The following is a 144179-nucleotide window of genomic DNA, read 5'->3' as shown; positions in this document are numbered from 1 at the left end:
AATGCGCGGCTCGCCACTAGGGGGACCAGACAAGAGGCTACGGACTGATTTTGCCGAAGTGAACCCTCCCCCAGGGACGTTTCCTCCTGGTTTCAAAAAGGAATACGAGGGGGAGTACCGTGAAGAATGGGCCGCGGGTGGCCGTGGTACTAGTTACGAGGAGTACGGGGCTGAATATAGTGCAGCTTATGGACGGGGACGTGGACGTGGGCGTGGCTGGCACGACCGTGGGCGAGGTGGGCATCGGGGTGGTTATCATCCTGATTACCCACGTGGAGACTACAGGGACTACGATGGTGCGTCTGAAGGTGGAGACCATCCTAATAGAAGTCCCGAACCTGGAGAGGGAGGAGAGAGCAACGGTCTTACTACTGCCCGCACCTTGGCTGACGTTGCCCGTAAGACGCAGACGTCCTGGCAAGGGGCGCTAATTCTCAAGAATTCATCGTTTGGCACGAAGATGCATCTTATCGAAGGCGACAACGAAGTGGCCGAAATGATGCAAGACGAAGAAGGTCGGCCGCTGCTACGCATCACCCAGCGCCTTCGCCTCGATCAGTCGCGCCTCGACGACGTCAGCCGACGGATTAGCGCACCATCTACTGCCACCATCCTACTTTCCCTGCCCAGTACTACCGCACCTCAAGCTCCCGAGGAAGCCGCTGTCCAGACCAGACCGCTCCGTAACCTGGTGGCCTACCTTAAGCAAAAGGAAGCGGCTGGCGTGATCACCTTAAATGCTGCTAATAAGGAGGGAAGCTTGCAAGGGGTTCTCTATGCGTTTCCCCCGTGTGCTTTTTCACTAGACCTCTTGCACCGTGTCTCGCCGGGCCTAACGGAGGAAACCACCAGAGACGACCACCTGGTGATAGTGATTGTGCGTGGAACAGCGGCTTAAACTGGCGTTAAGAGTATGCATTGTTATAGTGAAGTCATTATTGTTAATAGTGTAAATTTCCATGACGTTAATAAGTTCAATCTTTGTTTGAACGAGTATTGCCTTATAGCAAAATACGTTCATTAGAGTACTATACGACCCATGCAGTTTTAGTGCTTTCCACGAATATATTAATACGTTGATTAGATCACTCGGAAGATTTATTCCATCACAGAAAATTGTTGCTTCTGTTTATACAGATTTAATTAACTCTAGTGTTAACTAGTGCAGTAATTTAAAGGGAAAATTGTTAATGTAGGCTAATACTGCATCGAGAAAATTGTTAATATCAAATTTTAATTGAAAATATTTTGCTTATTGTCTACCATCAGTCTTGTGTAACGATTAATTTTTTTAAATACAGTGAAATTGTGTTTCCAAAGTGTTTTAAATGTGTATGTGAAGCCTTTCCTTATTTTTTTTTTCCAGTGTGGTGAATATAGTGACGGAAGTGAAGAATGCGGTGAATGAGCCGAGTTCTGTTTCCGCTTTCACTTGTGAAGTGATTTTTTTTTTGATAGTGAAGTGAATTATTCTTGTGGTGAAGGATAAGCTGTTTGCTTTTCTTGCAGTTAGTTAAGTGCTCTTGATAACAGTGCTTCTGCACCAGCGCTGTACGGCCCATACGGGTTTAGTGCTTCTTGAATCTTTAATGATAAACCAGTGCTTTTACAGTGTCATATCAAGTGAAGTGCTTTGAGTTCGGTGTTGTGCTTTTTAGCAAGTGATTTAATTTTCTCTAGTGTTATATTTCCTAGTGAGTTCTGTGAGTGTTATGAAAGAAGCATCAATGCCATAATTAGTGAAGTGTTTTTTTTAAAAGTGAAGTGGTGTGAAAAAAAATAGTGATTTTTGAAGTGCTTCAGTGGTACATAGTTCGGGCGGGCGGGTATTGGGGTAGTAACGTTTTTTTTTTTTTTTTGAATAATTTATTCAGTGCATTAAATAGCCCAGTGGATATTTGTTTTTTCTTGATAAATGACGTTCCCCTTTAAGACTTAGGTCACAGTGCCGTGGCTGGAATATTTCACAAATAACCCACGGTCTTGAGGGGGGATGTATAACGATTCAGTCTCTCCTAGACCGTTGTTAAATCCCACTTGTGATTTTGAAAATGGTTCAGAATGGACTGAATTGACCTTTTAAAATGTTCCTATCTATGGTGTGGGTCATTTGTGGGTCCAGCCCTTAGTAATTGAACCAAAATTTAGTTTTTTGCTTAGATTATTTTTGTTTTATAATCTTTTTCTTTGATTATCAACTTCTTGAGTTAGCCACTATTAACTTCTTGAAATCTATTGATTTTTGTGATTCTTTACTGCAAACATACACATTCGGTGGCTTATGTATGCGGTAGAGGACGTTGGAATTGTCGGTGGATATTAAAGAACTTTAATATGGCTGTAGATAATCAAAGAATCAGTACAGCTATATCAAGGATTCCCACTTTTCCCCCTTTCATAATGAGCTCTGCATTTCAGTAACGGATACGGGGCCTCGGAAGTGTCGTTAATAGCAGATCTCGATGTTTTACAGGTACGAAACTGGCTCGTTGGAATAAAGTCCGTATACACAGTACATAAATTCAGTGATACAGTGCTACAGATACTATAGTGTTTGTGATTATCATTGGACAATGCATTGAAAGAACCATTCACATTAATATCTGCCTTGTGGATATGGGCTTCCATTTTAAAACGGTATATTTTAAATTTAAACTAAAGTGGCATGCAGCAGTGTTATTTAAGTGCTTTTGGTGATTACAGTGATAACCTAGGGTGATTGATTTGAAAAATCAAAAGTTAGTGGGTTCAGTGAATTTTACAAAATCTGTGTCGCAGTGAATTGGGTTTAAAAGGGCATTAAAATACAGTATAGTGGGGTATTTGAGTCAAGAGAAAGTACAAATCAGTGAATTTGGGTAAGGGTGTATTGCGAGTACAATCGTGATCAGTGATGTGGGAAGGGGAGGGCGTCTGGAAGTGAAATTAAAATTTGTGCTGGGGAACGTAAATTTATTTGCTGGGCCAATACTGAAAGTAAATAATTTCAAGGGAAAACAATGCATCTTAGTGGTTACGGGGAAGTGCAGAAAATTGGCTCTTAATATGGGAAAAGAAAATTTCCTTGAGTTAGCCTAGTCAAGTATATAAAATCAGAGTACATACAAACTGTGAAAAATCATACGGAAGTTGGCTTTAGCTGAAACTAGAAGTTTCAGCTACGGGTGGATTCACCTTCCTAGTGATTCTTTCGACAGGAAGTGCAGTGCAGTGAATTCGAAACATGAACGTGTATCAGTGCTTCTTTCATATATCTTACTAACCCCGGAGGTGCAGTTTTAAATATGAAAGATATATTCACCACATTAATCAAAAAAAAAGTTTGTGTCAAGTGAAGTGTTTTTTTTAAGCTCTTCCAGATATAAATGAGGTTAAAATTAACATGGAAATTACTGATCACTGAAAAGTGTTGTGCAGTTATATGTTGTTATAAGATGTTTGTGAAAAGTGCAGTGTTGTTCAACAGCAGTGAAATAGGATTTAGTGTCTTTATTCAGTGGTGTAATAGTGGGTGTGCAGTGTGACACGTGGAGTTCAGTGCCAGTGAAGTGAGACAGTGAGAGTGTATAAAGTGCAGTGAGTGGTGTTAGTGCAGGGAAAACAGTGCAGTTATAGTGGCAGTAGTGATAGTGCAGTGAAACCATGAATAGAGTTGTGATTTCAAGCAGGAAAGCGGTGCAGTTATAGTAACGGTAGTGATAGTGCAACCAAACAGTGAATTAACTGTTGGTTTTGACAGTGCAGTGATTGTGCAATGAAGATGAACATAAAAAGTTTTCTCAGTGACGTGATACACTTAACAGTTCTGATGCAATTAGATGTAATTTCATAATGTTAAAGCTTGTATTCATATCAGAAGCATTAACTCGCAGTAGTTATAAACATTGTCTATATAAATGCTCATCGTTACGAGTATTGGTAAAGGCAGACTCTTCGCAGATACAGTACTTCCATATTTGTATGGTAATAGAACAAATAAAATAACAAGCTCCTCTATTTAGTTTTACCTCCCTTCTTTTGTAATAATTTCACTGCTTTTTGATATTCCCAGTGACTTTTTTTTTTCTTTTGGTGATGATAATTCCAGTGCCTTTTGATGGTAATTGCAATGGTTCTCCTTTGATAATTATAATTTTGGTGACTGATAATTTTAATGACCCTTTCATAATGTTGATGCTCCTTTGATAATGATAATTTTAATTCCTGTAGCCCATTTTTTTTTTCTAATTATTTTTGGTGGTCAGTATTTTTTCATAATTCAATTAGTTGCAAATAATAAACAAATGAGTGTATGAGTGTAAAGTCTTCAAGAGGGAACTGGACAAATATCTTCACCAGGTATCATATCAGCTAGGCTGTGATGGATATGTGAGCCAGCAGGCCACCAGCAGCAACAGCCTGGTTGACCAGGCAAGCTCCAGGCGAGCCTAGCCCAAGACTGGGCTCCGGGAATAGAAAAACTCGGAACTAATTAAAGGTATATCAAAGGTAAAGAAATTAAAATTATATATGGCTGGGATCACATAATTTACTTTGCACTTTTATAGTTAGACGAAACATTAAGCTATTTATTTTATTTCCGTCCCAATACTGTATTTGAGATTTACAACATATGAGCATCTGTGAAAGTAAATATGCTTTGATGGTAATTACATAAAGGTAGGGTATGTGTGTACGTACAATATATATTCTTGAGGGCCTAGTTCCAAATCTGCACACTGCCATAAAATACCAGAGTGAGAGATATTGGAGGAAGTGTAAAATAAACCCAGTGAAAAGTAGGGGCACCTTAGGCACAATAAGAGAACATCATGTCAACATCAGGTGTCTGAAACTACTCATCATCTTGGCTAAGGATATCAGAAACTGCTGGGACAAGTGCAGAAGTCACAACTGGACAAGTGATGACATCAAGTGCCAGATCAATGAGGCCATGATGGCTATGTGGCCCAGTGGGCCACCTGCAGCATCAACCTGGTTGACTAGGCAATCACCAGACAAGCCTGGGCTAGGGCCAGGCTCTTGAGTAAAAATACTCTGAACTCATAAAAGGTATATCAGAGGTAAAGGGTTGTACACTATTCCCTATTTGGGGACTGAAGTATCTTTGATATTTACAACCTTAAATGAGCCATGGCAAGTAGATAAACTTAACAGGTATAATGAATTACAGTATTTCTAGTTATGACATTACATTTATATTTTTAGTGCATACTGTACGTATTTTTATTTACACATTTCCCTGGCACTTGCCTCCCCTGCACGTGGCTTCTTCCACCATTAATGATGTATGGCCCATTCAGGTTTGGCGTTTTCTTGTGAATATAATGTAAACACTTGAGAATAGTTGAGCACAATGATAGGCCTACTGACATGCAGTGGTGGACCTACAATTTTGGGGCCCTGAAGCTTGAACTGTTATGGGGGGGCCCCTTTGCAGTCCTTTCTCATGCAGTAGCTGTATAGCCCTTGTGGCTTAGCGCTTCTTTTTGATTATAATAATTCTCGTGCAGTATACCCAAAATTTTTAATGTGGACTAAAGTTGCTTCAGGGCCCCTCTGGGATTAGGGGCCCTGAAACTTAAGCTTCATTAGTTTCCTGGGAGACCCACCCCTGCTGACATGCTCGGTAAGTTCAACCACACCTACTGGGGTGTGTCCAAAGTTCTTGCTTCAGTGATTGGGAGTTCCATTTGTAGGTCTATAACTCTGAATCTGTTGCTGTGAGTTCTGTCTTTTAGCTTTTTTCAGCACATTTATATCCCATTTATTCCTGTTTTTCATTTGTACACTCCAGGTCATATGCACCCTAATTCTATGCCTTTTCAGAATGAAATTCAGTGCCTTCAGTTTATCTTCGTGGGGAAGATTTCTGATACAGAGGATCAACATCGTCATTCATCAGTTTTCCAGGACATTTATGTCCATTCTGTAATACCGAAACTAAAAGTGGGCAGCATGATCTAATTTAGGCCTATCTAAGGATGTATAAAATATAACGATATGAAGCCAAGAATTCTGTTAGCTGTATTGTGAACACATGCACTCTTGTTTTATCTTTTAAATTTAACTAAACAGGGCTCCAGTTTTTTTACTTATTAGCTATGATATGATGTGTCAGTTATTTTCTTTTCCCAGGGTTTTGTCAACATTAAGCTGTATTTGTCATTTTTTCTGACTACATCAACTTATCCAGCTCATCCTGTAGCTTTCTAATACCCTCACTAGAAATTATTTAATGGTTTATTTTAGTGTCATTGGCAAACTTGCACATTGCTATTTATTCTCTCGTATATGTTTATGTAGATTAATACCAAGGGGCCCACTACTGACCCCTGTGGAACACCACTTGTAACGCACCCTTTCTGATTCCTCCTCAAGAGTATTTACACTGTTGACTCTTGGATGCAGGCGATAATTTCTCCTATGCTGTGTGCTGCTACTTCGGCAGTCTTTCTTTGTGAAACTATAAGTAGCCTTAATGAAGCCCATCCATTTACTCATAATGAGAAAAATTAGTAAATGCATGGAGGAAGAAAACCCCATTTGTATAACCGTACCTAGATTCTTTAGTCAAATTGTGTTTTTAGGTTTGACTTCAAGTTGCAGCTGCCACTAAAATTGACTTCCACAAGTTTTCCCACAATTGAGGTGAAGATGATCTCTAATTTGCAGTTAAGGCCCTATAGAAGTTATTTTTCACTTGCCTGGTAAGATACCTGTTTGTTGTGATATTTTGAAGGGATCAGCTAATGGTTTGCCAAGTTCGCCTCTCATGCCTTCAGAACCCTCAAACAGTTATGCAGTTTGTTAGTTATAATGTATCTGTCTTGAACCACATCACTAGTGACTTTGATTCTGCAGTATTTTCATCCTGATGTATATAATTATTGATTCTTGGAATTTTGTTTGTCCTCTTTTGTAAAAACGGAGGAAATAAGCCCTAAAAATTGTACACCATCACAAACAGTAGGCTGAAAGTTGACCCGAGTTATATTTAAGTGGGACTCTTTCCCTAATTGTAATTTTCTTTTTGCTACCCTTGCAACTTTAATAATCTCTTTATCCATAAAATGTTTTAATCTAGTGTTTAACCGCTTAGGGATATTTGTTTGTTCTAATTTTTCCATTAGACGTGTATGTGGCTTGGGCACCTTGTACAATACTTTAGAAAATGCCACATTAGCAGCCATATCCATTGTCGGTCCTGCTCTGTTACTCCAGTTTACACCTACCAAAGTAATCCCTCAGCCTTGTATCTACATCACCAAAATCGGTGACCTTAACTTTATTGTTATTAAGGTTATTCTATGAGATACTGAAACTTAAGTGATTTATGATTGCTGTCTCCCAGTCAAGCAGGTTATTTCTTGTAGTTTGTTCAGTCGTAGACTGTTTTAAAATGCAGTCTCGGTGCTCTTCTAAAAAACTGCTCATCTCTAAAATTTCTGTAGATTGTTCCAGTCACTTTGTAGTTAAAACTCCCATTAGGTTCATATGTCAGTTTGTGTGTGGCCAGCAGTAATAGCCTGGTTGATCAGACCCTAATCCACCACGAGGCCTGGTCTCAGACCGGACTGTAGTGGTGTTGACCCCAAAAACCCTCTCCAGGTAACCGCATTTTCAGATCTAAAAGTGTTTGCAATTTCATCCCATAGACAATATATAGGTTTTGGGGACTATAGATTGAACCTGGGATTAGCTTTTCAGACCCTTCGATAAACTACATTCAAACAAATTGACCCCCCCCCCTTTCTGCATAGGTTCATTCTTTTGTAGCTTTTCTGTGGTAATCACAACTCTCACTTTCCTATAGACACTGGGGTAGAATAATTTATATATAGGCGTCCCTCGTTTTCCAGCATTTCGCTATTGCAGTGGTTTTCAGTTACACCTATTCGTCATTTATTGAGACTTCCTACAGTAAATATATTCACCACTCCTATGAGCCAAGGACGAAAATCTTTTAAGGCGAGTACGTAATTATATGCATTTTCTAGGCCTAGTTCTAGTGCTCACTTAACATGTTTACATAGTCTTATATTATTAGGCTTTTATATGCATATGAAAGTGAAAACAGGTTGTTTCACTACAGCAGTAGCCAGAACCTAACCTGCTGCATAAGTGGGGACCTCCTGTACATACTGAACCTCCTGCAAGTGCCGTTAGGCGGACATGTCCTTGTGTTTCAGAGTGAACTGCATCTTGGTTATTCCTATGACATGTATATTTTTTGCACATGCAATTGGTCTTGGCTGATCTATTTTCTTTCTTGCATTCCTGCTAGCTGTATAGCAGACATGCAGGAAGTTATTACCTTGGATATACCTTTGCTGCTGGTTTCTTTATTCATAGGTTTGAATTATCCCTTGATTTTACCAAAGGTAAAGTCGAGTTATCTAATTTCCTGCTCGTTGGCTTTCCTGCACCATGTGTATTTTGGTCATTATTTCTGCTCTAGCAACACCCCGTGCCCTTCAGTGCTGTATGACCCTAATAGGTTTAGTGCTTGATTTTGATTATAATAATTCCATTTCTGACATCTGGCACTTAAGAGGTGTAACCATGTACTGTGTATGCTCTTTAGCCAGAGTTTTCAAGAAAGAATTTTTTCAGTATACAGTGGACCCCCGACTTATGATATTAATTCGTTCCAGAAGGCTGTTCAGGTGCCATTACCGAATGAATTTGCTCCCACAAGGAATATTGTAAATTAGATTAGTCCATTTCAGACCCCCAAAAATACAGAAGCACTTACAAAAATACACATAGTTGTTTGAGTTAGGAGCTGTTCGTAAGTCGGGGGTCCACTGTATATGGGAGAATTTGTTTTGCTGCCAAAAGAACCTGGATTTGATCCTCCTAGCAGTAAATTTACCTTCAAATGTTAGTTTACTGTTGACTTACATCTCAGAAAGCCCTTCAAGGGAAGTGGGGGGGGGGTGCCTTGCTGCCAGCAGTGTTTTTGATCCAAGGAATAGGAGCTTTCCTCTCCCTTGTATCATATCTGGTTATCTTGGGTCCTGTGGCCTGGTAGGCCACTGAGTGTCTGTGGTTTGATCCCTGACAAAGGTGGAAACATTGGGCATGTTTCCTTACACCTGTTGACCCATGTATCTAGCAAGCAAATAGGTACCTGGGTGTCAACTGGTGTGGGTCACATCCTGGGTGTTAGTGGACTGGTGTGGGTCACATCCTGGGTGTTAGTGGACTGGTGTGGGTCACATCCTGAGGGACAAGACTGAGGACCCCAATGGAATTAAGATGGTCCTCAATGACACACTTAACTTTCTTGGGTCATCCTGGGTGGCTAACCCTCCGGGGTTAAAAATCTTATCACGACCCCTGCATGTTGTCAATGTGACCTGACCTGACTAGGTTGGGTGCATTGGCTTAAGCCGGTAGGAGACTTGGACCTGCCTTGCATGGGCCAGTAGGCCTTCTGCAGTGTTCCTTCGTTCTTATGTTCTTATGTTGAGCACCTCATCATGAATGTAATGTATCTTGTGGAAATAAACCACATTTTTTAGCTTTCAAACAAAAATCAAACCTGAGTAAGATGCATATACAACTGTTGGGTAAATTCACCTGGAGACGACAATGTTTAATTACCATTGTATTCAAATGAAGCCTGCACAACAAGTGACAATTGAACAATATAATTGGTCAACTGTTGCACGTCTTGTTAATCTGTTTGTAAATAACAAAAAGGCACAATACCGTGACTGGAACGATACACAAATAACCCGCACATAAAAGAGAGAAGCTTACGACGACGTTTTGGTCCGACTTGGACCATTGACAAAGTCACACTAACAGAGGTGGAGCAGGATGGCTATATATAGGCAGGAAGAGGTAGAGGTAGTAGTAGTAGTAGTAGTAGTAGTACAAGAATTGTATATAATACCGACAAGATGAAATTAAGACACGCACAACACCTGGGCATCCCCATCGTAGACGTTTCGCCATCCAGCCAGCCACTGGATGGCGAAACGTCCACAACCAGACGCCGCACATGTGTCTTAATTTCATCAGTAGTTGTAGTAGTAGTAGAAGAAGAAGAGGTAGTGGTAGTGGTAGAAGTGGGAAATAAGGATGACGAGCCAGTCAAAAACAAAAACAAAGGAAGGGGAGCACTGCCAGAGAGCTAGATGCCCACAGAGGGAGAGCAAGCGCACAGAGGTGCGTGAAAGGGGAAGTGGTGAAATAAAATAAATGAAGAAGGAACAGAAACACGAGACAGGAGAGAAAAAGACAACCCAGAGGAGAAAAGGAAAGAGGAAAGGGGAAGAGGAAGAAGAAAAAGAAAGAAAAAATGAGGATTCAGGCTAAGTCACAGGTGTTCTGAAGTTTGGAGCATTTTACAATGTAGTGGGAGAGGAAGGCATCTACAGAGACGAAGCCAGGGCTAAGGTTCATACAAGGAAAGTTGTGTATTAGAGAGGATTCAACTAGACGGCGACTGTTCGAGTTGGAAGTAGGGAAGACAGTTTTAGCAGAAGACCAGTCAATAGGATGGCTATGATCTCTGACGTGACAGAAAAGAGCATTGTTAGTGTCGGCAAGCCTAACACTATTTTTGTGCTCCCTAAGTCTGTCAGAAAGAGATCGACCAGTTTCTCCGAAGTATTGAAGAGGACAGGAGGAGCAAGAAATAGAGTAGACACCAGGAACATCTGTAGAGGGAGGAGAGGTATGAACGAGATTAGTGCGAAGAGTGTTAGTCTGGCGGAAGGTAAGCTTGATGTCTAAGGGACAGAGAGAATTGTTGAGATTAGAAAGACCGGAAATGTAGGGAAGGCAGAGGATAGAAGAGTTCCCATGAGTAGAGAGTTTGGGAGAGAAGAAATTGCGTTTAGCACGTGAGAGGGCAGAGTCTATGAAATGGGAAGGGTAGCCAAGACGGGAGAACGAATTATGAAGAGTGGAAATTTCTGCTGGAAGGAACTGAGGATCACAGATGCGGAGGGCACGGAGAAAGAGGGAGATAAGAACACTTTTCTTGACAGGGGAAGCATGATAGGAAAAGTAGTGAATGTACATGCCACTGTGCATAGGTTTACGGTAAACGGAAAAGGAAAAACCTGTATCTGAGCGGTGGACATGGACATCAAGGAAAGGAAGCAAGGGATTAGATTCCCATTCAGCTTTAAACTTAATGGAAGGGGCAAGATTATTAAGAGCTTCAAGAAAAGGTTGGAAGAGACTGGAGTCATTAGGCCACAGAGCAAAGATGTCATCCACATAGCGGAGCCAGAGTGAAGGTTGCACATCGAGGGTAGGAAGAAGAACAGTCTCGAAGTATTCCATGTAAAGATTAGCAAGGACAGGAGAGAGAGGAGAGCCCATAGCGACACCGAAGGTTTGAGAATAATATTTCCCTTGGAAGGAAAAGGAGTTAGAGTCCACACAGAGCAGATCAGATCAAGAAAGACATCAGTGGGGATAGGGAGATGAAGAAACCCTTCATGGGCCTTCTCTCTAAGGAAATCAAGGACATCATCAAGAGGGACATTGGTGAAGAGGGACTCAACGTCAAGACTAAGCATCTTACAGGTTGGGAGAGAGCGAACCCGTTCAATGAAGTCTTGAGAGCGACGGAGGTGGCCAGGAGAAAAAGTACCAAGAAAGGGAGTGAGGGTTTTGGCCAGCCAAGAAGCAAAAGAGAATAAGAGACAGAACCTCTAGAGGATATGATAGGACAGAGGAATATCAGGTTTATGAGTTTTGGGAAGGCCATAGAAATAGGGAAGAGAGGGACAGATGACACGAAACTACTACTACTACCTCTACCTCTACCTCTTCCTGCCTATATATAGCCGTCCTGCTCCACCTTTGTTAGTGTGACTTTGTCAATGGTCCAAGTCGGACCGAAACGTCGTCGTAAGCTTCTCTCTTTTATGTGCGGGTTATTTGTGTATAATCTGTTTGTCAGTATTGTTCACCATATAAAAAAAAGTTTTACTTTCCAAGATGAATATGAATGTTTAACAGGTTTTGTCGCATGAAAAAGCTCAGTTGTGTAAAATATTTCAGGCAGACTTCAGTTTATGCAGACAGTTGAGCGGAGTTTGAGGTGTTTAGTTCTTCAGCCTTGGTATAAACACCGTCTGCACCATTATTCTTCAGCTTACTGGCATGTGTGAGAAGGGTTGCATTTGAGAGGGACCTGTGTAGCATTTGCCAGTAGGTCTACTAGTGGGCCCTGCTACCTGTGTCAAAATCTTTAATTGCTGCCCCTCCTGGTCCAGTATGTGCCTCTACCTCAGAGTGATCTGTACCGTGGAACCGAACAACTTCTGACAAGGTCAAGGGGCTTCAACACTTCAAACCCTTTTCTTGAACTGTTTTGACTGCAGTCAGTTGTGTAGGCAAATCTTTTCTTAACCCTTTGAGGGCCTGTGCTGTAATTCTGCAGCTTTGAAGCTAGGGTCAGTGCCGTTGTTCTACGCCATGAGCTCGGCTCACTCAGATAAGCTGTGAGCGTTAAATTTGGGCCTAGGTATGAAAGACTGCATCTTTGTGGTAAATGTGCACCATATAAAAAACCAGCACAGTGCATAACGAGAAAAACTGTGACTGTTTTTGGATTAATGCATTGACCAGTGTATTTTTGTAAGGTTTTTATGGCTGTATTCATGGTTTCTTGGTCTCATTTGATAGAACGGAAGATATACAGCCTCTCCTCATGTAATGACAAAGTTCCTTTCCTAAGACCATGTTGGTAAACGAATTCGTCACTAAACAAGGAGCATACTAAAATGGTAGTGGGTTTGTGCCAACCATCTTTAATATTGTTTTAATGTCACTTTTGCACCATTTATAAAATTTTTTGTATATTTTTAAATGGTTGCACAGTATTATTTTATTATCACACTGGCCGATTCCCACCAAGGCAGGGTGGCACGAAAAAGAAAAACTTTCACCATCATTCACTCCATCACTGTCTTGCCAGAAGGGTGCTTTACACTACAGTTTTTAAACTGCAACATTAACACCCCTCCTTCAGAGTGCAGGCACTGTACTTCCCATCTCCAGGACTCAAGTCCGGCCTGCTGGTTTCCCTGAACTCCTTCATAAATGTTCCTTTACTCACACTCCAACAGCACATCAAGTATTAAAAACCATTTGTCTCCATTCACTCCTATCAAACATGCTCATGCATGCCTGCTGGAAGTCCAAGCCCCTCGCACACAAAACCTCCTTTACCCCCTCCCTCCAACCTTTCCTAGGCCGACCAGTAGTGTACTGTATATTGTAATAGAATAGAGGAAATCAGCACTTATATATATTTATGTATGCATGCTGGCTAGAGAGCCTGCCGTAAGTCCAAGTCGCCAGTAAACGAGTACGTCGCTAAGTGAGGAGAGGCTGTATTAAAGAGGGATGATTTTGCTTGGTTTTAGGACTAAAATTGTTTGAAATTGAGCTTAAAGTAGCAGAAATGTTCAATTTTTGCTGATGTTCAAGAGTAAACAAATCACATTGAGCGTCCGTCAGATAGCGGGTGTAATATTTTTTATTTTTATTATCACACCGGCCGATTCCCACCAAGGCAGGGTGGCCCGAAAAAGAAAAACTTTCACCATCATTCACTCCATCACTGTCTTGCCAGAAGGGTGCTTTACACTACAGTTTTTAAACTGCAACATTAACACCCCTCCTTCAGAGTGCAGGCACTGTACTTCCCATCTCCAGGACTCAAGTCCGGCCTGCCGGTTTCCCTGAATCCCTTCATAAATGTTACTTTGCTCACACTCCAACAGCACGTCAAGTATTAAAAACCATTTGTCTCCATTCACTCCTATCAAACACGCTCACGCATGCCTGCTGGAAGTCCAAGCCCCTCGCACACAAAACCTCCTTTACCCCCTCCCTCCAACCCTTCCTAGGCCGACCCCTACCCCGCCTTCCTTCCACTACAGACTGATACACTCTTGAAGTCATTCTGTTTCGCTCCATTCTCTCTACATGTCCGAACCACCTCAACAACCCTTCCTCAGCCCTCTGGACAACAGTTTTGGTAATCCCGCACCTTCTCCTAACTTCCAAACTACGAATTCTCTGCATTATATTCACACCACACATTGCCCTCAGACATGACATCTCCACTGCCTCCAGCCTTCTCCTCGCTGCAACATTCATCACCCACGCTTCACACCCATATAAGAGCGTTGGTAAAACTATACTCTCATACATTCCCCTCTTTGCCTCCAAGGACAAAGTTCTTTGTCTCCACAGACTCCTAAGTGCACCACTCACTCTTTTTCCCTCATCAATTCTATGATTCACCTCATCTTTCATAGACCCATCCGCTGACACGTCCACTCCCAAATATCTGAATACGTTCACCTCCTCCATACTCTCTCCCTCCAATCTGATATTCAATCTTTCATCACCTAATCTTTTTGTTATCCTCATAACCTTACTCTTTCCTGTATTCACCTTTAATTTTCTTCTTTTGCACACCCTACCAAATTCATCCACCAATCTCTGCAACTTCTCTTCAGAATCTCCCAAGAGCACAGTGTCATCGGCAAAGAGCAGCTGTGACAACTCCCACTTTGTGTGTGATTCTTTATCTTTTAACTCCACGCCTCTTGCCAAGACCCTCGCATTTACTTCTCTTACAACCCCATCTATAAATATATTAAACAACCACGGTGACATCACACATCCTTGTCTAAGGCCTACTTTTACTGGGAAAAAATTTCCCTCTTTCCTACATACTCTAACTTGAGCCTCACTATCCTCGTAAAAACTCTTCACTGCTTTCAGTAACCTACCTCCTACACCATACACTTGCAACATCTGCCACATTGCCCCCCTATCCACCCTGTCATACGCCTTTTCCAAATCCATAAATGCCACAAAGACCTCTTTAGCCTTATCTAAATACTGTTCACTTATATGTTTCACTGTAAACACCTGGTCCACACACCCCCTACCTTTCCTAAAGCCTCCTTGTTCATCTGCTATCCTATTCTCCGTCTTACTCTTAATTCTTTCAATTATAACTCTACCATACACTTTACCAGGTACACTCAACAGACTTATCCCCCTATAATTTTTGCACTCTCTTTTATCCCCTTTGCCTTTATACAAAGGAACTATGCATGCTCTCTGCCAATCCCTAGGTACCTTACCCTCTTCCATACATTTATTAAATAATTGCACCAACCACTCCAAAACTATATCCCCACCTGCTTTTAACATTTCTATCTTTATCCCATCAATCCCGGCTGCCTTACCCCCTTTCATTTTACCTACTGCCTCACGAACTTCCCCCACACTCACAACTGGCTCTTCCTCACTCCTACAAGATGTTATTCCTCCTTGCCCTATACACGAAATCACAGCTTCCCTATCTTCATCAACATTTAACAATTCCTCAAAATATTCCTTCCATCTTCCCAATACCTCTACCTCTCCATTTAATAACTCTCCTCTCCTATTTTTAACTGACAAATCCATTTGTTCTCTAGGCTTTCTTAACTTGTTAATCTCACTCCAAAACTTTTTCTTATTTTCAACAAAATTTGTTGATAACATCTCACCCACTCTCTCATTTGCTCTCTTTTTACATTGCTTCACCACTCTCTTAACTTCTCTCTTTTTCTCCATATACTCTTCCCTCCTTGCATCACTTCTACTTTGTAAAAACTTCTCATATGCTAACTTTTTCTCCCTTACTACTCTCTTTACATCATCATTCCACCAATCGCTCCTCTTCCCTCCTGCACCCACTTTCCTGTAACCACAAACTTCTGCTGAACACTCTAACACTACATTTTTAAACCTACCCCATACCTCTTCGACCCCATTGCCTATGCTCTCATTAGCCCATCTATCCTCCAATAGCTGTTTATATCTTACCCTAACTGCCTCCTCTTTTAGTTTATAAACCTTCACCTCTCTCTTCCCTGATGCTTCTATTCTCCTTGTATCCCATCTACCTTTTACTCTCAGTGTAGCTACAACTAGAAAGTGATCTGATATATCTGTGGCCCCTCTATAAACATGTACATCCTGAAGTCTACTCAACAGTCTTTTATCTACCAATACATAATCCAACAAACTACTGTCATTTCGCCCTACATCATATCGTGTATACTTATTTATCCTCTTTTTCTTAAAATATGTATTACCTATAACTAAACCCCTTTCTATACAAAGTTCAATCAAAGGGCTCCCATTATCATTTACACCTGTCACCCCAAACTTACCTACCACACCCTCTCTAAAAGTTTCTCCTACTTTAGCATTCAAGTCCCCTACCACAATTACTCTCTCACTTGGTTCAAAGGCTCCTATACATTCACTTAACATCTCCCAAAATCTCTCTCTCTCCTCTGCATTCCTCTCTTCTCCAGGTGCATACACGCTTATTATGACCCACTTCTCGCATCCAACCTTTACTTTAATCCACATAATTCTTGAATTTACACATTCATATTCTCTTTTCTCCTTCCATAACTGATCATTTAACATTACTGCTACCCCTTCCTTTGCTCTAACTCTCTCAGATACTCCAGATTTAATCCCATTTATTTCCCCCCACTGAAACTCTCCTACCCCCTTCAGCTTTGTTTCGCTTAGGGCCAGGACATCCAACTTCTTTTCATTCATAACATCAGCAATCATCTGTTTCTTGTCATCCGCACTACATCCACGCACATTTAAGCAACCCAGTTTTATAAAGTTTTTCTTCTTCTCTTTTTTAGTAATTGTATACAGGAGAAGGGGTTACTAGCCCATTGCTCCCGGCATTTTAGTCGCCTCATACGACACGCATGGCTTACGGAGGAAAGATTCTTTTCCACTTCCCCATGGACAATAGAAGAAATAAAAAAGAACAAGAGCTATTTAGAAAAAGGAGAAAAACCTAGATGTATGTATATATATATATGCATGTGCGTGTCTGTGAAGTGTGACCAAAGTGTAAGTAGGAGTAGCAAGATATCCCTGTTATCTTAGCGTGTTTATGAGACAGAAAAAGAAACCAGCAATCCTACCATCATGCAAAACAGTTACAGGTTTTTGTTTCACGGGTGTAATATGCATTCACAAATGTGCTGATGATATTTATACAATTATTACAATATTGCATAAAAGTAATTCTTATATTTTTGCGTGTGAATAAAAAATCAAAATGGAATTCACTTGTAAAGCCTGAAAATGTAACTAATGAACACAGGAAATGTTATTTTAGTGCCAGGAATGCCTACATTGTTTATTCTGGACTATTTTGAAATTGGAATATTCTGAAATTTGTGTGAAATTGGCCAAATTACCAATTTCTGACCACATTATTGGGTAGTTGAAATAGTTGATTGGGTGGTTTCTTGTACTCAAATGATAAAATAAAGGCATACTAGCAAAACTGCTAAGAATCTGGTCGACTGGGACAATGTAATTGGGCAAAAATCACTGATGTATAAATATCACTGACACAGCAAAATTTGTGATAGCATAATTTCATCAATTTTCATACTTTTTTTTTTTTTGTTATTACCTTCAGAAAAAGATTACCATTTCATAAGGTTTTTTTTTTTTTTTTAAATGGATCCTGTGCTGTATAGTCCTTGTGGCTTAGCGCTTCTTTTTGATTATAATAATAATAATAATGGATCCTGTGGACAAGTTTCAGATTGGGGGTCTGGACCCTGAAAGGGTTAAATTAGGATATCAAAGTGTATTTGTACATTTCTTATTCATCTATACGTACATCATTTATCAATGAAAGACTCGAATTAGTTTTAGTGCTTGGTCAATGTCGGGCCCGAGACTGTTCAACTGCCTCCCAGCATACATAAGGGGGATTACCAACAGACCCCTGGCAGTCTTCAAGCTGGCACTGGACAAGCACCTAAAGTCGGTTCCTGACCAGCCGGGCTGTCTCTCGTACGTTGGTTTGCGTGCAGCCAGGAGTAACAGCCTAGTTGATCAGGCTCTGATCCACCAGGAGGCCTGGTCACAGACCGGGCCGCGGGGGCGTTGACCCCCGGAACTCTCTCCAGGTAAACTCCAGGTTTTAATTATAATCTACCAATGAAAAGTAAATCTAGAAACAAACAAGCCAGTAACTTCTGGCAGAATCTTATTTGTCAAAAATCACATTCTATTTTCTCCAACAGGATATCTGAGCATAAATGCTGAAGCATATTCTACATGTCGTCAGCAAAATGGCAATGAAAAGGAGACTATTTTGACTCTTCGACTGGACTCGTCAGTAGAATGTACAACAGAGAAAGGAAGGCAACGAACAGGGGAAACAAAGTCGGGTGAAAAGATAAATGCAGCCTTTCAGTAAGTCTACTGGTTTATGCTAATGAAGTCACTGAAACTAATAGATTGGACAAATATACATGAGAGAGGAGGGTTAGATTTGAGGACGACGTCTTAGCATAGACCAGCAAGCCTACTGCAGTGCTCTTACATTCTTATGTTGTAATGCCTGAGTAACGTGTAGCAACTCGACAACAGTATTGGTAAGTTGGTCTACCCTTGATCTGTTATGTTTATAGTCAAACTGTTTCTTTAAAGCATATTTAGCAACGGCTAGGTTTCAATTTTCCATTCAATAGATTGAAATTTTCTTGTATCAGTACTGATTCAATTATTTTTCTTGTATGGGCAAGCACAACTGTGGCAAATTTCACTTTTGTTGATAGAATGGTTGCAGCGCTGTATAGCCCTTGTGGTTTAGCGCTTCTTTTTTATTATAATAATGACAGAATGGTTACTTTTGGTGTGTTTGAAGAGAGCATATTATTATTATTATTATAATCAAGGGGAAGCGCTAAACCCGTAGGATTATACAGCACCATGTATTATTATTATTATTATAATCAAGGCTGTTGCTGCTGGCTGCACGGGCCAAGCGCTGAAACCCGTAGGATTATACAGCACCGGGGGGATGTGGAAGGCATTCAGGCTTAACTCGGGGAACTGGAGCACAGATCCAATTCCCTATATCAAGAGCCCCTCAACAACTTCAAGGAACCTTCCGTGAGGGGCGAAGAGAGTATAACTTTCTGTTCCTGCTGTCTTGTTTATGTTCAACTGTTTCTCTTAAGAGCTGTCATGTCTGTCCCATACTAAGTTATAATTTTTACATTTTTTTGAATTAACACATTGGCTGTTTCCCACCAAGGCAGGGCGGCCCGAAAAAGAAAAACTCTCATCATTTATTTATTCCATCGCTGTCTTGCCAGACACACGCTTACGCTACAGTTATAAAATTATTACACTACAGTTGTATAATTATTACGTATATGGGAAGCTATAGATACCTGATATTCGAACAGTTCTTGTGTTTAGAAAAAAAACTGCAGAGTTTATTAGGGTAAGAAAAAGCTGCTTAAGAAATTTTTTGATCTGTAACATATGAATTATTATTATTATTGAACATCAAAATGGTATACAATACCGACAGGTTGGTAGGTAAGACACATACGACTTCAAGGGTGATGGACTGATTACATCGTCTTCACATCTCTACTGTTCCTGCCTACTTTCTGTATTCGACTGAAGAAGCCTACTGTGTAGGCGAAACGTTTCGGAATAAAGTTGCCTAACTGTTGCCTATGTGTCTTACCTACCATTATTATTATTATAATAAAAAAAGTGCTAAACCACAAGGGCTATACAGCAACATCTTATGAAATGCCAACTACATTTTCCCTGGGTTCATGATCTTAACTCTATACAGTAGAAATTCTTGCTAAGTTTTTGTAAACCAGTTTGTAGGAACCAGTTAGGATAACCTTAGGCCTTGAATTGTTTCCCGATTGTATCTTTCTAGGTTTTAATAATGGACTAGATTCTCCATTCTCTCAATTAGAACAAGATACTTTATTTTTCTTCACCTCGGTGGCAGGATTAAAATATTGAATATAAATAAAAATGTTATGGTTTTCTGTAGTCAGTGATTTCTAATTGATGATTATTTTTAATAAGTAGAACACTTATCTAGGAATGAAGTTTATTGTTGATTTCCCACTTTACAAATAACTAGTACTATTTATTGATTGGGGAGATTTTGATACTTTTTTCAACAATCATTATATCAAGTGAAAATATCTACATATACCATATCATATCTATAGGGTTGATGGAGGGAAGGATACAAGCATTCAAAATATTCCATTTATACAAGTTAGAACTTGGGGGGGGGGGGGCTTCCCAAGCTACAGTCATACTCAATACACAAATAACCCGCACATAAAAGAGAGAAGCTTACGATGACGTTTTGGTCCGACTTGGACCATTGACAAAGTCACACTGTTATTTACAGTCATACTTCTGTCAAGGATGACTCTTCTTCATAGGTATTTAGGACTTTTTCAACAAAAATTGGTTAGCTAAAAGCCACAACATAGCCCCTAATAAACCAAAAAACCCTGACATTACTAAGTCAGATGAGGGTTGTAAAGAAGTGATTACGAACAATTTAGAAAAGCATCTTCAGGATAATAGGAGAGACTTGATTCCATTCATTTAGAAAGATTTATCAGCAAATACCACTCAAGGAAGGTTTCTTGATGCTGGTGAGGGGCTCTTGATCTAGGGAATTGGATCTGTTCTCCAGTTCCCTGAATTAAGCCTGAATACCTTTCATGTCCCCCCACAGGCGCTGTATAATCCCCTTGATTATTATATCGGCAAATAGTTAGATTTGAGGTTATCCTGACTGGTTCATACAAGCCTGTTACAAAAAGTTAAGCTTCTACACTACAGTTGGTGGTGCTTTATCAAACGATGGAACCAAAATTGGAAAAAATCTTGCAATCAGCTTCTTCTTGCCTTGATAAACTTGGGAATGCTTTGATTATAATAATTTTTCTAAATACATTAACCCTCTATCTGTTGAAACAGTAGGTGTTTATATTATTGCAGTCAGAACTAAGTACTAAACCTACAAGGGTCCAGGTGTTTCTAACATCCCATGTAATGATTGTAACAGTATATATATGCCCCTCAAGGAAGGTTCCTTGATGTTGGTGAGGGGCTCTTGATTTAGGAAATTGGATCTGTGCTCCAGTTCCCTGAATTAAGCCTGAATGCCTTCCACATCCCTCCCCAGGCGCTGTATAATCCTCCGGGTTTAGCGCTTCCCCTTGATTATAATAATAATAATAGTATATATAGGACAGACAGGACGGTGTTTAGGGAAAGACTGAACATAAATGTGCAGCAAGATATAGACAAATTTCTGTGCTCTTTGAATCCACACAAAATTCTAAGCATTCTGTCAACTAGTGATGCTTCCACCACACACAAAAATGCATGCCAATATAAGAGAAAAATAATTGAATCAGCATTGATACAAGAGAATTTCAATCTGTTGAGGGAAAATTGAAACTTTGTAATTGAACTAAATATTCTTTGAAGAAACAGTGTGACTGCGAACAAATCAAGGGTAGACGAACTTAGCAATACTCTTGTTGAGTTGTTACATATTTTATTAATCATTACAACGTAAGAATGTAAGAATACTGCAGTAGGCTTGCTGGTCTATGCTAGGATGTTGTCTTCAAATCTAACCATTCTCTCTTATATTTGTCAAACGTATAATAATTCAGCAGCTGCATTAGCATGAATCTGTAGGCTCGCTGAAGGGCTGCATTTATCTTTTCACCTGATCTGTTAGTCCTCTTTATTGCTTTCCTCTGTTGTACATTCTACTGATGAGTTCAGTTGAAAGTCAATATAGTCATGTTAGGTAAAAGGACACAAGTGCAACTAATGTGACATTTATTGTGGCAACGTTTCGCTCTCCAGGAGCTTTACCAAGCCGTTACAAACAATACATGGCCACAGAGGGTATATATAGGCTTAGAGTGAGGTGTAATACTAGTGGTACTAGTAGTAGAAATATTAGTTGTAGCAGTAATACAATATGGTAGAACAGTCAACTTGTACATGAGAAAGGTAAAAAAAGCTATTACTTAGGTAGCATAAAAATAGGTTAGACAAATAATTCTCTTAGTGGTTGGATTTGAGGAGGTATGTTTCAGTGTTCCTCTTCTGTTATGTTCTTGTGCAGTATTAGCAGCAGAGACTATGTGATGGCAGAGTTTATTGTTTTTAGGAGTATTTTTCAGAGATAATGATGCTGCCTTAATTTTGCTTGTGTTAGAAACAGAAATTAACGATTCAAGGCATTTACGTCTGCGGAAATTATGTTCTCTGATCTCTAGTCGGGCGTCGTTGAATTTCACAAGGTGATTGGTGGAATTCCGGTGTTGTACACAGGCATTGTTCAAGTTATCATTAATACATGCATTAATGTGTTCATTGAAGTGTGTTTTGAGGTTCCTTGCTCTTTCACCTACATATAGTCTTATCACAGCCTCCACAAGGTGTAGTGTAAGCTCCTGCATTGACTGGTTCATGGTGGTTTGATTTTGTCCTGGTTAGATCCCTTACGGAAGTGCTGGATGCGATGGCGACTCTAGTGTCTGTTTGTGCTAGTACCTTGGAAATGTTCAATGCAACCTGGCTGTTGGGAAGGATTATGACTTTGTTGGAAGTGGTGTTGGTGTGTGAAGAATTGATGATCTGAAGAGCTCTTTTCTTGCAGTCTTTGATGAAAAAGGAAGGAAAATGTAGATCAGTGAACGTTTGGTGTAAGTACATTCCTTGTCAAGAAACTCAGGACTACAAATTCGGTATGCTCCCAGGAAAAATCCTATGATGCCTCTTTTGATCCTATTATCTTGACTGGAATAGAAGTGGGCAAGATCATTTTTATTGGTAGGTTTACGGTAAACTTGAAATCTTAGATCGTTATCAACTTTGTGAATGAGAACGTCTAGAAAAGGTAGCTTGTCATTGGACTCTTCTAGAGTAAACTAGATGGCTGGTTCAGCTGTGTTGAGCCTTGCCTGAAAATTCCGCACATCAAAACTTGTATATGAAGCACCTGGAAGCTGAGCGCTTCATCATCCCCACCAGTGTCACATGGTTACATTATGTGGACGATGTCCTCATAACTCCCAAACGTTTTGATGTGCGGAATTTTCAGGCAAGGCTCAACGCAGCTGAACCAGCCATCTAGTTTACTCTAGAAGAGTCCAATGACAAGCTACCTTTTCTAGACGTTCTCATTCACAAAGTTGATAACGATCTAAGATTTCAAGTTTACCATAAACCTACCAATAAAAATGATCTCGCCCACTTCTATTCCAGTCAAAATAATAGGATTTTTCCTGGGAGCATACCGAATTTGTAATCCTGAGTTTCTTGACAAGGAATGTACTTACACCAAACGTTCACTGATCTACATTTTCCTTCCTTTTTCATCAAAGACTGCAAGAAAAGAGCTCTTCAGATCATCAATTCTTCACACACCAACACCACTTCCAACAAAGTCATAATCCTTCCCAACAGCCAGGTTGCATTGAACATTTCCAAGGTACTAGCACAAACAGACACTAGAGTCGCCATCGCATCCAGCACTTCCGTAAGGGATCTAACCAGGACAAAATCAAACCGACATGAACCAGTCAATGCAGGAGCTTACACTAAACTTTGTGGAGGCTGTGATAAGACTATATGTAGGTGAAAGAGCAAGGAACCTCAAGACATGCCTCAATGAACACATTAATGCATGTAGTAATGATAACTTGAACAATGCCTGTGTACAACACCGAAATTCCACCAATCACCTTGTGAAATTCAACGACGCCCGACTAGAGATCAGAGAACATAATTTCCGCAGACTTAAATGCCTTGAATCATTAATTTCTGTTTCTAACACAAGCAAAATTAAGGCAGCATCATTATCTCTGAAAAATACTCCTAAAAACAATAAACCCTGCCATCACATAGTCTCTGCTGCTAATACTGCACAAGAACATAACAGAAGAGGAACACTGAAACATACCTCCTCAAATCCAACCACTAAGAGAATTATTTGTCTAACCTATTTTTATGCTACCTAAGTAATAGCTTTTTTTACCTTTCTCATGTACAAGTTGACTGTTCTACCATATTGTATTACTGCTACAACTAATATTTCTACTACTAGTACCACTAGTATTACACCTCACTCTAAGCCTATATATACCCTCTGTGGCCATGTATTGTTTGTAACGGCTTGGTAAAGCTCCTGGAGAGCAAAACGTTGCCACAATAAAATGTCACATTAGTTGCACTTGTGTCCTTTTACCTAACATATTGCAGCGCTGTATAGCCCTTGTGGCTTAGCGCTTCTTTTTGATTATAATAATAATAATACCCAACATATTGTTGCTAATTCTACCAACATTAATACAAGATTGTCTTATTTGCATTACTGCTTTCCTGAGTACATGGGATACTCTTAAGCATTGACACACACAACTTGATGTGTTATCCTTGAGTTAGTGGACGAGTAAATTACATGCAACGCCTCGGTATCTTTATTAATGATGTACTTCACCTGTGCAGAATGTTTCATCATTCACAGGCAATTACAATACTAGAGACAGTAGCAGTAGAGGTAATATTGAGGCAATCACTCCCTCAACCTTGATAAATGGTCAGTCTTAAGTTTAAGGCAGAAGCACGAGGCCAGTCTTAGTATACTACACGCATACTGAAAGTTAGATGGAGTAACTTGAAGATATCACAGGTGAGCAAGGTTCACTAACAGAAAGGTTGCTAGTAACTTTAGCATGACCTACTTCCACTAGTGGGCCCCACTCACCTTTGTCATCTCCAAGCTTCTACACCTCACTTTCAGTTCCAGCATACAAGTGTCTATGCTACTACTGCAGACAAGGACTTACCACCTATCAAGGTTGACAATGATTATGTCAGAAATCTCTCTACCACTACTGTCTCCAGTACTGTAATTACCTCTGTATTAGACAAAAGACTGCTGTACAGGTGAAATGCATCAATATACCTAAATGCTGCATACATCTTACTCATCAACTTGTTATTGTATACTATTTATGATAGCTTCTAAAATCAGCTAAAAGTTTAACACTATTTTAAAAGAACAGTAGTGCAGTGGAACAAGCAATACCAACAAAAGTTTAATATGAAAATACAGTGGACCCCCGCATAACGATTACCTCCGAATGTGACCAATTATGTAAGTGTATTTATGTAAGTGGGTTTGTATGTGTATGTTTGGGGGTCTGAAATGGACTAATCTACTTCATAATATTCCTTATGGGAACAAATTCGGTCAGTACTGGCACCTGAACATACTTCTGGAGTGAAAAAATATCGTTAACCGGGGGTCCACTGTACTAATAAACACTTTTTTCAAAACTATGTACAAGTATATTACATTTAGATGAAGTACTAAGCTCAAAGGTGTCGTGGAACACCTGGGAAGTGGGTTGACTGCTTCTATCCAGGGAAGGGGAGTCCAATTCCTTGGATTGAATCCGTCTTCCATTCCCAAGGCATTGTATGACCCTTACAGGTTTAGCACTTCCTCTAAACATAACTAAAACCTGGTTAATCAGGCTGTTGCTGTCAGCAGCCTATACAGTGGACCCCCGCATAACGATTACCTCCGAATGCGACCAATTATGTAAGTATATTTATGTAAGTGCGTTTGTACGTGTATGTTTGGGGGTCTGAAATGGACTAATCTACTTCACAATATTTCTTATGGGAACAAATTCGGTCAGTACTGGCACCTGAACATCTGGAGTGAAAAAATATCGTTAACCGGGGGTCCACTGTATATCTATCAACCTGCTTCTCAAGGAAACTGCATTGATGCTGGTGAGAGGCTCTTGATCCAAGGAAGACCCATCCTTATCGAACCTGATATATGACCCGTAAAGGTTTAATACTTCTCCTGATTGTTTTGACTAGGTGCTAAACCCGTAGGGTTCACACATTGCCTGAGGAATGGGAGCCACTCAGTTTCTTGGAACAAAAGCCTGTCACCAGCATCAAGATATTTCCATTAAGAGGTGATTACAATAAATAATAACTTAGTTGACCTGAATGTGAAAACCTGTCTGATTGGCACTTGTTTTAGGTTAGAGTCTATGGCAAGCACTCGTTTTTGTTTTTTTTCCCCAACAAGTCGGTCGTCTCCCACCGAGGCAGGGTGACCCAAAAAAAGAAAGAAAATCCCCAAAAAGAAAATACTTTCATCATCATTCAACACTTTCACCACACTCACACATAATCACTGTTTTTGCAGAGGTGCTCAGAACACAACAGTTTAGAAGCATATACGTATAGAGATACACAACATATCCCTCCAAACTGTTCATGTTTAAGGTTATTTGTTATCAGGAAGAACTTTGTAGGGGTTGAGGATTCCATTGGGATCCATGAGTGACTTGAGTTGTCTCATTAAAGCTATAGCAGAATGCGACTTAGAGTAGTGAATAAAATTGCGCTTTTTGAAGCCAATGCCGTGTTCTGCACTGATGCTGCCATTTACCTTCGCTGTCCACTCAAATATTGTCGGCTCGATGCGACTCATGAGTTCCTGCAGGAAGACGAATGATTTAATTAGCATAAACGCACACTGTACATTTTTATTCTCTTTAAAATGGTGATTTGATGCTAGTAATTATGTATTTATAATTACAATAAACCCTCAAAATAATGTGTTGATATAGCAAATCTCTAAAATAATAAGACAAAATCCACTCGGTAAACTCCGAAATATAGTAGTTGATGTAAACTTTGTACAAGTATACAGTAGGGTACTAGTTTATTCTTATTGTGATTTACTGGACACTTAGAGAATCATCATTCTTAGTTACATATATTAAGAGTTTACTGTACCTATTTGTAGTTATAGCTGGTGGCCTGCACTGTATGACCCTTGTAGGTTTAGCGCTTTTGATAATAATAATAGCAGGTGTCCCGTCTTCAATGATCAATTCATCTTATATTTTTTTTAAATTTCCAACAGGTGCAGCACTTGTTACATTTTCTTATAATATATATTGGAGAATTAAAGCCACCTCTCCCTCTCCTCGCATCAAACTTCATTACCTCCCATTTTCCAGGCAATGTACGACCCTTATACGTATATTTACTTCTTCTCCATGAATAAAATAATTATGAATACTGTTAATGTTTTCATTACTTTCAATATACCCAACATCACATCATCAACGTCCTCACGCACTGCACTCAAAAACACATGGACGGCTAACATAAATCAATTACAGTAGGACCCCCATATCCGCGGAGGAAATGTTCCAAGGACCTGCCACGGATACCGAAACTGCAGATAGTAGTGAACCCTATACATAAGTTGTTTTTCATTTACGTACATACCTATATAACTTAAATTTATAAGTTACACACATTAAATGGAGAATTATCACTTTTTCATTAATGGGAAATACTTCACGGTTTCTCTTAGGCTTTGAAGAACTTCCATTATCACTATTGCACTCAGAGACAATTATTAAGCAAAATTAAGGGTTATTTTCGGGTCACGGTAAACTGCGGATACCGGACCCACGGATGCAGGGGTCCTACTGTAATTTAATATTATGCAACTTATCTATGGAGACAAATGAGCCTTGTGGGTTTAGTGCTAAGTTTTGATTGTAATAATACATAAATGACGAGGCTGAGTGGCAAAAAAGACAATTGTATAGCGGAAAAATGTTTTGATAAAAGCAATAATAATAATGAATAAATAATAATATAACCCTTTAACTGTCATGGTGTTGATCTCTGCTTCTCCATTAGCCCTCCAAATATTTTGAAAAGAAAAAAAAAAAGGGTAATTTTCTGTGTAATATGACAAATTTTTTTTTAGGGCCAATACTTACTAAAATATAGTGGTGAAATTGGCACTAGATGCTGATGTGGTGGCAACATCAAATCCTGCCACTTGCAGAAATGTTGCCTATATACATGTACTTTATTTTTTATGTAGTTTGTATGTTCCGATAATTACAATTTATAGTAGATGTGAATTTGTTCGGCCACCTTCCCGAGTTAGGGGCACTGAACGCCACCTTCCTGGGTTAGGGGCATGGAACGCCACCTTCCCGAGTTAGGGGCACCGAATGCCACCTTCCCCAGTTAGAAAATCTGCATACAGTGGACCCTCGGTTATCGGCTGTAATCCGTTCCACAGCCACTCAAGAGGGAGAGGTTTTTTAGTGCCAGGAAGGAAAAAAAACTGGCAGGAAATAGCAGAAATCGTACACCAAATCCAGTCATTCCTGGAGTGGAACCACAGTCGATGGCCTCCACTCCAAACCAACAGATACAGATACTAATGCCAGAAACCCCCCCCCCCCCCCAGTACCAGCAATACCACCAGTCCGATGACATTCTTCTTTGCAAATATACAGGGTCTAAAGCCAGCAACAAACAACAAAATACCTTTCATCCGTGGACTGCTTGCAGAGGCAAAGGCAATGTTCACGGCTTTCACTGAGACCCACATAAAGGATCACTTGGACAACGAAATATGGATCCCAGGTTACAACCTATACAGATGTGACAGAGTGAACAGGCAAAACGGGGAGGGGGGGGGGGGTTGGCCTGTACATTGCAGAGTCACTTATTTGCACAGAACTGCTTAATGCTTCAAATGATGTAGTGGAAGTTTTAGTAGTAAAGGTCGAGAACCAAAACCTAGTCATTGTGGTAGTCTACAAGCCTCCGGATGCAACATCCCAGCAATTCCAGGAACAGCTGCTAAAAATTGACCACTGTCTGGAAAATCTTCCAGCTCCTGCACCCAACATCTTGCTCCTGGGGGATTTCAACTTAAGGCACCTAAAATGGAGGAATATAGCAAATAATATTGTTGCAGTAATAACACCAGGAGGCAGCTCTGATGAAAACTCACACTCACACGAGCTTTTAAATCTCTGCACAAAATTCAATTTAAACCAGCAAATAATAGAGCCTACTAGACTGGAGAATACACTAGACCTCATCTTCACTAACAATGATGATCTGATAAGAAATGCCACCATATCAAAAACAATATACTCAGATCACAACATAATTGAGGTTCAGACATGTATGCGAGGAGCCCCAGACCGACAATGAGACTAGTCAAGAGGGAGCATTCACCAAATTCAACTTCAATAACAAAAACATAAAGTGGGACCAAGTAAACCAAGTCCTAACCGATATAAGCTGGGAAGATATACTAAGCAACACAGACCCCAACTTATGCCTAGAACAGATTAACTTGGTGGCACTCGATGTATGCACAAGGCTTATTCCTCTAAGAAAAAGGAGGAGTAGATGTAAAATAGAAAGAGACAGGCGCTCCCTTTACAGGCGACGGAAAAGAATAACAGAGCGGCTAAAAGAGGTCAATATATCTGAAATGCATAGGGAGACACTGGTCAGAGAAATAGCAAGCATCGAACTTAAGCTAAAGGAATCTTATAGGAGTCAGGAATCGCGGGAAGAACTAAAAGCCATAAATGAAATCGAAAGAAACCCAAAGTATTTCTTCTCCTATGCCAAATCAAAGTCGAGAACAACGTCTAGTATTGGGCCCCTACTTAAACAAGATGCGTCCAACACAGATGACAGCAAGGAAATGAGTGAGCTACTCTGCCCCAGGGCCAGACTCGTGGAACTCCGTGTTCATCAAGAACTGCAAGAAGCCCCTATCACGAGCCTTTTCCATCCTATGGAGAGGGAGCATGGACACGGGGGTCGTCCCACAGTTACTAAAAACAACAAGACATAGCCCCACTCCACAAAGGGGGCAGTAAAGCAACAGCAAAGAACTACAGACCGATAGCACTAACATCCCATATCATAAAAATCTTTGAAAGGGTCCTAAGAAGCAAGATCACCACCCATCTAGAAACCCATCAGTTACACAACCCAGGGCAACATGGGTTTAGAACAGGTCGCTCCTGTCTGTCTCAACTATTGGATCACTACGACAAGGTCCTAAATGCACTAGATGATAATAAGAATGCAGATGTAATATATACAGACTTTGCAAAAGCCTTCGACAAGTGTGACCATGGTGTAATAGCGCACAAAATACGTGCTAAAGGAATAACAGGAAAAGTCGGTCGATGGATCTATAATTTCCTCACTAACAGAACACAGAGAGTAGTCGTCAACAGAGTAAAGTCCGAGGCAGCTACGGTGAAAAGCTCTGTTCCACAAGGCACAGTACTCGCTCCCATCTTGTTCCTCATAGTCATATCCGACATAGACAAGGATGTCAGCCACAGCACCGTGTCTTCCTTTGCAGATGACACCCGAATCTGCATGACAGTGTCTTCCATTGCAGACACTGCAAGGCTCCAGGCGGACATCAACCGAATCTTTCAGTGGGCTGCAGAAAACAATATGAAGTTCAACGAAGAGAAATTTCAATTACTCAGATATGGTAAATACGAGGAAATTAAATCTTCATGAGAGTACAAAACAAATTCTGGCCACAAAATAGAGCGAAACACCAATGTCAAAGACCTGGGAGTGATCATGTCGGAGGATCTCACCTTCAAGGACCATAACATTGTATCAATCGCATCTGCTAGAAAAATGACAGGATGGATAATGAGAACCTTCAAAACTAGGGAGGCCAAGCCCATGATGACACTCTTCAGGTCACTTGTTCTATCTAGGCTGGAATATTTCTGCACACTAACAGCACCTTTCAAGGCAGGTGAAATTGCTGACCTAGAAAATGTACAGAGAACCTTCACAGCGCGCATAACGGAGATAAAATACCTCAATTACTAGGAGCACTTGAGGTTCCTAAAACTGTATTCCCTGGAACGCAGGCGGGAGAGATACATGATTATATACACCTGGAAAATCCTAGAGGGACTAGTACCGAACTTGCACACGAAAATCACTCACTACGAAAGCAAAAGACTTCGCAGACGATGCAACATCCCCCCAATGAAAAGCAGGGGTGTCACTAGCACGTTAAGAGACCATACAATAAGTGTCAGGGGCCCGAGACTGTTCAACTGCCTCCCAGCATAGATAAGGGGGATTACCAACAGACCCCTGGCAGTCTTCAAGCTGGCACTGGACAAGCACCTAAAGTCGGTTCCTGACCAGCCGGGCTGTGGCTCGTACGCTGGTTTGCGTGCAGCCAGCAGCAACAGCCTGGTTGATCAGGCTCTGATCCACCAGGAGGCCTGGTCAAAGACCGAGCCGCGGGGGCGTTGACCCCCGGAACTCTCTCCAGGTAAACTCCAGGTAAGACCGAAATGGCTGAAAACCGAAATAATATTTCCCATAAGAATACAATTAATCTGTTCCAGACTAAAATATTCACAGAAAAATAATTTTTTTTAACACTTAAATCAGTATTACATATTGATGCTACACTCCCAGCATGTCTGCTACACTCCCTGCATGTCTGCTACACTCTCTGCATGTCTGCTATACTCCCTGCATGTCTGCTACACTCTCTGCATGTCTGCTACACTCTCTGCATGTCTGCTACACTCTCTGCATGTCTGCTACACTCTCTGCATGTCTGCTATACTCCCTGCATGTCTGCTACACTCTCTGCATGTCTGCTACACTCTCTGCATGTCTGCTATACTCCCTGCATGTCTGCTACACTCTCTGCATGTCTGCTACACTCCCTGCATGTCTGCTACACTCCCTGCATGTCTGCTAAACACTCTGCATGTCTGCTACACTCCCTGCATGTCTGCTAAACACTCTGCATGTCTACTACACTCCCTGCATGTCTGCTAAACACTCTGCATGTCTGCTACACTCCCTGCATGTCTGCTACACTCCCTGCATGCCTGCTACACTCCCTGCATGTCTGCTACACTCCCTGCATGTCTGCTACACTCCCTGCATGTCTGCTACACTCTCTGCATGTCTGCTACACTCCCTGCATGTCTGCTACACTCCCTGCATGTCTGCTACACTCTCTGCATGTCTGCTACACTCCCTGCATGTCTGCTACACTCCCTGCATGTCTGCTACACTCACTGCATGTCTGCTACACTCCCTGCATGTCTGCTACACTCTCTGCATGTCTGCTACACTCTCTGCATGTCTGCTACACTCTCTGCATGTCTGCTACACTCCCTGCATGTCTGCTACACTCCCAGCATGTCTGCTACACTCCCAGCATGACTGCTACACTCCCTGCATGACTGCTACACTCCCTGCATGTCTGTAACACTCCCTGCATGTCTGCTACACTCCCTGTATGCCTGCTACACTCCCTGCATGTCTGCTACACTCTCTGCATGTCTGCTATGCCTGTTATCCCCATGTCTGCTATGCCTGTCATCCCTGCATGCCTGTTACACTCCCTGCATCTCTGCTACACTCCCTGCATGTCTGCTACACTCCCTGCATGTCTGCTACACTCCCTGCATGCCTGCTACACTCTCTGCATGTCTGCTACACTCCCTGCATGTCTGTTACACTCCTTGTATGCCTGCTACACTCCCTGCATGCCTGTTACACTCCCTGCATGTCTGCTACACTCCCTGCATGCCTGCTACACTCCCTGCATGTCTGCTACACTCCCTGCATGGCTGTTACACTCCCTGCATGTCTGCTACACTCCCTGCATGCCTGTTACACTCCCTGCATGCCTGCTACACTCCCTGCATGGCTGTTACACTCCCTGCATGTCTGCTACACTCCCTGCATGTCTGCTACACTCCCTGCATGTCTGCTACACTCCCTGCATGCCTGCTACACTCTCTGCATGTCTGCTACACTCCCTGCATGTCTGCTACACTCCCTGCATGCCTGTTACACTCCCTGCATGCCTGCTACACTCCCTGCATGTCTGCTACACTCCCTGCATGCCTGCTACACTCCCTGCATGTCTGCTACACTCCCTGCATGGCTGTTACACTCCCTGCATGTCTGCTACACTCCCTGCATGCCTGTTACACTCCCTGCATGCCTGTTACACTCCTTGCATGCCTGCTACACTCCCTGCATGCCTGCTACACTCCCAGCATATCTGCTACACTCCCTGCATATCTGTTACACTCCCTGCACATCTGTTACACTCCCTGCATGCCTGTTACACTCCCTGCATGTCTGTTACACTCCCTGCATGCCTGTCACACTCCCTGCACGGCTGTTACACTCCCTGCATGGCTGTTACACTCCCAACATGTCTGCTACACTCCCTGCATGTCTGCTACACTCCCTGCATGTCTGCTACACTCCCTGCATGCCTGCTACACTCCTTGCATGTCTGCTACACTCCCTGCATGCCTGCTACACTCCCTTCATGCCTGCTACACTCCCTGCATGCCTGCTACCCTCCCTGCATGTCAGCTATACTCCCTGCATGCTTGCTACACTCCCGGTATGCCTGCTACACTCCATCCCTGATTCACTCCCTGCATGCTTCCTACACTCCCTGCATGCCTTCTACCCTCCCTGCTTGTCCGCTACACTCCTTTCATGCCTGCTACACTTACTGCATGTCTGCTACACTCCCTGCATGTGTGCTACACTCCCTGCATGTGTGCTACACTCCCTGCATGCCTGCTACAATTCCTGCATGTCTGCTACACTCCCTACATGTCTGCCACACTCCCTGCATGCCTGCTAAACTCCCTGCATGCCTGCTACACTCCCTGCATGCCTGCTACACTCCCTGCTACACTCCCTGCATGTCTGCTACACTCCCTGCATGCCTGCTACACTCCCTGCATGCTTGCTACACTCCCTGCATGTCTGCTACACTCCCTGCATGCCTGCTACACTCCCTGCATGCCTGCTACACTCCCTGCATGCCTGCTACACTCCCTGCATGCCTGTTACACTCCCTGCATGCCTGCTACACTCCTTGCATGCCTGCTACACTCCCTGCATGTCTGCTACACTCCCTGCATGTCTGCTACACTCCCTGCATGCCTGCTACACTCCCTGTATGTCTGCTACTACCTGCATGTCTGCTACACTCCCTGCATGTCTGCTACACTCCCTGCATGCCTACTACACTCCCTACATGCCTGCTACACTTCCTGCATGACTGCTGCACTCCCTGCATACCTGCTACACTCCCTGCATGTCTGCTACACTCCCTGTGCCTGCTACACTCCCTGCATGCCTGCTACACTCCCTGCATGCCTGATACACTGTCTGCTACACTCCCTGCATGTCTGCTACGCTCCCTGTATGTCTGCTACACTCCCTGCATGCCTGCTACACTCCCTGCATGTCTGCTACACTCCCTGCATGTCTGCTACACTCCCTGCATGCCTGCTACACTCCCTGCATGTCTGCTACACTCCCTGCATGCCTGCTACACTCCCTGCATGTCTGCTACACTCCCTGCATGTCTGCTACACTCCCTGCATGCCTGCTACACTCCCTGCATGTCTGCTACACTCCCTGCATGCCTGCTACACTCCCTGCATGTCTGCTACACTCCCTGCATGTCTGCTACACTCCCTGCATGTCTGCTACACTCCCTGCATGCCTGCTACACTCCCTGCATGTCTGCTACACTCCCTGCATGCCTGCTACACTCCCTGCATGTCTGCTACACTCCCTGCATGTCTGCTACACTCCCTGCATGTCTGCTACACTCCCTGCATGTCTGCTACACTCTCTGCATGTCTGCTACACTCCCTGCATGTCTGCTACACTCCCTGTATGTCTGCTAAACTCCCAGCATGTCTGCTACACTCCCAGCATGTCTGCTACACTCTCTGCATGTCTGCTACACTCTCTGCATGTCTGCTACACTCTCTGCATGTCTGCTACACTCCCTGCATGTCTGCTACACTCCCAGCATGTCTGCTACACTCCCAGCATGACTGCTACACTCCCTGCATGACTGCTACACTCCCTGCATGTCTGTAACACTCCCTGCATGTCTGCTACACTCCCTGTATGCCTGCTACACTCCCTGCATGTCTGCTACACTCTCTGCATGTCTGCTATGCCTGTTATCCCCATGTCTGCTATGCCTGTCATCCCTGCATGCCTGTTACACTCCCTGCATCTCTGCTACACTCCCTGCATGTCTGCTACACTCCCTGCATGTCTGCTACACTCCCTGCATGCCTGCTACACTCCCTGCATGTCTGCTACACTCCCTGCATGTCTGCTACACTCCCTGCATGCCTGCTACACTCCCTGCATGTCTGCTACACTCCCTGCATGGCTGTTACACTCCCTGCATGTCTGCTACACTCCCTGCATGCCTGTTACACTCCCTGCATGCCTGTTACACTCCCTGCATGCCTGTTACACTCCTTGCATGCCTGCTACACTCCCAGCATATCTGCTACACTCCCTGCATATCTGTTACACTCCCTGCACATCTGTTACACTCCCTGCATGCCTGTTACACTCCCTGCATGTCTGTTACACTCCCTGCATGCCTGTCACACTCCCTGCACGGCTGTTACACTCCCTGCATGGCTGTTACACTCCCAACATGTCTGCTAAACTCCCTGCATGTCTGCTACACTCCCTGCATGTCTGCTACACTCCCTGCATGCCTGCTACACTCCTTGCATGTCTGCTACACTCCCTGCATGCCTGCTACACTCCCTGCATGCCTGCTACACTCCCTGCATGCCTGCTACACACCCTGCATGCCTGCTACACTCCCTGCATGCTTGCTACACTCCCAGTATGCCTGCTACACTCCCTGCATGCCTGCTACACTCCCTGCATGCCTGCTACACTCCCTGCATGCCTGCTACACTCCCTGCATGTCTGCTACACTCCCTGCATGCCTGCTACACTCCCTGCATGTGTGCTACACTCCCTGCATGTGTGCTACACTCCCTGCATGTCTGCTACACTCCCTGCATGCCTGCTACAATTCCTGCATGTCTGCTACACTCCCTACATGTCTGCCACACTCCCTGCATGCCTGCTAAACTCCCTGCATGCCTGCTACACTCCCTGCATGCCTGCTACACTCCCTGCATGTCTGCTACACTCCCTGCATGTCTGCTACACTCCCTGCATGCCTGCTACACTCCCTGCATGCTTGCTACACTCCCTGCATGTCTGCTACACTCCCTGCATGCCTGCTACACTCCCTGCATGCCTGCTACACTCCCTGCATGCCTGCTACACTCCCTGCATGCCTGCTACACTCCCTGCATGCCTGTTACACTCCCTGCATGCCTGCTACACTCCTTGCATGCCTGCTACACTCCCTGCATGTCTGCTACACTCCCTGCATGTCTGCTACACTCCCTGCATGCCTGCTACACTCCCTGTATGTCTGCTACTCCCTGCATGTCTGCTACACTCCCTGCATGTCTGCTACACTCCCTGCATGCCTACTACACTCCCTGCATGTCTGCTACACTCCCTGCATGTCTGCTACACTCCCTGCATGCCTGCTACACTCCCTGCATGCCTGCTACACTCCCTGCATGCCTGCTACACTCCCTGCATGCCTGCTACACTCCCTGCATGCCTGCTACACTCCCTGCATGCCTGATACACTCCCTGCATGCCTGATACACTCCCTGCATGTCTGCTACACTCCCTGTATGCCTGCTACACTCCCTGCATGCCTGCTACACTCCCTGCATGTCTGCTACACTCCCTGCATGCCTGCTACACTCCCTGCATGTCTGCTACACTCCCTGCATGTCTGCTACACTCCCTGCATGCCTGCTACACTCCCTGCATGTCTGCTACACTCCCTGCATGCCTGCTACACTCCCCCTGCATGTCTGCTACACTCCCTGCATGTCTGCTACACTCCCTGCATGTCTGCTACACTCCCTGCATGCCTGCTACACTCCCTGCATGTCTGCTACACTCCCTGCATGCCTGCTACACTCCCTGCATGTCTGCTACACTCCCTGCATGTCTGCTACACTCCCTGCATGCCTGCTACACTCCCTGCATGTCTGCTACACTCCCTGCATGCCTGCTACACTCCCTGCATGCCTGCTACACTCCCTGCATGTCTGCTACACTCCCTGCATGCCTGCTACACTCCCTGCATGTCTGCTACACTCCCTGCATGCCTGCTACACTCCCTGCATGCCTGCTACACTCCCTGCATGTCTGCTACACTCCCTGCATGTCTGCTACACTCCCTGCATGCCTGCTACACTCCCTGCATGCCTGCTACACTCCCTGCATGTCTGCTACACTCCCTGCATGCCTGCTACACTCCCTGCATGTCTGCTACACTCCCTGCATGTCTGCTACACTCCCTGCATGCCTGCTACACTCCCTGCATGTCTGCTACACTCCCTGCATGCCTGCTACACTCCCTGCATGTCTGCTACACTCCCTGCATGTCTGCTACACTCCCTGCATGTCTGCTACACTCCCTGCATGCCTGCTACACTCCCTGCATGTCTGCTACACTCCCTGCATGCCTGCTACACTCCCTGCATGTCTGCTACACTCCCTGCATGTCTGCTACACTCCCTGCATGCCTGCTACACTCCCTGCATGTCTGCTACACTCCCTGCATGCCTGCTACACTCCCTGCATGCCTGCTACACTCCCTGCATGTCTGCTACACTCCCTGCATGCCTGCTACACTCCCTGCATGTCTGCTACACTCCCTGCATGTCTGCTACACTCCCTGCATGTCTGCTACACTCCCTGCATGTCTGCTACACTCCCTGCATGCCTACTACACTCCCTGCATGTCTGCTACACTCCCTGCATGTCTGCTACACTCCCTGCATGCCTGCTACACTCCCTGCATGCCTGCTACACTCCCTGCATGCCTGCTACACTCCCTGCATGCCTGCTACACTCCCTGCATGCCTGCTACACTCCCTGCATGCCTGATACACTCCCTGCATGCCTGATACACTCCCTGCATGTCTGCTACACTCCCTGTATGCCTGCTACACTCCCTGCATGCCTGCTACACTCCCTGCATGTCTGCTACACTCCCTGCATGTCTGCTACACTCCCTGCATGCCTGCTACACTCCCTGCATGTCTGCTACACTCCCTGCATGCCTGCTACACTCCCTGCATGTCTGCTACACTCCCTGCATGTCTGCTACACTCCCTGCATGCCTGCTACACTCCCTGCATGTCTGCTACACTCCCTGCATGCCTGCTACACTCCCTGCATGTCTGCTACACTCCCTGCATGCCTGCTACACTCCCTGCATGTCTGCTACACTCCCTGCATGCCTGCTACACTCCCTGCATGTCTGCTACACTCCCTGCATGTCTGCTACACTCCCTGCATGCCTGATACACTCCCTGCATGCCTGCTACACTCCCTGCATGCCTGCTACACTCCCTGCATGCCTGCTACACTCCCTGCATGCCTGCTACACTCCCTGCATGTCTGCTACACTCCCTGCATGCCTGCTACACTCCCTGCATGCCTGCTACACTCCCTGCATGCCTGCTACACTCCCTGCATGCCTGCTACACTCCCTGCATGCCTGCTACACTCCCTGCATGCCTGCTACACTCCCTGCATGTCTGCTACACTCCCTGCATGTCTGATACACTCCCTGCATGCCTGATACACTCCCTGCATGCCTGCTACACTCCCTGCATGCCTGCTACACTCCCTGCATGCCTGCTACACTCCCTGCATGCCTGCTACACTCCCTGCATGTCTGATACACTCCCTGCATGCCTGATACACTCCCTGCATGCCTGATACACTCCCTGCATGCCTGCTACACTCCCAGTATGCCTGCTCCACTTCCTGCATGCCTGCTGCACTCCCTGCATGCATGCTACACTCCCTGCATGCCTGCTACACTTCCTGCGTGCCTGCTACACTCCCTGCATGACTGCTACACTCCCTGCATGTCTGCTACACTTTCTGCATGCCTGCTACACTCCCTGCATGCCTGATACACTCCCTGCATGCCTGATACACTCCCAGTATGCCTGCTACACTCCCTGCATGCCTGCTACACTCCCTGCATGCCTGCTACACTCCCTGCATGCCTGCTACACTCCCTGCATGCCTGCTACACTCCCTGCATGCCTGCTACACTCCCTGCATGTCTGCTACACTCCCTGCATGTCTGCTACACTCCCTGCATGCCTGATACACTCCCTGCATGCCTGCTACACTCCCTGCATGCCTGCTACACTCCCTGCATGCCTGCTACACTCCCTGCATGCCTGCTACACTCCCTGCATGCCTGCTACACTCCCTGCATGCCTGCTACACTCCCTGCATGTCTGCTACACTCCCTGCATGCCTGCTACACTCCCTGCATGTCTGCTACACTCCCTGCATGCCTGCTACACTCCCTGCATGCCTGCTACACTCCCTGCATGCCTGCTACACTCCCTGCATGCCTGCTACACTCCCTGCATGCCTGCTACACTCCCTGCATGTCTGCTACACTTCACACTTAAATACCATGGTATTTCTCACTTTCTTTACTAGGAACTTTCTTTGGAGTCATGGTTACTTATTTTGCAGTTGCACTGCAAAAATCCCATAAAAAACAATGGAAAACAAGCAAAATGTTTTGATGTATGTTCAACCGCTTCCTCGTGCATCGAGAGACACAGCGAAACTGATGCACAAGCGGCCCCAGCCTGTGGACGGATGCGTCCGAAGCAGCCGATGACCGAAATAACGGCTGATCACCGGGAGCCGAAGAACCGGCCAATAACCGAGTTGGCCGACAACAGGAATGGCCGGTAACTGAGGGTCCACTGTATAACTTTTGATTCCCTAAAAACTTAGCTACTAATGGCCAACTGATGACTGGAAACCTCACCAATAACATAAACAGTCGATTAACAAATATTTTATATGTAATATATACTGTATTCTTACAATACAGTAAGCTAGAGAGAAGAAAATGTTATGAAGAAAATCGTCAGGAAGAGAAAATACATTTACAGTGTTTGTCAGTACCCATTTCAATATTGTCTTACGTGATACAAAACACGTAGCAACACACATTAACACTCTTCAAAAAAACGTTAATAAGACATGGCATTAGCAAGTCCCTGGGGTCTGCCATGCTGTCTGCTCTAGCTGCTGCTCAATTGAACTGGTACTAAGTGGTCTTAGATTTTTTAATACTGCATACACTGAGTGTTAAGACCCATTGATATTGCCTAGGCCTATCAGGCCTCTGGTGCCAAATTTGGAGGCAGGAAAAGTAGTGCACTGATCTATGTCTGGAGTGCTAGCAGTAGTATGTATTCTAGAGTTTGACAATTAAAGGGTTAATAACATAATAATAATTTGGGACTTTATAGTTCTTAAACACCTATTCTTTCCAGAAATTTACAGGCACTCATATATTAACTCACAATTGCAACAACTTCAACAAAAAGGAGTACGTACTAAAGTTGCCTTCAAGAGCGATAATAAGATCAATAAACTTCCTCTCTGCAATTTTGTTTCTTTTACTAATTTATCAATGGACAAAAAATTAAAAAACATAGCAAACCTGATCAAACTCCTTGCTTGTGATATTTAAATGAAGATTTCCATCTCCTATGTGACCATAGCCACAACAGCGGATGACTGCGGTGCCCAGATGCTGCCGCATATCCTCAACCATCTTGTAGAAATGAGGCAATGGTAAGGAGATATCATACCTGCAGAAATATTATGTTCATATCAATCATCAATCCCTTATTACCCTTCAAGGGGAGGTGGTGAAGGGATGGGGGGGTTTGATTTTGTTTGTATTTTTAACCCCGGAAGGTTAGCCACCCAAGATAACCCAAGAAAGTCTGTGTCAACAAGGACTGTCTGTTATATTTCCATTGGGGTCCTTCAATCCTGTCCTCCAGGATGCCACTCACACTAGTCCACTAACACACAGGTACCTACTTGCTTGCTAGGTGAACAGGGACAGTAGGTGTAAGGAAACAAGCCCAATGTTTCCACCCTTGCCGGGATCAAACCATGGACATTGTGTGTATGCGTGTGAGGCGAGTGTGTTGCCAATCAGGCCACGGGACACCGTGCTCCACAGGCTCGTGATCTGAGAAACTGAAACTACCCTCGTCTTTCTTGTATTAAGTCCGATTATCTCTCATTTTTCAGGTGCTATATTTATTTATTTATTAATTTGAACATGATACAGAGAAGTACAAAGGAATACAGTTATTAAAGTGCAACATGCCAAAGCCCCTTGTATGCAGAGCATTATGGGCAGCTTAAAATTAACTTAAGATTAACTAAGCAATGATATATTCAGTGGTAAAAACATTATTGTAAACAGATAACAATTTAGCACAAATGAGTATTACAAAGACAGGTCATATGGTCATTTACTGTGTTGCTGAGCAAAGTTTGATTGGGTCACAGGTTAGACATTTATGAGATACAATAATGAGAAACATTTATGAGATACAATTTATGAGATACAATTATTCAGTATTTATTTAGTTGTGAGTGAGTAAGTGATCTTTGAGAAGAGACTTGAATTTATAAACAGACAGTGTTTCTTTTATATTCACAGGTAATGAATTCCAGATTTTAGGGCCTTTTATATGCATTGAGTTTTTGCATAGTGTGAGATGGACTCGAGGAACATCAAAGAGTGATCTGTGTCTTGTGTTATGGTCATGTGTTCTGTTGAGGTTGGTAAGGAGATATTTGAGGGAAGGGTTTATATCAGAGTTAAGTGTTCTATGTATGTAGTAGGTGCAGTAATAAGTATGGATGTTTTGTATGGTGAGTAGGTTTAGAGTTTTGAATATTGGTGGAGTGTGCTGCCTGTAGTGGGAATTTGTTATCATTCTGACTCCACCCTTTTGTTGGGTAATTAATGGTCTGAGATGGTTTATTGTTGTTGAGCCCCATGCATAAATTCCATAGGTGAGATAGGGGTAAATAAGTGAGTGATATAGGGCCAGGAGGGCTGACTGTGGAGCACAGTACCATATCTTCGATAGTATGCCTACGGTCTTGGAAATTTTTTGAGAAATTTGTTGTATGTGTGTTTGAAATTTGAGTCTATTATCAAGGTGGATTGCTAAGAATTTTCCCTCTGTGAGCTTTGTGATAGGTGATCTGTTTATCATTATGTTTATAGGGACATCTGTAGCTCTGTTACCAAACTGAATGAAGTAGGTTTTGTTAATGTTTAAAGTAAGTTTGTTAGTCCTCATCTAGGTAGATATTTTCTGTAATTCGGTATTTACAGTATTGGCTAGCGTGACTGGGCTCGGGTGAGAGAAGACGTATGTAGTGTCATCTGCAAATAGTGTGGGTTTGTGTAGTTGCGATGCATTTGGTAGATCATTTATGTATATTATGTATATGATCCCTAAGGGATTAGTGTTTCCCCATCATCATCATAATAATAATATTAATGTAAACAACAAATGCAAACCATAAAACAGTTTTATTATGCAGGTTTGATGTTTGAATTCTTAAATAGTGTATATACAATAATCTATCATATCTATTGTGTGCATAAGGATTACAACTGCAAACAAACCCTTTAAGGGTTTCCTCTTGAAGGGTTTGCCTTGAAGATAGTGAAGGGCTCTTGATTCAGGGAATTGAAACTACAATACCCTATGCTTTCTTGGATTAAACACAATCCTGTATTTAAAAATAACAGGTGCTAAACTGGAAATACAAACTCACTATTGCAAAGCAATAACATGCAACAAACACAGTGACTCACTTGTGTACGTAGCCTTCAATTACTAATGACTCGGAAATTCTCTCCCTGATGTTCCATAGGTTTTGCATTCTAGACGGCTCTGTTGCTATTGTACCGTCAGTAACCTTGCCAGATTCTAATGCCTCTTCCATGAAGGTATTCAATTTTTCTTCATCGTGTGTGCTATTAGATCCTGGAAATAAAGTACAGTATCATCAAACAGATTACAAGTGCTTCTCAATTTACAATACAGCCTCTCCTCATTTAGTGGCGTACTTGTTTACTGCTAACTCGGACTTACGATGGGCTCTCTGACCAGTACGCATACCTAAATAATGTATATTAAAGCTGATTTCCTCTATTCTGTTTATTACAATATACAGCACACTACTGTATAAACATTTAAAAATATACCGGAAATGTTATAAATGATGCAAAGGTGACATTAAAACAATATCAAAGATGGTTGACACACACCCACTACCATTTTAGTATGCTCCTCCCTTAGCGACGAATTTGTTTACCGACGTGGTATTAGGAACGGAACTCCATCGTAAGGAGAGGCTGTATAATAAAAAAGAAGCACTAGACCTAGAAGGGTCATACAATGACCTAAAAAGGTTAGACATGGTACAGTCATCGCTCTCAAAAATCTCTGCTATGCAATGCATTTTTTTGTTAATGTGATTGAAAAGGGGCATTAAAAGGCCTTCATAGTACTTGCTATTCAATTTCTGATGCATTTTTTCAATTTCATTTACAAAATTTTGTACTAGATATAAGAGAGTTGACTGTATACAGCCTCTCCTCATTTAACAACGGAGTTCCGTTCCTAAGAAAACGTCGGTAAACAAATTCGTCGCTAAGCAAGGAGCATATTATAATGGTAGTGGGTTTGTGTCAACCATCTTCAATCAATTTTAATGTCACCTTTGCATCATTTATAACATTTCTGGTATATTTTTAAATGTTTATACAGTAGTGTGCTGTATATTGTAATAAACAGAATAGAGGAAATTGGCTCTAATATACTACAGTGGACCCCCGCCTTATGAACGCATCGTGTTACGTTAAATCCATCATACGATGCATTTGAACACAAAAATTTTGCCTCTCCTCATGATCAAAAACTCGCCTTACATGATTCGTACGGGACGTGTCCCACGTGTTGTCTCAGCTGCCCCGTGGGTGCCAGTGTTTACAAGCCAGCCAGTGCGGTCGCATCTAAGCATACATTTGGTACATTTCATATTATCACAGTGTTTTTAGTGCTTGTAACTGCAAAATAAGTCACCATGGGCCCCAAGAAAGCTTCTAGTGCCAACCCTGTGGTAAAAATTGTGAAAATTACTATGGAAATGAAGAAAGAGATAATTGCTAAGTACAAAAGTGGAGTGCGTGTCTCGGAGCTGGCCAGGTTGTATACCAAACCCCAATCAACCATTGCTACTATCTTGGCCAACAAAACGGCAATCAAGGAAGCTGTTCTTGCAAAAGGTGCAAGTTTGTTTTTGAAACAGAGATCGCAAGTGATAGAAGATGTTGAGAGACTGTTATTGGTGTGGATAAACGAAAAACAGATAGCAGGAGATAGCATCTCTCAGGCGATCATATGTGAAAAGGCTAGGAAGCTGCATGACGATTTAATTAGAAAAATGCCTGCAACTAGTGGTGATGTGAGTGAATTTAAGGCCAGCAAAGGTTGGTTTGAGAGATTTAAGAATCGTAGTGGCATACATAGTGTGATAAGGCATGGTGAGGCTGCCAGTTAGGACCAAAAAGTGGCTGAAAAATATGTGAAGGAATTCAAGGAGTACATAGACAGTGAATTGAAACCTGAACAAGTAATTGCGATGAAACAGGCCTGTTTTGGAAGAAAATGCTAAGCAGGACCTACATTACTCAGGAGGAAAAGGCACTATCAGGACATAAGCCTATGAAAGACAGGCTTACTCTTTTGATGTGTACTAATGCTAGTGGTGATTGCAAAGTGAAGCCTTTATTGGTGTACCACTCTGAAACTCCCAGAGCGTTCAGGCAAAACAATGCCCTCAAGGTTAATTTGTGTGTGCTGTGGAGGGCAAACAGTAAGGCATGGGTCACTAGGGACTTTTTCTATGACTGGTCACACCATGCATTTGCCCCCACTGAAAAATTACCTAATGGAAAAGAAATTGGACCTTAAGTGCCTCCTGGTATTAGACAATGCTCCTGGTATTAGACAATGCTCCTGGTCATCCTTCAGACGTGGCAGAGCGACTATCTGGGGACATGAGCTTCTTTAATGTTAAGTTTTTGCCTCCTAATACCACTCCTCTCCTGCAGCCCATAGACCAGCAGGTCATTTCAAACTTCAAAAAACTCTACACGAAAGCTATGTTTCAAAAGTGCTTTGAAGTGACCTCAAACACTTGACTGACTCTAAGAGAGTTTTGGAAAAGAGCACTTTAGTATCCTCAGTTGTGTAAACCTTATAGGTAAGGCTTGGGAGGGAGTGACTAAGAGGACCTTGAACTCTGCTTGGAAGAAACTGTGGCCAGAATGTGTAGAAGAAAGGGATTTTGAAGGGTTTGGGGCTAACCCTGAGAAGTGTATGCCAGTTGTGGAATCCATTGTGGAATTGGGGAAGTCCTTGGGGTTGGAGGTTAGTGGGGAGGATGTGGAAGAGTTGGTGGAGGAGGACAATGAAGAACTAATCACTGATGAGCTGCAAGATCATCTTCAACAGCAAGAGGCCAGTCCTGAGTAAACTGCTTCAGAGGAGGGGAGAGAGAAATTGAGGAAGTTGCCTACTTCAAAGATTAACCCTTTCAGGGTTTCGGCCATACTAGTACGGCTTACGCCCCAGGGTTTTTGACGTACTAGTACGCCTAAATTCTAGCGCCCTCAAATCTAGTGAGAGAAAGCTGGTAGGCCTACATATGAAAGAATGGGTTTATGTGGTCAGTGTGCGCAGTATAAAAAAAATCCTGCAGCACACGGTGCGTAATGAGAAAAAAAAACTTTGTGTTTTTGGATTAAAGCAGTGATTGGCACTGTATTTTCGTATGGTATTTATTGCTGTATTCTAGTTTTCCTGGTCTCATTTTATAGAAAGTGAAAGTTTTTCTTTTTCGGGCCACCCTGCCTTGGTGGGAATCGGCCAGTGTGATAATAAAAAAAAAAAAAAAATAATAAAAAAGACATATTACAGAAATTGAGATGATTTTGACTCGTTTTACAATGAAAAGTACCTTGAAATTGAGCTCAAAGTAGCAGAAATGTTCAATTTTTACCGAAGTTTAAAAGTAAACAAATCATGCCAAGCGTCCAATACACATCAACTGGTGAGTCTAATATTCTTTCTCAAGTGCGCTGATATTATTTATACCATTTCTACACTAATGCAGTAGTCTGCATAACAGTAAATCTTTTTTGTAAGGATAAAAATTCAAAGTGAAAAGCCAAAGAAATATAAGAGGGGCGTGGGGATGTGACTAACGAACAGAGAAAATGTTATTTTAGTGCCAGGAATGTCTGTCTTGTTTATTCTGGACCCTATTTGGAAATTGGCATCTTTTGAAATTTGTGTGAAATTGGCAAAATTGCTAAATTCTGACCACTTTATTGGATAGTTGAAATTGGTAAATGGGTGGTTTCTTGTACTCATTCAATAGAAAAAAATGGAGTTCTAGCGAAATAGTTATGATTTTTGTCGACTAGTACACTGGAATTGGCCGAAAATAGGGCTCAAAGTGGGCAAAAATCGCCGATGTGTAAACATCGTCGAGACCGCTAACTTCGCGAGAGCATAATTCCGTAAGTTTTCCATCAAATTTCATACTTTTGGTGTCATTATGATTGGGAAAAGATTCTCTATCTTTTCATAAAAATAATTTTTTTTTTAAAATTTGGGGACCCTGAGAACAAGTCTCGGAGAGGGCCTGGGGACCCTGAAAGGGTTAAGGAAATGTGTGCAAAATGGGTTGAACTGCAAACTTTTATGGATGAAAATCACCCTGACACAGCTACTGCAAGCCGTGTTGGCAACCTGTACAATGACAATGTTACGGCCCATTTTAGAAAAATCTTAAAGGAACGGGAGGTACAGAGATCTGTGGACAGATTTGTTGTGCGAAAGAGGTCCAGTGACTCTCAAGTTGGTCCTAGTGGCATTAAAAGAAGAAGGGAAGTAACCCCAGAAAAGGACTTGCTACCTTAAGTCCTAATGGAAATGGATTCCCCTTCTAAACAATAACTTCCACACTGTGATGAATGGTTTGAAAAACCGATAAGTTGAAGATTGAGACACTTATGCACCATATGGGAATCTTTATTTAGGAAACGTTTCGCCACACAGTGGCTTCATCAGTCCAATACAAAGAGGAAGGCGTAAGGAGAGGAGGAGTATATAGGTAATCAGTCCCTCAACCTGGAGTCGATGTGTTCAGTCCATCAATCTTGTAGAATGTACAGCATAGGGCCGTAGACGTGGCTTTTATACTGTAGTGAGGTGAGGTGAAGCAGGCGGAGGCGGGGTCATAGTGGTACCATCCACTAGTCGAAGTAGGTCTTCGTCACTACAGTATATAAGCCACGTCTATGGCCCTATGCTGTACATTCTACAAGATTGATGGACTGAACACATCGACTCCAGGTTGAGGGACTGATTACCTCATACTCCTCCTCTCCTTATGCCTTCCTCTTTGTACTGGATTGATGAAGTCACTGTGTGGCGAAACGTTTCCTAAATAAAGATTCCCATATGGTGCATAAGTGTCTCAATCTTCAACTTGTCGGTTTTTCAAACCATTCATCACAACTGTCAGACACTGCAGCATCATGGGATCTTGTTACAAAGAATTCTTCAACACTTGTTCAACCTTTGGACGAAGACCTACTTCGACTAGTGGATGGTACCACTATGACCCCGCCTCCGCCTGCTTCACCTCACCTCACTACAGTATATAAGCCACGTCTACGGCCCTATGCTGTACATTCTACAAGATTGATGGACTGAACACATCGACTCCAGGTTGAGGGACTGATTACCTCATACTCCTCCTCTCCTTACGCCTTCCTCTTTGTATTGGACTGATGAAGCCACTGTGTGGCGAAACGTTTCCTAAATAAAGATTCCCATATGGTGCATAAGTGTCTCAATCTTCAACTTCCACACTCATCACCAGATCTTTGATCAAGGTAAGTGTCATGTATTCTATTCTTAGTAGAGTAGTAACTGTGCATGTCTTCTTCAGTTTGTGTGTATTAAAATTAATATTTCATGTGGTAAGAATTTTTGTTTTTTTTTCATAATTAGGGGTGTCAGAACGGATTAATTTGATTTCCATTATTTCTTATGGGGAAAATTAATTCAGCTAACGATAATTTCGGCTTACGATGAGCTCTTAGGAACGGATTAATATCATAAGGCGGGGGTCCACTTTACATTATTTAGGGACAATGTATACTGGTCAGAGAACCCGTCGTAAGTCTGAGTCGTCAGTAAACAAGCATGTTCGTCACTAAGTGAGGAGAGGCTGTATAGTGGAGCTTCATTACAGAGAAATGATTATATAAAAGAAGCTTCAAAAGAGAGCTGACTGTATACAAAGAAGCTTCAAAAGAGACCTGACTCTATATAAGAGAGCTTCAAGAGAGAGCCGACTGTCCATCAAAGTTTACAACAAACCTGAAGTCTCAATCAACATATAAAATGGGTGGGCACTAATGGGTGACTTCAGCTTCAAGTTCTTCTCCACACATTCAAGGGAACTTGCGTCGATGAACTCACAGGAGCTCAGGATCTCTCCGAGTTTGCTTTTCACATCCTTGTAGATACTGAGGACGTCTTCGAACGTCTGAAGGCCAAAGAAGGCCAGGTTTACTGCCTGTGGTCTTGAAGGGCAATTGATGGCAACCTGAAAGGGCAAAGTTAAAATTGTATTCTTACTGCCTGCACTTGCGATGTACAGTACGACCCCCGTATCTGTGGGGATACATTTGAAGGACCTGCCATGGATACCAAAACCGTGAAGAGTAACAAACCCGATATAGAAGTCCTATGCATACCTATTATAAAGTTCAATTGATAAATTATGTACAAGAAGTGGAGATTCATAACTTTTTCACTGATGGGAAGCACTTCACGTCTGCTCTCAGGCTTTGAAGAGCTCCTAGCTTCTGTACTTCTGCATTTCTGGGTTATTATTATTATTATTATGCAAAATTAAGGGTTATTTTCGAGCCACAGTAAACTATGGATAATTGAAACCACGGATCCCAAATCAGTGGATATGGAGCTTCTATTGTATGGCCTTTTCTGTCGCCAAACATTAATGGGGTATTAAATGAAATCAGTTAGCAGGACTTGAGTCCTGGAGGTAGAAAGTACAGTACCTGCACTCTGAAGGATGGGTTATGGTGGTGGTGGGAAGTACAGTACCTGCACTCTGAAGGATGAGTTATGGTAGCAGGTACAGTACCTGCACTCTGAAGGATGGGTTATGGTGGCAAGTACAGTACCTGCACTCTGAATGATGGGTTATGGTGGTGGTGGGAAGTACAGTACCTGCACTCTGAAGGATGAGTTATGGTAGCAGGTACAGTACCTGCACTCTGAAGGATGGGTTATGGTGGCAGGTACAGTACCTGCACTCTGAAGGATGGGTTATGGTGGCAGGTACAGTACCTGCACTGTGAAGGATGGGTGGTTGTGGCAAGTACAGTACCTGCACTCTGAAGGATGGGTGATGGTGGCAAGTGCAGTACCTGCACTCTGAAGGACGGGTGGTGGTGGGAGGTACAGTACCTACACTATGAAGGATGGGTTATTGTGGCAAGTACAGTACCTGCACTCTGAAGGATAGGTGGTGGTGGGAAGTACAGTACCTGCACTCTGAAGGATGGGTTATGATGGTGGTGGGAAGTACAGTACCTACACTCTGAAGGATGGGTTATGGTGGCAAGTACAGCACCTGCACTCTGAAGGATGGTGGTGGTGGGAAGTATAGTACCTGCACTCTGAAGGATGGGTTATGGTGGTGGGAAGTACAGTACCTGCACTGTGAAGGATAGGTGGTGGTGGGAAGTACAGTACCAGCACTCTGAAGGATAGGTGGTGGTGGGAAGTACAGTACCTGCACTGTGAAGGATAGGTGGTGGTGGGAAGTACAGTACCTGCACTCTGAAGGATGGTGGTGGTGGGAAGTATAGTACCTGCACTCTGAAGGATGGGTTATGGTGGTGGGAAGTACAGTACCTGCACTGTGAAGGATAGGTGGTGGTGGCAAGTACAGCACCTGCACTCTGAAGGATGGTGGTGGTGGGAAGTATAGTACCTGCACTCTGAAGGATGGGTTATGGTGGTGGTGGGAAGTACAGTACCTGCACTGTGAAGGATAGGTGGTGGTGGGAAGTACAGTACCTGCACTCTGAAGGATGGGTTATGGTGGCGGGAAGTACAGTACCTGCACTCTGAAGGATGGGTTATGGTGGGAAGTACAGTACCTGCACTCTGAAGGATGGATGGTGGTGGCAAGTACAGTACTTGAACTCTGAAGGATGGATGGTGGTGTGAAGTACAGTACCTGCACTCTTAACCCTTTGACTGTTTCAGGGCCCTCTCTGAAACTGTCATTCTATGTCGCCAAATATTCAAAAAAAAAAATTATTTTTTCTTATGAAAATGTTAGGAATATTTTTGTGAGTGTTTTAAGCCTAAAAAAAATTTTTTGCCATCAGTACTTACCGAGATATAGAGCCACAAAGTTTGCAGAAAGTGACGTGTGTACGGCAACAGCGGCGACTGCTGCCCACCCGGTATTCTTTTATTTACTCTAATTCAAAGGTTTCTTGCATTTTTCAATATTTTTCTGTTCCAGGTAACTTATGTGAGACCAATGTAAGGTGCATTGTTCAAATATACACTCATTGTTTACAACACAATAACAGAACAAACTTTATCATTATTAGTTTGTGTATACACTTTGTTTACACAAACAAACAATACAAAACAATGTTTATTACTATTGTTCCATAATATATATACATATGTACAGTCACTAAACACGTTCCTAGAACTGCTGCAGCTTGTGGAACTCTTTGAAACATGGGTATATGCAGAGGGGCACTTGACACTCCTCACACATAAAACGAGTGTCTCTGCGTGTTTGTGGGCGTTTTGTGGTATGCATACATACATAACACCTCTTCTGAGCATTTTTCTTGGCAGTAGTATGGGGTAGTGATCACCAGGCCTGAAACGAGATGACGTGTGTGGGCGCTGGTCTATTGCAGGAGTTGCTCCTTGGTACTTTGCAATTATTTGTCTGATTACTGACAGGCAAAATTCACCATATTTTGGTGTTTTGTTGGTCTTCAACTTGTATATGTTATAAGCATTTAGCATAGAGATATCAACAAGATGGAAAAAAAGTTTTATATACCACTTATAACTCTTGCGTACACAGTCTGCAAACCCAATCTGCATGTCACATTTGTCCACTAAGCGCATATTGAGGTTGTAGTCCATGACAGCTGCAGGCTTTAGAATGGGTTCATTGGTCTCTCTGTTGTCCCTGCCACTGGGTACCATTTTGTTTCTGTGAACTGATGTCAACAATGTGACATCATGTTTGTCATGCCACCGAAATGCCATGATGTCATTGGCAGCAAAGGCTTGCACCTCACCTCTGCGAGTGCCAGCGTCGAACCTTGGCATATGTTTACGATTACGACGCACTGTGCCACACACGTCTGTCAAGTTCACTCGCAAGAAATCACTGAGTAAGGGGCTTGTGTACCAGTTATCAGTAAATAACATATGCCCCTTACCAAGATATGGTTTCATCATTGTTCGAACCACATCACCAGAGATACCCAATAACTTCATGGTATCTCTCAAAGTATTACTGCCAGTGTACACAATGATATCCAAAACTAGACCACTTCTGCAATCACACAGTACAAATAGCTTTATACCAAAGCATTTCCTCTTGCTTGGTATATATTGCTTGAATGAGAGTCTTCCTTTGAATAAAATCAAGGACTCATCAATAACAAGCTTCCTGAAGGGATAAAAATACATGCAGCACTTTTGTTTCAGGTACATAAACACATTTCTGATCTTATATAACCTGTCGCTTCTGTCAGGCCTGGTTTTGTCTGAAAAGTGTAACATACGCAACAGTATCAGGAAACGATTGACACCTATAATGTCACTAAAACCTGGAGTTGAAATCAGGCATTCTGTTGCCCAGTATGTGGTGACAGTGTGCTTATACACATGTGGCATAAGCATTATTGTGGCAAAAAACAGGTACATCTCTGCCACAGTTGTCTTCTTCCACTTGTGTAGCCGTGATTTTGGTGAGAGAATTGTATTTGCCATGGTGTAATCACAGTATGTGTTTGTTTCCCTGACAATGATGTCCATCAGGGGTTCATCGAAGAATAACTCAAAGCAGTCCAGTTCACTGGCATTGTTCCCAAGTGGACAAGATGGCTTTATTCCACTTTGTGTTTCATCAAAGTCATGGGGACTTGGAACAAACTCGTCACCGTCCTGCCAATCCCAGATGCGGTCTGCTGGTGGGGTCTGGATATTGTACCATGGTTGTGGTTGTGCAGGTTGTGGTTGTGCAGGTTGTGGTTGTGCAGGTTGTGGGAGTGTGGGGTAGGGTGAGGCTGGATGTTGTGCAGAGTCAGCAGCGTGGGTAGTAGCGTGGCCTGCTAATAGTGCAACATGGGCCGTGCCACCCTCACTATCACCACTACTGCCTGCTCCATCACTCACATCATTCATACCCATCGTTACAATATTGTCATCTTCACTATCGGGTCGTGGTGTAGGGCCACGGGATGTGCTCCCAGAGTTTCTCCTTCCCCTTGGAACAACGTATGAAACACTACCAGACCGCATGCTACGTCGTACATACTGCCGCTTCACTGGGGAATATTCACTGTCACTGTCACTAGAACTGCTTTCAATGACCTTGAAATCACTATCACTGCTAACATCTGGGTGTTGTACACGACCAAATAGTTTCCTCTTTCGCCCTGGTACAGGCGAACGTGAACGTGAACAAGCCGGTCCAGCACCAGAGGTGGAAGGTTGTGGGTCATCTGGGTTTTCATCACTACGTTATCCTGGGCACTTTTTCCGGTAACACTCACTTCAAAACCCTGAAATTCACTGTCACTGACATTTTCATCGCTGTTAAGAGCTATCACTTGGGAACAAAAGACCTCCAATCCACCGAGGAGTGAGGAACTTCTTACCGAGAGGCATGGTGAAAATGGACTAACAACATGGCGTTCCCACAATGCACCGCTGGGTCCCAGATTTTTTTCACAGGGTGCACACCGACCACTGAGACCCATTCTCTCTCATGTAGGCCTACCAGGCCTTTCCCGCTTGATTTGAAGCCGCTAGAATTTGTGCGTATAAATACGTCAGAAACATTGGCTCGTAAGACGTATTTATACGTCGGAAACAGTCAAAGGGTTAATGATGGGTTATGGTGGTGGGAAGTACAGTACCTGCACTCTGAAAGATGGGTTATGGTGGCAAGTACAGTACCTGCACTCTGAAGGATGGTGGTGGTGGCAAGTACAGTACCTGCACTCTGAAGGATGGATGGTGGTACAAAGTACAGTACCTGCACTCTGAAGGATGGATGGTGGTGGGAAGTACAGTACCTGCACTCTGAAGAATGGGTGGTTGTGGGAAGCACAGTACCTGTACTCTGAAGGATGGATTTCAGTGGGAAGTACAGTACCTGCACTCTGAAGGATGGGTGAGGATGCTACAGTTCAGAAGAACATCTGAACTACGATATCAGCACACTCATGGCAAGATAATGACTGAACGAATGGCAGAGAATGCATCTCCTTCTTTCTGGGTCACCTGCCTCGGTGGGAAATGGCTGATTAAAAAAAAAAAAAAAGGCATGAAGGATACAAAATGGTAACTAGAGAAGCAAGTGGATATAAAGACACAATGTATTTTAGACAGTCTACTGCCCGGAAATTATCATTACAAACAAGACTAAGCGCTAAACCCACAAGGGTCTCTGTCCAGAAATAAGCTCTGTTAAGTTAATCCTGAGTAAACGAGGCCTAAAGTGTATTCTTGTTTTGCATTACGTCTCCATACCCCTATGCAGTGCACGGTCTATCAACCGAGTGAAATGGATAAAGGTACCTACGTACAAATCAGGATATTAAGGGGAGTTTTGCCACTGGTACAGTGGTACTACTTATATAGCATATTAGGTTCCAGGCTACTGCTGTACAGGAGGGCCCTGCTTATACAACTGGTTAGGTTCTGGGCTACTGCTGTACAGGGGGGCCCTGCTTATACAGCTGGTTAGGTTCTGGGCTACTGCTGTACAGGAGGGCCCTGCTTATACAGCAGGTTAGGTTCTGGGCTACTGCTGTACCAGAGGGCCCTGCTTATACAGTAGGTTAAGTTCTGAGCTACTGCTGTATAGGAGGGCCCCACTTATACAGTAGGTTAGCTTCTGGGCTACTGCTATATGGAGGGCCCCACTTATGCAGCAGGTAGGTTCTGGGCTACTGCTGTACAGGATAGCCACACTTATACAGCAGGTTACATTCTGGGCTACTTCTGTACAGGAGGGCCCTGCTTATACAGCAGGTTAGGTTCTGGGCTAATGCTGTAGGAAGTGCCCCATGTATACAGCAGGTTAAGTTCTGGGCTACTGCTGTACAGGAAAGCCCCACTTTTACAGCAGGCTAGGTTCTGTGTTACTACTGTATGCACCTGTACCTAAATGAACTTAATGACAAGTGACTATCATACTAAAGTGATAATTATACCTTGGTTATTAACCCGAGTGCTCCCTCTGAGCCTATGAAGAGATGCTTGAGGTCGTAGCCAGTATTGTCCTTCTTCATCACCGACAGACAATTGACTATCTCACCCGATGCCAGAACAGCCTCAACCCCCAGGACTGATCCGTGCAGGTTCCCATAGCGCAAGAGACGCAGGCCACCTAGAAATGACAAGCTGTGTTGGACGAGATAAATAATTCAGTATAATCTGCATACGGACATTTTTATGTTTGCAGAATATTTCCTCGCTGAATAATTAATAGAAGAACTTATAGTAAGTTAATATTATTATTATTATTAACACAGTAACTGCCACCTACTGCTTAGCTATTATTATTATTGTTATTATTACTGTATTACATGTACAGTGGAACCCCGAGTTTCGGCCATAATCCATTCCATGTTTCAGCTTAAACCTGAAATGGCCGAAAGGTGAAGCAATATTTCCCATAAGAAATAATGTAAATATAATTAATCCGTTCCAGACCCACAAAAATATTCACAAAAAAAATATATTTTTTTAAAGAATAACTATAGTTTTACATATACAAAACACAGATAAATACATATACAGTGGACCCCCGCATAACGATCACCTCCGAATGCGACCAATTATGTAAGTGTATTTATGTAAGTGCGTTTGTACGTGTATGTTTGGGGGTCTGAAATGGACTAATCTACTTCACAATATTCCTTATGGGAACAAATTCGGTCAGTACTGGCACCTGAACATACTTCTGGAGTGAAAAAATATCGTTAACCGGGGGTCCACTGTACTAGTATACAACAAATAAATTTAAATTTAACCCTTTCAGGGTCCGTCCCGTAGATCTACGGCTTTACGTTCAGGGTCCAAACCGTAGATCTACGCCATGAGCTCAGCTCACTCTGATAAACTGTGAGTGGTACATTTGGGCCTAGATATGAGAGAATACATCTATGTGGTATGTGTGCACCACATAAAACAGATCATGCAGCACACTGTGTATAATGAGAGAAAAAAAATGAAATCATGATTTTTCGATTAAAACAGCAACTTTGCAGTGTTTTTTCGTATGTTTTTTATAATTGTATTTGCGATTTCTTGGTCTCATTTGATAGAATGGAAGACATATTACAGAAATAGAAATGATTTTGATTGGTTTTAGCACTGGAAATGGCTTGAAACTGAGCTCAAAGTAGCAGAAATGTTAATTTTTTGCCGATATTCAAGAGTAAACAAACGACCTCATACGTCTAATACACGTCAGCTGGTGGGTCTAATATACATTCACAAATATGGTGATGATATTTATACAATTATTACAGTATTGCATAACAGTAAATCTTCTATTTTTTGATGTGAATAAAAATTCATTATGTGAATAAAAAATCAAAATGGAATTTATTTGTAAAGCCTCAAAACATAACTAATGAACAGAGGAAATGTTAGTTTAGTGCCAGGAATGCCTACATTGTTCATTCTGGACCCTATTTTGAAATTGGAATATTTTGAACTTTGTGTTAAATTGGGCAAATTAACAATTTCCCATCACTTTATTTTGTAGTTGAAACAGTTGACTTGGCGATTTCTTGTGCTCAATCGATAGAATAGAAGTAATACTAGTGAAATAGCTAAGAATTTGGTTGATTGGAATAATGTAATTGGCCTAAAATGGGAGTCAAAGTCGGCAAAATCGCCGATTCGTAAATATCGCTGACACATCAAAATTCGCGAGAGCATAATTTCGTCAATTTTCCACCAAATTTCGTACTTTTTGTTTTATTACCTTCACAAAAAGATTCTCTACGATTTCATAAGAAAAAATAACAAATTTTTTTTTTGAAAATTCTTGGACACTGGTGCGTGACTCCAGATTTGGGCCTTGGACCCTGAAAGGGTTAAATAGACATTTAAAATAACCTTTATTGAAGATACTTGTTGGCATCTGGAAGATAGGGAGGAGAGAGGGAAGACTTATTGTTTGGCAGGGGAATCCCCTTTCTTTGTCTTCTAAGGCCACTAGGACCACCTTGAGTCGCTGGACTCCTATCACACAAAATAACTGTCAAGAGTGCTCTGTTTCTGGCATCTCTTTAAGATTTCCCTAAAATGGGATATGGTTCTCTGTCACTGAACTTGTTGCAGAGATGGTAGCCAGCCAGCCAGCCAGCCAGCCAGCCAGCCAGCCAGCCAGCCAGGCTGGCGGCACAGCTGGCTGGCTGGCTGCATGGGTGGCTGGCTGCACGGCTGGCTGGCTACACAGCTGGGTGGCTGGCTGCACGGCTGGCTGGCTGGCTGCACGGCTGGCCGGCTGGCTGGCTGCACGGCTGGCTGGCTGGCTGCACGGCTGGCTCGTTGGCTGCACGGCTGGCTGGCTGGCTGCACGGCTGGCTGGCTGGCTGCATGGCTGGCTGGCTGGCTGCACGGCTGGCTGGCTGGCTGCACAGCTGGCTGGCTGGCTGTGCAGCTGGCTGGCTGGCTGGCTGGCTGGCTGGCTGGCTGCACGGCTAGCTGGCTGGCAGGCTGGCTGCATGGCTAGCTGGCTCGCTGGCTGCATGGCTGGCTGGCTGGCTGGCTGCACGGCTGGCTGGCTGGCTGCACGGCTGGCTGGCTGCATGGCTGGCTGCACGGCTGGCTGGCTGGCTGGTTGGCTGGCTGCACGGCTGGCTGGTTGGCTGGCTGGCTGGCTGCACGGCTGGCTGGCTGGCTGGCTGGCTGCACGGCTGGCTGGCTGGCTGGCTGCACGGCTGGCTGGCTGGCTGCACGGCTGGCTGGCTGGCTGCACGGCTGGCTGACTGGCTGGCTGCACGGCTGGCTGACTGGCTGGCTGCACGGCTGGCTGACTGGCTGGCTGCACGGCTGGCTGGCTGGCTGCATGGCTGGCTGGCTGGCTGCACGGCTGGCTGGTTGGCTGGCTGCACAGCTGGCTGGCTGGATGGCTGTACAGCTGGCTGGCTGACTGGCTGCAAGGCTGGCTGGCTGGCTGACTGGCTGCACAGCTGGCTGGCTGCACGGCTGGCTGGCTGGCTGCACGGCTGGCTGGCTGGCTGGCTGGAAGGCTGGCTGGCTGGCTGGCTGCACGGCTGGCTGGCTGCACGGCTGGCTGGCTGGCTGGCTGCACGGCTGGCTGGCTGGCTGCACGGCTGGCTGGCTGCACGGCTGGCTGACTGGCTGCACGGCTGGCTGGCTGGCTGGCTGGCTGGCTGCACGGCTGGCTGGCTGGCTGCACGGCTGACTGGCTGGCTAGCTGGCTGGCTGGCTGGCTGGCTGGATAGATGGATGGATGGATGGATGGATGGATGGATGGATGGATGGATGGATGGATGGCTGGCTGCCTGGCTGGCTGCCTGGATGGCTGCCTGGATGGCTGCCTGGCTGGCTGGCTGGCAGGATGAGTTCGCAGGGTAATGTTCACTCAAGGATAGACAACACTAGACTGGTGCACAAGCGTAGGCAGGCAGACAAGTCTGGCACGCCGGCCGAAACTCGGGACAAAATTTGGCTGAAAAAAAGCGGTTGAAACTTGAAGCAGCCTATACTCAGGGCGGCCGAAACTCGGGGTTCCACTGTATTATTATTATTATTATTATTGTATTGTTATTATGGCAGTATTATTATTACTATTACTATATAATCACATGCCTAAGAAAAGGAAAACCCACATGAAACATGAGTAAAACAGACACTTATAAAGCAACAAACACAAGGTGTATATAACAAGTAACAATGTCAAGTTACACACATCCACACTTATAGATAAAACACTCAGGAACGGAAGTCCACTTGGTAGCATGAATTCAATTTAATTTTTTGAATTTCTTTGCAAAATTTACAATGTGTGATTTACATATTATAAAGTATTGTTAAGCACACAGAAAGCCACTAACATGCACGAGCATTTCGAGCAGAAATAAACATTTGACTTTGAAAATAATGAGCGGGAGATGGCCTTACATATTACAAATTTCACAGTTTTGGGCCCCAGTTGTGTTTCTGCATTTTCGGCCTCCGTAACTCGTTCTGCTATCAAAACTTTGCGGCCCAGTCCCTGGACCCATTATGTACCTCAGTAATCTCACCCACAGGATAGATATCGGGTGCAAAATAAAGATATTAAACAAAGGAAGGAAGCCTCTCACTGACACACTGCATAAAAGCAAATTCAGGTGTAGCAATGGAAGCCTGAACCAACTCATGTCAGCTTCAATTTCAACGCTGCACTTTCTATGTTAATCATTAGCACGTGAAGACAAGTCATTGGAACTTTAATGTTCATACACTCCTGGCAAAACAGTTACTGAATTAACAATGGTGAAAGTGTTTTGTTTTCTTGGGTCAGCCTATCACGCTGGTACATAAATAACCTTCACACAGGAGAAATTTATAACAACATTTAGGTCCAACTTGGACCATTTACAAGTCCCACTAAAACACGAAGGTGAGGGAGCCAGTATATATAGGAGAGGGGGACAGGGATGAGACAGAGAGGAAGAAAGAAGGAAGTGGAGAAATAGTGGTAGAGGTAATGCTAGTAGTAGAAGTAGTAGTGATTGTGCCTAAGGGCAATGTGTGGTGTAAATATTATGCAGAAAATTTGTAGTGCGTAAATTAGGTGTGGAGTTACTAAAAATATCAGTCGGAGGGCTGAAGAGGGTTTGTTCAGGTGGTTTGGTCATTTAGAGAATGGAACAAAGTAGAATGAATTGGAGAACGCATAAATCCGTACGGGAAGGAAGGTGAGGTACGGGCTGTCCCGGAAAAGGTTGGAGGGAAGGGGTAAAGGAGGTTTTGTGGGTGAGGGGCTTGGACTTCCAGTAAGCGTGCATGAGCAAGTTAGATAGGAGTGAATGGAGACAAGTGGTTTTTGGGATCTGATGTGCTATTGGAGTGTGAGCAAGGTAATATTTTGTAAAGGGATTCAGGAACACAGGTTAGCCGGACTCGAGTCCTGGAAATGGGAAATACAATGCCTGCACTTTAAAGGAGGGATTTGGGATATTGGCAGCTTGGAGGGAGACCTAAACTGTTGTATCTGCAAAGACAGTGATTATGTATAAGTGATGGTGAAAGTCTTGAACGATGAAAGTTTTTTCTTTCTTTCTTTCTGTTTTTCGTTCTTTTGGGTTACCCTGCCTCAGTGGGATGTGGCCAATGTGTTAAAAAAATGACATTACAAAAAAAAGACAATGTAATATTTTTACCTGCATTAGTAGAAACATTGCCACCAATATGGCAGCTGCCCTTTGAGCCAAGATCCAATGGTACCATGAGACCGAACTGCGATACATGGTTATCAAGGGCTTCCAGTACACAGCCGCTCTGACATGTCACCACCCCAGACAAGGTGTCTACACTTTCAACTTCGTTCATGAGGGCGGTGGAGATGATGATCTCGTCAAACACTGGAACGCTTCCGCCAACCAGGCCCGTATTGCCACCTAGTGGAGAAAAAGTGCAATTAAGTTCATTTAATATGAAGGTGGGGCCCACTTATACAGCAGGTTAAGTTCTGGGCTACAGATGTAAAGCAAAAAACACTGTAAATACATATAAAAGCCTGATAACATATTTACATTATCATATATTAAGTGACCAATAGAGCTAGGCCTAAAAAAAATCATATACAGTACACACATTACTTATCTTAAAATATTTTCATTCCTAGTTTATAGCGAGTGGTGAATATATTTATTATAGAAAGTCTGAATACATGAAAAATGGATATACAGTGAACCCTCAACCAACGATGGCATTGTCTAACCTTAAATTCGACTAACAATACACGTTAATGCTAACATGTTGCCTCGACTAACGATAAAAAAACTCGACTAACGATATTCGTTCTCGGGTACCAATTAACATCGTTAGTCGAGGGTCCACTGTAAATGAAAACTGCTGTATTAGCGAAACACCGTAAAGCAAAGTGCTGTAAAGCGAGCTCTGTCTGTATTCTACACGTCTAATACAGTGGACCCCCGCTTAACGATCACCTCCAAATGCGACCAATTATGTAAGTGTATTTATGTAAGTGCGTTTGTACGTGTATGTTTGGGGGTCTGAAATGGACTAATCTACTTCACAATATTTCTTACGGGAACAAATTCGGTCAGTACTGGCACCTGAACATACTACTGGAATGAAAAAAGTTCGTTAACCGGGGGTCCACTGTACTCTGTCTGGGGGTAATTAAATTTGATCCAAGGAAGGGGAGTATAACACCAGTTCCTTGAATCAAGAGCACTTCATTAGCATCAATTCACACCTCCCTTGAATGGTAAGCTACTATAAAATCAACAACAGATAAATATACATTAGCTAACAAAACTGAGGAGATGAATAAGACAGGAGCCTCGTGTATGGGTGACATACCCTGGGGGCACACTGCTAATTTACGCTTGTTGCAGTATGACAAAATTGCTGAGACTTCCTCAGTGGTCTTGGGCTTGAGGAGGGTCGCCGAGGATCCTCGGACTATCCCCAGCCAGTCAGTGTTGGGACCTTCGAGTTCCGCTGCATCGGTTATAGTACGGTGGGAACCCAGGAGATTGACGAAGAAGTTGATGTCGTCTCCAGTGATCTGGCTGAACTGACCCCTCGTCACTGGATACCTTCAAAAGTACATAAGTACATATACCATCAAAAGTACAGATACCATCAAAAGTACACATGTACAGATACCATCAGAAGTACACATGTACAGATACCATCAGAAGTACACACACGTTAAATACAGATACACCTACCATCCGACTTACGACCGAGTTCGGCTCCGAGAAACCGGTCGTAAGTCGAAATGGTCGTAAGTTGAACTTTACTACTGAATATCAACAAAACATTTTTGTAATGACTTTATTTTATTGTTTTATTTTGGTATTTCATGTTTTACTTTACTTTTTATGCTGTTAGTACTGTATTTTATACTGTAAGGTTTAGGATAAACACTGTGTACAACACAAATACTTGTTTATTTCCCAGAAATTTGGAATAAAAAACACGGTCATAAGTCAAATGGTCGTAAGTCGAGCAGGTCGTAAGTCAGATGGTAGGTGTATCTTCAAATGTACACACATACAGATAACTTCAAAAATACGTACAGTGGAACCTCAAAAATCGAACTTAATCCGTTCCAGGAGCTAGTTCTAAATTCGAAAAGTATGAAATTCGAAGCAATATTTCCCATAAGAAATAATGGAAATACAATTAATCCGTTCCAGAAACCCAAAAATATTCACACAAAAAATACATTTTATAGAGATTAATTACAGTTTTACATACAACAAATACTATAGTTTTTAATTATGTATAGTAATACATAATAGTAGTAGGTTGGTAGACAGCAACCACCCAGGGAGGTACTACCGTCCTGCCAAGTGAGTGTAAAACGAAGCCTGTGATTGTTTTACATGATGGTAGGATTGCTGATGTCTTTTGTCTGTCTCATAAATATGCAAGATTACAGGCATGTCTTGCTACTTCTACTTACACTTAGGTCACACTACACATACATGTACACATTTATTTATACACACTCATCTGAGTTTTCTTTGATTTTATCTTAATAGTTCTTGGTCTTATTAATTTTCCTTTTATATCCATGGGGAAGTGGAATAAGAATCTTTCCTCCGTAAGCCATGCGTGTTGTAAAAGTCAACTAAAATGCCGGGAACAATGGGCTAGTAACCCCTTTTCCTGTAAAGATTACTAAAAAGAATAAGAAGAAGAAAATTGTCAAAGTGGGAAGTCTGAATGTGCGTGGATGTTGTGCAGATGATAAGAAAGAGATGATTGTGGATGTTATGAATGAGAAGAAGCTGGATGTCCTGGCTTTAAGTGAAACAAAGCTGAAGGGGGTGGGAGAGTTTCAGTGGAGAGGAATAAATGGGATTAGGTCAGGGGTTTCAAATAGAGTTAGAGCTAAAGAAGGAGTAGCAATAATGTTGAAGGATAAGCTATGGCAGGAAAAGAGGGACTATAAATGTATTAATTCAAGGATTATGTGGAGTAAAATAAAGATTGGATGTGAAAAGTGGGTTATAATAAGCGTGTATGCACCTGGAGAAGAGAGAAGTGTAGAGGAGAGAGAGAGATTTTGGGAAATGTTGAGTGAATGCGTGGGGAGTTTTGAATCAAGTGTGAGAGTAATGGTGGTTGGGGATTTTAATGCTAAAGTGGGTAAAAATGTTATGGAGGGAGTAGTAGGTAAATTTGGGGTGCCAGGGGTAAATGTAAATGGGGAGCCTTTAATTGAGCTATGTGTAGAAAGAAATTTGGTAATAAGTAATACATATTTTATGAAAAAGAGGATAAATAAATATACAAGGTATGATGTAGCACGTAATGAAAGTAGTTTATTAGATTATGTATTGGTGGATAAAAGGTTGATGGGTAGGCTCCAGGATGTACATGTTTATAGAGGGGCAACTGATATATCGGATCATTATTTAGTTGTAGCTACAGTTAGAGTAAGAGGTAGATGGGAAAAGAGGAAGGTGGCAACAACAAGTAAGAGGGAAGTGAAAGTGTATAAACTAAGGGAGGAGGAAGTTCGGGTGAGATATAAGCGACTATTGGCAGAAAGGTGGGCTAGTGCAAAGATGAGTAGTGGGGGGGTTGAAGAGGGTTGGAATAGTTTTAAAAATGCAGTATTAGAATGTGGGGCAGAAGTTTGTGGTTATAGGAGGGTGGGGGCAGGAGGAAAGAGGAGTGATTGGTGGAATGATGAAGTAAAGGGTGTGATAAAAGAGAAAAAGGTAGCTTATGAGAGGTTTTTACAAAGCAGAAGTGTTATAAGAAGAGCAGAGTATATGGAGAGTAAAAGAAAGGTAAAGAGAGTGGTGAGAGAGTGCAAAAGGAGAGCAGATGATAGAGTGGGAGAGGCACTGTCAAGAAATTTTAATGAAAATAAGAAAAAATTTTGGAGTGAGTTAAACAAGTTAAGAAAGCCTAGGGAAAATATGGATTTGTCAGTTAAAAACAGAGTAGGGGAGTTAGTAGATGGGGAGATGGAGGTATTGGGTAGATGGCGAGAATATTTTGAGGAACTTTTAAATGTTAAGGAAGAAAGGGAGGCAGTAATTTCATGCACTGGTCAGGGAGGTATACCATCTTTTAGGAGTGAAGAAGAGCAGAATGTAAGTGTGGGGGAGGTACGTGAGGCATTACGTAAAATGAAAGGGGGTAAAGCAGCTGGAACTGATGGGATCATGACAGAAATGTTAAAAGCAGGGGGGGATATAGTGTTGGAGTGGTTGGTACTTTTGTTTAATAAATGTATGAAAGAGGGGAAGGTACCTAGGGATTGGCAGAGAGCATGTATAGTCCCTTTATATAAAGGGAAAGGGGACAAAAGAGACTGTAAAAATTATAGAGGAATAAGCTTACTGAGTATACCAGGAAAAGTGTACGGTAGGGTTATAATTGAAAGAATTAGAGGTAAGACAGAATGTAGGATTGCGGATGAGCAAGGAGGTTTTAGAGTGGGTAGGGGATGTGTAGATCAGGTGTTTACATTGAAGCATATATGTGAACAGTATTTAGATAAAGATAGGGAAGTTTTTATTGCATTTATGGATTTAGAAAAGGCATATGATAGAGTGGATAGAGGAGCAATGTGGCAGATGTTGCAAGTATATGGAATAGGTGGTAAGTTATTAAATGCTGTAAAGAGTTTTTATGAGGATAGTGAGGCTCAGGTTAGGGTGTGTAGAAGAGAGGGAGACTACTTCCCGGTAAAAGTAGGTCTTAGACAGGGATGTGTAATGTCACCATGGTTGTTTAATATATTTATAGATGGGGTTGTAAAGGAAGTAAATGCTAGGGTGTTTGGGAGAGGGGTGGGATTAAATTATGGGGAATCAAATTCAAAATGGGAATTGACACAGTTACTTTTTGCTGATGATACTGTGCTTATGGGAGATTCTAAAGAAAAATTGCAAAGGTTAGTGGATGAGTTTGGGAATGTGTGTAAAGGTAGAAAGTTGAAAGTGAACATAGAAAAGAGTAAGGTGATGAGGGTGTCAAATGATTTAGATAAAGAAAAATTGGATATCAAATTGGGGAGGAGGAGTATGGAAGAAGTGAATGTTTTCAGATACTTGGGAGTTGACGTGTCGGCGGATGGATTTATGAAGGATGAGGTTAATCATAGAATTGATGAGGGAAAAAAGGTGAGTGGTGCGTTGAGGTATATGTGGAGTCAAAAAACGTTATCTATGGAGGCAAAGAAGGGAATGTATGAAAGTATAGTAGTACCAACACTCTTATATGGGTGTGAAGCTTGGGTGGTAAATGCAGCAGCGAGGAGACGGTTGGAGGCAGCGGAGATGTCCTGTTTAAGGGCAATGTGTGGTGTAAATATTATGCAGAAAATTCGGAGTGTGGAAATTAGGAGAAGGTGTGGAGTTAATAAAAGTATTAGTCAGAGGGCAGAAGAGGGGTTGTTGAGGTGGTTTGGTCATTTAGAGAGAATGGATCACAGTAGAATGACATGGAAAGCATATAAATCTATAGGGGAAGGAAGGCGGGGTAGGGGTCGTCCTCGAAAGGGTTGGAGAGAGGGGGTAAAGGAGGTTTTGTGGGTAAGGGGCTTGGACTTCCAGCAAGCGTGCGTGAGCGTGTTAGATAGGAGTGAATGGAGACGAATGGTACTTGGGACCTGACGATCTGTTGGAGTGTGAGCAGGGTAATATTTAGTGAAGGGATTCAGGGAAACCGGTTATTTTCATATAGTCGGACTTGAGTCCTGGAAATGGGAAGTACAATGCCTGCACTTTAAAGGAGGGGTTTGGGATATTGGCAGTTTGGAGGGATATGTTGTGTATCTTTATATGTTTATGCTTCTAGACTGTTGTATTCTGAGCACCTCTGCAAAAACAGTGATAATGTGCGAGTGTGGTGAAAGTGTTGAATGATGATGAAAGTATTTTCTTTTTGGGGATTTTCTTTCTTTTTTGGGTCACCCTGCCTCGGTGGGAGACGGCCGACTTGTTGAAAAAAAAAAAAAAAAAAAAAAAAAAAAAAAAAAAAAAAAAAAAAAAATACATATAAAATAACATTTTTACTTACCTTTACTGAAGACTGGTGATGGCATCTGGAAGATAGGGAGGAGGAGAGAGGGAGTTGGGGTTAGTGTTTGGGAGGAGAATCCCCCTCCATGAGGACTTCCGGTAAAGCCCTCTCTGGGGTTACTTCCCTTCTCTGTCTTTTAATGCCACTAGGACCAGCTTGAGAGTCACTGGACCCCTGTCTCACAAAATAACTGTCCACAGTCCTCTGTTTCTGGTGCCTCTTTAACATTTCCCTAAAATAGGACATGGTTCTGTCACTGAACTTGTCGCAAAGATGGCTTGTTTCAGCTTGCTCAGGGTGGTACTTCTGCACAAACATTTGGACATCATTCCACTTGGCACAAATCTCCTTAATCTTTGAAGAAGGCACCTCATCCACTCCCTCTATTAACACCTTTCGCAACATCAGCTTCCTTGATTTGTTCTTTCTTTGACAGGATAGAACCGATGGTCGACTTGTTTTTCCCATACTTCCTGGCAAGCTCAACAAGTCTCACACCACTCTCATACTTCTGTATTATTTCCTTCTTCACATCTATGGTGTTTCTCACTTTCTTTACCACAGGGGTACCACTAGCAAGTTTCTTTGGCCCCATGGCAGCTTATTTCACAGTCCCACAAGCACTAAACACAACGAAATAATCGTAAAATGCGTGAATGAGAGCGCAGGTTAGTGTTTACTCAAGCATAAACAAAGCTAGACTGCTCACGGCACCTGCGCGGGGACGCGGACAGAGCGGGCCAGCAGACAGGTCCCGTACCCGGTGGTCCGAAAATAGGGGCGCGTTTGATAATAGGGACACAGTTTGTCCGAAAAAATGGTCCTATTTTTGAAACATTCGATATGTGATACATTCGATTTTTGAGGTTCCACTGTACATAAGTACAGATGCCTTCAAAAGTACACATGTACAGATACCTTCAAAGGTACACATATTAAGCAGAGTACATACATCATTTTTTATGGAACGTATATAAGTCAATGTTTTCAATGCTATATAGAGAACATTATTACAGCACATAAAACAGCCTTCACAGCATGCATTATTAAATTTAACAGCATGTAAAAAACCTTCACAAGACATACTATTAAATTTAACAGCACTTAAAAGGCCTTCACAGCACATACAATTCACTTCTAGAAGCGTTTTTTCTTCAATTACTTTTGAAAAAAATTCCACTAAGTACAGAATAGCTTCATAAAACAACTTACTATTTTCACAGGCAAGTGATGAAACTGTAAAGATTACTAGACAATATCTGGGGAATGGGAGGCAATTAAGTTCGATCTGAGGAAGGGTAAGGAAGCTCTGATTTCTCAGATCAAAATCCCTTTGTCAGCATCAAGGATCCTCCCCTTGAAAGGTATTATGTGTACAGTGGAACCTTGGTGTTCGAACATTATTGTTATAATCATGAGCGCTAAACCTGTAGGATTATACAGTGCATGTGGGGGGGGGATGGAAGGTATTCACACTTAATTCGGGGAACTGGAGCACAGATCTAATTCCCTAGATCAAGAGCCCCTCACCAGCGTCAAGGAACCTCCCTTGACGGGGGTGTTCGAACATACCGGAGTCTGAACAATTTTGCTCAGAAAAAGAGAAAAAAACATTGCCCCGGTCTTTGAACGTTTTTCTGGAGTCCACTTATACAGCAGGTTAAGTTCCGAGCTACTGATGTAAAGTGATTTTCGCATTACAGCACAATAAGGCCTGACTTGTCTACACCATCATATAGTAAGTGAGCAACAGAGCTAGGCCCAAAAAATGCATAATATTAAGTGAGCAATAGAGCTAGGCCTAAAAAATGCATATACAGTACACACACTAAAAGATTTTCGTCCTTAGATTATAGTGAGTGGTGAATATACCTGGAGAGAATTCTGGGGGCCAACGCCCCTGCGGCCCGGTCTGTGACCAGGCCTCATGGTGGACCAAGGCCTGATCAACCAAGCTGTTACTGCTAGCTGCACACAGTCCAACATACGACCCAAAGCCTGGCTGGTCCGGTACTGACTTTAGGTGCCTGTCCAGTGCCTGCTTGAAGACAGCCAGGGGTTTATTGGTAATCCCCCCTTATGTATGCTGGGAGGCAGCTGAACAGTCTTGGGCCCCTCACACTTATTGTGTTGTCTCTTATCATACTAGTAGCACTCCTGCTTTTCATTGGGGGGACATTGCATTGTCTGCCGAGTCTTTTGCTTTCATAGTGAGTGATTTGTGTGCAAGTTTGGTACTAGTCCCTCTAGGATTTTCCAAGTGTATATAATCATGTATCGCTCCCGCCTGCATTCCAGGGAATACAGGTTTAGGAACTTCAAGCGTTTCCCAGTAATTGAGGTGCTTTATCGCAGTTATGTGTGCCATGAGGGTTCTCTGTACATTTTCTAGGTCAGCAATTTCACCTGCCTTGAAATGTGCTGTTAGTGTGCAGCAATATTCTGATTGTAAGAAATCTGAATAAATGAAGAATGGGTACAACTGTGAACTGCTGTATTAGCGAAATGCTGTAAAGGAAAGGGCTGTAAAACGGGGCCTGCCTGTATATATTTCCTGTTTGGAGTGGCATCTAAATGGTAGTATTTATGTACCTCTGGCAAGGCAGTAATAGAGTGAATGATGGTGAAAGTGTTTCTTTGTCGGGTCGCCGTGCCTTAGCGGGAGATGGCCAGTGTGTAACTTTACCCAGGTACAAGCACACATAAGTACAAATATCATACATAGTGTAAATTATCCTCCAGGATAACTCAAAAAGGTCAAAGTGGTTAATTCCATTGACGTCCTTGAAAAAAAAATCTTATCAACAAAAGAAGCTTTTTTTTACCTCTTGGATGTTAGTTCACATTTCGGAAAGTTCGTAACTGGGGAAGTATGAGCATAACATCGACTCCCATCACTGCAGTGGAACACCGAGCCAGAGGAAACTCTTGCTAGATTCCTGACACATGTTGCACCCAGCCATCTGCAACTTGCAACTTGCATGTTCTGTAAAAAATATAATTATTACTTCTAATTACTGTATTATTATTATTGCAATCATAACTAAGCTACAAACCTACAAGGGTCATATAGCACTCAAAGGCTGGATATAACTATTTCTTTTCTGAAGTGTACAAAGTGTCGTTTACGTGTAATAAAATACAGTGGTCCCTCAATAATCGTCCGGCGTGAAAGTCGTCCATTTCGGAAATAGTCCTGTTTTTTCGTCAAAATACTGGCTCGCAAATGGTCCGGTAACTCGCTAATAGTCCTTCGTCCCGGAGGCGTACTCACGCTCTGAGCCACCTCAGCCTTTCCTTCCCAGCCAGTGTGCCATTGTTTACCAGTGAGCGATGGTCCCCTCACGTGCTCCAGCGAAATATTTCATAATATTCCATTTATTTTAGTGCTTGCAAGTTATTTAAGTGCTAAATAAGCTACCATGGCTCCAAAGAAAGCTCCTAGTGCCAAGCCTTTGGTAAAGAAGGTGAGAAATACGACTGAATTTAAGAAAAACATCATTGAACAATATGATAGTGGCGTACGTGTGGGCGAACTGGCCAGGATGTATAACAAATCCCGTACAACCATATCTTCCATCATAGCCAAGAAAAAGGAAATCAAGGATGTTGTTGTTGCAAAGGGGGTGAATATGCTGACAAAAATGAGATCACCAGCACTTGAAGATGTTGAGAAGTTATTATTGGTGTGGATAAATGAGAATCAATTAGCAGGAGATAGTCTTATGACATCGCTTATTTGTGAAAAGGCTAGGCAGTTGCATGAGAAACAGAGAAGAGAAGTAACCCCAGAAAAGCAATTGGTACCCGAGGTGTTGATGGAAGGGGATTCCCCTTCCAAACAGTAATTCATCCAATCAGTCTCATTCTCCAGTCTTCCATACACAAAGAAGAATCGCCAATAAAGGTAAGTGTTATTCTGTTAATGTTTAATTCATCATGTCCCATTGTATTGTTTATCTACTACATCTATATTTAATGTAAAAAAAATTTTTTGTTTTAATACTTCTGGGTGTCAGGAACGGATTAATTGAATTTACATTATTTCTTATGGGGAAAATTGATTAGTAAATTGTCCATTTCGATAATAGTCCCACTTCTAGGAACGGATTATGGACGATAATTGAGGGACCACTGTACTGTTAAGCATAAAAGAAACCCACTACGATGCTGTGTATTTTGGGCAGACTAATCCTGATGCTTACACACTACTTAAGCACTTGACATAGCTTATTAAGTTTTTCTTATATGTTCAAAATGTTGTTAAACCCATATGGGTCTTATAGTGCCTGGAGGGATGGGAGGCATTCAGGTTCAACCCAACAAAGGGGTGCACAGGGCCAATTCCTTGGCATCAAGGACCGTCCCCCCAGAGGGTGAGGCACCACATGATACGCAAAATGGTGAAAATACTATTGCCTTCCGGCAGGTGGATGATGTTTTGGTCCATGGCCTGGCTGGCAAAGCTCTTGCTTCACACATGGAGGGCCCGGGTTGAATTCCCTGAAGGGTGGAAACAATTCGATGTGTTTCCTTACACCTGTTGTCCTGTTCACCTAGCAGCAAGTAGGTACCTGGGTGTTAGTTGACTGGTGTGGGTCACACCCTGGGGGACAAGACTGAGGACCACAATGGAAATAAGACAGACAGTCAGCGATGACGCACTGACTTTCTTGGATTATCCTGGGTGGCTAACCCTCCGGGGTTAAAAATCTGAACAAAATCAGGACCATTGTTAAATCAACTGTGACTTGACGATGGTCCGCAACGGACCAATTTTGGTCCAGAATCAGGGGGGGTTCTTAATAATAACAATAGCAAATTTTACATGTAATAAAATACTGTTAAGTTAAAAAAAAAAGACCAGCATGACGTGACGTTAAACATAATGACGCTTGTGGTTACACCCCCAGGGCGGCGCTGTACGACCCTTAGGGGTTTAGCGCTTAATGATAATAACTGTGGCTACACCCACAGGGCAGCGCTGTACGACCCTTAGGGGTTTAGCGCTTACTTATGATAATAATATTATTATTATTATAATCAAGGGGGAAGCGCTAAACCCGGAAGATTATACAGCGCCTGGGGGGGGGATGTGGAAGGCATTCAGGCTTAATTCGGGGAACTGGAGCACAGATCCAATTCCCTAAATCAAGAGCCCCTCACCAACATCAAGGAGCCTTCCTTGAGGGGTATGATAATAATAACTGTGGCTACACCCACAGGGCAGCGCTGTACGACCCTTAAGGGTTTAGCGCTTACTTATGATAATAATAACTGTGGCTACACCCTCAGGGCAGCGCTGTATGACCCTTAAGGGTTTAGCGCTTACTTATGATAATAATAACTGTGGCTACACCCACAGGGGCCATAAACCAGGGGGGGGGGAGGCACTGAGGATAAGATTTGATCCAAGGGAAGGATAAATCCACCTCCACGGATCAAGAGCCCCCTTGAGGGAGGTCACTAAAAAAAAGTCTAAAACTACAAAAAAAAATATAGGCCTTAAAAACCTGTAAAGAAAATTTGTTAAATTATTATATAGGCAGAACATTATTATTATTATTATTATTAAGGGAAAGCGCTAAACCCGGAGGATTATACAACATATAGGCAGAAGTCAAAAAATAATAGATAATATTAAGATGACATGATCCTAGACCAGATTATTATTATAATCAAAAAGAAGCACTAAACCACAAGGGGTATACAGCGCTGACTAGACAAGATAACATTGATAACTGATAAAATTCTTGCCAAGACTCCTTCAGATACGTCTTTAAGCTTCTTCTTCTTCTTCAGGAAGTCTGTCTATCACGTCTTCTCCTTCAGGATATGTCTATCTGGACTCCTCTTCTTCAGGAGACGTGTCTATCAAGGCTCCTCTTCTTCAGGACACTTGTAATTTACTTATTTTCTTCTCCTGAAGGAGACTGCCTTCTGCAGCGACTTCTTCTTCTCGGGTTTATAAAGGCCATTAACGGCTTATTTATAAGCTGTCAGGAGCCCTTATAAACCCAGGAGTAGATTTAAGATATAATTTTGTTGGGATTTTTAACCTCGGAGGGTTAGCCAGCTAGGATAACCCAGGGTTAGGGAGGGTTAGATAGCTAGGATAACCCAGGGTTAGGGAGGGTTAGATAGCTAGGATAACCCAGGGTTAGGGTGGGTTAGCCAGCTAGGATAACCCAGGGAAGGGAGGGTTAGCCAGCCAGGATAGGAAGGGTTAGCCAGCCAGGATAACCCAGGGTAGGGAGGGTTAGCCAGCTAGGATAACCCAGGGTAGGGAGGGTTAGCCAGCCAGGATAACCCAGGGTAGGGAGGGTTAGCCAGCTAGGATAACCCAGGGTAGGGAGGGTTAGCCAGCTAGGATAACCCAGGGTAGGGAGGGTTAACCAGCTAGGATAACCCAGGGTTAGGGAGGGTTAACCAGCTAGGATAACCCAGGGTAGGGAGGGTTAGCCAGCCAGGATAACCCAGGGTACGGAGGGTTAGCCAGCTAGGATAACCCAGGGTAGGGAGGGTTAGCCAGCTAGGATAACCCAGGGTTAGGGAGGGTTAGCCAGCTAGAATAACCCAGGGTAGGGAGGGTTAGCCAGCTAGGATAACCCAGGGTAGGGAGGGTTAGCCAGCTAGGATAACCCAGGGTAGGGAGGGTTAGCCAGCTAGGATAACCCAGGGTAGGGAGGGTTAACCAGCTAGGATAACCCAGGGTAGGGAGGGTTAGCCAGCTAGGATAACCCAGGGTTAGAGAGGGTTAGCCATCCAGGATAACCCAGGGTAGGGAAGGTTAGCCAGCTAGGATAACCCAGGGTAGGGAGGGTTAGCCAGCTAGGATAACCCAGGGTAGGGAGGGTTAGCCAGCTAGGATAACCCAGGGTAGGGAGGGTTAGCCAGCTAGGATAACCCAGGGTAGGGAGGGTTAGCCAGCCAGGATAACCCAGGGTAGGGAGGGTTAGCCAGCCAGGATAACCCAGGGTAGGGAGGGTTAGCCAGCCAGGACAACCCTTTGTAGGGAGGGTTAGCCAGCCAGGATAACCCAGGGTAGAGATGGTTAGCCAGCTAGGATAACCCGGGGTTGGGAAGGTTAGCCAGCCAGGATAACCCAGGGTAGGGAATGTTAGCCAGCCAGGATAACCCAGGGTAGGGAAGGTTAGCCAGCCAGGATAACCCAGGGTAGGGAAGGTTAGCCAGCTAGGATAACCCAGGGTAGGGAGGGTTAGCCAGCCAGGATAACCCAGGGTAGGGAGGGTTAACCATCCAGGATAACCCAGGGTAGGGAAGGTTAGCCACCCAGGATAACCCAGGGTAGAGAGGGTTAGCCAGCCAGGATAACCCAGGGTAGGGAGGGTTAGCTAGCCAGGATAAACCAGGGTAGGGAGGGTTAGCCAGCTAGGATAACCCAGGGCAGGGAGGGTTAGCCACCCAGGATAACCCAGGGTAGGGAAGGTTAGCCAGCCAGGATAACCCAGGGTAGGGTGGGTTAGCCAGCCAGGATAACCCAGGGTAGGGAGGGTTAGCCATCCAGGATAACCCAGGGTAGGGAGGGTTAGCCACTTAGGATAATCCAAGAAAATCAATGTCATCGAGGACTGTCTGTCTTATTTCCATTGTGGTCCTTCAATCTTATCTCCCACACCAGTCTACTAACACGCAGGTACCTACTTGCTAGGTGAACAGGACAACAGGTGTAAGGAAACGCGTCGATTGTTTCTACCCCTGCTGGGAATCGAACCCGGACACTCAGCGTGTGAAGCGAAAGCTTTGCCAGCCAGGTCACGGGGCCCCGTTTAGGCACAGTTACGCATAAGTGCAGTTATTATATAGTGTAAATTACCCAGAGTAACTCAAAAGTCAAAGTGACTTATTTATATTCGTGTATAAGCCTCTGTAGGCACAAGAACACATCAGTACACTTACAGTTGCCCGTGGCCTTGTGGCTGAAGCTCTCGTTCCACAAGGTGAGTGTCCGGGTTCGATTCCCGGTGGGGATAGAAACATTGGGCGTGATTCCTTACACCGGTTGTCTATGTTCCCCATCAGTAAAATAGGTACCTGGGTGTTAGTGGACTGATGTGGGTCGCATCTGGAGTTTACCTGGAGACAAAACTGACCTAATTTGCAGGTAATGCTCTGCATAACAAGGGACTTTCTATATATTAGTATGTAATTGATGTCAGCTATGGTCGTATACCTTGTACATGTACTTGTAGAAATAAAGATATTAGTTCTTATTGTTACTTAGAAAGTACACCTGGAAATAAGTCACTTTGACTGACTTTACTCGAGTCATCCTGGAAGGTAATCTACACATAACATACAGTTACACGTAACTGTATGTGTACCTGAATAAGCTTATTAACGAGAAGCTCCTAAAAATATCTACTTGTATGACGACCAACAAACTCACTCTTAATATAGACAAAACCTACTTCATGGTGTTTGAAACGAAACCTTCGAAGGCCCTAAAATCTGGAATACCCTACCTGAGAACTCTAGAACTGCAGACACATTCATCACCTTCAAAACTACCATTAGAAAACATCTGATCTCCCTGATACACCCCGTCAACTAACTACACGAATACCACCTGGTGGTTCACACTTACACTCACTCACTCATTTGACCATAAACAGAAATATTAATCTCAGTCTTAAAATAATGGATCCTGTGATACTCCAATACTGAAACTATGTACTGTGCCAAAACAAAAGCATTCACATTGCTAAACTCACAAACTAATATTTAGTCACTTAGCCATAATACCAACTTACCTCATAATTTGTAATATTTTAAAATTAAGAATTAAACTAAGTCTGCCCGAAATGCCTAGCCATGCTAGGTGTTCTAGTGGTACACTCTGTAATGCCTAGCCATTCTAGGTGTTCTAGTGGTACACTCTATAATGCCTAGCCATGCTAGGTGTTCTAGTGGTACACTCTGTAATCATTATTTTACTACATGTAAACCACACAATAACCAAATTCTGTAAACTCAACATTGTAATCCTTATAGAGAATAAACTTCGAATTGAATTGAATGCAACTTAACATACTGATTATTAATGGTCCCCCATTACAAGACCCACTGAAGGCAGATTTTTAGTCTCCACCTGGACTGCAACCCTAAATATCATTCCCACATCCAACAGTAGGCATCCTTTTCAGGATACGATACTAAAAAGCCACAAATTAGGTCAGTTTTGTCCCAGGATGTGACCCACACCAGTCGACTAACACCCAGGATGTGACCCACACCAGTCGACTAACACCCAGGTACCTTTTTTACTACTAGGTGAACAGGGACAGCAGGAGTAAGGTGACTAACATCCAGGTACCTATTTTACTGCTAGGTGAACAGAGACAGGAGATGTAAGCGGAGTAATACCCAGGTACTTACTGCTAGGTGAACAGTGATAGCAGATGTCTTAGGGAAACACGTACCTGAGATCGAACCACGGACCTCAATGTTTGTACAGAGGTGGATGACGTTTGATTGTTCATGCAGAAAACCCATAGTCATGTAGAACATTTCTGGCAAAGATTTTCCAGTGCCAAGAAAACAGGAGCAAACAGTTCCCATTTAGTTCAGGCGGACCCTAGCGCTGAAGAGAGGGACTCCTTCACTCTTGCCTGAGTACAGCGTCCGGCTTCCCATTAAAACCGTTAAATATGTCCGCGGAGAGGGCAAACGAAGCCTAAGGATGAAAAATTACTCTCCAGTCAAGTGACAGCGGACAGTATTGTATACCAGTCCACTGTACCTAAGTTATTCCAGAAAGGTATCCCAGTATTGTATAACACCAGTCCACTGTACCTCAGGTATCCCTGTATTTCATAACCCCAGTCCACTGTTTACCTGGAGTTTACCTGGAGAGAGTTTCGGGGGTCAACGCCCCCGCGGCCCGGTCTGTGACCAGGCCTCCTGGTGGATCAGCGCCTGATCAACCAGGCTGTTGCTGCTGGCTGCACGCAAACCAACGTACGAGCCACAGCCCGGCTGATCAGGAACTGCCTTTAGGTGCTTGTCCAGTGCCAGCTTGAAGACTGCCAGGGGTCTGTTGGTAATCCCCCTTATGTGTGCTGGGAGGCAGTTGAACAGTCTCGGTCCCCTGACACTTATTGTATGGTCTCTTAACGTGCTAGTGACACCCCTGCTTTTCATTGGGGGGATGGTGCATCGTCTGCCAAGTCTTTTGCTTTCGTAGTGAGTGATTTTCGTGTGCAAGTTCGGTACTAGTCCCTCTAGGATTTTCCAGGTGTATATAATCATGTATCTCTCCCTCCTGCGTTCCAGGGAATACAGGTTTAGAAACCTCAAGCGCTCCCAGTAATTGAGGTGTTTTATCTCCGTTATGCGCGCCGTGAAAGTTCTCTGTACATTTTCTAGGTCGGCAATTTCACCTGCCTTGAAAGGTGCTGTTAGAGTGCAGCAATATTCCAGCCTAGATAGAACAAGTGACCTGAAGAGTGTCATCATGGGCTTGGCCTCCCTAGTTTTGAAGGTTCTCAGTGATCCCAAAAGTTCACAGGCCAGTGTGCTAACCACTGTACCAGCTGGCTCTCATAGGATTCACCCAACTATGTATATTTCTATACACTATAGGGAGGTTAGCATGGGCCACCACTGTAACCACACATGCACCTTTTTTTTACAGACGAATCCCACACTAGCTTAGCTGTGTCGTACTCTAGCTCAAGGCCCCTCAAAGTCTCTATCCATTCTGTGATTTGTGAGATGTATATAGCTTTGAACCTGAACGATATTAACTCGACATGGATTCGATACATTGTCTAGCAAAGGTCCAAGTGGGCGCACGTGTCGAGTGGGGTTCCACAAGGGCCAGTCCTGGGTTCGATACTATTTCTTGTACATGTGAATGATATGATTCAAAATTTACATACATATTTGACACTGGGAGGAAAATGATATTGCAAATATCTCATAAATTTGCTTTTATTGTAAGGTACATCAGGAAACAAAGACCAAACACACAGACAAACACAGACAAGGAGCAAATTTCGTGTAAAAACAACACAGACACACACACACCTCGGGGCCAGGAGCTATGGCTCAACCCCCGCAACACAGTACACACAGCAGAGTCGTCCTGGGCCAGATTAACATCTCATTAGCATAAAAAAATAATTTGTAAAGGCCTATAACACACAGATAATCATTTACACAACTCATTTACGATTGCTAATCATCCCCAATCCTTAAATAATAATAATGCCCCACTGGGAATATACAGAGTGGAAATGCCCACTACATTTCGCCCACTCACTGGGCACTGGCAGATTTAAACCCACTGCAAAAGGGACATGTGTCGAAATTGCCAAATATCCGCTGAAGAAGCCTATGGAGGGGGGTGTTTAAGGCATTTACTAAGATGTTTCGCCCGCCAGAGCCCCCTGGAAGGGCAAAACATGTCGATAAACGCCTTAAAACAGGGGAAACAGGTGCTGCTCTGACCCCCTGGCTTTAAAATAAATGTTTCGCCCTTTTCGCTTCAGTGACAGCTGGTTTCACTTCAGTGACAGCTGGTTTCACTTCAGTGACAGCTGGTTTCACCTCGGTGACTGCTCGTCTCGCTCGTCTACAACTCTATTGCTAAATCAGTTTTTTCTGATATCTTCTTCTAAATCTAATTGATTATTAGAGGATAACAAAATCTAAGTTAGCCTCGTTTTGCACTTGTTCTTCTCAGGTAAGTGTTCACACACGCACACACACACACACACACACACACACACACACACACACACACACACACACACACACACACACACACACACACACACACACACACAGGAGCTGTGACTCGAACCCCCCGCACCCACATATAGGTCAGTACAGTTGCTTATCGTTGTCTTTCGGGTTTAGCACTTTTCAGCCTCTGAAAAAATGAAAAAAATATGATATAAATTATTCATAATAATAATAATAATAATAATAATAATAATAATAATAATAATAATAATAATAATAATAATTACAAAAACAGTATTCAGAAATCTTAACATGGAATCCCTCAGGATAACAACTAACTGTACACCAGGATTGATCCCGAGTCCACCCATTGGCATCCAGAGGTGCTAGCCAAGGAAGCTCCAGGGGAGCCACGATCACTGCGTAGAAAATATCCAGAGGCTTCGAGGTCTCCAGGTTAGCGTACATGTGAAAGACATGTTTAAAACGAGTATGATGGCTATGGGGGGTCTGGAAAGGCATCTACAGGTGGCTGTATCTCGCTGATCTCTGATTACACCGTCTACGAGTTCCCGGTAACCGGTAGCTGGTAACCGGTCCACGGCTCTTACCGGTTGGGGTGCGTTTACACCTGCCGTCGTAGCTGTATTCCATTGATCTTTCAATTACATAGTCCCAACTAGTCCACGGTAACCGGTAACCGGTCCAAGATACTTACCGGTTACCTCCTATTGTCGTAGCTGTATTCCATTGACCTTTTAATTACGTAGTAGCTACTAGTCCACGGTAACCGGTAACCGGTCCACGGTACTTACAAGTTACCTCTTATTGTCGTAGCTATATCCCATTGACCTTTTAATTACGTAGTACATAATAGTCCACGGTAACCGGTAACCGGTCCGCAGTACTTACCTGTTGGGGTGCGTTCACACCTCCTGTTGTCGTAGCTATAGAGGAGATCTTGTGGACAATGTCTCTTGAAGATCTTCCATTCGTTGACGTCTCTGAAGCACTCGAAGTAATTCCTACAGAGCTCCTTCCTCTCCTGTGAGAGATGAAGAAGATGCTGGGTGAGTGTGAGAAGGAGGAGAAGGAGGACAAGAAAGAAAAGGAAGAGGAGGAGGCCTTTAATCAGGAGCCCCTCTTCAGACGACATGACTGGAGTGGAAACCAGGCAGTGAGCCTATACATCGTAAACACAAGAAAAGTAGACAGTTTGAGCCTTAATTTTGGACCACGTTTCGCTCACGAATGAGAGAAACGTCTATAATAAAGGAGTGATCTGCAACACATGTCTTAACACTAACACACTATATATATATATATATATATATATATATATATATATATATATATATATATATCTATATATATATATATATCTGTGTGTGTGTGTGTGTGTGTGTGTGTGTGTGTGTGTGTGTGTGTGTGTGTGTGTGTGTGTGTGTGTGTGTGTGTGTGTGTGTGTGTCGTGCCGAATATGTAAAACTGGTCAATTAGCAAGAACTCTTTTAAAATTAAGTCCTTTCTAAAATTTTCTCTTATACGTTTAAAGATATATTTTTTTCATTAATGATAATGTAAAAAATTTTAATTTTGCACCAAAAGAATCTTAGAAAACTTACCTAACCTTATTATAACAAGAACAATTTATTTTAGCCTAACCCAACTAAATATAGTTTAGATTTGTTTACAATAATTTAATACTAAACAAACACAATCAAATATATTTTTATCGTTAAGTTCAGAATGATTTTGGCGAAATTATTGCATACACAAATTTTCACTTGTCCTATATGGCAAGACGAACGTTGATATTTAAGCCAAGATCGCAAGATCTGCCTATTCGGCACCACACACACACACATATAAATATATATATATATATATATATATATATATATATATATATATATATATATATATATATATATATATATATATATATATATATATATATATATATATATATATATATATATATATATATATATATACGGGGCCATATATATGATATATCGACCCCTATATATATATATATATATATATATATATATATATATATATATATATATATATATATATATATATATATATATATATATATATATATATATATACAATTCTTCCAGGGATCGAACCTCGGCCCCTCAGAGCGCGAGTCGAGTCCACTACCAACTGAGTCACTCAACTCCTTATACACCCCTCACCCACCTCACTTCAGCACCAAACCACCTAACCTACTTTAGCACCCACCTAACCCTCCCCTACCACCTGATCCAACAAGTACCTAATAGACTGTCTATCACAAGAACGTAGTCGACTTTTTTTCTGAATCATCTGTCACCCTGTCTACACCAAAGCAATTTATAGAAACAGTCGCTGGATAATTCCTAAATCAGGACGCTACGTCTGCTAGGTGATGACAGGAACGTCAGGTAATAGGTAACTTACATCTCAGGTAAGAAGTAACCTGTATCACAGGTTACAGGTGCGTTGAACGAGTACCAGGGCTCAGGGTAGCAATTTACTCCTGAGAAACCGTGTATTGCGTCTCCTAACCCTCCAGCAAGATGGTTGGGGCTTCCTACTTGAGTAACAGTGCTTCAGTAACACTTGGAAGCCTCCAGGAAGGCTCACAACTACTGCTACTTGAGTAACAGTGCTTCAGTAACACTTGGAAGCCTCCAGGAAGGCTCACAACTACTGATACTGAAGTAACAGTGCTTCAGTAACACTTGGAAGCCTCCAGGAAGTCTCACAACTACTGATACTGAAGTAACAGTGCTTCAGTAACACTTGGAAGCCTCCAGGAAGGCTCACAACTACTGATACTGAAGTAACAGTGCTTCAGTAACACTTGGAAGCCTCCAGGAAGTCTCACTACTGCTACTGATGTAACAGTGCGTCAGTAGCACACAGAAGCCTCCAGGAAGGCTCACAACCTCCGCCACTGAGGTAACAGTGCGTCAGTAACACACAGAAGCCTCCAGGAAGGCTCACAACCTCTGCCACTGAGGTAACAGTGCGTCAGTAATACAAGGAAGCCTCCAGGAAGGCTCACAACCTCTGCCACTGAGGTAACAGTGCGTCAGTAACACACAGAAGCCTCCAGGAAGGCTCACAACCTCTGCCACCGAGGTAACAGTGCGTCAGTAGCACACAGAAGCCTCCAGGAAGGCTCACAACCTCTGCCACTGAGGTAACAGTGCGTCAGTAACACACAGAAGCCTCCAGGAAGGCTCACAACCTCTGCCACTGAGGTAACAGTGCGTCAGTAACACACAGAAGCCTCCAGGAAGGCTCACAACCTCCGCCACTGAGGTAACAGTGCGTCAGTAACACACAGAAGCCTCCAGGAAGGCTCACAACCTCTGCCACTGAGGTAACAGTGCGTCAGTAACACACAGAAGCCTCCAGGAAGGCTCACAACCTCTGCCACTGAGGTAACAGTGCGTCAGTAACACACAGAAGCCTCCAGGAAGGCTCACAACCTCTGCCACTGAGGTAACAGTGCGTCAGTAACACACAGAAGCCTCCAGGAAGGCTCACAACCTCCGCCACTGAGGTAACAGTGCGTCAGACACAGAAGCCTCCAGGAAGGCTCACAACTTCTGCCACTGAGGTAACAGTGCGTCAGTAACACACAGAAGCCTCCAGGAAGGCTCACAACCTCTGCCACTGAGGTAACAGTGCGTCAGTAACACAAGGAAGCCTCCAGGAAGGCTCACAACCTCTGCCACTGAGGTAACAGTGCGTCAGTAACACAAGGAAGCCTCCAGGAAGGCTCACAACCTCCGCCACTGAGGTAACAGTGCGTCAGTAACACAAGGAAACCTCCAGCAAGCCTCACCTCCCAATTATCTGTCCATAACAGTCATTCAACTTAATGGAATTTAGATTGTCTGGTGGAGCACAATCTGAAGTTCCTTCCCAGACAGGTTACGAAGCTCACCTGACGAGGGGTCAATTTCGCCCTTTGACGGAGAGCCTCACTTCCTACTGAAGACGTTTCTTCCCCCAAAACAGGTCGAAACCTTGTCTACCGGACATTAAGCCGGTGGAAGTGTATGCATACCTGGAGTTTACCTGGAGAGAGTTCCGGGGTCAACGCCCCCGCGGCCCGGTCTGTGACCAGGCCTCCTGGTGGATCAGAGCCTGATCAACCAGGCTGTTGCTGCTGGCTGCACGCAAACCAACGTACGAGCCACAGCCCGGCTGGTCAGGAACCGACTTTAGGTGCTTGTCCAGTGCCAGCTTGAAGACTGCCAGGGGTCTGTTGGTAATCCCCCTTATGTATGCTGGGAGGCAGTTGAACAGTCTCGGGCCCCTGACACTTATTGTATGGTCTCTTAACGTGCTAGTGACACCCCTGCTTTTCATTGGGGGGATGTTGCATCGTCTGCCAAGTCTTTTGCTTTCGTAGTGAGTGATTTTCGTGTGCAAGTTCGGTACTAGTCCCTCTAGGATTTTCCAGGTGTATATAATCATGTATCTCTCCCGCCTGCGTTCCAGGGAATACAGGTTTAGGAACCTCAAGCGCTCCCAGTAATTGAGGTGTTTTATCTCCGTTATGCGCGCCGTGAAGGTTCTCTGTACATTTTCTAGGTCAGCAATTTCACCTGCCTTGAAAGGTGCTGTTAGTGTGCAGCAATATTCCAGCCTAGATAGAACAAGTGACTTGAAGAGTGTCATCATGGGCTTGGCCTCCCTAGTTTTGAAGGTTCTCATTATCCATCCTGTCATTTTTCTAGCAGATGCGATCGATACAATGTTATGGTCCTTGAAGGTGAGATCCTCCGACATGATCACTCCCAGGTCTTTGACGTTGGTGTTTCGCTCTATTTTGTGGCCAGAATTTGTTTTGTACTCTGATGAAGATTTAATTTCCTCGTGTTTACCATATCTGAGTAATTGAAATTTCTCATCGTTGAACTTCATATTGTTTTCTGCAGCCCACTGAAAGATTTGGTTGATGTCCGCCTGGAGCCTTGCAGTGTCTGCAATGAAAGACACTGTCATGCAGATTCGGGTGTCATCTGCAAAGGAAGACACGGTGCTGTGGCTGACATCCTTGTCTATGTCAGATATGAGGATGAGGAACAAGATGGGAGCGAGTACTGTGCCTTGTGGAACAGAGCTTTTCACCGTAGCTGCCTCGGACTTTACTCTGTTGACTACTACTCTCTGTGTTCTGTTAGTGAGGAAATTATAGATCCATCGACCGACTTTTCCTGTTATTCCTTTAGCGCGCATTTTGTGCGCTATTACGCCATGGTCACACTTGTCGAAGGCTTTTGCAAAGTCTGTATATATTACATCTGCATTCTTTTTGTCTTCTAGTGCATTTAGGACCTTGTCGTAGTGATCCAGTAGTTGAGACAGACAGGAGCGACCTGTTCTAAACCCATGTTGCCCTGGGTTGTGTAACTGATGGGTTTCTAGATGGGTGGTGATCTTGCTTCTTAGGACCCTTTCAAAGATTTTTATGATATGGGATGTTAGTGCTATCGGTCTGTAGTTCTTTGCTGTTGCTTTACTGCCCCCTTTGTGGAGTGGGGCTATGTCTGTTGTTTTTAGTAACTGTGGGACGACCCCCGTGTCCATGCTCCCTCTCCATAGGATGGAAAAGGCTCGTGATAGGGGCTTCTTGCAGTTCTTGATGAACACGGAGTTCCATGAGTCTGGCCCTGGGGCAGAGTGCATGGGCATGTCATTTATCGCCTGTTCGAAGTCATTTGGCGTCAGGATAACATCAGATAGGCTTGTGTTAACCACATTCTGTGGCTCTCTCATAAAAAATTAATTTTGATCTTCGACTCTCAGTCTGGTTAGTGGCTTGCTAAAAACTGAGTCATATTGGGACTTGAGTAGCTCACTCATTTCCTTGCTGTCATCTGTGTAGGACCCATCTTGTTTAAGTAGGGGCCCAATACTGGACGTTGTTCTCGACTTTGATTTGGCATAGGAGAAGAAATACTTTGGGTTTCTTTCGATTTCATTTATGGCTTTTAGTTCTTCCCGCGATTCCTGACTCCTATAAGATTCCTTTAGCTTAAGTTCGATGTTTGCTATTTCTCTGACCAGTGTCTCCCTACGCATTTCAGATATATTGACCTCTTTTAGCCGCTCTGTTATTCTTTTCCGTCGCCTGTAAAGAGAGCGCCTGTCTCTTTCTATTTTACATCTACTCCTCCTTTTTCTTAGAGGAATAAGCCTTGTGCATACATCGAGTGCCACCAAGTTAATCTGTTCTAGGCATAAGTTGGGGTCTGTGTTGCTTAGTATATCTTCCCAGCTTATATCGGTTAGGACTTGGTTTACTTGGTCCCACTTTATGTTTTTGTTATTGAAGTTGAATTTGGTGAATGCTCCCTCGTGACTAATCTCATTTTGTCGGTCTGGGGCTCCACGCATACATGTCTGAACCTCAATTATGTTGTGATCTGAGTATATTGTTTTTGATATGGTGACATTTCTTATCAGATCATCATTGTTAGTGAAGATGAGGTCTAGTGTATTCTCCAGTCTAGTAGGCTCTATTATTTGCTGGTTTAAATTGAATTTTGTGCAGAGATTTAAAAGCTCGTGTGAGTGTGAGTTTTCATCAGAGCTGCCTCCTGGTGTTATTACTGCAACAATATTATTTGCTATATTCCTCCATTTTAGGTGCCTTAAGTTGAAATCCCCCAGGAGCAAGATGTTGGGTGCAGGAGCTGGAAGATTTTCCAGACAGTGGTCAATTTTTAACAGCTGTTCCTGGAATTGCTGGGATGTTGCATCCGGAGGCTTGTAGACTACCACAATGACTAGGTTTTGGTTCTCGACCTTTACTGCTAAAACTTCCACTACATCATTTGAGGCATTAAGCAGTTCTGTGCAAACAAGTGACTCTGCAATGTACAGGCCAACCCCCCCCCTTTTTGCCTGTTCACTCTGTCACATCTGTATAGGTTGTAACCTGGGATCCATATTTCATTGTCCAAGTGATCCTTTATGTGGGTCTCAGTGAAAGCCGCGAACATTGCCTTTGCCTCTGCAAGCAGTCCACGGATGAAAGGTATTTTGTTGTTTGTTGCTGGCTTTAGACCCTGTATATTTGCAAAGAAGAATGTCATCGGACTGGTGGTATTGTTGGTACCGGGGGGGGGGGGGGGTTGCGGCATTAGTATCGGTATCTGTTGGTTTGGAGTGGAGGCCATCGACTGTGGTTCCACTCCAGGAATGACTGGATTTGGTGTACGATTTCTGCCATTTCCTGCCAGTTTTTTTTCCTTCCTGGCACTAAAAAACCTCTCCCTCTTGAGTAGCTGTGGCTACCCAGGTTTTCCCATGGCCTGGATGTTTTGTATCTTTTTGTCCCCTTTAGATGATGTGTCTGGCAATTTAAGTTATAGCACAGTCTTTCCTGTACTGAAGAGGTACACATTTCAGGGTGAAAAAGCTTACAGGAAGGGAGTTTGCATTTTCCTGTTGTCATATGGGCACGGCATTTTCTAGGGTGGTCATAGTTGCACGTCCCATCTGTTTTTCCAGATTTCCCATGTCTGCAGATACCAAGTGCATAGTATGTGCACAGGCTTGGTTTCCGTTTGCCTTGGGTTTCTGTGACTGTATTCCCTGTTGGTGCATGTTTCCCTGTCTTATTCCTATCCTCCCTAGCACCAACAATGGAGCTCCCACCAGTTGTTTTTGGTAATATATCCTCACTATTGCTAGTGGAGTCCTCTTGTTTGCTATTTCCTGTGGTATTTCTAGTTTGCAATATTGGTTTTATCTTATCTTTGACTACACTTGTTTCCCCACTACGGCTCCTGTCCCCTATGAGGTCATTTATATGTATTCCTTCCTGCGCATAATTCCCGACAAGTGTATATAAGTCATGCAGAAAACACTCGCAAAACAGTTTAAATGACTTACTTCCTCTCGGGTCCCTGTTACACCTACCACCATAATCTTTACACAGTAGAAATCACTACTACTACTACTACTACAACTACTACTAATCTTACCTTAAAGGTAGTTCCGTCACAGAGGTTGTAGGTATCACAGTAAATACGTGAGATGAAATCTGACTTGGGTATGAGATTATTTTCTGAGCAGGGGACCTTGCCCTTCTCCGTCACGTTGATCAGCACTTGCTCCACGGCACCGCACAGAGTCTCACCTGTGTGCACGTACCATTGTGATCAGATATAAACATGTAAACAGTGTTGGGATTCGAAGCTATGGCAAGTTCTAAAATTCGCAGGCCAGTGCATTAACTACTGGACCAAAGTCCTTCAACTAGGTGTATTTCTGTACGTATCTAATTAGAGCCAGATGGCCCAGTGGTTAACGCACTGGCCTGGAGTTTTCTAACTCACTTGCCTTGGGTTCGAAGCCTCACCCGATTCCTGATTTATTTACAATCGTATTATAAGACTATAAGAAAGGAGGCACACTGCAGCAGGCCTGCTGGCCCATACTAGGCAGGTCGTTCTCAAGCCTATACCCACTAACAAAAATATTTTAAATTTCGTGAATTCAATACCATAGAACAGAATAACTTACGTGCTGGAGGTAGGGCACACTTTCTATCTTTCATGTCGTACAGGTACCCAGGTCCACACTGCAGGGCAGGTGCCCTCAGAGGGCACTGAAGCTCTCTACACATATTTTTCTCTGATTTCTGTGGTTTACAGATTTTGAAAGTCTGGCAGGTGCCATTCACACCTATGCAGGGGATGGGATCAGTTTTGGGAGGAGGTGGGACCACTTGTCCACATGGGGGTGGAGCCAAGAATGGATGTACACACTGGTCCAGGTCGTCACTGAAGACGGTCCCTGGTTCACACTCGAAGTAATAGGTCCAGTACATACCAACATGCATGCGGTCTACACATCTGAGAGGAATAGGAAGGAGATTAATTAACAGGAGGAGAAGGAAGAGGAGGAGGAGATAGCTCCTCCTGGGCTCATAGCCTCGTCTTCCACCCTGACTTACAAACTTCAGCCCCCTATTATATAAACCTTAGGGGCTGCCCCTGATGATGTATACAGTAAATTAACCCCTCCCAGGGGGTAAAAAATATATCTTTTCCACAGACTGCTTGCAGGATATATCACAAAAGGGAAAAACTCATAAACGATAGTATAAATTTAATTTTGTTCACCCTCTCGGGAATCAGGTTGAGGACCCAGCGGGGCGTCAGGTCGTAAAATAACGAGACTCTGGTCACAAGAACTGTGCATGCTTGGCCGCTCCTGTGTTGTAGAATGCGGGGGATGGCCACACATGTGTTGTAGGAGGTCGGTATGGCCATTTGTGGGTGTGGATGTGGGTGTGGTCGTGTATGTTGCTGATAGGGTAACATGGATGCTTGTGTTGTGTCTATCTGTGGCCTCAGTCCTTGTGTCTATTTGTTGGTTCAGTAGTTTGCTTGCGTCCCTGTCTTTCTCCCTCCCTGCCTCTCTCCCTGCCTCTCTCTCTCTGCCTCCCTCCCTGCCTCTCTCCGTGCCTCCCTCCCTGCCTCCCTCCCTGCCTCTCTCCCTGCCTCCCTCCCTGCCTCCCTCCCTGCCTCTCTCCCTGCCTCTCTCCCTGCCTCTCTCCCTGCCTCCCTCCCTGCCTCTCTCCCTGCCTCTCTCCCTGCCTCTCTCCCTGCCTCTCTCCCTGCCTCTCTCCCTGTCTCTCTCTCTGCCTCCCTCCCTGCCTCTCTCCGTGCCTCTCTCCCTGCCTCCCTCCCTGCCTCCCTCCCTGCCTCTCTCCCTGCCTCCCTCCCTGCCTCTCTCCCAGCCTCCCTCCCTGCCTCTCTCCCTGCCTCCCTCCCTGCCTCTCTCCCTGCCTCCCTCCCTGCCTCTCTCCCTGCCTCTCTCCCTGCCTCTCTCCCTGCCTCTCTCCCTGCCTCCCTCCCTGCCTCCCTCCCTGCCTCCCTCCCTGCCTCTCTCCCTGTCTCTCTCTCTGCCTCCCTCCCTGCCTCTCTCCGTGCCTCCCTCCCTGCCTCCCTCCCTGCCTCTCTCCCAGCCTCCCTCTCTCCTCCACTGCCTGTCTCCTCTCCTTTGTCTCTCCCTCTCTCTTAACCTCTCCCTTATTTTCCTCCTCCATCACGCTTTCTCTGTAACTCGTTCCTGATCACGTTCCTCCCTTTCCCCTCCCTCCTCCTCTCCCTTCCTCCCTCCTTCCCTCCCTTCCTTCAACCAAGGTCCACCTTGACAGCTGCAAGACAGATCACCGTCAACGGTAAACTTGTCTGTCAAAAGAGAACAGAACGTGTAGTGTGTCTAAGCATACCAACCACCATCACTACCATCTACCACCACTACCACCACTACTACCATCACTACCATCTTCAAGGACCCTCAGTGGAAATACTTAGACTTCGCTATGTATAATAATTTGCATAACTGTATTTATGTATACATATATATATATATATATATATATACATACAATGTATACATGTATATAAACGTACACTACCTCCACTACCATCACACTGGGTATACACTGAGAGGTGTATATCTCAGTGTATATACACTGAGAGGTGTATATCTCAGTGTATATACACTGAGAGGTGTATATCTCAGTGTATATACACTGAGAGGTGTATATCTCAGTGTATATATACACTGAGAGGTGTATATCTCAGTGTATATACACTGAGAGGTGTATATCTCAGTGTATATACACTGAGAGGTGTATATCTCAGTGTATATATACACTGAGAGGTGTATATCTCAGTGTATATACACTGGTAGTTTACATTAATCAGTATTTTAGGTATCAAAGTATTCTTGACTGGTGGTGTACAGGTGATATGTAGCCTTAATGACCCTCGTGTAGTAGATAGTCTTGAAACCCCATTAACCAACCAACCAGCCTTAATGACCCTCGTGTAATAGATAGTCTTGAAACCCCATTAACCAACCAACCAGCCTTAATGACCCTCGTGTAGTAGATAGTCTTGAAACCCCATTAACCAACCAACCAGCCTTAATGACCCTCGTGTAGTAGATAGTCTTGAAACCCCATTAACCAACCAACCAGTCTTAATGACCCTCGTGTAGTAGATAGTCTTGAAACCCCATTAACCAACCAACCAGCCTTAATGACCCTCGTGTAGTAGATAGTCTTGAAACCCCATTAACCAACCAATCAGCCTTAATGACCCTCGTGTAGTAGATAGTCTTGAAACCCCATTAACCAACCAACCAGCCTCAATGACCCTCGTGTAGTAGATGGTCTTGAAATCCCATTAACCAACCAATCAGCCTTAACGACTCTCGTGTAGTAGATAGTCTTGAAACCCCATTAACCAACCAATCAGCCTTAATGACCCTCGTGTAGTAGATAGTCTTGAAACCCCATTAACCAACCAACCAGCCTTAATGACCCTCGTGTAGTAGTCTTCAAACCCCATTAACCAACCAACAAGCCTTAATGACCCTCGTGTAGTAGACAGACTTTAAACCCCATTAACCACTCAACCAACTTTAGTGACCCTCATGTAATAGATAGAAATTAAAGGCAGTTACCCATCTACCCACCCCGACCACCAGCACCATCTGGCTAGCAGGACCCACCTGTAGTACCAGCTGCAGTTCCTGGGGTGCGGGAAGCTGCCTTCCTTCTCGCAAGACACCTTTGGATCCACAATGTAATCCGGATAACGACGATCTTTGAGAGGGAGAGACAGAGAGTTAGTACACACCTGGAATGATTGTACTCTGCTGGTACCTGTACTCCTGCTGTTGTTAGTACTCTTTCTGAAAGAGAAACCTTGTAACGACGTCTTCCCTGTGTCTTGACAATGGTCCAGGAATGTTCGAGACGTCGTCATGAGTTTCTATGGTTATTTTGCTTAGATTGTTGCAGCCAGGGTATTGTGTGTTGTGTATTGTTGCAGCCAGGGTATTGTGTGTTGTGTATTGTTGTAGCCAGGGTATTGTATGTTGTGTATTGTTGTAGCCAGGGTATTGTGTGTTGTGTATTGTTGTAGCCAGGGTATTGTGTGTTGTGTATTGTTGCAGCCAGGGTATTGTGTGTTGTGTATTGTTGTAGCCAGGGTATTGTGTGTTGTGTATTGTTGTAGCCAGGGTATTGTGTGTTGTGTATTGTTGTAGCCAGGGTATTGTGTGTTGTGTATTGTTGTAGAAAGGGTATTGTGTGTTGTGTATTGTTGTAGCCAGGGTATTGTGTGTTGTGTATTGTTGTAGCCAGGGTATTGTGTGTTGTGTATTGTTGTAGCCAGGGTATTGTGTGTTGTGTATTGTTGTAGCCAGGGTATTGTGTGTTGTGTATTGTTGTAGCCAGGGTATTGTGTGTTGTGTATTGTTGTAGCCAGGGTATTGTGTGTTGTGTATTGTTGTAGCCAGGGTATTGTGTGTTGTGTATTGTTGTAGCCAGGGTAGTATTGTGTGTTGTGTATTGTTGTAGCCAGGGTATTGTGTGTTGTGTATTGTTGTAGCCAGGGTATTGTGTGTTGTGTATTGTTGTAGCCAGGGTATTGTGTGTTGTGTATTGTTGTAGCCAGGGTATTGTGTGTTGTGTATTGTTGTAGCCAGGGTATTGTGTGTTGTGTATTGTTGTAGCCAGGGTATTGTGTGTTGTGTATTGTTGTAGCCAGGGTATTGTGTGTTGTGTATTGTTGTAGCCAGGGTATTGTGTGTTGTGTATTGTTGTAGCCAGGGTATTGTGTGTTGTGTATTGTTGTAGCCAGGGTATTGTGTGTTGTGTATTGTTGTAGCCAGGGTATTGTGTGTTGTGTATTGTTGTAGCCAGGGTATTGTGTGTTGTGTATTGTTGTAGCCAGGGTATTGTGTGTTGTGTATTGTTGTAGCCAGGGTATTGTGTGTTGTGTATTGTTGTAGCCAGGGTATTGTGTGTTGTGTATTGTTGTAGCCAGGGTATTGTATGTTGTGTATTGTTGTAGCCAGGGTATTGTGTGTTGTGTATTGTTGTAGCCAGGGTATTGTGTGTTGTGTATTGTTGTAGCCAGGGTATTGTGTGTTGTGTATTGTTGTAGCCAGGGTATTGTGTGTTGTGTATTGTTGTAGCCAGGGTATTGTGTGTTGTGTATTGTTGTAGCCAGGGTATTGTGTGTTGTGTATTGTTGTAGCCAGGGTATTGTGTGTTGTGTATTGTTGTAGCCAGGGTATTGTGTGTTGTGTATTGTTGTAGCCAGGGTATTGTGTTGTGTATTGTTGTAGCCAGGGTATTGTGTGTTGTGTATTGTTGTAGCCAGGGTATTGTGTGTTGTGTATTGTTGTAGCCAGGGTATTGTGTGTTGTGTATTGTTGTAGCCAGGGTATTGTGTGTTGTGTATTGTTGTAGCCAGGGTATTGTGTGTTGTGTATTGTTGTAGCCAGGGTATTGTGTGTTGTGTATTGTTGTAGCCAGGGTATTGTGTGTTGTGTATTGTTGTAGCCAGGGTATTGTGTGTTGTGTATTGTTGTAGCCAGAGTATTGTGTGTTGTGTATTGTTGTAGCCAGGGTATTGTGTGTTGTGTATTGTTGTAGCCAGGGTATTGTGTGTTGTGTATTGTTGTAGCCAGGGTATTGTGTGTTGTGTATTGTTGTAGCCAGAGTATTGTGTGTTGTGTATTGTTGTAGCCAGGGTATTGTGTGTTGTGTATTGTTGTAGCCAGGGTATTGTGTGTTGTGTATTGTTGTAGCCAGGGTATTGTGTGTTGTGTATTGTTGTAGCCAGGGTATTGTGTGTTGTGTATTGTTGTAGAGGGTATTGTGTGTTGTGTATTGTTGTAGCCAGGGTATTGTGTGTTGTGTATTGTTGTAGCCAGGGTATTGTGTGTTGTGTATTGTTGTAGCCAGGGTATTGTGTGTTGTGTATTGTTGTAGCCAGGGTATTGTGTGTTGTGTATTGTTGTAGCCAGGGTATTGTGTGTTGTGTATTGTTGTAGCCAGGGTATTGTGTGTTGTGTATTGTTGTAGCCAGGGTATTGTGTGTTGTGTATTGTTGTAGCCAGGGTATTGTGTGTTGTGTATTGTTGTAGCCAGGGTATTGTGTGTTGTGTATTGTTGTAGCCAGGGTATTGTGTGTTGTGTATTGTTGTAGCCAGGGTATTGTGTGTTGTGTATTGTTGTAGCCAGGGTATTGTGTGTTGTGTAGCCAGGGTATTGTGTGTTGTAGTAGCCAGGGTATTGTGTGTTGTGTATTGTTGTAGCCAGGGTATTGTGTGTTGTGTATTGTTGTAGCCAGAGTATTGTGTGTTGTGTATTGTTGTAGCCAGGGTATTGTGTGTTGTGTATTGTTGTAGCCAGGGTATTGTGTGTTGTGTATTGTTGTAGCCAGTAGCCAGGGTATTGTGTGTTGTGTATTGTTGTAGCCAGGGTATTGTGTGTTGTGTATTGTTGTAGCCAGGGTATTGTGTGTTGTGTATTGTTGTAGCCAGGGTATTGTGTGTTGTGTATTGTTGTAGCCAGGGTATTGTGTGTTGTGTATTGTTGTAGCCAGGGTATTGTGTGTTGTGTATTGTTGTAGCCAGGGTATTGTAGCCAGGGTATTGTGTGTTGTGTGTTGTGTATTGTTGTAGCCAGGGTATTGTGTGTTGTGTATTGTTGTAGCCAGGGTATGTGTGTTGTATTGTTGTAGCCAGTGTATTGTGTGTTGTGTATTGTTGTAGCCAGAGTATTGTGTGTTGTGTATTGTTGTAGCCAGAGTATTGTGTGTTGTGTATTGTTGTAGCCAGGGTATTGTGTGTTGTGTATTGTTGTAGCCAGGGTATTGTGTTGTGTATTGTTGTAGCCAGGGTATTGTATGTTGTGAATTGTTGTAGCCAGGGTATTGTGTGTTGTGTATTGTTGTAGCCAGGGTATTGTGTGTTGTGTATTGTTGTAGCCAGGGTATTGTGTGTTGTGTATTGTTGTAGCCAGGGTATTGTGTGTTGTGTATTGTTGTAGCCAGGGTATTGTGTGTGTAGCCAGGGTGTATTGTTGTAGCCAGGGTATTGTGTGTTGTGCCAGGGTATTGTGTGTTGTGTATTGTTGTAGAAAGGGTATTGTGTATTGTGTATTGTTGTAGCCAGGGTATTGTGTGTTGTGTATTGTTGTAGCCAGGGTATTGTGTGTTGTGTATTGTTGTAGCCAGGGTGTTGTGTGTTGTGTATTGTTGTAGCCAGGGTATTGTGTGTTGTTGTGTATTGTTGTAGAGCCAGAGTATTGTGTGTTGTGTTGTTAGCCAGGGTATTGTGAGTTGTGTATTGTTGTAGCCAGGGTATTGTGTGTTGTAGATTGTGTGTTGTGTATTGTTGTAGCCAGGGTGTTGTGTGTTGTGTATTGTTGTAGCCAGGGTATTGTGTGTTGTGAATTGTTGTTGCCAGGGTATTGTGAGTTGTGTATTGTTGTAGCCAGGGTATTGTGGGTTGTGTATTGTTGTAGCCAGAGTATTGTGTGTTGTGTATTGTTGTAGCCAGGGTATTGTGTGTTGTGTATTGTTGTAGCGAGAGTATTGTGTGTTGTGTATTGTTGTAGCCAGGGTATTGTGTGTTGTGTATTGTTGTAGCCAGGGTATTGTGTGTTATGTATTGTTGTAGCCAGCCAGGGTATTGTGTGTTGTGTATTGTTGTAGCCAGGGTATTGTGTGTTGTGTATTGTTGTAGCCAGAGGGTATTGTGTGTTGTGTATTGTTGTAGCCAGGGTATTGTGTGTTGTGTATTGTTGTAGCCAGGGTATTGTGTGTTATGTATTGTTGTAGCCAGGTTATTGTGTGTTGTGTATTGTTGTAGCCAGGTTATTGAGTGTTTAGTATTGTTGTAGCCAGAGTATTGTGTGTTGTGTATTGTTGTAGCCAGGGTATTGTGGTGTTGTATTGTGTGTTTGTATTGTTGTAGCCATTGTGTGTTGTGTATTGTGTATTGTGTATTGTTGTAGCCAGGGTATTGTGGGTTGTGTATTGTTGTAGCCAGGGTATTGTGTGTTGTGTATTGTTGTAGCCAGGGTATTGTGTGTTGTGTATTGTTGTAGCCAGGGTATTGTGTATTGTGTATTGTTGTAGCCAGGGTATTGTGTATTGTGTATTGTTGTAGCCAGGGTATTGTGGCTTTATTCAGCATTAAACACCTTTATTCAGCTGTAGAAAACATCTGTGTGTGTAATGGCAGGTGTTTTTCTGACAGGAAGAACCAGTCGGATTTATATAATTTTATGGTTCTTGTACCTTGACTTGTGACCTGTGACCTGTGACCTGTGACCTGTGACCTCGGCCGGATGCTCGCCACGTTGTTACATCCACGATAAGAATGGTCATTGGTCTGTTTCCGGTGTACTCACCGATTTGTACTCATCTAATTGTGGTTGCAGGGGTCGAGTCACGGCTCCTGGCTCCGCCTCTTCGCTGGTCGCTACTAAATGAACTCTTTCCCTAATCCATGAGCTTTATCGTACCTCTTCTTAAAGCTACGCATGGATTCTATCTCCACTTCATCACTCTCCAGATTGTTCCACTTCCTGACAACTCTGTGGCTGAAGAAATACTTCCTAACATCCCTGTGATTCATCTGAGTCATCAACTTCCGGTTGTGATCCCTTGTTGCTGTGACCCCTTGTTGCTGTGACCCCTTGTTGCTGTGACCCCTTGTTGCTGTGCCCCCTTGTTGCTGTGACCCCTTCTTGCTGTGACCCCTTCTTTCTGTGACCCCCTTCTTGCTGTGACCCCTTCTTGCTGTGACCCCCTTCTTGCTGTGACCCCTTCTTGCTGTGACCCCTTCTTGCTGTGACCCCTTGTTGCTGTGTCCTCTTGTTTCTGTGACCCCTTGTTGCTGTGTTCCCTTGTTGCTGTGTCCCCTTGTTGCTGTGTCCTCTTGTTGCTGTGACCCCTTATTGCTGTGTCCAATTGTTGCTGTGTCCCCTTGTTGCTGTGACCCCTTGTTGCTGTGACCTTTTGTTGCTGTGTTCCCTTGCTGCTGTGTCCCCTTGTTGCTGTGTTCCCTTGTTGCTGTGACCCCTTGTTGCTGTGACCCCTTGTTGCTGTGCTCCCTTGTTGCTGTGTCCCCTTGTTGTTGTGTTCCCTTGTTGCTGTGTTCCCTTGTTGCTGTGACCCCTTGTTGCTGTGTTCCCTTGTTGCTGTCTCCCCTTGTTGCTGTGTCCTCTTGTTGCTGTGTCCTCTTGTTGCCGTGACCCCTTGTTGCTGTGTTCCCTTGTTGCTGTGTTCCCTTGTTGGTGTCTCCACTTGTTGCTGTGTCCCCTTGTTGTGTCCCCTTGTTGTGTCCCCTTGTTGTGTCCCCTTGTTGCTGTGTCCCCTTGTTGTGTCCCCTTGTTGCTGTGTCCCCTTGTTGTGTCCCCTTGTTGCTGTGCCCCCTTGTTGTGTCCCCTTGTTGTGTCCCCTTGTTGCTGTGTCCCCTTGTTGTGTCCCCTTGTTGCTGTGTCCCCTTGTTGTGTCCCCTTGTTGCTGTGTCCCCTTGTTGTGTCCCCTTGTTGTGTCCCCTTGTTGCTGTGTCCCCTTGTTGTGTCCCCTTGTTGCTGTGCCCCCCTTGTTGTGTGTCCCTTTGTTGATGTGTCCCCTTGTTGTGTCCCCTTGTTGCTGTGTCCCCTCTATGGCTGAAGATATACTTCCTAACACCCGTGTGTGTGTGTTCTTAAATTCGTGGGTGGGAATGGCTGAGTTAAAGAAGGATCTGCCTCGAGCTTCCTGAAACCGTAGAGGCTTAACGAATCTCCTGGAGAGCGAAGCGTCATGTCTTCTTACGTGACATATCGTCGGTAATTCCAGCATTAATACTAGGATAGTCCCCCTGCTGGACGCCAGGGCGTCAGCCTTGAGTTTCCAGAGGACAGTCCTTTGCTGGACGCCAGGGCGTCAGCCTTGAGTTTCCAGAGGATAGTCCTTTGCTGGACGCCAGGGCGTCAGCCTTGAGTTTCCAGAGGATAGTCCCTTGCTGGACGCCAGGGCGTCAGCCTTGAGTTTCCAGAGGATAGTCCCTTGCTGGACGCCAGGGCGTCAGCCTTGAGTTTCCAGAGGATAGTCCCTTGCTGGACGCCAGAGCGTCAGCCTTTAGTTTCCAGAGGATAGTCCCTTGCTGGACGCCAGGGCGTCAGCCCTGTGTTTCTGGAGGATAGTCCCCCTGCTGGATGCCAGGGCGCCAGCCTTGAGTTTCTGGAGGATAGTCCCCCTGTTGGATGCCAGGGCGCCAGCCTTGAGTTTCCAGAGGATAGTCCCTTGCTGGACGCCAGGGCGTCAGCCCTGTGTTCCTGGAGGATAGTCCCCCTGCTGGATGCCAGGGCGCCAGCCTTGAGTTTCCAGAGGATAGTCCCTTGCTGGACGCCAGGGCGTCAGCCCTGTGTTTCTGGAGGATAGTCCCCCTGCTGGACGCCAGGGCGCCAGCCTTGAGTTTCCAGAAGCGAGTCTTTGCGTGTTACACCACAAAATAATTCATATCTTAGAATTAACGAGGTTCTGGGCTGGTCAAGGTGGAGGTCAGAGGTCAAAGTTCACGGGAGAACGATGCCCTTTGAAGGTAGGGGGAAGGGGGCTTGATGACTTGTGGGGGGAAGGGGAATTTGGTAGTATTTCTGGCCTCTCTAATGCAGGTCACTGGTATATTCCTGGTGTTTACCTGGTGTATACCTGGAATATACCTGGAGTATACCTGGAGAGGATTTCGGGGGTCAACGGTGTAGTTAAACGGGCCGTGTCGTTTCTTCTACTGTTGTCTACTCCTGTTGTCTCCTACTCCTGTTGTCTCCTACTCCTGTTGTTACTTACTCCTGTTGTTACCTACAACTGTTGTTACCTACTCCTGTTGTTACCTACTCCTGTTGTTACCTACTCCTGTTGTTACCTACTCCTGTTGTCTCCTACTCCTGTTGTTACCTACTCCTGTTGTTACCTACTCCTGTTGTTACCTACTCCTGTTGTTACCTACTCCTGTTGTTACCTACTCCTGTCGTTACCTACTCCTGTCGTTACCTACTCCTGTTGTTACCTACTCCTGTTGTTACCTACTCCTGTTGTTACCTACTCCTGTTGTTACCTACTCCTGTCGTTACCTACTCCTGTTGTTACCTACTCCTGTTGTTACCTACTCCCGTTGTTACCTATTCCTCTTGTTACCTACTCCTGTTGTTACCTACTCCTGTTGTTACCTACTCCTGTTGTTACCTACTCCTGTTGTTACCTACTCCCGTTGTTTTCTAGCTTCCTTCCTGGCTTACTAAAACTGCCAGAACAGATCCCTGGCTTAATCTTTTCCCCACTGGCTTGCCTGACGGTGGAAACTAATCCAGTTCCATCAGCTGGCTTGAGGCTTTCAAACCCACTAGCTCGCTACGTGGTCAAGAACCCACTGGAAAACTGTAATAATAATAATAATAATAATAATAATAATAATAATAATAATAATAATAATAATAATAATAATAATAATAATAATAATAATAATAATAATGTTTATTTCTACCAGTACATGATTCAACTTATACAGACCATAGCTCACACCTATGACATACTATATAGAAAGTTCCTGGTTATGTAGAGCATTTCCTGCAACTTAGGTCAATTTTGTCCCCAGGATGCCACCCACACCAGTCTGCTAACACCCAGGTACCTACTTACTGCTAGGTGAACAGTGACAACAGGTGTAAGGTGCCTAACACCCAGGTACATGCTTATTGCTAGGTGAACAGTAACAACAGGTGTAAGGTGACTAATATCCAGGTACCTACTTACTGCTAGGGAACAGGGACGGCAGGTGTAAGGTGACTAACACCCAGGTACCTACTTACTGCTAGGTGAACATCGACGCCCCAATGTTTCCACCCGTACCGGGGATCGAACCACGGACCTCAGTGCCTGAGTTAAGTGCGCTACCACCCGACAACGGGAATCAACAGGGAATGGATGGATGGAGTATGGAGGGAGGGTCTAACAGGATCAGAGGTACTGCAAGTACCTTAGTAAACTAAGCTAGGCTGGGTACCTACTGGATCCTGTCGATGTACTCACCTATTTGTGGCTGCGGGTGTCGAATCACAGCTCCTATGTTTGTGTCAGTGTTAGGTATTCAGGTACCAGGTACTCAGGCACTAGGTACTTACCATAGGGTCCTGGTATCGCGGATAGCACGGCAGTAGCACCCAACACCAGCAACACCACACCTGTCCAACACATGCTGCTCAACATCTGCAAAAAAGGAGAATATGTGAAGGGTTATGTACTATTAAGAGTACTCTAGCACTCTGAGCTTACATGTACTCTTATGTACTACCATGTACTCTAATGTCCAACACTGATAGCACCTGTAACACTCCACGTGTCCCCAACACCTAACAACACCTGTAACACTCCACGTGTCCCCAACACCTAACAACACCTGTAACACTCTTTGTCCCCAACACCTAACAACACCTGTAACACTCTACGTGTCCCCGACACCTGTCAACACCTGTAGCACTCCACGTGTCCCCAACACCTAACAACACCTGTAACACTCTACGTGTCCCCAACACCTAACAACACCTGTAACACTTCACGTGTTCCCAACACCTAACAACACCTGTAACACTCCACGTGTCCCCAACACCTAACAACACCTGTAACACTCTTTGTCCCCAACACCTAACAACACCTGTAACACTCTACGTGTCCCCGACACCTGTCAACACCTGTAACACTCCACGTGTCCCCAACACCTAACAACACCTGTAACACTCTACGTGTCCCCAACACCTAACAACACCTGTAACACTTCACGTGTCCCCAACACCTAACAACACCTGTAACACTCTTTGTCCCCAACACCTAACAACACCTGTAACACTCCACGTGTCCCCAACACCTAACAACACCTGTAACACTCTTTGTCCCCAACACCTAACAACACCTGTAACACTCCACGTGTCCCCAACACCTAACAACACCTGTAACACTCCACGTGTCCCCAACACCTAACAACACCTGTAACACTCCACGTGTCCCCAACACCTAACAACACCTGTAACACTCCACGTGTCCCCAACACCTAACAACACCTGTAACACTCTTTGTCCCCAACACCTAACAACAACTGTAACACTCTACGTGTCCCCGACACCTGTCAACACCTGCACCCACACAACCCACTTAATTACTCACACAAATTAGCATAAATACACAGTATCTGCACCTCAACAAATCTCTTCATCTCGTGGACACAGAACTGCCCAACTCACACTGACACTTATCCACCTCCCCACTTATCCACTTATCCAAGCCTCAACGCCTCAAATCCCGTTTTATCCAGGGGATAAAAGAAATTGAGATATGTATATGTTAATCCAGTGAGGACTGGACGTCTTCTAAATCCAATTAGTTAAGCTCATTCATGACCACAAACGAGTATGACAGGACATGAGTAATATTCATGACCCATTATGATACCACGTCCGATTCTTACTTATATATATATATATATATACATACTTGTATATATATATTATTGTAACCACGAACGAGTGGTATTGGTTACTAACAACACTGTGCTAGCCAAGGATTCGAACCCATGTTGTACTGGCCTGCCAGAACCACATGACGCCTTAACCCACAGGACTACCCAATCCTACAAGAACCAAGCACCCAGCCAAGCTAGGTGTGTTACTCTTGGTGCAAGGACATACGGAGGTGTGCTAGCTTATGACCAGCATATATATATATTATTGTAACCACGAACGAGTGGTTCGTAGAGTTTTATCAAGCCATGTTTCGCTCTAGTGTCGAAAATGCGACATTTCGCTCGATTCTCAGACTATTGACAAGTCACAAACGAGCGAGAAGACTGGGAAGAGGAGAGGAGAGGTTAGAGAAGCCATATTGAAGGTTTTTTGTGTGGTTTAATAAACAGAGAAAAGGGAGAAAGAGGGAGAGTAAGAGAGATAGAGAGAGGGAGAGTGAGAGAGAGGGAGAGAGTAAGGCCAGGCCATAAAGGAACAGGTCTGGCCGTGTTAGGTGTCAGGTTGAGACTTTAAATAAACGTGATTTATTTAGTGGAGAGGTTATCCTGGTAAGTTTTTGTTGAGAGAGAGAGAGAGAGAGAGAGAGAGAGAGAGAGAGAGAGAGAGAGAGAGAGAGAGAGAGAGAGAGAGAGAGAGAGAGAGAGAGAGAGAGAACACTGTGGGTGACCTCTCAGTGTAGTAGCACTCTGTGGGTAGTTACACTACTAGGAGTGTGTATCTCTGTGTTTCACTCTGTGTTGAGCTTTATCAGGTCATGTTTCACTCTGTGTAGAGCTTTATCAAGTTATGTTTCACTCTGTGTAGAGCTTTATCAAGTCAAGTTTTACTCTGTGTAGAGCTTTATCAAGTTATGTTTCACTCTGTGTAGAGCTTTATCAAGTTATGTTTCACTCTACATAGAGCTTTATAAGGTCATCTTTCACTTTGTGTAGAGCTTTATCAAGTCATATTTGACTCCTTGTAGAGCTCCATCAATTCACAAGCTCCAGTTCTTCCACTGTAGACCTACACAGGCGGCTCCTGCTACAAAGAGCGTCCTGAAGCCGAGTAGCTGAAACGATTACCATAGGCAAGGTGATCGACCCAGCCTTACCAACTACCTACAACCTCAATAACATACCAGAATGCCCCAGCACACATACCCCCCCCCCTTCCTCTCCCAGATGGCATAATTTTGTATTCCACCACCTGGATGGTCCTTCTCACAGCTGGGTGGAAAAAAGATGGTTATGAGAATTTGTAAGTAGCGATAATTTCCTTTAGGAAGTTAGCGATTGTTGTTGAATTTAATGATTGTGGTTTTAATGGCGATGGTTTTAATGTTAGTTTTATTGCTAATGGTGCTAACAGAAGTGGTTTTTAAACGGTTATGTGTTTTTTTTACAGTCGTTAAGAGCTTAAACAGTCACTAATTGCGGTTATTTCCAATCACTAACGATTATAACAGTAACGGTTTTTAACTGTCGCTAACGGTTTTTAACGGTCGCTAACGGTTTTAATGGTCGCTAACGGTTTTAACGGTAAGCAACAGCGACCCTTCGTGCCTGAGATAGCCCTCTCCTCTGTTATCCTGTCTCTACCCCCCTGTCTAATTATTCCCCCTCCCCTCCCAGCTCCCCTTCTACCGCCTCTCCCCCTCCCCTTTCCCTCCACCCCCGGAACCTGGAGCAGAATCCGCGTTCACTAGAAGATCAACACAGAGCGAAACATTGAGAATCCCCCTCGAAGATCGTCTTGCCCTAGAAGCGCGCTTGTCTTTTCTACTCTGCTATTGAGAGGGCGACGTTTCGACCCTGCTCTTTGGATCAAGAACCTCTCCTCACCCTCATCAAGGCATTTTCCTTGAGAGGCTTTGGATCGCTAACAAAAACAGCAGCCACTAGACAAAGACTAGTCCAGCTTCATGTTTTTGTCGCTTTCCTGTCGTCTCGGCGACTCGTCTTCCGACGGACGACCAGGACGACATCAAGAACACGTACAGAATCACTAAAGGACGTTGGATGCAAGCGCTAGCGCAAATGCAGTAAAATGCGATCCCTTATTGACTACATTTCGCCCACACAGTGAGCGAAGAGTGCACGAATATACACACTGTGAAGAGTCAAGTGGAGAATAGTAAATATGTGTTTATATTCCCATCGTTTCCTCCAAGAACTGAAGGAAGATGTTGAGCCTGTGAGGTCAAGGACTCAAGATTACCTTTCCTATCTCTGTAGAGCTCCATCAAGCCTTGATGCAGCTCTACACAGGACGAAACACTGCAACTAAAGCTTATTCAGCAACTGGTGTCTTTGTGTTCAAGCTGCAGGATGATCATTTATCAACTGGAACGCAGTCTCCATCATTACCCCTGGCCATAACGGGACGCGAGAGTCCCACCCACGGTAATAGCAGGGAAGATATGTGAGTCTGACCCATGTGAATCATCTGGGTATCCATACTTGAAGACGTTTTGCTAACCAGTGGCTGTTTTCAGTTCAATAAAGGGATGATACACGAAGATGTTAGAAAATGAGGTACTCAGTCCCTCAGGCTTGCAGAGTTATGTACGGAAGACACAAGAAGAGATTTTTTTTTTGCAGTGTGTTGGTGGATTGACCCGCCTTCACCTGTCCATGTTGGGTCTGAGGGGTGTGTAGGTGGTGGTGGTATGTAGGTGGTGGTGGTGTGTAGGCAGTGGTGGTGTGTAGGTTGTGATGTGTAGGTAGTGGTGTGTAGGTAGGTAGTGGTCTGCAGTTACTGGTGAAATACTCCTTTTTCGACAACAAGAAGAAAGTCGAGAAGATGATATGTAACCCTGACACGGACACTACACCCGGCACATACACTGACCTCGGTCAGATGACCAAAAGCTCCAAATGAGTAAGACCCGAATTAGGAAACACTTGTCCTGTTTCCTGACAGACCTTACCTAACCTAACTGTTCTCCCAGACAACCAAACCATCAACAATCTGCCAACACCTTAGCTAAATCTCATCTCGAAACCACCAACATTTCAGCCACAGCCATGAAATACTTGGTGAAGAAAAGGAAATCTATGACCAGTTCGGATTTTTAACCCCGGAGGGTTAGCCATCCAAGATAACCCAAGGAAAACAGTACTTCACCGAGGACTGTCTCTTATTTCCATTGTGATTCTTCAATCTTGTCCCCCAGGATGCCACCCACACCAGTTACCTAACACCCTGGTACCTACTGGCTTGCTAGGTGAACGGGATGACAGGTGTAAGGAAACACGCCCAATGTTTCCACCCTTGCAAGGAATCGAACCACGGACACTCAGTGTGTGAAGCAAATGTTGCCTACCAGGCCACGGGACACAGTGGAGGTTGTGCTATGATTTACGTCAGTGGGACCTCCTGAGACGTACATACCAAAGTCAGTTAACATTTTAGTGCATGTCAAAGAGACGATACAAAGACAATTGTTAGGTAAGTGGACACAGATGCGGCTAATGCTACATTTTTATTGTGGCAACGTTTCGCTCTACAGGAGCTTTATCAAGCCGTAACAAACAATACAAAGACACACACGGTATATATATGAAGGTACCACGTGTCCTTGTAAAGTAATGACTTGACAAAGCTCCTGGAGAGCGAAACGTTGCCGCAATAAAATGTCACATTAGTTACATCTGTGTCCATCTACCTAACACTTGGTCGGTAATTCTATTATTACAAAAATATGGACGACCTCTACACAGAAACAGCGAGAATTACCTTGTGTAGTTCCCAGAAGCAAGACTTATCTTTATGGTAAGTGACCGTAGCAACAGATTATGTTTACATTTCGCAGAATTGACCACAACCAATACATCTATATACGGTGTTAGCTGTCAGCGGCCCTATAAGCCATCAACAAGATAACTAATACAAGGCTCGATACGGCGGAAGCTGTCAGTGACCTTATATACTGCCAACAATAAGCTACACCTAATATAGGACTCGATACGACGAAAGCTGACAGTAGCCCTATAAACCAACAACAAGGAGATACAGCTAGTATAGGGCTCGATACGACGAAAGCTGACAGTAGCCCTATAAACCAACAACAAGGAGATACAGCTAATATAGGGCTCGATACGACGAAAGCTGACAGTAGCCCTATAAACCAACAACAAGGAGATACAGCTAATATAGGGCTCGATACGACGAAAGCTGACAGTAGCCCTATAAACCAACAACAAGGAGATACACCTAATATAGGGCTCGATACGACGAAAGCTGACAGTACCCCTATAAACCAACAACAAGGAGATACAGCTAATATAGGGCTCGATACGACGAAAGCTGACAGTAGCCCTATAAACCAACAACAAGGAGATACAGCTAATATAGGTCTCGATACGGCGGAAACTGTCAACGACCCTATATACCACCAACAAGCCACAACCCATAACATTACTTAAAACATGTGACCACATAACCTAATTCTTTCCCAGCAGAAAACCTCTTAAGCCTATCTTTCCACTGTACTCCAGTGTACACAGATGTACTCCCTTGTACTCCCATGTACACCCATGTACTCCCATGTGCACCCATGTACTCCCATGTACTCCCTTGTATATCCATGTACTCCCTTGTACATCCATGTACTCCCTCGTACATCCATGTACTCCCATGTTCTCCACTGTACATCCATGTACTCCCATGTACATAAATAATATGACGTAATTCTACCATACTGTACAACTAGGGGAACATTTGTCTTGTTTCCTGAGAAATAAAACATTACCAGCACCACAGGGGGAGAGACAAGGTTGACTGCACATTCCCTGACTTCAAGGAAGACTTCAACAAGGTTCCAGTTGGTAAATATTGCAGAGATTGCAGCACAGATTGCATTGAGTGAGAAGTGATACGTACAGTTGGGAGTCAGTGAAATATCTGGTTCCAGACTGGTTCCAGACTGGTTCCAGATTAGCAGAAGCAGCACCAGCGGAGAAAGAACCACGATCTTGAATAATTCAACCATGACACCTTGCTTAGAGACAAGGGATGATACAATCTCTCTCTCTCTCTCTCTCTCTCTCTCTCTCTCTCTCTCTCTCTCTCTCTCTCTCTCTCTCTCTCTCTCTCTCTCTCTCTCTCTCTCTCTCTCTCTCTCACTCTCTCACCCACACACCCAGCTACACTCTAATCACCTACCTAATTAACCAGACCTGGACTCACCAGTCAACCTGTCAATAACTGCTGTCAACACCTCTGTCAAATTCCACACCTGACTGTCAGCAACACTCACACACCATCAATCATCCTGATATCTCTCTCACTCACCTCTCAACTTCCTGTCACCTCAACTTGACTCAAATTGAAGTATAATTTGTATCATTATAATTATCATAATAATAATAATAATGGTAGTGCCTCCTTGGATGGTTGTTGTCTACCAACCTACTACCACAGGATGGTAGTACCTCCCTGGGTGGTTGTTGTCTACCAACCTACTACCACAGGATGGTAGTACCTCCCTGGGTGGTTGTTGTCTACCAGCCTACTACCACAGGATGGTAGTACCTCCCTGGGTGGTTGTTGTCTACCAACCTACTACCACAGGATGGTAGTACCTCCCTGGGTGGTTGTTGTCTACCAGCCTACTACCACAGGACGGTAGTACCTCCCTGGGTGGTTGTTGTCTACCAACCTACTACCACAGGATGGTAGTACCTCCCTGGGTGGTTGTTGTCTACCAGCCTACTACCACAGGACGGTAGTACCTCCCTGGGTGGTTGTTGTCTACCAGCCTACTACCACAGGACGGTAGTACCTCCCTGGGTGGTTGTTGTCTACCAGCCTACTACCACAGGACGGTAGTACCTCCCTGGGTGGTTGTTGTCTACCAGCCTACTACCACAGGACGGTAGTACCTCCCTGGGTGGTTGTTGTCTACCAGCCTACTACCACAGGACGGTAGTACCTCCCTGGGTGGTTGTTGTCTACCAGCCTACTACCACAGGATGGTAGTACCTCCCTGGGTGGTTGTTGTCTACCAGCCTACTACCACAGGACGGTAGTACCTCCCTGGGTGGTTGTTGTCTACCAACCTACTACCACAGGATGGTAGTACCTCCCTGGGTGGTTGTTGTCTACCAGCCTACTACCACAGGACGGTAGTACCTCCCTGGGTGGTTGTTGTCTACCAGCCTACTACCACAGGACGGTAGTACCTCCCTGGGTGGTTGTTGTCTACCAGCCTACTACCACAGGACGGTAGTACCTCCCTGGATGGTTGTTGTCTACCATCCTACTACCACAGGACGGTAGTACCTCCCTGAGTGGTTGTTGTCTACCAGCCTACTACCACAGGACGGTAGTACCTCCCTGGGTGGTTGTTGTCTACCAGCTTACTACCACAGGACGGTAGTACCTCCCTGGGTGGTTGTTGTCTACCAGCCTACTACCACAGGATGGTAGTACCTCCCTGGATGGTTGTTGTCTACCATCCTACTACCACAGGATGGTAGTACCTCCCTGGATGGTTGTTGTCTACCATCCTACTACCACAGGACGGTAGTGCCTCCCTGGATGGTTGTTGTCTACCAACCTACTACCACAGTACGGTAGTACCTCCCTGGGTGGTTGTTGTCTACCAGCCTACTACCACAGGACGGTAGTACCTCCCTGGGTGGTTGTTGTCTACCAGCCTACTACCACAGGACGGTAGTACCTCCCTGGATGGTTGTTGTCTACCATCCTACTACCACAGGACGGTAGTACCTCCCTGAGTGGTTGTTGTCTACCAGCCTACTACCACAGGACGGTAGTACCTCCCTGGATGGTTGTTGTCTACCAGCTTACTACCACAGGATGGTAGTACCTCCCTGGATGGTTGTTGTCTACCAGCTTACTACCACAGGATGGTAGTACCTCCCTGGATGGTTGTTGTCTACCAGCTTACTACCACAGGATGGTAGTACCTCCCTGGATGGTTGTTGTCTACCATCCTACTACCACAGGACGGTAGTGCCTCCCTGGATGGTTGTTGTCTACCAGCCTACTACCACAGGACGGTAGTACCTCCCTGGGTGGTTGTTGTCTTCCAGCCTACTACCACAGGAGGGTAGTACCTCCCTGGGTGGTTGTCTACCAGCCTACTACCACAGGACGGTAGTACCTCCCTGGATGGTTGTTGTCTACCATCCTACTACCACAGGACGGTAGTACCTCCCTGGGTGGTTGTTGTCTACCAGCCTACTACCACAGGACGGTAGTACCTCCCTGGGTGGTTGTTGTCTACCAGCCTACTACCACAGGACGGTAGTACCTCCCTGGATGGTTGTTGTCTACTAGCCTACTACCACAGGATGGTAGTACCTCCCTGGATGGTTGTTGTCTACCAGCCTACTACCACAGGATGGCAGTACCTCCCTGGAGAGTCGTTGTCTACTAGCCTACTACCACAGGATGGTAGTACCTCCCTGGATGGTTGTTGTCTACCAGCCTACTACCACAGGATGGTAGTACCTCCCTGGATGGTCGTTGTCTACCATCCTCCTACCGCAGGATGGCAGTACCTCCCTGGATGGTCGTTGTCTACCATCTCACCACCACAGGATGGTAGTACCTCCCTGGAGGGTCGTTGTCTACTAGCCTACTACCACAGGATGATAGTACCTCCCTGGAGGGTCGTTGTCTACTGGCCTACTACCACAGGATGGTAGTACCTCCCTGGATGGTTGTTGTCTACCAGCCTACTACCACAGGATGGTAGTACCTCCCTGGAGGGTCGTTGTCTACTAGCCTACTACCACAGTATGGTAGTACCTCTCTGGATGGTTGTTGTCTACCACCCTACTACCACAGGATAGTAGTACCTCCCTGGATGGTTGTTGTCTACCAGCCTACTACCACAGGATAGTAGTACCTCCCTGGAGGGTTGTTGTCTACCAGCCTACTACCACAGGATGGTAGTACCTCCCTGGAGGGTCGTTGTCTACCAGCCTACTACCACAGGATGGTAGTACCTCCCTGGAGGGTCGTTATCTACTAGCTTACTACCACAGGATGGTAGTACCTCCCTGGATGGTCGTTGTCTACCAACCCACCACCACAGGATGGTAGTACCTCCCTGGATGGTCGTTGTCTACCATCCCACCACCACAGGGTGGGAGTACCTCAGTGGATGGTCGTTGTCTACCATCCCACCACCACAGGATGGTAGTAACTCCCTGGATGGAAGTTTTCTACCAACCCACTGTGTCTTAAACCCATTAAGTCGTCCCAGAGACAGTAGCAACAGTAACAACAGTAAGAACAGGAACAACCGCCACCAATACTCACACAATTCTTGAACACAATCCACAGTTCCATGGCTGGAACAATTCAGAAATCTCCTTCAATTTGGTACATTTTCCGGTCCACTGTGGGCCATTACTAAGGCCCAGTTGGACAATGGTCCAAGATCGTTTTGATATCATTAAGCGTCTCTCAGTATCTATACACTGAGAGGTGTGTATATCTCAGTGTATATTAAACACTGAGAGGCATGTATCTGTGTATATACAGTGGGATGTGTGTATTAGTGTATATACATGTAGAGGTGTATGTTGGGATAAAGTTCCTGGACCCATTCCCGGCCTCTGGAATCTCTGAACTATCGCTCACAGGAAGGTCACAGACTACCACCCACAGGAAGGTCACTGAGTGGCTACTACCCACAGGAAGGTCACTGAGTGGCTACTACCCACAGGAAGGTCACAGTGTGACTACCACCCACAGGAAGGTCACAGAGTGACTACCACCCACAGGAAGGTCACAGAGTGACTACCACCCACAGGAAGTTCACTGAGTGGCTACTACCCACATGAAGGTCACAGAGTGACTACCACCCACAGGAAGGTCACAGTGTGACTACCACCCACAGGAAGGTCACAGAGTGACTACCACCCACAGGAAGGTCACAGAGTGACTACCACTTACAGGAAGGTTACAGAGTGACTACCACCCACAGGAAGGTTACAGAGTGACTACCACTTACAAGAAGGTCACAGAGTAACTACCACCCACAAGAAGGTCACCGAGTAACTGCTACCCACAGGAAGGTCACCGAGTAACTACTACCCACAGGAAGGTCACCGAGTAACTACTACCCACAGGAAGGTCACCGAGTAACTACTACCCACAGGAAGGTCACCGAGTAACTACTACCCACAGGAAGGTCACCGAGTAACTACTACCCACAGGAAGGTCACAGAGTGACTACCACTTACAGGAAGGTTACAGAGTGACTACCACCCACAGGAAGGTCACAGAGTGACTACCACTTACAAGAAGGTCACAGAGTAACTACCACCCACAAGAAGGTCACCGAGTAACTGCTACCCACAGGAAGGTCACCGAGTAACTACTACCCACAGGAAGGTCACCGAGTAACTACTACCCACAGGAAGGTCACCGAGTAACTACTACCCACAGGAAGGTCACCGAGTAACTACTACCCACAGGAAGGTCACCGAGTAACTACTACCCACAGGAAGGTCACAGAGTAACTACCACCCACAAGAAGGTCACCGAGTAACTACTACCCACAGGAAGGTCACCAAGTAACTACTACCCACAGGAAGGTCACCGAGTAACTACCACCCACAGGAAGGTCACAGAGTGACTACCACCCACAAGAAGGTCACAAAGTGACTACCACCCACATGAAGGTCACAAAGTGACTACCACACACAAGAAGGTCACAGAGCGACTACCATCCACAGGAAGGTCACAGAGTAACTACCACCCACAGGAAGGTCACAGAGTAACTACCACCCACAAGAAGGTCACAGAGTAACTACCACCCACAGGAAGGTCACAGAGTAACTACCACCCACAGGAAGGTCACAGAGTAACTACCACCCACAAGAAGGTCACAGAGTGACTACCACCCACAAGAAGGTCACAGAGTGACTACCACCCACAAGAAGGTCACAGAGTGACTACCACGCACAAGAAGGTCACAGAGTAACTACCACCCACAAGAAGGTCACAGAGTGACTACCACCCACATGAAGGTCACAGAGTAACTACCACCCACAAGAAGGTCACAGAGTGACTACCACCCACATGAAGGTCACAGAGTAACTACCACCCACAAGAAGGTCACAGAGTGACTACCACCCACATGAAGGTCACAGAGTGACTACCACACACAAGAAGGTCACAGAGCGACTACCACCCACAAGAAGGTCACAGAGTAACTTCCACCCACAAGAAGGTCACAGAGTGACTACCACCCACAAGAAGGTCACAGAGTGGCTACCACCCACAAGAAGGTCACAGAGTGACTACCACCCACAAGAAGGTCACAGAGTAACTACCACCCACAAGAAGGTCACAGAGTGACTACCACCCACATGAAGGTCACAGAGTGACTACCACACACAAGAAGGTCACAGAGCGACTACCACCCACAAGAAGGTCACAGAGTAACTACCACCCACAGGAAGGTCACAGAGTAACTATCACCCACAGGAAGGTCACAGAGTAACTATCACCCACAGGAAGGTCACAGAGTAACTACCACCCACAGGAAGGTCACAGAGTAACTATCACCCACAGGAAGGTCACAGAGTAACTATCACCCACAGGAAGGTCACAGAGTAACTACCACCCACAAGGTCACAGAGTAACTACCACCCACAAGAAGGTCACAGAGCGACTACCACCCACAAGAAGGTCACAGAGTAACTACCACCCACAGGAAGGTCACAGAGTAACTACCACCCACAAGAAGGTCACAGAGTAACTACCACCCACAGGAAGGTCACAGAGTAACTACCACCCACAGGAAGGTCACAGAGTAACTATCACCCACAAGGTCACAGAGTAACTACCACCCACAGGAAGGTCACAGAGTAACTACCACCCACAAGAAGGTCACAGAGTAACTACCACCCACACGGTCACAGAGTAACTACCACCCACAAGAAGGTCACAGAGTAACTAACACCCACAAGAAGGTCACAGAGTAACTACCACCCACAGGAAGGTCACAGAGTAACTACCACCCACAAGGTCACAGAGTAACTACCACCCACAAGAAGGTCATGACGATACACTATAAATCAGCAGGGAACGTCTTACCTGGCCAACAGGGAACACAGGCAACACAAAGGCTTCAAGACACGCTGAACTCTCGCACAAGAATGCCTGGACACGCTTCCTGCAGCGCAATTTATAGCCCAGCGTCTCCAGGAGGTTGCCAGACCTCTTTGATCGACTCGAACTTCGCGAGGACCTAGACTGCTTAAGGAGAGCGAAACCACGCTTCGATCTGCTAGGTGCTTCGATCTGCTAGGTGCTTCGATCTGCTAGGTGCTTCGATCTGCTCGATCTGGTAGGTGCTTGGATCTGCTAGGTGCTTCGATCTGCTAGGTGCTTCGATCTGCTAGGTGCTTCGATCTTCTAGGTGCCTCGATCTGCTAGGTGCTTCGATCTTCTAGGTGCCTCGATCTGCTAGGTGCTTCGATCTGCTAGGTGCTTCGATCTGCTAGGTGCTTCGATTTGCTAGGTGCTTCGATCTGCTAGGTGCTTCGATCTTCTAGGTGCTTCGATCTGCTAGGTGCTTCGATCTGCTAGGTGCTTCGATCTGCTAGGTGCTTCGATCTGCTAGGTGCTTCGATTTGCTAGGTGCTTCGATCTGCTAGGTGCTCCGATCTGCTAGGTGCTTCGATCTGCTAGGTGCTTCGATCTTCTAGGTGCTTCGATCTGCTAGGTGCTTCGATCTGCTAGGTGCTTCGATCTGCTAGGTGCTTCGATCTGCTAGGTGCTTCGATCTGCTAGGTGCTTCGATCTTCTAGGTGCTTCGATCTGCTAGGTGCTTCGATTTGCTAGGTGCTTCGATCTTCTAGGTGCTTCGATCTGCTAGGTGCTTCGATCTTCTAGGTGCTTCGATCTGCTAGGTGCTTCGATCTGCTAGGTGCTTCGATCTGCTAGGTGCTTCGATCTGCTAGGTGCTTCGCTCTGCTAGGCGCTTCGCTCTGCTAGGCGCTTCGCTCTGCTAGGTGCTTCGATCTGCTAGGTGCTTCGATCTGCTAGGTGCTTCGATCTGCTAGGTGCTTCGATCTGCTAGGTGCTTCGCTCTGCTAGGTGCTTTATCCTAACTTGAAAGCCTTCAGCATCTTTCAGAGGGTCGATGTTTCGCCCTTGATCATGAAACGTTTTTCTCGTTGCCGAGGTTAGTTAATGGGGTTTCAAGACTATCTACTACAAGAGGATCATTAAGACTGGTTGGTTGGTTAATGGGGTTTCAAGACTATCTACTACACGAGGATCATTAAGACTGGTTGGTTGGTTAATGGGGTTTCAAGACTATCTACTACACGAGGATCATTAAGACTGGTTGGTTGGTTAATGGGGTTTCAAGACTATCTACTACACGAGGGTCATTAAGACTGGTTGGTTGGTTAATGGGGTTTCAAGACTATCTACTACACGAGGGTCATTAAGGCTGGTTGGTTGGTTAATGGGGTTTCAAGACTATCTACTACACGAGGATCATTAAGACTGGTTGGTTGGTTAATGGGGTTTCAAGACTATCTACTACACGAGGGTCATTAAGACTGGTTGGTTGGTTAATGGGGTTTCAAGACTATCTACTACACGAGGGTCATTAAGGCTGGTTGGTTGGTTAATGGGGTTTCAAGACTATCTACTACACGAGGATCATTAAGACTGGTTGGTTGGTTAATGGGGTTTCAAGACTATCTACTACACGAGGGTCATTAAGGCTGGTTGGTTGGTTAATGGGGTTTCAAGACTATCTACTACACGAGGGTCATTAAGGCTGGTTGGTTGGTTAATGGGGTTTCAAGACTATCTACTACACGAGGGTCATTAAGGCTGGTTGGTTGGTTAATGGGGTTTCAAGACTATCTACTACACGAGGGTCATTAAGGCTGGTTGGTTGGTTAATGGGGTTTCAAGACTATCTACTACACGAGGGTCATTAAGGCTGGTTGGTTGGTTAATGGGGTTTCAAGACTATCTATTACACGAGGGTCATTAAGGCTGGTTGGTTGGTTAATGGGGTTTCAAGACTATCTATTACACGAGGGTCATTAAGGCTGGTTGGTTGGTTAATGGGGTTTCAAGACTATCTACTACACGAGGGTCATTAAGGCTGGTTGGTTGGTTAATGGGGTTTCAAGACTATCTACTACACGAGGGTCATTAAGACTGGTTGGTTGGTTAATGGGGTTTCAAGACTATCTACTACACGAGGGTCATTAAGGCTGGTTGGTTGGTTAATGGGGTTTCAAGACTATCTACTACACGAGGGTCATTAAGGCTACATGTCACCTGTACACCACCAGTCAAGAATACTTTAATACCTAAAATACTGATTAATGTAAACTACCAGTGTATATACACTGAGATATACACCTCTCGGTGTATATACACTGAGATATACACCTCTCAGTGTATATACACTGAGATATACACCTCTCAGTGTATATACACTGAGATATACACCTCTCAGTGTATATACACTGAGATATACACCTCTCAGTGTATATACACTGAGATATACACCTCTCAGTGTATATACACTGAGATATACACCTCTCAGTGTATATACACTGAGATATACACCTCTCAGTGTATATACACTGAGATATACACCTCTCAGTGTATATACACTGAAAGAGAGAGGGTGGGTGTGGGCTGGTACCACACTGTGTCTTAATCTGATCCCCACACCATATGTGGGTGGCTGTGGGGGTTAGTAGTGGTGGTAGTGGTGGTAGTGGTGGTAGTGGTGGTAGTGGTGGTAGTGGTGGTAGTGGTAATATTCTCACACCATCTCTACGTCTCAGTAGGTACCTTGGTGTTAGTCACCTGCTGTTTCTGTTCACCTAGTAATAAGTAGGTACCTGGGCGTTAGGTGACTGGTGTGGGTGGCATCCTGGGGGACAAGATTGAAGGATCACAATGGAAATAAGACAGATCATGATGACCCACTGACTTTCTTGGATTATCCTGGCTGGCTAACACTCTCTACCCTGGGTTATCCTGGCTGGCTAACCTTCCTTACCCTGAGTTATCCTGGCTGGCTAACCTTCCCTACCCTGGGTTATCCTGGCTAGCTAACCTTCCCTACCCTCTGTTATCCTGGCTGGCTAACCCTCCCTGTCCTGGGTTATCCTGGCTGGCTAACCCTCCCTACCCTGGGTTATCCTGGCTGGCTAACCTTCCCTATCCTGGGTTATCCTGGCTAGCTAACCCTCCCTACCCTGGGTTATCCTGGCTGGCTAACCCTCCCTACCCTGGGTTATCCTGGCTGGCTAACCCTCCCTACCCTGGGTTATCCTGGCTGGCTAACCCTCCCTACCCTGGGTTATCCTGGCTGGCTAACCCTCCCTACCCTGGGTTATCCTGGCTAGCTAACCCTCCCTACCCTGGGTTATCCTGGCTAGCTAACCCTCCCTACCCTGGGTTATCCTGGCTGGCTAACCCTCCCTACCCTGGGTTATCCAAGCTGGCTAACTCTCCCTGCCCTGGGTTATCCTGGCTGGCTATCCCTCCCTACCCTGGGTTATCCTGGCTGGCTAACCCTCCCTACTCTGGGTTATCCTGGCTGGCTAACCCACCCTACCCTGGGTTATCCTGGCTGGCTAACCCTCCCTACCCTGGGTTATCCTGGCTAACTAACCCTCCCTACCCTGGGTTATCCTGGCTAGCTAACCCTCCCTACCCTGGGTTATCCTGGCTGGCTAACCCTCCCTACCCTGGGTTATCCAAGCTGGCTAACTCTCCCTGCCCTGGGTTATCCTGGCTGGCTATCCCTCCCTACCCTGGGTTATCCTGGCTGGCTAACCCTCCCTACCCTGGGTTATCCATGCTGGCTAACTCTCCCTGCCCTGGGTTATCCTGGCTGGCTATCCCTCCCTACCCTGGGTTATCCTGGCTGGCTAACCCTCCCTACCCTGGGTTATCCTGGCTGGCTAACCCACCCTACCCTGGGTTATCCTGGCTGGCTAACCCTCCCTACCCTGGGTTATCCTGGCTGGCTAACCCTCCCTACCCTGGGTTATCCTGGCTGGCTAATTCTCCCTACCCTGGGTTATCCTGGCTGGCTAACCCTCCCTACCCTGGGTTATCCTGGCTGGCTAATTCTCCCTACCCTGGGTTATCCTGGCTGGCTATCCCTCCCTACCCTGGGTTATCCTGGCTGGCTAACCCTCCCTACCCTGGGTTATCCTGGCTGGCTAACCCTCCCTACCCTGGGTTATCCTGGCTGGCTAACCCTCCCTACCCTGGGTTATCCTGGCTGGCTAACCCTCCCTACCCTGGGTTATCCTGGCTGGCTAATTCTCCCTACCCTGGGTTATCCTGGGTTGATAACCCAGGATAACCCAGCAGTAGCAGCAACAGTAACAACAGCAGTAGCAGCAACAGTAACAACAGCAGTAGCAGCAACAGTAACAACAGCAGTAGCAGCAACAGTAACAACAGCAGTAGCAGCAACAGTAACAACAGCAGTAGCAGCAACAGTAACAACAGCAGCAACAGCAACAGTAGCAACAGCATTAGCAGCAACAGTAACAGCAGTAGCAGCAACAGTAACAACAGCAGTAGCAGCAACAGTAACAACAGCAGCAACAGCAACAGTAACAACAGCAGTAGCAGCAACAGTAACAAGAGCAGTAGCAGCAACAGTAACAACAGCAGTAGCAGCAACAGTAACAGCAGTAGCAGCAACAGTAACAACAGCAGCAACAGGAACAGTAACACCAGCATTAGCAGCAACAGTAACAGCAGTAGCAGCAACAGTAACAACAGCAGTAGCAGCAACAGTAAACAACAGCAGTAGCACTAACAGCAACAGTAACAACAGCAGTAGCAGCAACAGTAACAACAGCAGGGGCAGCAACAGCAACAACATCGGTAACAACAACAGTAGCAGTAACAGAAACAGTAACAACAGCAGTAGCAGTAACAGCAACAGTAGCAGCAACAGCAGCAGCAACAGTGGGTTCAAGAAATGGATCAGCAACAACAGAATCGGAAACGAAGGATGGAGGCCGAGGAGAGAGAGAGAGAGAGAGAGAGAGAGAGAGAGAGAGAGAGAGAGAGAGAGAGTGAGAGAGAGAGAGAGAGAGAGAGAGAGAGAGGGTCTTTAACCTGCAACAAACACCCCCAGGAGGTCGACTCACCCTCAAAGGTCGAAAACCTCACCTAACTGCGCCTGTCAAGGTCGTCACTCTCTCTCTCTCTCTCTCACACTCTCTCTCTCACACACACACACACACACACACACACTCTCTCTCACACACTCTCTCTCTCACACAAACACACACACACTCTCTCTCTCTCTCTCTCTCTCACACTCTCTCTCTCTAACTCTATCTTCACTATCACTCTCACCCACAAGAAAGCTACCAAGCCTCCAATCTTGAAGATTATTCAACGTTTTGCGCCACGTTTTGCCCGTCCCTGACTCTCAGAGGTTACTGAGGACAATTTGTGTCTCAGGGTCTGTTATTACAGTCAATTAGACTATATCGTGGCTTATATTATATACTTTTCCTGCCTAAATTGACCAGGATTTTCAAATTTGGTGGAGAGGTATTTCTGGAGGTCGTTCACTGGTGTTTCAGGGTTATGTACTGGTGTTTGTTGTGTTCCAGGGTTGTGTACTGGTGTTTGTTGTGTTCCAGGGTTGTGTACTGGTGTTTGTTGTGTTCCAGGGTTGTGTACTGGTGTTTGTTGTGTTCCAGGGTTGTGTACTGGTGTTTGTTGTGTTCCAGGGTTGTGTACTGGTGTTTGTTGTGTTCCAGGGTTGTGTACTGGTGTTTGTTGTGTTTCAGGGTTGTGTACTGGTGTTTGTTGTGTTTCAGGGTTGTGTACTGGTGTTTGTTGTGTTCCAGGGTTGTGTACTGGTGTTTGTTGTGTTCCAGGGTTGTGTACTGGTGTTTGTTGTGTTCCAGGGTTGTGTACTGGTGTTTGTTGTGTTCCAGGGTTGTGTACTGGTGTTTGTTGTGTTTCAGGGTTGTGTACTGGTGTTTGTTGTGTTCCAGGGTTGTGTACTGGTGTTTGTTGTGTTCCAGGGTTGTGTACTGGTGTTTGTTGTGTTCCAGGGTTGTGTACTGGTGTTTGTTGTGTTTCAGGGTTGTGTACTGGTGTTTGTTGTGTTCCAGGGTTGTGTACTGGTGTTTGTTGTGTTCCAGGGTTGTGTACTGGTGTTTGTTGTGTTCCAGGGTTGTGTACTGGTGTTTGTTGTGTTCCAGGGTTATGTACTGGTGTTTGTTGTGTTCCAGGGTTGTGTACTGGTGTTTGTTGTGTTCCAGGGTTGTGTACTGGTGTTTGTTGTGTTCCAGGGTTGTGTACTGGTGTTTGTTGTGTTTCAGGGTTGTGTACTGGTGTTTGTTGTGTTTCAGGGTTATGTACTGGTGTTTGTTGTGTTCCAGGGTTGTGTACTGGTGTTTGTTGTGTTCCAGGGTTGTGTACTGGTGTTTGTTGTGTTTCAGGGTTGTGTACTGGTGTTTGTTGTGTTTCAGGGTTGTGTACTGGTGTTTGTTGTGTTCCAGGGTTGTGTACTGGTGTTTGTTGTGTTCCAGGGTTGTGTACTGGTGTTTGTTGTGTTTCAGGGTTGTGTACTGGTGTTTGTTGTGTTTCAGGGTTGTGTACTGGTGTTTGTTGTGTTTCAGGGTTATGTACTGGTGTTTGTTGTGTTTCAGGGTTATGTACTGGTGATGTGTATATACACTGAGAGGTGTATATCTCAGTGTATATACACTGAGACGTGTATATCTCAGTGTATATACACTGAGAGGTGTATATCTCAGTGTATATCTCAGTGTATATACACTGAGACGTGTATATCTCAGTGTATATACACTGAGAGGTGTATATCTCAGTGTATATACACTGAGAGGTGTATATCTCAGTGTATATACACTGGTAGTTTACATTAATCAGTATTTTAGGTATTAAAGTATTCTTGACTGGTGGTGTACAGGTGACATGTAGCCTTAATGACCCTCGTGTAGTAGATAGTCTTGAAACCCCATTAACCAACCAACCAGCCTTAATGACCCTCGTGTAGTAGATAGTCTTGAAACCCCATTAACCAACCAACCAGTCTTAATGACCCTCGTTTAGTAGATAGTCTTGAAACCCCATTAACCAACCAACCAGCCTTAATGACCCTCGTGTAGTAGATAGTCTTGAAACCCCATTAACCAACCAACCAGCCATAATGACCCTCGTGTAGTAGATAGTCTTGAAACCCCATTAACCAACCAACCAGTCTTAATGACCCTCGTGTAGTAGATAGTCTTGAAACCCCATTAACCAACCAACCAGCCTTAATGACCCTCGTGTAGTAGATAGTCTTGAAACCCCATTAAGAGAGAGAGAGAGAGCAAGGTAGCCCCAATATGCCTCGGGTTAGTACAGTACAAATTTTTATGTACACACACACACACACACACACACACACACACACACACACACACACACACACACACACACACACACACACACACACACGTGTTCTGAGATTAGTGTTCGTGTACCAACAGAGAAACCAACTGCACCAACAGAGAGACCAATTGTACCAACAGAGAGACCAATTGTACCAACAGAGAGACCAATTGTACCAACAGAGACACTAACTGTACCAACAGAGAGACCAATTGTACCAACAGAGATACCAACTGTACCAACAGAGAGACCAATTGTACCAACAGAGACACGAACTGTACCAACAGAGAGACCAATTGTACCAACAGAGAGACCAATTGTACCAACAGAGAGATCATTTGTACCAACAGAGGGATCAATTGTTTCAACAGAAAGACCAATTGTTCCAACAGAGAGACCATTTGTACCAACAGAGAGACCAATTATACCAACAGAAAGACCAATTGTTCGAACAGAGAGACCATTTGTACCAACAGAGAGACCAATTATACCAACAGAAAGACCAATTGTTCCAACAGGAAAACCAATTGTACCAACAGAGAGACCAATTATACCAACAGAAAGACCAATTGTTCCAACAGGAAAACCAATTGTACCAACAGAGAGACCAATTGTTCCAACAGCCAGTAGTGAAGGAAGCTAGCAGTGATCTGGCAACGTTTGCAGTGAGTTTAGATCAAAGATTACATAGGATTCTGACAGCAGCAGTGATATTAGGCTCATCGTAAGTGAATTCATCTCACTGTTAGCAAGGATGCTGGGTGACAGCAGCAGTGATCTCAGAGCTTAAACTCAGATCACAGGAGCACTGATCTCTCAGCAGTATCACAATGTATCGTTCAGGACACATGAATGGGTTAATTTCACGGCACAGGGCGAGACTTCGCCACTGTAGCGACGTCAGTGTAGCGACGTCAGTGTAGGGACGCCAGTGTGCGGACGTCAGTGTAGGGACGTCAGTGTGCGGACGTCAGGACAAAACATTCTCCTTGACCTGAAGGGCAGGTAGGAAAAACTGGACTGCAGAGAGATAGAGCAGCCAGCCAGTCTCTCAGATCTCTCCCACCCCGACTACCATCCCGACTACCCACCCGACTACCCACCCGACTACCCACCCGACTACCAACCCGACTACCCGACCACCAAGCCAGCTTTATCTTCGCTCCTCTTATCTCAACACCTCAGTTGACTGCACCTCGTCCAGGGAATGTTGTTCTTGCTGTTGTTGTATGCTGGGAAGCAGTTGAACAGTCCTGGACCCCTGACACTTATTGTGTTGTCTCTTAATGTACTAGTGGTGCCCCTGCTTTACACTGGGGGATTGCTACATCTCCTGCCCAGTCTTTTGCTTTCGTAAGGAGTGATTTCTGTGTGTAGATTTGGGACCAGTTCCTCTAGGATTTCCCAGGTATAGATTATGATATATCTTTATCGCCTGTATTCCAAGGAGTACAAGTCAAGGGGATTTCGAACGTTCCCAGTGATTATGGTACTTGACTGTACTTATACGTGTAGGGAAAGTTCACTGTATAATCTCCACCAGTGAAAGTTCACTGCATATTCTCCAACAGTGAAAGTTCACTGTATTGTCTGGGACTGCTTATCGCCCGTCTTGAAAGGGGCTGTTAGTGTATAGCAGGATTCCATGGTTGGTAATGTTGGTCAGGAAACAAGACAAATATTTCCTGACGCGGGTCTTAGTTATATGATGACCCACAACTAGAGATTTTGGTCATCTGGCCAAGGCCTTCCACTGGCTTACCCCTCCCCTTTTTTTAAAAAAAAGATTCGCCGGTATTCTCCCGGCCCGGGCCTTGGCTCCCTGTCTTGGGAGTGTCTGAGACCTAAGTCTTCCATTGGAGGAGGCACAAGTACCTCCTCATCTTTGGGACCAACTGTCCCCAGGCCTAGCCATATTCCCCGCCCCAAAGGGGCTCGTGGGGATGGCAGTCTTACGAGTTAGTTAGTTAAAGATTAGCCGGTATTCTCCCGGCCTGGGCCTGGGCCTTTTCCAAGTGATGGCCCGGCCTTGGCTCCCTCTTTAGGGAGTGTCTGAGACCTAAGTCTCCCATGGGAGGAGGCACAAGTACCTCCTCATCTTTGGGACCAACTGTCCCCAGGCCTAGCCACAAGCTAGGCCTCTCTGGTCTGCCATCCCCGCCACAAGGGGGCAAATGGGAATGACAGTCTTATGAGCTAAAGGCTCGGGCTCAGGCACCTACCCTACCCTAGAAGGATTAGGCATGGTGTCGATGAGTCTTATGTTAGTTAGTTAGTTAAAGATTAGCCGGTATTCTCCCGGCCCGGGCCTTTTCCAAGTGGTGGCCCGGCCTTGGCTCCCTCTTTAGGGAGTGTCTGAGACCTAAGTCTCCCATGGGAGGAGGCACAAGTACCTCCTCATCTTTGGGACCAACTGTCCCCAGGCCTAGCCACAAGCTAGGCCTCTCTGGTCTGCCATCCCCCGCCACAAGGGGGCAAATGGGAATGACAGTCTTATGAGCTAAAGGCTCGGGCTCAGGCACCTACCCTACCCTAGAAGGGTTAGGCATGGTGTCGATCGTCTTATGAGTTAGTTAGTTAAAGATTAGCCGGTATTCTCCCGGCCCGGGCCTTGTCCAAGTGGTGGCCCGGCCTTGGCTCCCTCTTTAGGGAGTGTCTGAGACCTAAGTCTCCCATGGGAGGAGGCACAAGTACCTCCTCATCTTTGGGACCAACTGTCCCCAGGCCTAGCCACAAGCTAGGCCTCTCTGGTCTGCCATCCCCGCCCCAAGGGGGCTAATGGGAATGACAGTCTTATGAGCTAAAAGCTCGGGCTCAGGCACCTACCCTACCCTAGAAGGGTTAGGCATGGTGTCGATGATCTTATGAGTTAGTTAGTTAGTTAAAGATTAGCCGGTATTCTCCCGGCCCGGGCCTTGTCCAAGTGGTGGCCCGGCCTTGGCTCCCTCTCTTAGGGAGTGTCTGAGACCTAAGTCTCCCATGGGAGGAGGCACAAGTACCTCCTCATCTTTGGGACCAACTGTCCCCAGGCCTAGCCACAAGCTAGGCCTCTCTGGTCTGCCATCCCTGCCCCAAGGAGGCTAATGGGAATGACAGTCTTATGAGCTAAAGGCTCGGGCTCAGGCACCTACCCTACCCTAGAAGGGTTAGGCATGGTGTCGATCGATCTTATGAGTTCCAACTTGGCAACCCTTGCTCAAGTGGCAGTAATAAAAAAAAATATTAATTTATTCTATGTAATTATATTTTATAACTCCAATGTAATTAAAATTAATTAAATGCAGTTAAAAGCAAGATAAAATTGTAATTTAATAATAGAGTAAGAACTCTAAAACTTAACATGTTAATATCAGAAGAGACGTGTTTACTGTTAACAGGTTTAATATTAATATTAATGCCAGTAAAGGACTAACTCAAGTATTTCTGTGTGACGGGGAAACTAAATAATAATAATAATAATAAGAAGGAGACGAAGAAGAAGAAGAAGAAGAAGACGAAGAAGAAGAGCAACAGGAAGAGTAGGAGGAGCAGCAGGAAGAGAAGTAGGAGGAGAAAGAGGAGCCAGAACAGGAAGCAAGATAAATTTCTCTGGTAAAAACACAAGCCAAACTGACGTCTAGAAATATGTAAATGGAAGTGAAAAACATTGATGTGTTGAATGTTGAGTGAGAGAGGAAGTGATGTTTTATGTCCTGGTTGTCCTTCATAACCCCAGAGTTATGTACCCGGGTAGATAGATGGATAGGTGGGTAGATAGATGGTGACGAACCTTACCTAACCTAACGGTTAGACAGGCGGGTAGAGAGACTGATAGATTGACGGTTAAATAAACGGATAGATTGATAAATATGTGAATAGACGGATAGATAGATGGATAGATAGATGTATTGATAGATGGATAGAAAGTCGGGTAGATAGGCGATAGATAGACGCATAAATAGATGGATTGATGGATGGACGGTTAGATGTTTAGATAGACGGATAGATGGCTAAACGGGTAGACAGTTAAATAGACGGATAGATGGTTAGATAGACGGATAGATGGCTAAACGGGTAGACAGTTAAATAGACGGATAGATGGTTAGATAGACGGATAGATGGCTAAACGGGTAGATGGTTAGATAGATGGATAGATAGATATAGCGTGGAGATCCACTGGAAATTAACACTGTCTTTGTCCAGTGGTAATATCAAATAATTTATTTTTTTTGTGTTGTATATGATAGATGGGTTGCCTCCGTGGATGGAGGTGGGTCAGGGTGGGTCACGGTGGGTCACGATGGGCCACGGTGGGTCACGGAGAGCGAAGGTGGGCTTCTTTTTCCACATTCCAGAATAATTCCATTTAATATCCAGCCTTCTGGCCAGTTAGGCCGTTTCCCACCAAGGCTGAGTGACCCGAAAACGGAAAAGATTTGTCGGGTGAGTGTTCTGGAGATACTGGACGGTTGGTGACTTACATTGCGAGAGTCTTGTGAGGGAGCCCAGAGCTGTGCCTTGTCGAGCCTATGCCTAGTCAGGGTCTGAGAAAGAGGCCTGCAGCCTAACTCTTATATGACTCAAGAAATCGTAATGACACGATTGCAAACAAACCATACCCCCGGCCGGGATTGAACCCGCGGTCATAGAGTCTCAAAACTCCAGCCCGTCGCGTTAGCCACTAGACCAGCTAGCCACAATAAGATTCATCCAACTAGGTATATTTCTACACCATAGGAAAGTTAGCACAGGCACCTCTGTGACCACAAATGCAAGTTTTTACAGACGAATCTCCAGCTAGCAGTGAAGGGACTTGAGCTAGAGTTCGTCACGGCCACGCTAGCTGGAGATTCGTCTGTAAAAACTTGCATTTGTGGTCACAGAGGTGCCTGTGCTAACCTTCCTATGGTGTAGAAATATACCTAGTTGGATGAATCTTATTGTGGCTAGCTGGTCTAGTGGCTAACGCGACGGGCTGGAGCTTTGAGACTCTATGACCGCGGGTTCAATCCCGGCCGGGGGTATGGTTTAACGCTTATATACCGGGCTGCGTGACGTACACAGCTAGTCACGGGGCCTAACTAGACAGGGGGCCTGTTCATAATATAGCTGGCACTATCTACATATACTGCACAAGTATATTAAATAGGAAATCAGTGGCACTACTGACACTTTCACCATCATTCACTCCATCACTGTCTTGCCAGAGGAGTGCTTTACACTACAGATATAAAACTGCAGCATTAACACCCCTCCTTCAGAGTGCACTGTACTTCCCATCTCCAGGACTCAAGTCCAGCCTGCCACTTTCCCTGATTCCCTTCATAAATGTTACCTTGCTTACACTCCAACAGCACGTCAAGTCCTAAAAATCTTTTGTCTCCATTCACTCCTATCTAACATGCTAACGCATAATTGCTGGAAGTCCAAGCCCCTCGCACACAAAACCTCCTTTACCTCCTCACTCCAGACTTTCCTAGGTCGACCTCTACCCCGCCTTCCCTCCACTACAGATTTATTCACTCTCGAAGTCCTTCTATATTGTTCCATCCTCTTGACATGTCAGAACCACCTCAACAACCCGTCCTCAGAACTCTGGATAATAATTTTGGTGATCCCGCACCTCCTCCTAATTTCCAAACTACGGATTCTCTGCATTATATTCACTCCACACATTGCCCTCAGACACAACATCTCCACTGCCTCCAGCCTCCTCCTCCACTGCCTCCAGCCTCCTCCTACACTGCCTCCAGCCTCCTCCTACACTGCCTCCAGCCTCCTCCTACACTGCCTCCAGCCTCCTCCTACACTGCCTCCAGCCTTCTCCTTGTTACAACATTCAACACCCATGTTTCACACACATATAAGAACGTTGGTATAACTACACTCTCATACATTCCCATCTTTGTTTCCCTGGACAAAGTTCTTTGTCTCCACAGACTCCTCAGTGCAACACTCTCCATCAGTTCTATGATTCACCTCATCTTTCATAGACTCATCTGCTGACACATCCACTCATAAATATCTGAATACATTCACCTCCTCCATACTCTCTCCCTCCAATCTGATATCCAATCTTTCATCACCTAATCTTTTTGTTATCCTCATAACCTTACTCTTTCCTGTATTCACTTTTAATTTCCTTCTCTTACATATCCTACCAAATTCATCCACCAATCTCTGCAACTTCTCTTCAGAATCTCCCAAGAGCACAGTGTCATCAGCAAAGAGCAGCTGTGACAACTCCCACTTTATGTGTGATTCTTTATCTTTTAACTCCACGCCTCTTGCCAAGACCCTCGCATTTACTTCTCTTACAACCCCATCTATAAATATATTAAACAACCACGGTGACATCACACATCCTTGTCTAAGGCCTACTTTTACTGGGAAATAAGTTCCCTCTTTCCTACATACTCTAACTTGAGCGTCACTATCCTCGTAAAAACTCTTCACTGCTTTCAGTAACCTACCTCCTACACCATACACTTGCAACATCTGCCACATTTCCCCCCTATCCACCCTGTCATACACCTTTTCCAAATCCATAAATTCCACAAAAGCGTCTTTACTCTTATCTAAATACTGTTCACTTATATATTTCACTGTAAACACCTGGTCCACACTCCCCCTAACATTTCTAAAGCCTCCTTGTTCATCTGCTATCCTCTCCGTCTTACTCTTAATTCTTTCAATAATAACTACCATACACTTTACCAAGTATTCTCAACAGATTTATTCCCTTATAATTTTTACACTCTCTTTTATCACCTTTGCCTTTATACAAAGGAACTATGCATGCTCTCTGCCAGTCCCTAGGTACCTTACCTTCTTCCATACATTTATTAAATAAAAACACCAACCAATATATATATATATATATATATATATATATATATATATATATATATATATATATATATATATATATATATATATATATATATATATATATATATATACATACATACCCTCCTGTCTATTTGTTTCTCCTTTAGACCTACGATAGATAAGACCACATAGACCAAATCTATCTGCAGACCCGCGTCAGGAAACACTTGTCCTGTTTCCTGACGAATCTAACCTAACCTGACTCCAGGAGAAGCTGGTCCAGGACCCACTGTTGTCATTCACTTGAAGTGCAATAAGTAAGCCAATTAGGCAGTAATAGGCTGATTGATCATTAGACTGGTTAACGCCATCCACACACGACACTCGCTGACAGACTCGACAGGGGGTTTTGGCTGACAGCTCATCAGTCAGAGTTGAGAATTCTGGGGAGGTAATCAGTCAAAGGTATCCCGTAACAGGTTCTTAAGGGGTGTATCCCCTCCCCTGAGAGGGATACCTCTGTTGTCCTGTTGTGGCTCTGTTTACAGTCTTCAACCTCCCGTTGATCCCTCCCGTTATTTAGAGAAGTCCTAGGAAGGTCGCAGCTGTTGAGAGGGGTCACAACTCCTTTAAGGTCACAACACAACACTTTGAAGTCACAACACCTTAAAGGTCACAACAGCACCTTGTAAGGTCACAACAGGTCCTTGAAAGGTCACAACAGCGCCTTAAGAACAATATAACGGATCAACAGAGGATTCCATTCTTACCTTATATTCTCATGGTGATGTCACCATCAGTGAAGTCACCGATATATCCGGCACTTAAGGAAGGATTCTCTCTCTCTCTCTCTCTCTCTCTCTCTCTCTCTCTCTCTTAGTGGGGTTTCAAGACTATCTACTACACGAGGGTCATTAAGACTACATGTCACCTGTACACCACCAGTCAAGAATAATCACTAAATCCCATCCCTGGCAACACACACCCCCCCACTCTTCAAAGATCTAAACTTACTCCCTGTTCAGTACATCCACACTTACTACTGTGCAGTCTACATCTACAGGACCTTAAACTCCAATATCAACCTTGACCTAAAACGCTTTCTTGATAGTTGTGACAGAACCCACAGGCATAACACCAGACACAAACATCTCTACGACATTCCCCGTGTCCGACTAAACCTTTACAAAAATTCAATGTATTTCAAAGGCCCTAAAATCTGGAACACCCTACCTGAGAACTCTAGAACTGCAGACACATTCATCACCTTCAAAACCACCATTAGAAAACATCTTATCTCCCTGATACACCCCGTCAACTAACTACACGAATACCACCTGGTGGTTCACACTTACACTCACTCACCCACTGACTATAAACCCAGAAATACTAATCTTAATCTCAAAATAAAAAATCCTAACTAGTCATAAGTTTGCCTATGATACTCCAATATAGACACCTTGTATTGTACCAAAACAAAAACATTCACATTGCTAAACTCACAAATTATGATGTAGTCACTTAGCCTTAACACCATAATCTGTAAGGATTTAATGTTAAGAATTAATCTAAGTCTGCCCGAAATGCCTTGCCATGCTAGGTGTCCTAGTGGCCCCCTCTGTAATGCCTAACCATGCTAGGTGTCCTAGTGGCCCCCTCTGTAATGCCTAGCCATGCTAGGTGTCCTAGTGGCCCCCTCTGTAATGCCTAGCCATGCTAGGTGTCCTAGTGGCTCCCTCTGTAATACCTAGCCATGCTAGGTGTCCTAGTGGCCCCTCTGTAATTAGTATTTTATAACATGTAAACCACACAATACCCAAAACCTGTAAACTCCACATTGTAACACTTATAGAGAATAAACTTGAATCGAATTGAATTGAATTAATACCTAAAATACTGATTAATGTAAACTACCAGTGTATATACACTGAGATATACACCTCTCAGTGTATATACACTGAGATATACACCTCTCAGTGTATATACACTGAGATATACACCTCTCAGTGTATATACACTGAGATATACACCTCTCAGTGTATATACACTGAGATATACACCTCTCAGTGTATATACACTGAGATATACACCTCTCAGTGTATATACACTGAGATATACACCTCTTACTGTATATACACTAATACATACATATATATATATATATATATATATATATATATATATATATATATATATATATATATATATATATATATATATATATATATATATATATATATATGTTTATAAGACCAGTATGTACACTCCCACTTTTCACTGCCGCATTCCACCACTGGCAGGTTTCACAGTGGTCTTGGCAGCATGCAGTGCTGACACCATACTGACGACAGCATGCTGACCCCCCCCTACACGAGGGTCATTAAGGCTGGTTGGTTGGTTAATGGGGTTTCAAGACTATCTACTACACGAGGGTCATTAAAGCTGGTTGGTTGGTTAATGGGGTTTCAAGACTATCTACTACACGAGGGTCATTAAGGCTGGTTGGTTGGTTAATGGGGTTTCAAGACTATCTACTACACGAGGGTCTTAAGGCTGCATGTCACCTGTACACCACCAGTCAAGAACATTCACAAACACACACGGAGCCAGGAGCTGTGATTCGACCCCTGCAAACACAATTATGTGAATACACACAGTGAACTTAAGAATATGTAAGGGCGGAAGTAGAACCCCTGAACCAGGGTTCTTGAACCCTTCTTATGTCTTTTTTCAGGCAAATATGTGGTGAGGCGTGTTTTAATTTCCTGTGTGTGTGTGTGTGTGTGTGTGTGTGTGTGTGTGTGTGTGTGTGTGTGTGTGTGTGTGTGTGTGTGTGTGTGTGTGTGTGTGTGTGTGTGTGTGTGTGTGTGTGTGACTGTACCTATCTCTCTTTATATCTCTCTTCCTCTTTCTGTCTCCTCTTCTCTCTCTCTCTCTCTCTCTCCCTCATCTCCCTACCAAGAGACAGGACAGACAGCATCATATCCCAGCTAGATACTTACACCACTAACCAGCCTCCTCCCTCACCCGAGGCCGTGAACTCGTAATTTGCACTCCTATCCTGGTCAACACCACCAATAAGCTACGCTCTAAACCCGTAGAGGTCAAACAGTGCCTTGGGGAACAAGCAGATATCAGACTCGACCCGATGCAAGCAAGCAGGTAATCTTAATTTCAAGGGGACTGGCCAGGAGAAAATATATTATCAACATCCTTGTCTACCTTTCGACACTTAATAACCTTCCTCGGTCTTCAATGGACTTAATTATGCCAGTAGGATTTTTCCCTTGCATCCAATGACGTTCTTAAGGATCCAATCAAATCCTGAAAGGACTTGGGTATTCAGAGAACATCCTTCCTGTAAATATAGTCCTTAGTACAACCTGAGGTCTCTCTGTGACACCGTGAAATCTGCACACGGGGTTTAAAGTCTATATTCTTAACACGGGGTTTAAGATCTCCATTCTTAATACGGGGTTTAAAGTCTGTCTTTCGCCCGCAGAAAAGTCTGCTTCAGTTAGATACAGGCGAATGTTACACTGTAGACAGTAGAGGTGGAGAGGTGATTTGAAGGTGGTCAGTCCCTCAGTCTTGATGGGTGGTGGTCAATCCCTCCCGAATGAAAAAGTTCCCTGGGGGTGAGAATGTTGGGTAGGTTGTGTCTGAGAGGGACCTACACGGGACGGGTGAGAATGTTAAATGACTCTTACAGGAACCAGGAGAGACAGGAGGAGCTTAAAGCTATTAGTGAAATTGAAAGAAATTCGAAATATTTCTTTTCATATGCCAAAAACAAGGCAAATACCACATCTAGTATCGGGCCCTTACTCAGACAGGATGGGACTTACTCAGACAGGATGGGACTTACTCAGACAGGATGGGACTTACTCAGACAGGATGGGACTTACTCAGACAGGATGGGACTTACTCAGACAGGATGGGACTTACTCAGACAGGATGGGACTTACTCAGACAGGATGGGACTTACTCAGACAGGATGGGACTTACTCAGACAGGATGGGACTTACTCAGACAGGATGGGACTTACTCAGACAGGATGGGACTTACTCAGACAGGATGGGACTTACTCAGACAGGATGGGACTTACTCAGACAGGATGGGACTTACTCAGACAGGATGGGACTTACTCAGACAGGATGGGACTTACTCAGACAGGATGGGACTTACTCAGACAGGATGGGACTTACTCAGACAGGATGGGACTTACTCAGACAGGATGGGACTTACTCAGACAGGATGGGACTTACTCAGACAGGATGGGACTTACTCAGACAGGATGGGACTTACTCAGACAGGATGGGACTTACTCAGACAGGATGGGACTTGCTCAGACAGGATGGGACTTACTCAGACAGGATGGGACTTACTCAGACAGGATGGGACTTACTCAGACAGGATGGGACTTACTCAGACAGGATGGGACTTACTCAGACAGGATGGGACTTACTCAGACAGGATGGGACTTACTCAGACAGGATGGGACTTACTCAGACAGGATGGGACTTACTCAGACAGGATGGGACTTACTCAGACAGGATGGTACTTACTCAGACAGGATGGGACTTACTCAGACAGGATGGGACTTACTCAGACAGGATGGGACTTACTCAGACAGGATGGGACTTACTCAGACAGGATGGGACTTACTCAGACAGGATGGGACTTGCTCAGACAGGATGGGACTTACTCAGACAGGATGGGACTTACTCAGACAGTATGGGACTTACTCAGACAGTATGGGACTTACTCAGACAGGATGGGACTTACTCAGACAGGATGGGACTTACTCAGACAGGATGGGACTTACTCAGACAGGATGGGACTTACTCAGACAGGATGGGACTTACTCAGACAGGATGGGACTTACTCAGACAGTATGGGACTTACTCAGACAGGATGGGACTTACTCAGACAGGATGGGACTTACTCAGACAGGATGGGACTTACTCAGACAGGATGGGACTTACTCAGACAGGATGGGACTTACTCAGACAGGATGGGACTTACTCAGACAGGATGGGACTTACTCAGACAGGATGGGACTTACTCAGACAGGATGGGACTTACTCAGACAGGATGGGACTTACTCAGACAGGATGGGACTTACTCAGACAGGATGGTACTTACTCAGACAGGATGGGACTTACTCAGACAGGATGGGACTTACTCAGACAGGATGGGACTTACTCAGACAGGATGGGACTTACTCAGACAGGATGGGACTTACTCAGACAGGATGGGACTTGCTCAGACAGGATGGGACTTACTCAGACAGGATGGGACTTACTCAGACAGGATGGGACTTACTCAGACAGTATGGGACTTACTCAGACAGGATGGGACTTACTCAGACAGGATGGGACTTACTCAGACAGGATGGGACTTACTCAGACAGGATGGGACTTACTCAGACAGGATGGGACTTACTCAGACAGGATGGGACTTACTCAGACAGGATGGGACTTACTCAGACAGTATGGGACTTACTCAGACAGGATGGGACTTACTCAGACAGGATGGGACTTACTCAGACAGGATGGGACTTACTCAGACAGGATGGGACTTACTCAGACAGGATGGGACTTACTCAGACAGGATGGGACTTACTCAGACAGGATGGGACTTACTCAGACAGGATGGGACTTACTCAGACAGGATGGGACTTACTCAGACAGGATGGGACTTACTCAGACAGGATGGGACTTACTCAGACAGGATGGGACTTACTCAGACAGGATGGGACTTACTCAGACATGATGGGACTTACTCAGACAGGATGGGACTTACTCAGACAGGATGGTACTTACTCAGACAGGATGGGACTTACTCAGACAGGATGGGACTTACTCAGACAGGATGGGACTTACTCAGACAGGATGGGACTTACTCAGACAGGATGGGACTTACTCAGACAGGATGGGACTTACTCAGACAGGATGGGACTTACACAGACAGGATGGGACTTACTCAGACAGGATGGTACTTACTCAGACAGGATGGCCCTTACTCAGACAGGATGGGACTTACTCAGACAGGATGGGACTTACTCAGACAGGATGGTACTTACTCAGACAGGATGGTACTTACTCAGACAGGATGGGACTTACTCAGACAGGATGGGACTTACTCAGACAGGATGGGACTTACTCAGACAGGATGGGACTTACTCAGACAGGATGGTACTTACTCAGACAGGATGGGACTTACTCAGACAGGATGGGACTTACTCAGACAGGATGGGACTTACTCAGACAGGATGGGACTTACTCAGACAGGATGGGACTTACTCAGACAGGATGGGACTTACTCAGACAGGATGGGACTTACTCAGACAGGATGGTACTTACTCAGACAGGATGGGACTTACTCAGACAGGATGGGACTTACTCAGACAGGATGGGACTTACTCAGACAGGATGGTACTTACTCAGACAGGATGGGACTTACTCAGACAGGATGGGACTTACTCAGACAGGATGGGACTTACTCAGACAGGATGGGACTTACTCAGACAGGATGGGACTTACTCAGACAGGATGGGACTTACTCAGACAGGATGGGACTTACTCAGACAGGATGGGACTTACTCAGACAGGATGGGACTTACACAGACAGGATGGGACTTACTCAGACAGGATGGGACTTACTCAGACAGGATGGGACTTACTCAGACAGGATGGGACTTACTCAGACAGGATGGGACTTACTCAGACAGGATGGTACTTACTCAGACAGGATGGTACTTACTCAGACAGGATGGGACTTACTCAGACAGGATGGGACTTACTCAGACAGGATGGGACTTACTCAGACAGGATGGGACTTACTCAGACAGGATGGGACTTACACAGATGACAACAAGGAAATGAGTGAAATATTGAAATCCCAGTACGACTCTGTGTTTAGTGAACCACTAATCGGTCTGAGGATCGACGACCCAAATGATTTCTTCATGAATGAGCCTCAAAACTCCATAAATGTATGCCAGATTTCCGACATTACCCTAACTCCGATAGATTTCGAAAAAGCCATTGACAACATGCCTATGCAGTCAGCCCCGGGCCCAGACTCGTGGAACTCTGTTTTCATTAAGAACTGCAAGAAACCCCTCTCGCGTGCCCTAAGTACACTATGGAGGAGGAGCTTGGATATGGGTGAAATTCCAGTCACTTAAAACAACGGATATAGCCCCACTCCATAAAGGTGGCAGCAAAGCATTAGCTAAGAACTATAGACCAATAGCTCTGACGTCCCACATCATAAAAATCTTTGAAAGAGTGCTAAGAAGCAGGATTGCAAATCACATGGATTCCCAAAATCTGCACAATCCAGGGCAACATGGGTTCAGGGCAGGTCGCTCCTGCCTCTCACAACTACTGGATCACTATGACATGGCCTTGGATGCACTGGAAGAAAATCAGAATGCAGATGTAATATACACAGACTTTGCAAAAGCATTTGACAAATGCGATCATGGCGTAATAGCCCATAAAATACGTGCTAAAGGAATAACTGGGAAAGTGGGGAGATGGATCTTCAACTTCCTAACAAATCGAACACAAAGAGTAGTGGTCAACAGAGTTAAATCGGAGGCTGCCATAGTGAAGAGCTCTGTTCCACAAGGCACAGTACTCGCCCCCATCTTATTCCTTATCCTCATATCAGACATAGACAGAGATATACACCACAGCACCGTATCATCCTTTGCGGATGATACTAGGATCTGCATGAGGCTGTCAAAGTTTTCCAGTGGGCAACGGTAAACAATATGATGTTCAATGAGGACAAATTCCAACTACTCCGTTATGGAAAACTGGAGGAGATAATAACTAGAACAGAGTACACTACTGACTCCGGCCATACAATAGAGCGGAAAAATAATGTAAGGGACCTGGGAGTAGTAATGTCTGAGGATCTCACTTTCAAGGATCACAACAGTGCCACGATCGTTCAAAACGAGAGATGCCAAGCCCATGATGATCCTTTTCAAATCACTTGTTCTCTCTAGGCTGGAATACTGCTGTACATTAACATCTCCATACAAAGCAGGTGAAATCGCAGATCTAGAGAGTGTACAGAGATCCTTTACTGCACCTATAAGTTCTGTCAAGCACCTTAACTACTGGCAACGCTTGGAAGCACTTGACTTGTACTCGTTGGAACGCAGGAGGGAGAGATATATCATAATCTACACTTGGAAAACCCTGGAAGGAATGGTCCCAAATCTGCACACAGAAATCAGTTAGGTAAGACACATATGCAACAGTCAGGTATCTTTATTATGAAACGTTTCGCCTACACAGTAGGCTTCTTCAGTCGAGTACAGAAAAGTTGATAGAAGCAGAAGATACTTGAAGACGATGTAATCAGTCCATCACCCTTAAAGTTTTGAGGTGGTCAGTCCCTCAGTCCCTCAGTCTGTTGCATATGTGTCTTATCTAACAACCTGTCGGTATTTTATACCGCTTCAATGTTCACAGAAATCACTCCCTGCGAAAGTAAAAGACTGGGCAGGCGATGCAAAATGCCCCCAATAAAAAGTAGGGCGCCATTGGTACACTAAGGGAAAACACCATAAGTGTCCGGGGCCCATGACTGTTCAACAGCCTCCCATCAAGCATTACGGGAATTACCAATAAACCCCTGGCTGCCTCAAGAGAGAGCTGGACAGATACCTAAAGTCAGTGCCGGATCAGCCCGGCTGTGGCTCGTACGTTGGACTGCGTGCGGCCAGCAGTAACAGCCTAGTTGATGAGGCCCTGATCCATCGGGAGGCCTGGTCATGGGCCAGGCCGCGGAGGCGTTGATCCCCGGAATAACCTCCAGGTAACCTCCAGGTAGGTTGTGTCTGAGACGGACCTGCACGGGACGGGTGAGAATGTTCGGTAGGTTGTGTCTGAGACGGACCTGCACGGGACGGGTGAGAATGTTGGGTAGGTTGTGTCTGAGACGGACCTGCACGGGACGGGTGAGAATGTTGGGTAGGTTGTGTCTGAGACGGACCTACACGGGACGGGTGAGAATGTCGGGCAGGTTGTGTCCCAGACGGACCTACACGGGACGGGTGAGAATGTTGGGCAGGTTGTGTCTGAGACGGACCTACACGGGACGGGTGAGAATGTTGGGCAGGTTGTGTCTGAGACGGACCTACACGGGACGGGTGAGAATGTTGGGCAGGTTGTGTCTGAGACGGACCAACACGGGACGGGTGAGAATGTTGGGCAGGTTGTGTCTGAGACGGACCAACACGGGACGGGTGAGAATGTTGGGCAGGTTGTGTCTGAGACGGACCAACACGGGACGGGTGAGAATGTTGGGTAGGTTGTGTCTGAGACGGACCTACACGGGACGGGTGAGAATGTTGGGTAGGTTGTGTCTGAGACGGACCTACACGGGACGGGTGAGAATGTTGGGCAGGTTGTGTCTGAGACGGACCAACACGGGACGGGTGAGAATGTTGGGTAGGTTGTGTCTGAGACGGACCAACACGGGACGGGTGAGAATGTTGGGCAGGTTGTGTCCCAGACGGACCTACACGGGACGGGTGAGAATGTTGGGTAGGTTGTGTCTGAGACGGACCAACACGGGACGGGTGAGAATGTTGGGCAGGTTGTGTCCCAGACGGACCTACACGGGACGGGTGAGAATGTTGGGCAGGTTGTGTCTGAGACGGACCTACACGGGACGGGTGAGAATGTTGGGCAGGTTGTGTCCCAGACGGACCTACACGGGACGGGTGAGAATGTTCGGTAGGTTGTGTCCCAGACGGACCTACACGGGACGGGTGAGAATGTTGGGCAGGTTGTGTCCCAGACGGACCTACACGGGACGGGTGAGAATGTTGGGCAGGTTGTGTCTGAGACGGACCAACACGGGACGGGTGAGAATGTTGGGCAGGTTGTGTCCCAGACGGACCTACACGGGACGGGTGAGAATGTTGGGCAGGTTGTGTCTGAGACAGACCTGCACGGGACGGGTGAGAATGTTGGGCAGGTTGTGTCTGAGACGGACCTACACGGGACGGGTGAGAATGTTGGGCAGGTTGTGTCTGAGACGGACCAACACGGGACGGGTGAGAATGTTGGGCAGGTTGTGTCCCAGACGGACCTACACGGGACGGGTGAGAATGTTGGGTAGGTTGTGTCTGAGACGGACCAACACGGGACGGGTGAGAATGTTGGGCAGGTTGTGTCCCAGACGGACCTACACGGGACGGGTGAGAATGTTGGGCAGGTTGTGTCCCAGACGGACCTACACGGGACGGGTGAGAATGTTGGGCAGGTTGTGTCTGAGACGGACCAACACGGGACGGGTGAGAATGTTGGGCAGGTTGTGTCCCAGACGGACCTACACGGGACGGGTGAGAATGTTGGGCAGGTTGTGTCTGAGACGGACCTACACGGGACGGGTGAGAATGTTGGGTAGGTTGTGTCTGAGACGGACCTATACGGGACGGGTGAGAATGTTGGGCAGGTTGTGTCCCAGACGGACCTACACGGGACGGGTGAGAATGTTGGGTAGGTTGTGTCTGAGACGGACCTACACGGGACGGGTGAGAATGTTGGGCAGGTTGTGTCTGAGACGGACCTACACGGGACGGGTGAGAATGTTGGGCAGGTTGTGTCTGAGACGGACCAACACGGGACGGGTGAATGTGTATATTGTTAAGTTGGATATCCCTGAAGAAGAATCCTGGTGTTCAGGTATGCTGTAGAAGCCGTTGTTCTGGTTGAAATAGTTGGAAATACAGATGATTGATGATTGCGAGATCCTGCAGTACCGAGTGTCTTCCCTAGTGATGAGTCTGGCGTTTCTCCTATTGATTAAATGATTGTGGAAGTTTGAGGGGTAGAACACAAGCATGCCTTAAATCGTCGGTTCTGCCTGCGTACAGGTGTTCTGCCTGCATACTGGTGTTCTGCCTGCGTACTGGTGTTCTGCCTGCGTACTGGTGTTCTGCCTGCGTACTGGTGTTCTGCCTGCGTACTGGTGTTCTGCCTGCGTACTGGTGTTCTGCCTGCGTACTGGTGTTCTGCCTGCGTACTGGTGTTCTGAAATACGTATTTGGAGGTCTCTGGATGTCTCAACCACGTAGGCTGCAGAGGATTGAACCCTGTGGTGTCACTTACTGGTGATGTCCTTGCTGGTGGTGGATGTGGAGGTGCAGACCTGGAACGAGGTACTGCAAAAGATGTAGGATACGTGTTTGGCAACGGAGTTGGTGGAGAGAATTATGTATCTTCTCATAGGAGTGTCTTGTCTGGGTGAGTTAACCTGCCATTCACTTTATCTGTTGCACTGTTTACTATCGACTCTTCTGACATGCTTAGGGCAGACTTAGATATTTCAGTGTAGGCAGTGTTGTGATTTGTTCACTGTTACGCTGACCATTAAACGTTTTCACTGTTTTCAGTTTATTTTTTGACGTCAGAGAGTCTAATTTCAGTTTTCCTAGTTTTAGTGATAGTTTGCTGTCTACTATCCACGGCTACAGGACTCTAGTTCTAGTGATAGTACACTAGCTGTATCTTGTGGGTCTTACCTGGCACTAGCATTCACTATCCTCTACATACAACAGAAGTTAACACTAGACACTGAAGGGCATGTCATTCACATGACGTTAAAAGAACAGTAAGGGACCCAAGATACTACCTTGAGGTACCCCACATGCTATTACCAGAATACTACCTTGAGGTACCCCACATGCTATCACCAGAATACTACCTTGAGGTACCCCACATGCTATCACCAGAATACTACCTTGAGGTACCCCACATGCTATCACCAGAATACTACCTTGAGGTACCCCACATGCTATCACCAGAATACTACCTTGAGGTACCCCACATGCTATTACCAGAATACTACCTTGAGGTACCCCACATGCTATTACCAGAATACTACCTTGAGGTACCCCACATGCTATCACCAGAATACTACCTTGAGGTACCCCACATGCTATCACCAGAATACTACCTTGAGGTACTCCACATGCTATTACCAGAATACTACCTTGAGGTACCCCACATGCTATCACCAGAATACTACCTTGAGGTACCCCACATGCTATCACCAGAATACTACCTTGAGGTACCCCACATGCTATCACCAGAATACTACCTTGGGATACCCCCACATGCTATCAGCAGGGGTTCTGATTCTGTATTGTCGACCTCGACAATTCGTTTCCCGTTCTTCAGGTAGAACATGAACCAGTCTACAGGATGCTGATGGCTTGAAGATTCTCACAAAACATGACTAACTGTACCGAACATCTTTGCAATTCTAAGATCACCATTACCGTTAAATTCCCTTACGACATTTGAGTCCCCGGGTAATCCATCAGGTTAATTAAGGAAATAACTGTTGGCCAAGATCTCCTGGAACCTGCTTCTTGACCATATGGGATCTTGTTGTCATTAGAATACTTAGCCGCTTGAGAAGATGTTTGCTTGAGAATTATGGGAGTCAGAGGGTATGCCAACAGGCCTATAATCGATGATATACGGGCTTAATAATCAGTGATATACAGGCTTATAATCAATGATATACAGCCTGATAATCAATAATAATCAATTGAGTGATTGAGGCAGCCTAGAACCCACCTAGCACTGTACTGTTAGTGATGAAATCAATTATTAAGTAAGGTATGGGCGCTAACGACTCCTAGGTAACACTTTCTAAGATCATAGCAGAGATATGATCAATTCTGATGATTTTAGAAGAACTAAACTTATTTCTTTACGCACAAAGCCATAAGACGAATCTGAGGATTGGAACCTGTTTGGGGGGGACGTCATTAACGCTATTGGTTAGTATTAAAATGACTGGAGAATGTGTTGAAGGATTGATGTAATTGATAGTTGTATGATTTGTGTTGATGTAACTGATGTCGAGACTGAAGTGAGATAATTTGTCTGTTTGGTAGTGACGCGAGAATCTGAAAGAAGTCTTAACGAATTAGTAGTAGTAGTAGTAGTAGTAGTAGTAGTAGTAGTAGTAGTAGTAGTAGTAGTAGTAGTAGTAGTAGTAGTAGTAACGTGGTAACCACGTTGTCAGTAGTCAATTCTGTGTTAGATCCATCCACTGGTTTCTGGCCACAGCTACGGTCACAACTACGGTCACAACTACGGCCACAACTACGGCCACAACTACGGTCACAACTATGGCCACAACTTGAAAGTTACAGCCAAAGTTTTCAACACTCTCTTAAGCATCGACTCTCCCAATTAAGGTCATGCAAGTCGGCAGTCCTTGGGACGTAAACAAAACCATCTACCACAACACAAATCTCAAACCCTTGTCTGTTTAATCCAGATTTTTACTGTTGTAGTACCTTTCTAATTTACCTTTGTCGTCTGGCCCAAATGCAGCGTCATGTGACCCTTTACCGGCAACGCTTCGCCCACATAGTGGCCAAAACACATCTATTTCCACTTGCTTTAGGAAGCTACGAGGATCTTTCCTCAGCCTATTGGCTTACTCCTAACCCTAATACCTTGATGCACCCTGCTTACTCCTAACTCATCCCTTGAAGCACCTTACTTACTCCTAACTCATCCCTTGAAACACCTTACTTACTCCTAACTTATCCCTTGAAGCACCTTACTTACTCCTAACTCATCCCTTGAAGCACCTTACTTACTCCTAACTCATCCCTTGAAGCACCTTACTTACTCCTAACTCATCCCTTGAAGCACCTTACTTACTCCTAACTCATCCCTTGAAGCACCTTACTTACTCCTAACTCATCCCTTGAAGCACCTTACTTACTCCTAACTCATCCCTTGAAGCACCTTACTTACTCCTAACTCATCCCTTGAAACACCTTACTTACTCCTAACTCATCCCTTGAAGCACCTTGCTTACTCCTAACTCATCCCTTGAAACACCTTACTTACTCCTAACTCATCCCTTGAAGCACCTTGCTTACTCCTAACTCATCCCTTGAAGCACCTTACTTACTCCTAACTCATCCCTTAAAGCACCTTACTTACTCCTTCCCATCCTTGAAGCACCTTACTTACTCCTGACCCTTAATACCTTGAAACACCTTGTTTATTTCTTCCCATCCCTTGGATATGACCTACTTCCACTGTGGAATACAGCCTACCACTGACAATATCTTCGTCCCTCACCTGACGCCAGTACATAAGCACCAACCTCCCTGCCTGTACTTCGAAGTCTTCAAGACTACGGTGGTCTTCGCTAACTCCAAGACTGAGGGACTGATTACCCCATCTTTTGTATATAGTTTTACAGTCTTCACAGTATGTCTTTAAATTGTACTGATAAAGGCCACTGAATGGCGAAACGTCTACAAATAAAGAAGATAACAGTAAACAGGTTATAGCACAATATGCAACACAACCACTGTGGTAAAAATAACGAACATCCAAGCACTTTCGTGATCTGTCACATTATCTAACCATTTTACAAAAATCACCACAGAGCAAAACGTCGTATACCGAAAGCAGCGTCTGTAGTTTCTCCCATAGTCTCCCTTCCAGTGTAGGATCTAACACCAAGCTAAGAACGTTAAATAATTTAGAGGAGTGGTGCAACGACCTACAAGAATCGTTCAAGAAGGCGGTCCAGACCTGTTGGGTGTAAGGGTGTGTTGAGGACAAGGTGTAAGATCGCAGGTTACCTGTAAAGAACAGTATTGGAACCCACTGATATAGTATCAAGAGAACAGAGGAGGTTCAACAGTATTGGAACCCACTGATATAGTATCAAGAAAACAGAGGAGGTTCAACAGTATTGGAACCCACTGATATAGTATCTAGAGAACAGAGGAGGTTCACCCTACCAGTGTGGTGATGCTGCCGCCATTATCTCAGTGTATATACACTGAGAGGTGTATATCTCTCAGTGTATATACACTTAGAGGTGCATATATCTCACAGGTGTGTCCCCGGTCCATAAAATTAAATACCTGAATCTCAGGTGTTTTATTAACCCCAAACAGGATTTGCTACCCAAAACAGAAGGCAAATTATCCCGCTTAGTGCTGGGCATCAGTCAGTGACCGGGAAACATGCAGGGTAATGGTAGATGCTTAGCGGGATGGTGTATGTGTAGTGTTGTATGTATTGTGTTGTGTTGTGTTGTGTTGTGTTGTGTTGTGTTGTGTCGTGTGTTGCGTCAGGAAATACGATATCTCACCTGCATTGAATGAGAGAAAGAGAGAGAGAGAGAGAGAGAGAGAGAGGGAGAGAGAACAAGGGAGAGGGATTAAAAAGGGGGTGTTAGGGCGGAGATGATAAACCTGAAGGGGCACAGAGGGTGTCTTGTACACAACATGTTAGATAATTAACAATTCTTGAGACTGGTAGCCAAGACTGTAGTCTTACAGTCTACAATCAACCAAGACTGTAGTCTTACAGTCTACAATCAACCAAGACTGTAGTCTTACAGTCTACAATCAACCAAGACTGTAGTCTTACAGTCTACAATCAACCAAGACTGTAGTCTTACAGTCTACAATCAACCAAGACTGTAGTCTTACAGTCTACAATCAACCAAGACTGTAGTCTTACAGTCTACAATCAACCAAGACTGTAGTCTTACAGTCTACAATCAACCAAGACTGTAGTCTTACAGTCTACAATCAACCAAGACTGTAGTCTTACAGTCTACAATCAACCAAGACTGTAGTCTTACAGTCTACAATCAACCAAGACTGTAGTCTTACAGTCTACAATCAACCAAGACTGTAGTCTTACAGTCAACAATCAACCAAGACTGTAGTCTTACAGTCAACAATCAACCAAGACTGTAGTCTTACAGTCAACAATCAACCAAGACTGTAGTCTTACAGTCAACAATCAACCAAGACTGTAGTCTTACAGTCAACAATCAACCAAGACTAGTCTTACAGTCAACAATCAACCAAGACTGTAGTCTTACAGTCAACAATCAACCAAGACTAGTCTTACAGTCAACAATCAACCAAGACTGTAGTCTTACAGTCAACAATCAACCAAGACTAGTCTTACAGTCTACAATCAACCAAGACTGTAGTCTTACAGTCTACAATCAACCAAGACTGTAGTCTTACAGTCAACAATCAACCAAGACTAGTCTTACAGTCTACAATCAACCAAGACTGTAGTCTTACAGTCTACAATCAACCAAGACTGTAGTCTTACAGTCAACAATCAACCAAGACTGTAGTCTTACAGTCTACAATCAACCAAGACTGTAGTCTTACAGTCTACAATCAACCAAGACTGTAGTCTTACAGTCTACAATCAACCAAGACTGTAGTCTTACAGTCAACAATCAACCAAGACTTTAGTCTTACAGTCAACAATCAACCAAGACTGTAGTATTACAGTCTACAATCAACCAAGACTGCAGTCTTACAGTCAACAATCAACCAAGACTGTAGTCTTACAGTCAACAATCAACCAAGACTGTAGTCTTACAGTCTACAATCAACCAAGACTGTAGTCTTACAGTCAACAATCAACCAAGACTGTAGTCTTACAGTCAACAATCAACCAAGACTGTAGTCTTACAGTCAACAATCAACCAAGACTGTAGTCTTACAGTCAACAATCAACCAAGACTGTAGTCTTACAGTCAACAATCAACCAAGACTGTAGTCTTACAGTCAACAATCAACCAAGACTGTAGTCTTACAGTCTACAATCAACCAAGACTGTAGTCTTACAGTCAACAATCAACCAAGACTGTAGTCTTACAGTCAACAATCAACCAAGACTGTAGTCTTACAGTCTACAATCAACCAAGACTGTAGTCTTACAGTCTACAATCAACCAAGACTGTAGTCTTACAGTCAACAATCAACCAAGACTGTAGTCTTACAGTCAACAATCAACCAAGACTGTAGTCTTACAGTCTACAATCAACCAAGACTGTAGTCTTACAGTCAACAATCAACCAAGACTGTAGTCTTACAGTCAACAATCAACCAAGACTGTAGTCTTACAGTCTACAATCAACCAAGACTAGTCTTACAGTCAACAATCAACCAAGACTGTAGTCTTACAGTCAACAATCAACCAAGACTGTAGTCTTACAGTCAACAATCAACCAAGACTGTAGTCTTACAGTCAACAATCAACCAAGACTGTAGTCTTACAGTCAACAATCAACCAAGACTGTAGTCTTACAGTCAACAATCAACCAAGACTGTAGTCTTACAGTCAACAATCAACCAAGACTGTAGTCTTACAGTCAACAATCAAGACTGTAGTCTTACATCAACCAAGACTGTAGTCTTACAGTCAACAATCAACCAAGACTGTAGTCTTACAGTCAACAATCAACCAACCAAGACTGTAGTCTTACAGTCAACAATCAACCAAGATTGTAGTCTTACAGTCAACAATCAACCAAGACTGTAGTCTTACAGTCAACAATCAACCAAGACTGTAGTCTTACAGTCAACAATCAACCAAGACTGTAGTCTTACAGTCAACAATCAACCAAGACTGTAGTCTTACAGTCAACAATCAACCAAGACTGTAGTCTTACAGTCAACAATCAACCAAGACTGTAGTCTTACAGTCAACAATCAACCAAGACTGTAGTCTTACAGTCAACAATCAACCAAGACTGTAGTCTTACAGTCAACAATCAACCAACTGACTTACAGTCTACAATCAACCAAGACTGTAGTCTTACAGTCAACAATCAACCAAGACTGTCTTACAGTCTTACAGTCTACAATCAACCAAGACTAGTCTTACAGTCAACAATCAACCAAGACTGTAGTCTTACAGTCAACAATCAACCAAGACTGTAGTCTTACAGTCAACAATCAACCAAGACTGTAGTCTTACAGTCAACAATCAACCAAGACTGTAGTCTTACAGTCAACAATCAACCAAGACTGTAGTCTTACAGTCAACAATCAACCAAGACTGTAGTCTTACAGTCTACAATCAACCAAGACTGTAGTCTTACAGTCAACAATCAACCAAGACTGTAGTCTTACAGTCAACAATCAACCAAGACTGTAGTCTTACAGTCAACAATCAACCAAGACTGTAGTCTTACAGTCAACAATCAACCAAGACTGTAGTCTTACAGTCAACAATCAACCAAGACTGTAGTCTTACAGTCTACAATCAACCAAGACTGTAGTCTTACAGTCAACAATCAACCAAGACTTACAGTCTACAATCAACCAAGACTGTAGTCTTACAGTCAACAATCAACCAAGACTGTAGTCTTACAGTCTACAATCAACCAAGACTGTAGTCTTACAGTCAACAATCAACCAAGACTGTAGTCTTACAGTCAACAATCAACCAAGACTGTAGTCTTACAGTCAACAATCAACCAAGACTAGTCTTACAGTCAACAATCAACCAAGACTGTAGTCTTACAGTCAACAATCAACCAAGACTGTAGTCTTACAGTCAACAATCAACCAAGACTGTAGTCTTACAGTCAACAATCAACCAAGACTAGTCTTACAGTCAACAATCAACCAAGACTGTAGTCTTACAGTCAACAATCAACCAAGACTGTAGTCTTACAGTCAACAATCAACCAAGACTGTAGTCTTACAGTCAACAATCAACCAAGACTGTAGTCTTACAGTCAACAATCAACCAAGACTGTAGTCTTACAGTCAACAATCAACCAAGACTGTAGTCTTACAGTCAACAATCAACCAAGACTGTAGTCTTACAGTCAACAATCAACCAAGACTGTAGTCTTACAGTCAACAATCAACCAAGACTGTAGTCTTACAGTCAACAATCAACCAAGACTGTAGTCTTACAGTCAACAATCAACCAAGACTGTAGTCTTACAGTCAACAATCAACCAAGACTGTAGTCTTACAGTCAACAATCAACCAAGACTGTAGTCTTACAGTCAACAATCAACCAAGACTGTAGTCTTACAGTCTACAATCAACCAAGACTGTAGTCTTACAGTCAACAATCAACCAAGACTGTAGTCTTACAGTCAACAATCAACCAAGACTGTAGTCTTACAGTCTACAATCAACCAAGACTGTAGTCTTACAGTCAACAATCAACAAAGACTGTAGTCTTCAACAATCAACCAAGACTGTAGTCTTACAGTCAACAATCAACCAAGACTGTAGTCTTACAGTCAACAATCAACCAAGACTGTAGTCTTACAGTCTACAATCAACCAAGACTGCAGTCTTACAGTCTACAATCAACCAAGACTGTAGTCTTACAGTCAACAATCAACCAAGACTAGTCTTACAGTCTACAATCAACCAAGACTGTAGTCTTACAGTCAAGAATCAACCAAGACTAGTCTTACAGTCAACAATCAACCAAGACTAGTCTTACACTATACATGATTCAACAATACCTTCACAGTACTGATTCAAGACCTGTATGATACTTGATTTGAAGACCTGTTTCCTAACTGATCTCTTCGCTGTGTTGAAATGTAAGGTGGCGTTGCGTTGTTCCAGCTTCCGAACGCTGCCATCCAGAGAGGGAACGCCCGCTATTTATATTTGAGGGAGTTACTCACCATGGTATCATTTCTAGCTTTCCTGCTGACTGCACTGAGGCTTTGTTCATCTGTTGGACTGAGGTGTCAGGTCTCTACTCGCCTGTTCTTGTGTAGAGCTGAAGCATAACATTGGCCTGACGATAGGATATTTAGAGAGGATTGAGCAGAACAGGATGACCATGAGGGTGTGTACATCTAGGGTGGAGGGAAGGAGGAGTTGGGGGCGTTCCAGGTAGGGTTGGAGGGAGGGGGTTATGGGTGGTTTTGAGTGCTGGGGCCTTGGACACCCAGCAGGATCGTATGAGTGTGTAAGATCGGAGTGAGTGGAGACAAGTGGCTCTTACGACTTGGCGTGCTGTTGGAGTGAGAGCAATGTAATATTTATGAAGGGATTCGGGGAAATCGGTTGGCAGGACTTGAGTCCTGGAGATGGAAAGTACAATATCTACAGACAAAAATTATTATTATCATTATTATTATTATTATTATTATTATTATTATTATTATTATTATTATTATTATTATTATTATTAACATAAGCAGTGTGGGGGAGAACAGGACGAGTGTTATCTCTTATCATAGCTGTCTATCTATATACCTGTCATTTGCAGGTACCTGGGCTGACATCCTTGTTGCTGAAAGAGGAATCTGTCACCTCTCGCTATCAGCTGCCAGTTGTCATCCTCAGCCTTTTAAATTGGCAGATAGGCTTTCAGATACTGTTAACCTACAGGGGTAGGCTGGTCAGTGCTGTCAGATGCTGTTTGCAGTCAGGAGGAGGCTGGTCAGGGCTGTTAGATGCTGTTTGCAGTCAAGAGGAGGCTAGTCAGGGCTGTTAGATGATGTTTGCAGTCAGGGGTAGGCTGGTCAGGTCTGTCAGATGCTGTTTGCAGTCAGGAGTAGGCTGGTCAGGGCTGTCAGATGCTGTTAGCAATCAGGGT

The 144179-nt window shown here is 44.5% G+C and overlaps 3 protein-coding genes across 3 annotated transcripts in view; 1 reads left to right on the top strand and 2 right to left on the bottom strand.

Annotated features, from left to right (window-relative positions):
• nito (RNA-binding protein spenito) overlaps nt 1-3994 on the top strand; it is a 5308-nt gene extending 1314 nt beyond the window's left edge. Inside the window, exon 1 of the mRNA XM_053798086.2 lies at nt 1-3994. This exon is cut by the window's left edge and continues 1314 nt beyond it. Coding sequence (XP_053654061.2) covers nt 1-898 — 898 coding nt within the window. The 3' untranslated portion in view covers nt 899-3994.
• A 22029-nt stretch (nt 3995-26023) lies between these two features.
• On the bottom strand, nt 26024-71322 carry D2hgdh (D-2-hydroxyglutaric acid dehydrogenase). Its single transcript, XM_070104581.1, has 9 exons — nt 71130-71322; nt 68198-68358; nt 60675-60913; nt 59507-59743; nt 54308-54483; nt 48156-48384; nt 42506-42677; nt 40307-40457; nt 26024-26461 (listed from the first exon to the last, which is right to left on the bottom strand). Exons 2-9 carry the CDS (start codon nt 68353-68355, stop codon nt 26249-26251), a joined length of 1575 nt encoding a protein of 524 aa, XP_069960682.1. The 5' UTR covers nt 68356-68358; nt 71130-71322; the 3' UTR covers nt 26024-26248.
• Nucleotides 71323-77113: 5791 nt separating this feature from the next.
• Nucleotides 77114-109637, bottom strand: LOC138855405 (uncharacterized). The gene is made up of 7 exons (XM_070104579.1): nt 109576-109637; nt 97114-97198; nt 88647-88740; nt 85638-85969; nt 85097-85251; nt 77997-78129; nt 77114-77271 (listed from the first exon to the last, which is right to left on the bottom strand). Exons 2-7 carry the CDS (start codon nt 97196-97198, stop codon nt 77255-77257), a joined length of 816 nt encoding a protein of 271 aa, XP_069960680.1. The 5' UTR covers nt 109576-109637; the 3' UTR covers nt 77114-77254.
• Nucleotides 109638-144179: the final 34542 nt, after the last annotated feature.

The sequence above is a fragment of the Cherax quadricarinatus genome, chromosome 93 (assembly GCF_038502225.1).
Source record: "Cherax quadricarinatus isolate ZL_2023a chromosome 93, ASM3850222v1, whole genome shotgun sequence".
Taxonomy (NCBI): Eukaryota; Metazoa; Arthropoda; class Malacostraca; order Decapoda; family Parastacidae; genus Cherax; species Cherax quadricarinatus.
Note: the sequence above shows the minus strand (reverse complement) of the source record. Positions and strands in the feature narration are given on the sequence as shown.

Coding starts and splice junctions, on each gene's coding strand:
- LOC138855405 (XM_070104579.1), bottom strand. CDS start 97,198: ATGTTGAGCAGCATGTGTTGGACAGGTGTGGTGTTGCTGGTGTTGGGT. Junction 88,741..97,113: donor CGCGATACCAGGACCCTATG/GTAAGTACCTAG, acceptor TCCCTCTCAAAG/ATCGTCGTTATCCGGATTAC. Junction 78,130..85,096: donor GTGACGGAACTACCTTTAAG/GTAAGATTAGTA, acceptor CATCTCTCACAG/GAGAGGAAGGAGCTCTGTAG.
- D2hgdh (XM_070104581.1), bottom strand. CDS start 68,355: ATGCAAGTTGCAAGTTGCAGATGGCTGGGTGCAACATGTGTCAGGAAT. Junction 54,484..59,506: donor CAATGTTTCTACTAATGCAG/GTAAAAATATTA, acceptor TGTCATTTCTAG/GTGGCCTGCGTCTCTTGCGC. Junction 26,462..40,306: donor CAAGCAAGGAGTTTGATCAG/GTTTGCTATGTT, acceptor GTCTTCCTGCAG/GAACTCATGAGTCGCATCGA.